General features: G+C 46.0%; 1 long non-coding RNA gene across 1 annotated transcript; it reads left to right on the top strand.

Moving 5' to 3' along the window:
- The first annotated feature begins 40,398 nt into the window (after positions 1-40,398).
- Positions 40,399-97,564, top strand: LOC143982685 (uncharacterized). The gene is made up of 3 exons (XR_013274500.1): positions 40,399-40,485; positions 88,138-88,200; positions 97,502-97,564. It is a non-coding gene; the product is annotated as an uncharacterized LOC143982685 (long non-coding RNA).
- The last annotated feature ends 46,615 nt before the right edge of the window (positions 97,565-144,179 follow it).

A 144,179-nucleotide genomic window follows, 5' to 3' on the forward strand; every position in this document is an offset into this window, starting at 1 on the left:
TTGTGGGAATTTGTAGAAGGTGTAAGAGAAACTTTGATGTCTCCTGCAATTGCAAATTCGAAAACCACAGAACACCCTTTAAACGTCTATGGGAGAAACCAAAGTGCTAATTTTAAAGGTTAATATGCAAGTTATTGTCATAAAAAGTGTTTGGGGACCTGGGTCCTACCCCAGGGGACATGTAGCAATGCAAAAAGGTAATTTAAAACTACTCGCAGCTATAATGAATTGTCTGTCCCGGCAATACACACATAAAAGTTCATTGATAAAAACGGCATGAGATTCCCCCACAGGGAAACCCCGAACCAAAATTTAAAAGAGAAAATGTGTGGGGGGGCCCCCCAAATTCCATACCAGGCTCTTCAGGTCTGGTATGGATATTAAGGGGAACCCCGCGCCAATTTTTTTTTTTTAAATCCATACCAGACCTTTATCTGAGGACTCAAACTGGCAGGCCATGTTGATGGGGAGAAGGGCCTCATCCCCACAACCCTTGCCCGGTGGTTATGGGGGTCTGCGAGCGGGGTGCTTATTGAACCTCCAGATCCCGCCCCCCCTGTGTGATTTGGTAATGGGGTACAAATGTACCCCTACCTTTTCACAAAAAAAGTGTCAAAAATGTTAGACAATAGGTGGTTTTTGACAATTCCTTTATTAATGTCTTCTTCCATCTTCTTCTGGTCTTCCTTCAGTGTTCTTCTTCCTCCATCTTGTTCTTCCCCCTGCATCTTCCTCCAGCTTATTCCCCCGATTCGTCCTCCGGACGATCCGCCTCAGTGAGAGTCTCCCGCTGTGTGATGCTTCTGTTCAGGTGACAGCTCTTATAAAATAGAAGGCGGGGCCACCCGGTGACCCGTCCCCTCTGATGCACGGGGACTTCTGGCTATCCTTGTGTTGTCAAAGAAGAAGAAGTGGGGAAAGAAGAAGACATTAATAAAGGAATTGTCAAAAAACGTTTATTGTCTTTTTTTATAGCATTTTTGACACTTTTTTTGTGAAATGGTAGCTCTCTCCCAATGTTGAGGTCATGTGGCCTGGTACGGTTCGGAGGGGAGCTCTCTCTCGCCCCCCCCCCCTTTTCCTGTGGCCTGCCAGGTTGCGTGCTCGGATAAGGGTCTGGTATGATGAAAATAAGGTGAGACTTTGAATGAAGCATAGCTGCAAAGTAGGTATGCAAGGACGTGTTTGAAATACGTTAACTAGATACAAACTTTGAGGATTAAAAAGAAAATATAACATGGGTAACAATAATATGAATAGATTATCTTGTATATCATATATGTATACACACAAACATATTCCAACATGATCTGCAATGGTAAGCAACATATCGTTAAAAAATACATAGTTTGAAATTACATAGATAATCTTCAATTGATTGAAGGATAAGACATTGTAGATAAGTGAGGGAGAATTTCAGACACATGCTTGCAAATGGTAGCATAAAAGCGCTCTACGCGTTTCGTGGAGTTCATCCACTCATCAGGAGAAATTCCAGAGTTAAAATTATCTATAAAAAGATAAATGAATGCACGGGGATCAGACAAAAACAGCACAAAGGGCAAATGAACAGAGAGGGGGAAAGAGACACCGCTCCCCCAGACACTCTTACCTACAATGAAACTTATACTTAAGGAACCATTGACAGATGGAGGCGCTGTGGAAGCAAGCCTCCACCGGAGCTGAGGCAAAAATCTTAACGACCACAGTGTACCACAGTTGGTTGGGGGTGACGCATCTAAGGAACTGTAATCCCCAGAATAAACATGTGTAAAAAAATTCCAAAGGACCTCTGTAGGCAGATAAAATAAATGAATGTGTAAACATATCTGCACAAAGGCAGATAAATTAAATTACAGTCCAAGGTGTGGTTAAGCCAGTGAATAGAATCAATAAAGTAAAGTGAAGGGAGCCATATATCCAAGCCAAATAGGTTAGATTCACCTAATGTAACGGATGAAATGTGAGGGATAAGGAAAAAATAAACCAAACTATAATTACCAAAACTGGAGTAGGTGAGTATCAACCAGGGTACATATAAATTGTGAAAGAAAGAGCTCAACCAGTGTGTATTGACTGTGGTAAATTATAGCCACAGTTCCACCTACGTCACGCTGCAAGATCCAGGGGGAGGAGCGTCAGCGTCCGAACAGCTGATAGCATCTGGCAGTCGGCGCTCAAACCTCCCCCATGGTAATCACAGATGGATGTTCGGCAGGCCGACGCACTGCGCCATCAAGTGACGTCATGCGCACGGCGTGCAGGGAATCGACGCGATGAGGGACCTGCCCACATTGCTGCGTCCAAGAGGGAAGGGGGAGGGCCCCTGAGCGCATCACAGCTCCGGAAATGGAAATGCACACCAGCAGCCAAAAAAAAAAATAGGAGGTTTGAGCGCCGGCTGCCGGATGCTATCAGCTGTTTGGACGCTGATGCCGCCTCCCCCTGGATTTGGCAGTGTGACGTGGGTTTATCTTTTTATAGATAATTTTAGCTCTGGAATTGCTTCTGATGAGTGGATGAACTCCACGAATTGCGTAGAGTGCTTTTATGCTACCATTAGCAAGCATGTGTCTTAAATTCTCCCTGACTTATCTACAATGTCTTATCGTTCAATCAATTGAAGATTATTTATGTCATTTCTAACTATGTATTTTTTAACAATATGTTGTTTACCATTGCATATCAGGTTGGAATATGTGTCTGTGTGTATAAATATATGAAGTACAAGATAATTAATTGATATTATTGTTACCCGTGTTATATTTTCTTTTTTTTTTTATCCTCAAAGTTTGTATCTAGTTAATGAATTCCAAACATGTACTTGCATACTTACTTTGCAGCATACTTACTTTGCAATAAGTCCCACCTTATTTTCTTTATAACACATGAATAGGGATGGAGGTAGATGAACCTACACATTCATTACCTTATATAAAGTCCCAATTCCCCCCCCCCTTTTTTTGTCTAAGGGTCTGGTATGGATTTTTTGGGGGGACCCCATGCCATTTTTTTTTTTAATTTTGGCACGGGGTTCCCCTTAAAATCCATACCAGACCCTTATCTGAGCATGCAACCTGGCAGACCGCAGGAAAAGAGGTGGGGATGAGAGAGAGAGTGCCCCCCCTCCCGAACCATACCAGACCTGAAGGCCCTGGTATGGAATTTGGGGGAGCCCCACGCATTTATTTTTAAATTTTGGTTCGGGGTTCCCCTGTGGGGGAATCCCATGCCATTTTTAACAATGAACTTTTATGTGTATTGCCGAGACCGACAATTCATTATAGCCGCGAGTAGTTTTAAATTACTTTTTTTCCTTTAGAATTGTAATTTTGCTGTCAGACTGTTCTAAACACGGGACACATGCTCCACTTCACATGCATATTATAGACACCCCCCGGTATTAAATTTAAAGGAATATTACACTTTTATTGTTTACGGCCTTTTAAAACTTTTTTTTTTGAATTGATGCATATCCCCTGGGGCAGGACCCAGGTCCTCAAACACTTTTTAAGACAATACCATGCATAAGCCTTTAAAATTAGCACTCTTCATTTTTCAAAAATTTTTTTGCCTGTTCACATGTTCTCGTGCAAACTGAACAGGGGGGGGGGGGGGGCGTTCAGCCCATCCCTACTCTCCGGTAAGGAGCTCTTATTTTCCGGCAGCAGCCGCCGGACCTTCAGATCACATGCTCCGCTGACGTCAGCAGGTGCATGCAAGGTGAATATCTCCTAAACAGTACAGGTTTTGGAGATATTCATTTTACTTACAGGTAAGCCTTATTAGAGGCTTACCTGTAAGTAAAAATGAGAAAGCGGAGTATACAACCACTTTAAGGATTGACATGTTGGGTGTCTATTTACTTGCTTAATCTCATCTTTTATATTTTACCATAAAATTGGGTAATTTAACCACTTAAGCCCCGGACCAATTTGCAGCCAAAGGACCAAGCCCCTTTTTGTGATTCGGAACTGCGTCGCTTTAACTGACAATTGCTCGGTCGTGCGACGTGGCTCCCAAACAAAATTGGCGTCCTTTTTTTCCCACAAATAGAGCTTTCTTTTGGTGGTATTTGATCACCTCTGTGGTTTTTATTTTTTCGCTTTAAACAAAAATAGAGCGGCAATTTTGAAAAAAATGCTTTATTTATTACTTTTTGCTATAATAAATATCCCCAAAAAATATATAAAAAAACTTTTTTTTTCCTCAGTTTAGGCCGATACGTATTCTTCTACATATTTTTGGTAAAAAAAATCGCAATTAGCGATTATTGATTGGTTTGCGCAAAAGTTATAGCGTTTACAAAATAGGGGATAGTTTTATAGCATTTTTATAAATTTTTTTTTTTTTTACTAGTAATGGCGGCGATCAGCGATTTGTATTGTGACTGCGACATAGCGGACACATCGTACATTTTTGACACATTTTTGGGACCATTGTCATTTATACAGCAATCAGTGCTATTTAAATGCACTGATTCCAGTGTAAATTACACTGGCATTGTCCTTCACTGTCAGTGTAATTCACACAGGAATCAGTGCATTTAAATAGCACTGATTGCTGTATAAATGACAATGGTACCAAAAATGTGTCCTTGTTAACCACTAGGGGGCAATGTAGGTGTTATGTATAACGTTATATATTTTTTTATTGTAGGGGGCGTGGCCTGGCATGTGATGTCACTGATCGTCTTTCCCTATATCAGGGAACAGACGATCGGTGACAGTAGGAAGCACGGGAAGAGGTTTGTTTACACAGACCTTTCCTTGTTCTTCAGCTCTGTGACCCGATCGCGGGACACCAGCGGGGATTGGGTCCGATGGTCCCGCGGCCACGGTCACGAAGTTCAGGACCGGGACCCATGGCTGGGCACTTAAAGAGCAACGTACAGGTACGTGCTTGTGCCCAGCCATGCCATTCTGTGTGTGTGTTTAGTGTGTGCACTAAAATTAACCGTATGTTTTTACTGAAAATTTTATTCTTCTGGGTCCCTGCTCGCAAAAAATATACTGTATATTGTGACACGTTGGGATTTCTTAGCTCAATAGTAGGGCCAAAAAAGTGCGTTTACTCCAGCCAGAAGTATTTTCAGGGCCTTTTTATCCACTTTTATTTAAAGAAATGTCAACAGTTCATACAGGTATATCTTCCCACGCATTCTCACGGGATTCTCACCGTCAATATGAACAAACATAACATTCAGTTTCCTGGCTCTCTTGTAGTTGCTTTACTGCTCTGAGTACCTCTACAGGGTCTTCCTGACTATGAGTACTTTTTTGGTCCTCCTGACCATGAAACACATCTCAGTGTTTCTGCACAGATGCTACACTTCAGCTCTTTGTCTTCCTTGCAGCTACCCAGCTGCTCTGTCCCTCATGGACTCTCTTTCAGACTCAGACCTCTGGCTTGGGTTACCTTTGACCCGGTGAGACCTGGTCTCTAGGTTTCTTTGTCCTGTCCCGTCCTGGACAGTCTGCTGCAGTCATGCACCCTTGTCTCCCTTAAGCCCTTAAGCAAAATGGTTCAATGCTGCACAAACCGCAATTTAAATGCCTTATCTTAACCACTACACTGTAAACACACAAATCCCTGTGCTGTCAGAGGAGAGAAGACATGTCGTTTGTTCCTACTATGTCCAATCCCCATACAGTTAGAACACACTGAGGGAACACGCAATTAACCCCTTGATCACCCCTAGTATTAACCCCTTCTGTACCAGTGTCATTTACACAGTAATCAGTGCATTTTTATAGCACTGATCGCTGTATGAATGTCAGTGGTCCCAAAAATGTGTCAAAAGTGTCCGATCTGTCTGTTTCGATGTCGCAATTCCGCTAAAAATCACAGATCACCGCCATAACTAGTAAAAAAAAAAAAAATAATAATAAAAATGCCATAAATCTTTCCCATAGCTTGTAGACGCTAAAACTGCGCAAACCAATCAATATAGGCTTATTGCTTTTTTTTTTTCTTTTACCAGAAATATGTAAAAGAATATATATTGGCGTAAACTGATGAAAAAATTCGTTTTTTAAAAACATTTTTCGGGATACTTATAACAAAAAGTTAAAACTTTTTTTTTTTATCAAAATTGTCGCTCTTTGTTTGTGTATAGCGCAAAAAATAAAGTTTATCAAATAGCACCAAAAGAAAGTTAGTGGTTGGAAAAAAAGGACGCAAATTTAGTTTGGTTACAGCATAGCATGACCCGCAGTTACCAATTAAAGCGACACAGTGCCAAATTGTAAAAAGTGCTTTGGTCAGGAAGGGGGTTAAAACCTTTCCGGGCTGAAGTGGCTACATAGTCAAATGATGTCCTTGAATTTGTGCAGGGATATCTGAATGATGCCTGCAGCTACAGGCATCATTCAGATATCATTCTTTCCAGCCGGCGATTCTGTGCACAAAAAGAATGATCATAGTGGCAGTTCCACCGATTGATCGTTTTTATAGGTGACGGGAGGGGACAGTCCCCGCCGCTATCCGGTGCTTCTCCGGGCTCTCCCAGATGATAACGATAGAGATTTCCAGTCATCTCTATGACTGTTGGAGGCCCTGGCGTGACATTATGACAGCATGCCCTTGTTCCCGGATGTTCCCGGATGTAAACAAAGCCGTGATCGCGGCTGTCAGCATGAGATGGTGATTTTTTTTTCTCGATCTCATGCTTTCCAGCCTGGAGGAGAGATGTGGGGTTTTATTGACCCTGCATCTCTCCATAAAGAGGACCTGTCACAATAGATTCCAATTACAAGGGATGTTTACAAAAAAATACAAATTTAAAAAAAGTGTAAAAATAAAACAAATTAAGTAAAAAATTAAATAAAAATAAATGTTAAAACACCCCTGTCCCCGGTAGCTTGCGTTCAGAAGCGAACGCACAAGCAACTCCCACCCACATATGTAAACGGCATTCAAACCACACATGTGAGGTATCGCTGCGTGCGTTAGAGCATGTGCAACAATTCCAGCACTAGACCTCCTCTGTAACTCTAAACTGGTAATTTTAAAAAAATTTCAAAGCGTGGCCTATGGGGATTTTTAAATACAGAAGTTTGGTGCCATTCGATGAGTGTGCACAATTTTAAATCGTGACATGTTTTGTATCTATTTACTTGGGGTCACATCATCTTTCACATTATACAAACAAAATGTGGCTAACTTTACTGTTTTGTTATTTTTTCATTCATGAAACAGTTTTTTCTCTTTCGTTCATTGACAGACACAGCATCTTAATCTTGACCTTAGGGTTATATTGCCACCTTTAGAAGAGGACTAGGAAGAACACATAAAAAACACAGAACCACCCAGGGGCGGTCCTACTGGCTATAGTCCCTTACTCTGCTCCCAGCAGCTCAGTTTTTTTTCTGCCTAGTCTAGGAGAAGGACCTGGCTCCCTGTGGGGACCAATGGTGCTTGGAATTTTTTCTTTTTTGCTGTTTTTGGTTCCTGTGATCTACAATCAACAGTCGGGCTGGGTGACAGGCTGGATAATATAGATCCTAGTAGTCTCCCCAGCCTGGCCATCGAGCACGTGCAGACCTTATCTGCGTGCTGGGTTGGCCCGTGAAAAGGGCCCCCGTTCTGGTCCAGTGGTGGCTGGTGTGCTATATACTCCGGGGAACACATATGACCGGGCTACTGCTGTCCGAGTCACAGTGTGCCGTGGCCGACAGCCACCCCGTACTGCACGAGTGATGGGTCTGTCTGTGGAGTGCGTCCAGCAGTCCCTGCATGAGGTGTAAGTATGGTTCCACCTGTTTAAGCAGGATGGAGCAGCTGGGCATTCCCCAGGAGGTCAATTAAGGGGTCTCTCTCTCTCTTTCTTCTCTCCCTGCATCTTCCCCTTCTCCCCATTCTAAGGGGCCGCTGTCTGACTGGGCATAGGGGGTGCGGAGCACATACCTGGCTGGGTGTACTCTGGGTTCTGGCAGGGGGCTGTGCTGGGCTGTTGGTGGGCCGCTCATTTTTCCCTCTGTTTTTGGTGCCGTTTTGAGTGTCTCTGTGCCACCATATGGGGGAAATGATCGCCGTGGCATATTTTTGGAACCGCTGCCATTTTCCTGGAGTCTGGCGGCCATTTTCCCAGCGTTTTCAGAAGTGTTTTGCTGAGGCGGGCATTTTCTGGTAGCCTCAAGTTGGCTGTGCTCTAGCGCTATGCAGCTGGTTTAGACTTGTATAGCGTGAAAACGGACACAGGACACCTCGTGGCAAGCAGAGAGGAGAGCGGACAGTGGCAGCACAGCGCAGCACCTGGGTCAGGGTGTTGAGTCCTGCGTGGGGTCCCTCAGTCTGTGGCAGCTAGAAGTGTGGACATTTGTTGTTGCTTGTCTTAGGTCCCAAAGGGTGACAGGCAAGCATGGGTCAACATGGTGTCATAGGCTGGCGCTTCTTCTTCTTCTCCAGACATCCCTGTTATAGCAACTGGACGCTCTGTCGGCGGTCCTGGAATCATTTGTTGCCAGGGTAGAAGCAGCGTGCGGGCGCAAGGGGGGTAAAAACTGCCCCCCCCCTGTCTTCTGGGGAGAGCTCTGATTCAGATTCGGGTCCCGCTGTGGCAGGCATCCCCTGTTCTGATGTTTCAGAGGATGCGGACCAGGACCATTCGGACAGTGCAGAGAAAGACTCTGCATCCATGTCAGCGCAGGAAAAAGCGATAGGAGCACTTATCACAGCAGTGCAGGATACCTTAAAGATAGAGGATACGGCGGGGGCATCTGCAGAGGTGTCAGTCCTTTTTGGGTCCCACAAGCTGGCCCGCACTGCTAAGGTGTTTCCTTATTTAACTTATTTTGATAAGTTTATTTACAAGGAATTAGGAAGCCAGCAGCGGGCCTTTTTAGTCCCAAGACGAATGGCGGTGCGTTGCCCCTTTCAGAGTTTCCTGAAAAAATGGACATCTCCTCCAGTTGTTGACCCCCAGCTTAAATAAAGTGACCACGATTCCGGTGGAAGGGTCCCCTTCTTTCAAGGACCCTGCGGACAGAAGGGTCGAGGCGGTCGCCCGGTCCATGTTTACGGTGGTGGGGTCAGCATTGAGGCCGGTTTTAACTATGGCCCTTTTGTCACAGACGCTCACTGAATGGGCTAAGTTGTTGCACCGTGAGTTGGGGAAGGAACAGGTTTCCCTAGTCTGCGTGGAACTGGCAGACCAGTTGGTGCATGGCCTTCAGTATGTCTGTGATGTGGACCTGGATACGGCCCCTTTGCTTTCTAGAGCCTCTGTATCAGTAGTGGTGCTGAGTTGCTTGACTTGGCTTAGATGCTGGTTTGCAGACCAGGCATCTAAGAAACCGCTGGCGGATTTGCCCTTGCAAGGTGAGAGGCTGTTTGCCACCTCGCTGGATGACATTAATAAGAATGTTACTAGGGGAAAGAGTACTTTGCTCCCACAGTCCAGAAAGGGTAAGGAGCCATGCCTTAGGCAGGGGCCCTCTTTTTACACTCAGAAACGGCTTTTGCGTTTGCCGGGTCGGCAGGTAAGTGTCCCCAGTCCGTCAAGGTGTCCGCCAAGGGACAAAAGTGTCCCTCGTTTCACATGCCGACCAAACTTGCGAGCAATTCGGCTGCCACATGAAGGTTTGCCCCTGCCTGACTATTGGGTGGAGGGTTGTCTTTGGGAGTTTGCAGTCCGGTGGACCTCTCTCCTTTCCGACCAGTGAGTATGCGCACTAGTTTTGTCAGGCTACAAGATAGTTTCTTTCTTGTCTGCCAGAGAGATTTTTTTCCCTCCAACCTTCATCTTCTTCTGGCTCATCGGGAGGCCCTGATCACCCCCCCCCCCCACAAAACTTACTTCTGTGGGGGGGTGATAGTGCTTGTACTGACCTTGGAAAGGTTTCAGGGATTCTACTCCAATCTGTTTGTGGTTTTGAAGAAGGAAGGGGTCTGTCCGGTCTTGGATCTCAAGGCCCTCAATTGCTACGTGAAGGTGCGAAGGTTCAGGATGGAATTGGTTTCTTCTGTGGTTGCTGCACTGCATCAAGGGGATTTCTGGGCGTCTTTGGACATCAAGGAATCATACTTGCATGTCCCCACATGCGTCAGACACCAGAAGTTTCTGCGTTTTGTGGTTGGAGACAAGCACTACCAATTTGTAGGTCTGCCCTTTGGCCTAGCGACGGTGCTAAGGGTTTTCACCATGGTTCGGGAAGTCGTTCCTTCCTCTTCATTGGACGGTGATTACGATGGACGCCAGCCTGACCAGCTGGGGGGGAGTTTGGGGCATCCAGTCAGCCTTGGGTCGATGGACACAGGAAGAATCCTGCCTGCTGATCAATGTCCTGGAGCTTCTGGTGATCAGGCGATTCCTCTCCACATGGTCGCAGAGGCTGCAGGGGTATCCTGTCAGGATCCAGTCAGACAACGCCATGACGGTGGCGTATGTCAATCATCAAGGAGGGACAAGGAGCTCGGCTGCAGCGCTGGATGTCTCTCATCCTACAGTGAGCAGAGCAGCACGTGCCAGCTCAGTCAGCCGTATACATTCCAGGTGTAGAAAACTGGCCGTCGGACTATCTCAGTCTTCAGTTGCTGGACCAAGGGGATTAGTCACTGCATCGGGAAGTGTTTTGGCTCATTTGCCTAAAGTGGGGCAGGCCCGATGTGGATCTCTTAGCCTCTCGGCTCAATCGGAAGGTACAGAGGCTTGTGGCCAGGTCAAAAGATCCCTAAACGGATGCGTCAGATGCGTTGGTGGCCCCATGGGGGCATTATCGACTGATTTATGCCTTTCTCCCGCTCAGACTCCTCCCTCGTCTGCTACGCAGAGTGGAGGCCGAGGGGATTCAGGTGATTCTGATTGTCCCAGATTGGCCTCGACGTCCTTGGTACGCCGACTTAGTACGAATGGTGGCGGATGTTCCTTGGCGGCTGCCGATGCGGGAGGACGTGCTGTTGCAAGGTCCGATACTTCATCCTGCTTTACCATTGCTGGTTTTAACGGCATGACTGTTGAAAGCCAGGTGCTGAGGAACCGAGGACTGTTGACTTCGGTGATTTCCACTATGCTGAGGGCACGGAAGGTGAGGAGATGGAATGGCGGCCGCGCACATATTCAGTTTCCAGGACCCTGCTTTTTTTGCAGCGAGGAGTGGATCAGACCCTTACATTGAGCACCATTAAGGGGCAGATATCAGGTTTGGCTGTCTTTTTTCAGCGACTGTTGGCGACGCACTCATAGGTGCGTACGTTTCTTCAGGGGGTTCGGCATGTGGCCCCTCTGGTACGACCACCACTGCCCCCGTGGGATTTGAATCTGCTCTTGGTGTTTCAGAAACCGCCGTTTGAAAACATTAGATCCCAAAACTAAAATTAGATCCCAAAATTAAACAGAAGATCCCCTTATTGACACACTCTCAGAAAGTAGTCTTTCTAGTGGCTATTACATCTGCAAGGCGGGTTTCTGAGTTGGCGGCCTTGTCATGCAAGTCTCTCTACTTGGTACTTCACAAGGATAAGGTGGTGTTGCGTCCGCAAGCCTCTTTTCTTCCGAAGGTTGTTTTTCAGCCTTTCATCTAAATGAGGAAATTGTGCTTCCACCCTTATGTCCTCGACCGTTACATCCCAAAGAGGTTGCTTTACATTCTTTGGATGTGGTTTGTGCTCTGCGGGTGTATCTGTCTGCTACTCCCTCTGCTGTCACGGCACATTCTACCAAGGCAATTGGTTCCTCCTGGGCTTAATGACATCAAGCGTCCATTTTGTCCGTTCACACTTTCGGACCTGGTCGTCCGTTCACACTTTCACCAAATTTTACAAGGTTGATATGGGCGCATCTTCGGATGCGTGCTTCGACCGCAAGGTTTTGCAGACGGCCATTTGAGGTTGCAACTCCTCTGAGGAGGCATTCTTTTTGTTATGGGTGTAGTTTTTTTTTCTTTCTGTTCCCACCCCTCATTTTTGACACTGCTTGGGGATGTCCCTAAGGTCAAGATTGAGATGCTGTGTCCATCAATGTACGAAAGAGAAAATAGGATTTTTGTACTCACCGTAATATCCTTTTCTCTGATGTTCATTGACTGAAACAGCACCCACCCGTTTTATGTTTGTACTGCTTTTTGACAAACTGAGCTGCTGGGAGCAGAGTGAGGGGTTACAGCCAGTAGGACCGCCCCATAGCGGTGCTGTGTTGTTTATGTGTTCTGCCTAGTCCTCTCCTAAAGGTGGCGATGTAACCCTAAGGCCAAGATTAAGATACTGGTAGTTATTTACGGCAAATATACTTTGCACTACAAATGCACTGCAAGTAGAGCCAGAGCATAAATTCTAGTCCTAGACCTCCTTTGTAACGCAAAAAATGAAACCGGTAGAATTTTTTAAATGTCGCCTATGGAGGTTTTTAAGGGTGACATTTTGTCAACATTCCGCGAGCAGGCGCAATTTTGAATCATGATATGTTGGGTATCAATTTACTCGGCATAACATTATCTTTCACAATATAAAAAAAAATTGGGCTAACTTTACTGGTGTCTTATTTTTCAAAAAAAGTGACCTTGTAAGACCGCTGCTCAAATGCGGTGTTACAGAAAGTATTGCAATGACCGCCATTCAGATTTCTCAACCATTTAATCCCAAAGGAACCCTTGAAATAATTTTCAGGTCTCGGGGAATTACACATCTTTTCCGCTCTGAGAGTGAAGAAACCCTTACGTGGTTTAAGGTTAAACTACTTAATTGAGTGGCCATGTGTCCTCTTAAATGACTTGAGACTGAAGAGAATTCTCCCTATGCTAGAATCACCATTGAGATATTTGTATGTTGCTATTGTATCTCCTCTTAAGTGTCTTTTCTCCATGGAGAATACGTTTAATGCTTGCAGTCGTTTCTCATAACTGAGAAACTTATTAGCTGTGTTACCCTTATCTGGACTTTCTCTAGCTCCAGCTCATCCTTCCTAAAGACTGGTGACCAGAACTAGATGGCATAGTCAAGATGTGGCTGGACCAGATTTTTGTAAAAATGGTAGAATTATAGATTTATCTCTTGAGTAAATACTCTTTTTAATGCATGCTAATATTCTGCTAGCTTTGCTTGCTGCAGCCTGGCATTGTATACTGCTGCTTAGCCTGTGATCAAGTGTCTTTTCTCCATGGAGAATACGTTTAATGCTTGCAGTCGTTTCTCATAACTGAGGTCCTTTAGTGCGCATATTAGCTGTGTTACCCTTATCTGGACTTTCTCAAGCTCCAGCTCATCCTTCCTGAAGACTGGTGACCAGAACTAGATGGCATAGTCAAGATGTGGCTGCTTAGCCTGTGATCAACTAGGACCCCCAGATGTTTTTCCATCCATGATTTCCTCAAAGGTTCATCCCAACAAGTAACTTGTGTTCATATTTTTAGCCCTTACATACAGTAATTAAAATTTTTCAACATTAAACCTCATTTAGCTTTTTTTTTTTTTTAAAGGTGTTTATTTTAAAATATTTTTGAACACACATACAGCATATAAGGCAAACAGTACACAAGTCAAAGAGTCTCCCTCCAGAGGTGAATACAGAGGCATCCCCAACAAAACAAAGACACAACAACAGACATGCCAACATTCACGCACACACACCCATCACACTCACACCTGTCACCATCCCCCTATGCAGTATCATTTCAACATAAATAGCTGCCACATAAGGTCATACAGTAGCAGATTACCATCCCGTTTCGTTCCCCCCCCCCCCCCCCCCATAACCGGGACCACCATCCACAAAGCCTGAGCCTCCGGCCCTACCCCCGCAGCCCCCCCAGGGGGTCCTGCGAGGATAGGACTGTCCCCCAAAATGAACCAGAGACATCCAACCATGGTTGCCACACCTTATGAAACTTTTTCAAGCAAGCTCTGTGTTTATACACTATTTTAAATTTAGGGAGTTCACCATTAATAATACCATACAGTGATTGAATTTTGGGAGGAACATTTTCTTTCCAGTGCAATAAGATCACTTTACATGCATAAAATAAAATGGTACGCAGAAGAGTCCGTTCTGACGCCCTGTGGACAAAGTCATTCAATATACCCAGCAGCCCCACCTCAGGGGTTTGAGGCACCAGGAGAGCAAGATGATCATCAAAGAATGTGAACAGGTCCGTCCAATACACATTTAGTCCAGGACAACTCCAAAACATATGAAATAGATCAGCATTATCGTGAATACATCTAGGACACAAGGCCTCAGTTCTCAAACCCATTCTAGCTAGTCTAGCCGGAGTGTAGTGCAGCTGATGAATAAACTTAAACTGAACATATTGGTCGGAAGTGCTGATAATATCCTGGAAGCAGGTTTCAGTAGTTTCCTCCCACCCCTCCTCTACCAGGGCAGGTATCAAACGCTTCCACTTCACAAATGAATTGCAAAATGGATCTGCTCCTACCCTGGAGAGGTGATCATAAAAAGTTGTAACCTGTTTAGTAAGATCCGGGTAAGACATCAGCTCCTCCATAGGGGACTCCTGAAGCTCTATGTGCGAGGAACCAAACTGCGCCCAAATGGCATGTCTAAGAAGTAGATACTTATAGAAAAATGTATTATCTATTGAGAAGGTACCCCGTAAGTTTTCAAAGGATTCAAGCTCATTTCCCTTGATGATATGGGACAGGCGCAGAACATGCAGCCTAGCCCACCATTGGGAGTCTGGGTGCCCCTGTAGTTCAGTTATACTGGGATTGTCCCATAGCGGTGTTTGTGGTGACCTGCCCGGGGTAGAAATAGAAAGGAGTTTCTCTCCCTCTCTCCAGGCCAGTAGACCCACCTCCATAGGGGAAAATCTAGAGCATTTAGAATGTAGAGCCCTGTGCAGTACGTCATTAACCGAGTCAAACGGGGCATGAAGGATTGACATGAGAATGGCGGAGGGGGGCTGGGGGTTGGAATGCAACCAGTCATATATATATGTCAGTTGGGAGGCAAGGAAATACTTGCCTAGGTTCGGGTGGGCCAGGCCTCCTTTCGATTTAGAGGATTGCAAAGATGTCTTGGCAAATCGCGGATGGGAGTTTTGCCAGATAAAGGAGGACACACTGGATTCTATTTTCATAAATACCTTTTTTGGGAGATAGACCGGGGCAGCTCGAAAACAGTATAGAAATTTTGGGAGGAATATCATTTTAAAGATGTTAATACGACCTATTAAGTTGAGAGGGAGAGTTGCCCACGCTTGAAGTCTGTCAACCATCTGTTTTGTGATTGGGGTAATATTCAAGGCTTCATACTTGGGGAGCTCGTTATGTATCTGAATGCCCAGATATTTAAATGACTGGGACGTCTGAAGTTTAGACGCGTTCAAGTAATCATAGGAGCAGCGCGGGCCGTTGGGAAAAGCTATCGACTTATCCCAACCTACCCTCAGACCAGACACATCCCCAAATTCCTCAACCACCCGCATGAGACCATGGAAGGAGCCTTCCTTACCATCTAAATAAATCAAGGCATCATCTGCATACAAAGATATCTTTTCCTCCAGTAATCCTACTCGGATGCCCCCTATCCCCGAAGCCTGCCGCACCGCCAGGGCCAGGTGCTCTATGGCGATGGCGAACAGGAGCGGGGACAGGGGACACCCTTGTCTAGTCCCCCTAAACAACCGAAATGGTGACGAGACATCTCTATTAGTTCTCACCCTCGCACTCGGCTTAGCATATAGCAAGCGGACCCATTTTGTAAATAGTGGGCCAAAGCCCATGTTAGCCATTGTCTCCCACAAAAATGACCAACGCACCGTATCAAATGCCTTTAACACATCTAAGGACAATACCAAGCTACTATGTTTATCCCTATATGCTCTATGGATATGTAGATATAATCTGCGTATATTGTCAAAAGTGCTACATCCAGGCATAAACCCAGCCTGATCTGGCGAGATTAATGAAAGTATAACTTTTTGCCAATGAAGAGCCAATATCTTGGCCAAAATTTTTGCGTCATGGTTTAGGAGTAAGATAGGACGGTAGGACTCACATAGCAATTTGTTCTTGCCCGGCTTGGGCAAGACCACTATCAGGGCTTCATTCATGGAGTCAGGAAGAGATCCCATGTTCAAAGACGCTCTGTACGTGAGGAGTAGCTTAGGGGCTACCAGTTCAGTATAGGTCTGGTACTACGCCGAAGGGATACCGTCAAGGCCGGGAGCCTTCGAAGGCGGTAGGGAACCTATCGCTGCCTCCACCTCCTCAAGAGTAATCTCCTGCTCAAGGAGGTCTCGCTGGGCCTCCTCCAGTCCAGGAAACACCAACGACGAGAAAAAACCCGAAATGTAGCCTCCGATGGGGGCACTGGATCGTCATAAAGTTTGCTGTAGTATGAGGTAAATTCCTGATTTATCGCCCCCGGGTCTTCAGTAGTAGAACCATTGGGCAGTTGTATGGCAGAGATGGAACTATCCAGATAGTCCGTATGAGCAAGGAAGGCTAATAGCCTCCCATTCTTACCCCCGTGTTCATGTAGTTTTGCTGTCAGATTTAGTTGTTGTATTTTAGTCGTGTCTACAAGATGTAACTGCAACAGCTTGTGGGCATTCGTCAGGTCACCTCAAGTAGTCTCAGTCGGGTTGAGTATATGTCTACGTTTAGCCTCCTCAAGGGAACGTTCGAGATCCAGTTGTTGGGCCCTCCTCGCTCGTCTATGATGCTTAATACGGGATACGTATGAACCGCGCAATACCGCCTTAAAGGCATCCCAGGTAGGACCCGCTGCCGTGGTGCCAATGTTCGTGGACCAGTAGTCTGTCATATCTGAGGGAATGGCCTCTTGTATCCCCGGTGTGGACACCCACAAGGGGCTAAGTTTCCACACCCTAAATGAAGGACAGTGCCCCAGGGAAAGGGTAACCTGCAGTAGTGAGTGATCCGAAACTGTTTGAGAGATATATTTAATTGCCCTGACGACCGGCAGGAAACTCCCGGTGGCCAGTGCCTAGTCCAGTCTGGACAGAGAGCCATACGTTTTGGATTGACAGGAGAATACCTTTACCCCCGGGAATTTCCAACGCCAAATATCAACATATCCATAGGCCTCACACCATTTACTAAACAATCTTGATTCGTTTCCATGGGGTTTCAACCGATCCAGATCAGGCTGTAGCACCGAGTTGAAATCCCCCACAATAAACGTAGGGCAAACAGGTAACAGTGATAACTTAGTACTCAAATCGGAGAATACCGTGGCCGTGGCTGGCGGAGGAACATAAATTGTGACCAGAATGACAGGAGTTCTTAGCACCGTGGCATGTAACACTAAAAATTGACCCCCGGGGTCCGAGACCACCTGATGGCACTCAAACTGTAGCCCTTTGCGTATTAAGATGGCCACCCCACGAGCATAGTTGGAGTAAGTGGAATGAAAGTTGTGAGCCACCCAACACTTTTTTAACGCAAGGATTTTTGAGCCCACCAGATGAGTCTCCTGCAGACAAAGAATATGCGGGTGCAGTCGTTTAATCTGCTCAAACACCAATGCACGTTTAAATTTAGAATTCAGCCCCCGAACATTCCAGGAGCATATGTTTACCTCAGCCATATGAGGGCTGGGAATAGTGTAAAAAACGTGAACAAGCGGGTGTAGCCCGCCCAGGAACCCCAAAACAGTCCCTCACCAGACAGCCAGAGCCACAGTACCTCCAGGGGGACAGGTGACACATACATACTCCCATCCATCCACACACCACACACTCCTCACCCATACAACAGACAACAAATAAAGAGCTGCCAATTAGCAGCAACAACCCTGCCCTGCTCCCACGGAAATGGAGCGGGCTTGTACCCAAAACTGGGGCCATGCGTGGGGCGCATGGCCTGATAGCCATGCAATTATCCGCAACTAGTTAACTTCACCACAATGTGGCTCAAGATCGTTCTGCCTGGAGCAGCTCCCAGGTACTCATCCAAAAAATGGAGGAGAAAAAGAGTCCCGCAACATAAAAAAATAAATCTTGTTAGTCCCAACATGTTTCAATAAGAGCAGCAGAGACCCGCCTCCCTGACCGAAGGCAGTTGCAAAAAAGAAAAAAGGGGGGGGCAAAGAAGAAAATAGAATGATAACCATCCAGGCCATTATCCTTCAGGCAGGATCTTGAGGGGGTTGGGGTAGGGATTCCCACCATGCAAGGACGTTCTTGGGTGACTGGAAGAAAAGAACCTTCTCCTGATAGACAATGCGTAGGGTAGCCGGGAATGTCATAGAATACTTCACTGCGTGTTCTCTCAGCTTTTGTTTAACAGACTGGAATTGCGCCCGTTGGTTGCGAACAGCCACAGAATAATCTGGATACAGTGACACAGCAGCATTATTGATCTTCAAGCTGCCTTTCACTCTGGCCGCCCGCAGTATAGCATCTCTGTCTCTGTAGTTCAGCAACCTAATAACCATGGTACGTGGCGGATTGCCTGCGGGGAGAGGTCTGCCCGGGACTCTGTGAGCCCGTTCTATCACAAAGCAGGGGGACAGGGTGTCACAGCCAAATTCCTGCTCAAGCCAACTTTCCAAAAAGGCCACTGGGTCAGACCCCTCTACCTGCTCAGGAAGACCCACCAGCCTCAGGTTGTTACGTCTGAGGCGGTTCTCGAGGTCGTCCATCTTGTTTTCCAGGGAGGCAATTTTACCCCCCGCAGTATTGAGTTTAGGCCAGATAGGGTTAACTGCATCCTCCAAGTCACTAATACGTTTTTTCAGTCTCATCCACCCTTCCGCGTATTTTCTGAACATCCTGTCTCAGCAATGTAAAGTCACTTCTAATTTCAGCCACAGTCCCCATTAGAGCCGCATGGTTTACCTTAATGGTGTGCAGCACATCGGCAAGCATCGGGTCCTGGCCGCTCCCCTCCGCCTCCTCTCCCTCCGAGATCTGTGACTCCAGGATTGGGGGGTCCGGATGTCCCGGGGAGGACGGCGTGGAGGCCGGAGAATCACAGAGCTCCGCGGTGGTGGTTCGACGGCCATCTTGGCCCGAGCGTGTGTGCGCAGACATTCGCGCCGGCGGCTGCCTTCTGCTTTTGCCCATCCGCCGATATCACCTGCCAGGGAAGCGGGGGGGTCCTCCGGTGCAGTTGGAGTCTTTCGGTCGGCGATTAGTGCGGGATTAACCCAGGATGGAGCAGGATTGTAGCGGGAGAAGACGGAGCTGCTCAGAAAGACGTCCGCTCACATGACCACCTAGGCCACGCCCCCACCTCATTTAGCTTTTAGTTGCCCATCCTTTATTTGATTGAGGTCTTCTAGTAAAATTTCTATAGCCTGCTGTGATGTTATTGCCCTGCTTAAAGCAGGGTAACCATGGAAACAAAACAGACAACAAAAGCCTGGATGCATTTATTTAATGAAAGTTTCTGAAAAATGTTCACAAAAACTGTAAAAGATATCAAACTGAAAAGATATAGTCAGATAGCTGAATATTTTGTGAACATTTTAAAGTTTGTTTGGCATCTGTAGGTGAAAGTATGAAAGAGAGAAACTTTTGGTAGCGGAAGAAGATTTTAAGGATTTTAGGCATGCTGTCTTAGACTTCAATGTTAAAAAAATAAAAAAAAGTGTTAAAAAGCTTAATATTTTAAAAAGTATAAAAGTTGAAGAAGCCCCATCATCAACTAAAAGAGCTGAACATTTTAAAAGTTGAATGGCTTTAATAGCTGAAAGTATGCAGAAATTATGCAGAGCCACAAAACGTACAGAATAATAATAACAAAAAGATGATTAATAAATAAATAAAATAAAAAACGAGATGGGAGGAGCCACCTGCACATAGCGGACATGCGCTGCGCCGTGTCTCTCTCCCAGCACCCGCTCACCTGCCCAGGACGCAGCCCAGAACAGAGCGGAGGACCCGGAAGGGATGGGAGGCAGCGTTATAAACGCCGTCTATGCCATACACAGCAGCGGGGCTAGCGGAGCCTAGTACAGAGTCTGCCCCCCTCCTTCCCCCCCTCTTAAAGGACCATCCGTGGAGATATTCTGGCGGAGGTAAAGATCAAACAGGCTGATGAGTAAGGCGCACAAAGTAAGTGTGGGATACGCAGCGGAGGCTACTCCCACCCCCCGACCGGTTGGCAAGAGCATGGTAAAGTGTTGCGCTAATCTATATATGTCTTACATATCTTGTGTACTGGGCATACTGACTGATCCCCTGGATGTAAGTAAAAACAAAAGCAGTGAATTTGCTAAAGATCGATGGTAATTCAGTTGTTTCAGTGCTCTCTAAAAAATCTGTAGGATTGGGTGGCGCTGTTGAGAGGCTAGACGCTGAGAGGAGGAGCGGCTTTTTAAAACCATGAATGTGTATGGTATACTGAAATCCATCAAGGTTATGGTAAACTGCGCTCTGTATATGTATATCTAGCATATCTTGTACACTGAACGACCCCCTGGATGTAAAAGAAGCAAGGTTTGTGGATCTAGCAAAAGACTGTTGGCAAATTAACTGTTTCAGTACTCTCTAAAACTCTGCAGTTATCAGTGGCATTGTTGAGAGGGCAAGGATGGATGGACGGTGAGGGATGTGGTAATAAAGTCTATGTCTTTATCTGACCATGCCCCAGTGATAATACAGATAGAAATAACTATGGATCTTTTCAAGGGCGGGATGTGGAAGATTAATGATTCCCTAATTCAAGACTTGGAGGTAGAGAAGAAAATAGAGCGGGAACTAGAGGAATTTTTTTTTAGGAATGAAACACCAGATATCTCTAGAGGTACTATATGGGAGACCCATAAAGTCTATATAAGAGGCATCTTAATAAGTATTGCGGCGGGAAAAGAAAAAGGGAAAAAGACAGAAGACTTAAGGAAATATATGAATTAGAACAACAGACAAGACCTAAGGGGATCCCAGAGAAGGTGGAGCTGAAAAACAAAAAAGAAGAGTTGGGAAAATTAATGGAACAGGAGAGGAAACGTGCCTTTCATATGGTTGATTAAAAAGAGATATCAGGAGGGAAACAAATCTGGGAAATGGTTGGCGAGGGTAGTAAAGGGGAAAAAAGGCATCATTCATAGCCAAAATCGGAAACGAGGATGGGGAAATAATGCATTCATCCCCGGAAATAGCCGCAGCCTTCCATAGTTTTTATAGTCCGCTTTAAAGCGTAGGTCAAGAGGAAGAGAATGGAAGAAATAAGGAAGATATTAGGAGATACCTTGGGGAGCTTGACCTCCCAGGGCCCCCTGGTGATGAATTGGATCTCTTAGAGGCCCCAATAACGCAGGAAGAAGTTTCTAGAGCAGTGAGGGAGATGCCAACCGGGAAAAGTCCGGGCCCTGATGGGTACTCTATTATGTATTATAAGAAGTTTGGAAAAATATTGGTACCTAAACTATGTGACTATATGAACGCATTGGCAGAGGGGGAAAAGCTAAGGGAAGAGGCTTTGATGGCGTATATTACCCTGCTATTGAAGGAAGGCAAAGATCCTGTAGCCCCAGAGAGCTACAGACCAATATCTTTTCTGAACACTGACATTAAGATTTTCGCAAAAGTTATTGATACACGAGGCCAGAGGGAGTGGAGCCCCAGTCGTCCTACTGTCAGTAGACGCTGAGAAGGCTTTTGACAGGGTCGACTGCGGCTTCATGATGGGAACCTTGAGACATCTGAGAATAAAAGAAAGAATGATGAGATGGATAATGGCATTTTATCACCATCCAACAGCAAAAATAAAAATAAATGGAAGCTTATCCCCTGCCTTGGAGCTGTACAATGGTACGAGACAGGGTTGCCCCCTGTCCCCAATGCTCTTCGTATTGGCACGTGAACCCTTACTGGCAGCAATTAGGAAAAACGGGGACATAAGAGGGGTGAAAATAGGCAAAGAAGAGTATAAGGTGGCTGCATACGGACATGATATATTATTTTATGTTTCAGATCCCAGGATAACAATACCTAATATAATGAAGGAATTGAATAGATACGGAAAGTTGACAAATTTTAAGATTAATGTATCAAAAACTGAAATCTTGAACATAACAATAACGGAAAAGGAACATCAGGCACTCCAAGCGTCATTCCCCTTCTGTTGGTGTGAGGAAGAGTTGGGGTACATGGGAGTGAAGTTGACAGCATTGCTCTCATCTGCGTATGCGGCTATGTCCCGATTTTGAATAAGGTTAAAGACTTCTTAAGACACATGAGATATAAACCCCTCTCGCTGATAGGGAGGATAAATGCGTTAAAAATGTTTATACTACCAAAGTTAACATATGTCTTCCAGATGATCCCAATAAAAGTCCCACAAGAGTTTCTTGCGAAGTTGAGATCTTTGATAATTAAATTCATCTGGGGGCGTAAGAACCCTAGAATTTCATATGCAACACTGGAAAAGGGGAAACAAGAAGGGGGATTGGCTGCACCGAATTTTAAAAGATATTACCAGGCAATCATTATATCACGAATTACGGGTTGGCTATATGATAAGGGTAGTAAAGGGTGGGTGGTCATTGAGGAAGCACAAAGTAAAGTAGATTTAGGTAAAAGGATATGGGTCCCACGGGAGCACCGGGAATTAACAAGAAGCACAAATCTATTAACAATAAAGATTTTCAAAACATGGGATGAATTGGGTAAATCATATCACTGGGAATTTAATTCACCTTTAATTTCTTTATTAGATACAAATTATTTCAAACCTGGGAAGGAAGAACACATGTACTTCATGAGGTGGGCAAAGAAAGATGATATAAAGTTAAAAGATGTGATGTATGGAGATAGACTATGCACTCTGAATGAATTAAGACAAAAGTGGGGAAATAGGCCGTTAGATAACTGGAGGCACGCACAAATACAGCACTTCACAATAGCACTGCCCCCGCCACTCCGAGGAGGGGAGGACTTGAGACCTATGGAGAGATTCTTCTCCTCCTCCGGGTGTCGGAGACAGACTATATCAAAAATATATAAAATTCTGGGAGAAGAGAGAGATGCTAGGGACCCGCCCTATCTGAGGAAGTGGAAGGAAGAGTTGGGAGCTCTACGGGACGACGACCATAGAAGTAGGATCTTGAGAACCGTGGGTACTACCTCTAGAGATATCAGTAAATAAAGAGAGAGACGGCGCCCTCTAAGTGCATAAGAAATGACTAAAATTTATTAAAATGGTTTAAAAACACCTCCTACCTGCCTACCTCAGCCCTTCTCCTGACGACACAGACCCCTTGAAGATACAACCCAGGGCACTACAGTGACCAGCAGCACTCCGACCATCCTGTCCATCCTGAAGATTCTCTACAGGAATGGACTAAGCCACTGACCACTGGCTAAAAGGATAGATGCTGTGAACCCGGTACTACAGCCCCATGAGTCGTGCCTATGGACATTTTATTTATTTATTTATTTATTTATTATTTAAGATGTGCCTTTACACCACTAACCTAATGTGACTGTTTTTAAACCATTTTAATAAATTTTAGTCATTTCTTACTGCACTTAGAGGGCGCCGTCTCTCTCTTTATTTATTGTTCCCTAGAGCTACTTCTTGCTTTAAGACTGGCAGCCCACTTGAGTACAGTTTAACCACGGACCATCCCCACGGACTACTTTGATAATCTACATAGCCCATGAACCCTCTATTGTTGATACTGGTGTGTGGACCTACGTATAACCCACACAAATAAATGTATATATGTATGATATATAGATACAACTCATTTATATATACAATATAATGGGATTTTTATATCCCGCTTACCTGTAAAATCCTTTTCTTGAGAGTACATCACGGGACACAGGAGCTTCATTACATAGTGGGTTATATAGGCACCTCTGGTGATTGGACACTGGTTAACCCCAATTAAGGAGAATTCCTCCCATATATAACCCCTCCCATATGGGAGGCACCTCAGTTTCGTAGCAAAGCAATAAGAAACCACGTAAAACCCAAGAGGGGCGGGAGCCCTGTGTCCCGTGATGTACTCTGAAGAAAAGGATTTTACAGGTAAGCTGTATATAAAAATACAATTTTCTTGATCATACATCACCGGACACAGGAGCTTCATTACATAGTGGGATGTCCCAAAGCAATGCTCAGATTGAGGGGAGGGAGACACAGATCATAATTATAGACCGCCTGGGACCGGAGGACCTAAACTGCAGCCTGCAGTACACTGCGCCCGAAGGCGATATCCTCTTCCCCTCTGACATCCACCTGATAGAATCTGGTGAATGTGTGGACTGATGACCAAGTTGCAGCCTTACAGATCTGAGCCAGGGAGGCCTGGTGATGCACTGCCCAAGAAGCACTTACAGCCCTAGTAGAGTGTGCTTTCACTCGAAAAGGAGGGATTTTCCCTTTAACACTATAGGCTTGAGAAATAACCTGTCTAATCCACCTTGAGAGAGTGGATTTTGACGCCGTCTGGCCCTTCCTAGGGCCTTCCGGCAAAATAAACAAGCAATCAGTTTTCCTTATCCGAGCAGTTGCTTGAAGATATATACTGATTGCTCTAACCACATCCAAAGTGTGCAAAGATTCTTCTTCTGCGTACTGTGGGTCTGAAAAAAAGGATGGTAGTATTACGTCTTGATTCAAATGGAATCCCGAAACCTCCTTAGGTAGAAAGGACCTGTTGGGACGCATGACCACCCGGTCCATATGAATAATTAGATGCGGCTCCTTGCTGGAAAGAGCTGCTAGCTCTGATACTCTTCTAGCCATGGATATGGCTACCAAGAAAACCAATTTTATAGTCAGGAGAGCTAATGAAACCAGATGCAAAGGTTCAAATGGTTGCCCCTGCAAAGCCGAGAGAACCAAATTTAGATCCCATGGGCATACCGGAGGTTTGACTGGCGGTCTTATCCGCATGGCCCCCTGGATGAAAGCCCGCACCAGGGAATGCGATGCAAGTGGCTTCTGAAAAAACACTGACAGGGCCAAAATCTGCACCTTGATAGTGCTTATGGCCAAATTCATTTCTAGGCCTGACTGGAGAAAGGCCAAGATCCTGCTAATGACATACTTTCTAGGATGTAATTTCCTGAGTTCACACCAGGAAACATATGCCCTCCAGATTTTGTAATAAATAAGCCTGGAGGCCGGCTTTCTGGCATTGACCATAGTAGAAAGGACTGGCCCCGAAAAGGCCATGGTCTCTCAGAATGTGGGTCTCAGCAGCCAAACCGTCAAATTTAGACTGTGTAAAGCAGGATGGTAAATTGGACCCTGTGAGAGCAGATCTGGCCAGAGAGGGAGGATCCATGGCCTGCCTACTGCCAACTTCATGATCTCTGCGTACCACGGTCGCCTGGGCCAAGCCGGGGCCACCAAAAGGACCGATTTTGTCTCCCTCTTGACTCTTCCCAGGAACCGCGACAGAAGCGGGATCGGGGGGAAGGTATAGATCAGATTGTACTGATCCCAGGGAACTGTCAGAGCATCTGACCCCTGAGCAAGTGTATCTCTTGTCCTTGACACAAAATTGTCCAGTTTCCTGTTGAACCTGGATGCAAACAGATCTACGTCTGGAGTACCGCACCTGTGACATATGTTCCGAAACACGTCGGGGTGCAGAGCCCATTCTCCTGGGCACAACTGCTGGCGGCTCAGAAAATCCGGGTGCCAATTTTCCACTCCTGGAATGAAGACTGCAGAAAGACACGGAACATGCTTTTCTGCCCAGACAAGTATGCAATTCACCTCTTTTTGCGCAACCAGACTCCTGGTACCGCCCTGGTGATTGATATAAGCCACTGCTGTGGCATTGTCGGACTGAACCCGAACAGGGAGACCTCGTAGTCTGTAAGACCACTTTATGAGAGCCATATAAACTGCCCGGATCTCCAAGACATTTTTGGGCAATAGCTTCTCGATCGCAGACCATTTCCCCTGCGAGCACGTCTCCTCCAACACTGCTCCCCAGCCTGTCAGGCTGGCATCTGTCGTGATAATCTTTCATGGAAGAGGAAGAAAAGTTCTGCCCTTCAGCAAATTGTTGGTTTGTAACCACCAGACGAGACTCTTGCATGTCCCTGGGGATAGACGCATAGGAAGATCCAAGGATTGGGGCTTCCTGTTCCAAGCCGCAAGGATGCATCTTTGCAGAGGCCTTGAGTGGAACTGGGTGAATGGGATGGCCTCGAAGGAGGCGACCATTTTTCCTAACAGTCTCATGCACAATCGAATGGGGGATGATCTCCTGCCCAGAATTAGGCGCACCAGATCCCCAATGGTCAAGGCTTTTGGCCTTGGAAGAAACACCTTGCCCTGAGCGGTGTCGATGATCATACCCAGGTATTCCAACCTGGTGGCAGGCTGTAGGGATGACTTTTCTAGGTTTATAATCCAACCTAGGCGTTCCAGGTGTTCTAGCGTTCTGGTAACGCTGTGTATCAGGAACGCTACTGTTTTCTCCATAAGAAGCAAATCGTCTAGATAAGCCATGACGGCTATACCCTGAGCTCTTAGGTTTGCCAAGAGAGGGTCCAGAATCTTTGTGAAGATCCGAGAGGCTGTAGCAAGCCCGAACGGCAAGGCCACAAATTGAAAATGGCGCCGCTCTACCGCGAACCTTAGAAATTTGTGGTGTGCGGGAAAAATTGGCACATGGAGATATGCATCCTTGATATCTATTGATGCCATAAACTCTCCCCTTTGCAGGGAGGAGACCACAGTGCGGATTGACTGCATTCGGAAGGACCGGATGCGTAAAAGCCGGTTCAGATCCTTCAGATCTAGGATAGGTCTGACACTTCCATTTGGCTTCGGAACGGTGAAGAGATTCGAGTAAAACCCTGAACCCTGTTCTTTTGGGTCCACTTCTACTATCACCCCCTGAGATAGTAAGTGATCTAAGGCCAGAAATAGCGGGTTTTGCTTTACTGGATCCCTGGGGATCCTTGACCTTAGAAAACAAGAAGGTGGAATCTCCTGAAACTCTAGCCTGTAGCCCAGAGATACCGAAGAGATCACCCACTTGTCCCGGATCTCTTCCCGCCAGGCTCCTGCAAACTGCAGGAGCCTTCCCCCCACTCGGCCGAGCGGGGGTCCCCCTTCACAAGGAAGCTTTTGGGCTCTGCTTGGCAGGCTTTCGCCCCCAAGTCTTTTTCTGCCCCTGGGCCCGGCCCTGAGCCTTTCCTGTAGAGGAGGGTTGAGAAGGCCGTCGCCACTGCTTAGAGCTTGATGCTCCGGGAGATAGAGCACACCTAAATGAAGGACGTTTGCTCCTTTTGACTGGAAGGAGAGTAGATTTACCTCCTGAAATTTTTTTGGACAAATTTGTCTAATTGTTCTCCAAACAAACGTTCCCCTTTAAACGGGAACCCAATCAAATGCTTCTTGCATGACAGCTCAGCTGCCCAATTCTTTAGCCATAGGGCCCTTCGCATGTGTACCAACATGAGAGACAAACGTGATGCTTGTTGGACAGAATCCAAAATCGCATCAATCATGAAACACAGAATATGAGGTATTTCTGCATAATTCTCTACTTCCTCACTGGGAAGGAGCCCAAGCATCTGCTTAACCTGTTCCTTGAGGAACTGACACAACCCCACGGCTGCGACTGTAGGTTGCACTACAGCACTAGTCATGGAAAAGGAGGCTTTTAATAAGGTTTCCAGCTTCTTATCAGTTGGATCTATAAATACCTGCGCATTATCCCAGGGACAAGTCAGGTTTTTATTCACGCAAGAAACAGCCGCATCAACAGATGGGACCCCCCCACTTCTTGGTGAAACTTTCCTCCAGAGGATAATGCATAGAAAACCTTTTAGGAGGAGCAAACAGTTTATCGGGATGTCCCCAATCTTCGTACAACAATTCATCCATTAAGGGATGAATTGGGAAGGAATAGGCAGTCTGTGGGGCTTTCCTGACTCCCAGGGAAGAAACAGAGGATGTAGCGACTTCAGCAGCAGGCATTCTGAATGTGGTACGCACCAATTCAGTATAATACTGCACCTGTTTTCTGAACGCCTGGGAGGAGGGGACTCTCTCCTCTTCCTCTGATTCATCCGACTGCTCATGATCCCTTTCCCAAGATAGGGATCTCTCCTCATTGTCAGAAGAATCATCTGAGAGAGGAATTTCAGCAGAGGGAGAGGATCTACCCCTTTTCCTGCTATCTTTCAGGGAAGCAGAAATAAAATTCATTATCCTCCCTTCAAAACCCTCCAATGTAGCCCTAAGGGACTCCTCAGTGACATATACCGGGGCTGACACACTAGGAGAGGCTGCAAACCTAACAGGGGCAAGGTTTACCTGGATCCAATCCCCTGGGATGCTTACTGCCCACAGCTCCTGTGTCTCCACTTACAGCCCCCTGACGCTCTGGGCTTTTTAAAACTGCCGCCTGGCGCCTGCGCAGTACAGCGACGTGCACTGCTCACAACCACACTCTCCCCTCCTCCATTAGGCCGGGAGCGCGCCCAAGCACAAGGACCGCGGAATCCAGGGGGGGGGAAAGGAAAACTCCATCGGAGCTGCGTGAGACCCCCAGACTACGTGGGACCCCTGTATTACCTCTATTGTGGCAGGGACTGCAGTGGAGACGTGAGACAGCTGGAGAACCAGGCTTCACTGAGCGTGTATACTGAAAGGCATGTAAGTATGCATCAGGCTTCTCTTACTCCCTCTAGTGGTGGAAACCAGGTAAGAGATACAACTACTCAAAATGAACAAATCCATCATATAATTATATATATAGGATTAACTTCCCTTACCTGTCCTCGCCGCAGGAATTGCTGAAACAAACAAATTCCAGCCTTCACCCATCACGGCGGGCAGTGTTAGCCAACCTTCAGGTTTATCCGGGGCTCTTTCTCGGAAGAGCCTCCTACCTGGACCATGTAAAAGACTCTGCCAGAAACTTTTGTGCGCTCTGTGTAAACAGTACACCAAGTCTGGTTTTCCCAGAGCGCAGTCTTCCAATAGGAGAGGACTTACAGGCCAAACCTCCCTGAAGAAGTCACGTGACGGTGACGAACACATGCGGAAAGAGAGACACCGGAAGTGACGCCTAGACCCGCTGTCCATCGTTTTATTTACATTCTATGCCTGTTTTTAACTTCCAAAATGTGAGTAGCTACATTACTTTATTAAATAAAAAAACGATTGATGAAAATACTACACTATCTGGCAACGTTTCTTACATTTTATGAGGTTCATCTGCCACCATATCATCCGATATAAAGAGAAGGGAAGCTTCATAGTGACCATCATATGTTGTTATACGTTGTAACCTTACAGTGGTAAGGTAAGGGGACATCCACCCATTTATCCCACGAAGGGGAAAGGAGGAGTGTGCCACTGAATTGTTTGCATGATTTGCACAGCACAAAATATGGCTTTATCTGTTGCCTGAACAACACGACAGCAATAGTTGCACTGCTTTTACTTCCAGTGTTTTCATCCATGCGACCAATTACTTGGACTTATTGGCACTTATCACTTTACTTATACGGATTGCCTTACAGATTTATTTTTGAATGTGATTATTTTATTTGATCATTTTATTTGTGTGTGCACTAGTCACTTTACTGGAGTGTGCACTAGTCACTTTGAGTCTTTATTTGAAGTTTTTTTGCACTTTTAGCACATGATAGTGTATCTTATATAGATCCCTATGACACTTTGATTCACAATTTTTACCCATCAATTGTCGTTTTTAATTTACCATAGGGAATATACAATGTGTCCACGATTAATTATTTTTATGGTGTAATATATATATATATATATATATATATATATATATATATATATATATTTTTTTTTTTTTTTTCCTTCCCCCCCCCCCCCCGCCCCCTCCCCCCCTTTTCCTTATACAGCGCAGCACTATTACCTTTTCACAGGCTAAACCTCGTTTCTTCGGCTGACGAGGCCCGTTACCATACCATCTTGGGAGTCAAATATCGGCCCGAGATATGGATCCTGTTTGTTGTAGCCCTTAGGCCCCTGCAGGGACCTGCACAGAGCTAAAGTTTTACGTGACCAACCACGATAGACACTGGCGAAAAAACTGAGGTGCTTCCCATATGGGAGGGGTTATATAGGGGAGGAATTCTCTTTAATTGGGGTTGACCAGTGTCCAATCACCAGAGGTGCCTATATAACCCACTATGTAATGAAGCTCCTGTGTCCTGTGATGTATGATCAAGAATATATATATATATATATATATATATATATATATATATATATATATATTGTGAGGGGTTAGCTCGGTAGCGGGTGTGTGTGACCCCCCTGGATGGGTTCACAACACAAAGTCAGGCACAGCAGACAGCGGTGTAGGTGCAAAAAACAAAAGATCCGGTTTATTTAGGCTACATGCAGTGATACATATAACAGCCAAACAAAATAAAACAAGAAAATAAATCCTGGTCAGCTTGACCTCTAACTACACACGTAGACTCCCTGTCTAACAACTGGGTGCAGCCTTGTGCTGCCCCAGTCCCTGTCCCTATTGTAGGGGTTTGCCACACAGGCGTTAACTCACCGCACAGAACAGATCTCAGACTCCCCAGTCTATACACACAAAACTGGTTCCAGCATCTCCCTATGCATGCTGGGGTTTTTTGTAGAGGCCTTAATGAGCCCACTTACTTCAGCTGGGCTCATTAACTCTTCCCCTCTAATTGTAAAAGTCTGCATAAAGCCTGAATCTAGGACACACATATTTACCATCCTGGATACAACCAGGTGACTTTACCTGCCTGCTGCCACATACCCCCCCTCTTGTTTCAACCTTGGGGTTGTAACACCAGCAGTCAGACACGCATGTATCCGAGACAAAGCATCCCTATTCCCCATTTTAACACCAGGGCGATGCTTAACTGTAAAGTTAAATTCCTGTAGGGCTAGGAACCACCTATTTACCCTTCTATTGGTCTCCTTGTTCTGAGCCATCCACTTTAAAGGAGCGTGATCAGTCACCAGGTCAAAGTGCCTACCTAGCAGATAGTACCGAAGGGACTCTAGAGCCCACTTCACTGCTAAACATTCCTTCTCAATCGTGGAGTAATTTACCTCATGGGACTTTAACTTCCTGCTGAGGTAAATGACTGGGTGCTCTTCCCCGTTCCAGACCTGGGATAACACTGCTCCTAACCCAACGTCTGAGGCATCAGTTTGTACAACAAAGTCCTTAGAGAAGTCTGGTGAGTACAACACTGGCTGGCTACATAAGGCTGTTTTTAAGGACTGAAATGCTTCCTCAGCCTCTGGGGACCATTTAACCATGACCGACTCTTTCCCTTTTGTCAGGTTGGTGAGGGGCACAGCCTGAGAAGCAAAATGGGGAATGAAGCGTCGATAATAGCCAGCGATTCCCAGAAAGGCTCGTACCTGTTTCTTGCTGTTGGGACGTGGCCAACTCTGTATGGCCTCGACTTTATTGACTTGGGGTTTTATCACCCCCCTCCCAATAGTGTACCCAAGATATTTGGCCTCCTCCTGTCCAATGGTACACTTCTTTGGATTGGCCGTAAACCCAGCTTCCCGGATAGAGTCTAGGACTGCTTGTACTTTTGGCAAATGTGAGACCCAGTCTGTGCTATGGATAATCACATCATCCAGGTAAGCTGCAGCATATTTCTGATGGGGCCTCAGAATCTTATCCATTTTCCGTTGGAATGTTGCCGGTGCATTCTGTAACCCAAACGGCATTCTCTTATATTGGAATGCCCCATCTGGGGTTACAAACGCAGTTTTCTCCTTGGCCGATTCGGCCAAGGGAATTTGCCAATACCCTTTGGTGAGATCAAGAGTTGTCATATATCGGGCTGTTCCCAGCCGGTCAATCAACTCATCTATACGCGGCATGGGGTAGGTGTCAAATTTTGTAACTTTATTCAATTGTCGAAAATCATTACAAAACCGCCAGCTCCCATCAGGTTTGGGCACTAGTACGATAGGACTGGACCAGTCACTCTGGGACTCCTCTATCACACCCAATTCCAACATCCTTTGAACCTCCCCACGTATTGCCTCCCGTCGGGCCTCTGGTATTCTATAAGGTTTTAGTTTTACCCTTTCTCCTGGCGGGGTGATAATGTCATGCTCTACGCCAGATGTTTGTCCCGGAAGATCAGAGAAAATCTCTTTGTTACGAAGTACAAACTCTTTAACCTCCTGTTGTTGGGGTTTCGATAAGGTGTCTGCTATTCCAACCTCAGGAACTAAGCAATTAGGCTGTACTTGTGACAAAGTCTCTGCGACTAGGGATTCCCTATCCCTCCAGGCTTTCAGCAGATTGACGTGATAGATCTGCTCCGGCTTTCGCCTTCCTGGCTGTCTAACCCTGTAGTTCACCTCACTAATTTTTTCAATTACTTCATATGGACCTTGCCATTTGGCCAGAAATTTGCTTTCAACCGTAGGGACTAGCACCAAGACCCTATCCCCCGGGGAAAAAGTACGTGTCTTGGCCCCAGGGTTGTACACTCTCTGCTGTGCTAACTGCGCTTGGGTTAAATGTTCCTTTACAATTGGCATTACCTGTGCAATTCTATCTTGCATCAGGGCGACATGCTCAATCACACTCCTGTGAGGAGAACTCTCATTTTCCCAAGTTTCCTTGGCGATATCCAGCAGCCCTCTTGGGTGTCTCCCATAGAGCAACTCGAAGGGTGAGAAACCCGTAGAGGATTGGGGTACCTCCCTAATGGCAAACATCAAATAGGGTATTAGACAATCCCAATTCTTTCCATCTCTATCCACCACCTTCTTTAACATTTGTTTTAGGGTTTTGTTGAATCTTTCAACCAACCCATCTGTTTGGGGGTGATACACAGATGTACGCAATTGCTTCACTTTGTACAACTTGCATAATTCTTTCATAACCCGGGACATAAAGGGTGTACCTTGGTCCGTAAGCAGTTCCTTACAAATACCCACGCGGCTAAAAACAAGAGATAGCTCTTTGGCTATGGTTTTGGCCGAGGTATTTCGGAGAGGAATTGCTTCCGGATAACGGGTGGCATAGTCCAATATAACCAAAATGTACTGATGCCCCCTGGCGGACTTCATTATCGGACCTACCAAATCCATTGCGATCCTTTCAAAGGGGACCTCAATGATAGGAAGAGGTACCAGTGGGTTACGGAAATGTGGCATAGGTGCCGACTTCTGACACACAGGGCAGGAGGAACAATAATTTTCTATTTCCTTCATGACCCCAGGCCAATAGAATCTCTGCAATACCCTCTCTCTGGATTTCTCTGTCCCCAGATGACCTCCCAGAATGTGCCCATGGGCCAATTCTAACACCAACTTCCTGTAAGGTTTGGCCACTACAAGTTGCTCAATGGTTTCTTCTGCCCTTTGAGCCACTCGATACAGCAGGTCCCTTTCCATAGTGAAGTAAGGATAAGTGCAAGTCTTATCTGGGTTCACTAACTCGCCATCTATTTTCACCACATTTTCCCGTGCCTTTATTAGGGTGGGGTCTTTTAACTGTTCTGTGGCAAAATTTTCCCTGTGAACCTCAAGATCCGAAAACTCCACAGACGGCATGTTTTCATCTGAGGATGTTGGCTCCTCCCCAGTTTCTCGAGTTTCCCCCGCCAATACCGACAAGGGAAATTCAGGAGAGTCCTCACCACCCCTAGAGGAATTCTGGTCATCTTCCTGGTTTATAGGGGCACCAGTGGGGGGCTCAGGACAATCCCAGAATTTTGGAAAATCCCTTCCCACAATAGCATCATGTGGTAAGTGAGACACTAACCCCACCTGATGAGAAAGGTTACCTTTGGGGGTCTCAAAAAACACTGAAGTTACAGGATACTCTCGGGTGTCCCCATGCACACAAATAACAGCCACCCTGTTCTTCCCAGAGACCTCTGTAGTAACTAATTCAGCTTTTATCAACGTTACCAGGCTACCTGAATCCAGCAACACATCAACATTTCTACCATTAATACACATTTTACATAAATGTTTCTCAGGTCCCCGAATGGCAGTGCATGCAACTGTCGCAAACAGCGACTGACGTCTCTCCCTTATAAAGTCACATTGCATAGGCTCATCCACAACTGGGCAATTGGCTGCAATATGTCCCTCTTGCCGGCAGCGGTAGCAAATAATCTTTTTCGCTGCCTCTTGCAGCATGGGCTTCCTGGGCTGCTCCCGCCAGACCTTAGGTAGAACTCCCACCTTCTCACTCTCTCCACCCTCACCCCTTGGAGTCATCTTACCCGCCACTGGGGATGATCTGGTCTTAGGGGGGAAAGTCCGTGAGTCCCTGGAAGAGGTGGTCAGGTTCTCTGTAGCCAAGTACCTCTCAACCAGATCCACAAGTTTATCTGCATTTTCTGGGTCTCCATGGCTTACCCATTTTTGGATGGCAGTAGGAAGAGCTCTCAGGAAACGATCCATAACCACACGTTCCACAATGTTTGGTGCGGTCAAAATCTCTGGCTGCAGCCACTTCCTGCTCAGGTGAATGAGATCATACATTTGAGATCTGGGGGGTTTTCCAACCTGAAAAGTCCAATTATGCACACGCTGAGCCCGGACGGCCAGGGTGACACCCAGCCGTGCCAATATTTCTGTTTTTAGTACCACATAGTCTTTTGCTTGGTCAGGCTCCAGGTCATAATAAGCTTTCTGCGATTCCCCAGTTAACAGAGGGGCCACCAGTCCAGCCCACTGCTCCTTAGGCCACTTTTCCCTTTCAGCAGTCCTTTCAAATGTGGTCAAAAACACCTCCGGATCATCCTCTCCAGTCATTTTTGTCAGTAAACGGCTCACACCAAAGGATGCGGTATTATTGTAACCACTTGCTTCATTGGTCTGCGGACGTTGCTGTATCAATGTCTCTATTTGCTGTTGAAAGCTCTGCTCTTGCTTCTGCAACAGGTCTATGAAGCGGGCTTCAGATCGCTGCTGGGCTTGTTGCTGAGCTTCCAAACTCTGCTGCAAAGTTGCATTTATCTGCTGCTGATTTGCATTTGTCTGCTGCTGGGCTTGTTGCTGAGCTTCCATACTCTGCTGATGAGCTTTCTGCTGGGCTGCAAGGCTCTTTAGTAAAGCCGCATTTGTTTGCTGCTGATTTGCATTTGCTTGCTGCTGATTTGCATTTGCTAGAGCCAGCTGTCTCAGTATCTCCTCCATGCTGGCCTTTAAAAAAAAAATTGAAAAAAAACTGCCAAAATTCTCCACCAACTGTGAGGGGTTAGCTCGGTAGCGGGTGTGTATGACCCCCTGGATGGGTTCACAACACAAAGTCAGGCACAGCAGACAGCGGTGTAGGTGCAAAAAACAAAAGAGCCGGTTTATTTAGGCTACATGCAGTGATACATATAACAGCCAAACAAAATAAAACAAGAAAATAAATCCTGGTCAGCTTGACCTCTAACTACACACGTAGACTCCCTGTCTAACAACTGGGTGCAGCCTTGTGCTGCCCCAGTCCCTGTCCCTATTGTAGGGGTTTGCCACACAGGCGTTAACTCACCGCACAGAACAGATCTCAGACTCCCCAGTCTATACACACAAAACTGGTTCCAGGATGGAGCATCTCCCTATGCATGCTGGGGTTTTTTGTAGAGGCCTTAATGAGCCCACTTACTTCAGCTGGGCTCATTAACTCTTCCCCTCTAATTGTAAAAGTCTGCATAAAGCCTGAATCTAGGACACACATATTTACCATCCTGGATACAACCAGGTGACTTTACCTGCCTGCTGCCACAATATATATATATATATATATATATATATATATATATATATATATATATATATATATATATATAGTATTTGCTGCTCTAGAAATATCAGGACAGTGGAAATGTCTTAGGCCACGTACACACGGGTGGACTGTTCGCCCAACCTTGTCCGATGAACAGTGTTTGGGCGGACAGTCCGCTCGTGTGTGGGCTTTCAGCGGACAGTTTCAGCGGACAGTTGGACGGACAAAGTCTTTCGGAAATTCCGAAAAACTGTCCGCTGAAACTGTGTTTGAGCGAACAGTCCGCCCGTGTGTGGGCCTGTCCGCTGTACTTTCGAAATGAGCGGACTGTTCCCGCTCGGAAAGTCCGCCCATTTCGAGCGCGTGTACAGGTAGGCGGGGCCCGCGAAGGAGACGTCGCGGGCTCCGCCGCCTGGAATGGGCTTAAAGGGGAACCCCAACGCCGAAAAAAATCGGCGTGGGGGTTCCCCCAAAGTCCACACCAGACCCTTGTCCGAGCACGCTACCCGGCCGGCCAGGAAAGGGGGGCGAGCGAGCGCGCCCCCCCTCCTGAGCCGTACCAGGCCGCGTGCCCTCAACATGGGGGGGTGCCTTGGGGAAGGGGGGGCCGCGCGGCCCCCCCACCCCAAAGCACCTTGTCCCCATGTTGATGAGGACAAGGGCCTCTTCCCGACAACCCTGGCCGTTGGTTGTCGGGGTCTGCAGGCGGGGGGCTTATCGGAATCCGGGAGCCCCCTTTAAGAAGGGGGCCCCCGGATACCGGCCCCCCACCCTATGTGAATGAGTATGGGGTACAATGTACCCCTACCCATTCACCTGTGAAATAAAGTACAAAAAAAAACACAACACAGGGGAAAAAATATTTTATTGCACAGCTCCGGGGGTCTTCCGTCTTCGGGGGTCTTCTCGCCGGACTCCTCCGCTATGTGTGTGTAGCTCCTTTACTAGCGGAGGAGTCCGGCTTTCTTCCTCCCCGCCGCCGGCCTCTTCTCCCGACTTCGGGGGTCTTGTCCCCCTCTTCGGTTCTTCTGCCGGGCCACCGCGCCTTCTTGTAGCTCTTTTACAGGCGGTGGCCCGGTCTTCTGTCGCCGCTGCCTTCTGTTCTTCTGTCGCCGCCTTCGGTTCTTCTGCCGGGCCACCGCGCCTACTTGTAGCTCTTTTACAGGCGGTGGCCCGGTCTTCTGTCGCCGCTGTCGTCGCCGCCGCCGCCGCCGCCGCCTTCCGTTCTTGTTCTTCTTCTTGTTCTTCTGCTTCTTCTCCTGGAGATGTTGACTCGACGAGCTCTCCGGCCGGAATGCCAGAGCCGCGCTGTGCGGTCACTTATATAGTGACAATGGGGCGGTGTCACATGGTATATGTCACATGGGTTGGTCACATGGTGACCCCGCCCCCTTACGATGTCATAGTCCCCATGTGACATCAACCCATGTGACCAACCCATGTGACATATACCATGTGACACCGCCCCATTGTCACTATATAAGTGACCGCACAGCGCGGCTCTGGCATTCCGGCCGGAGAGCTCGTCGAGTCAACATCTCCAGGAGAAGAAGCAGAAGAACAAGAAGAAGAACAAGAACGGAAGGCGGCGGCGGCGACAGCGGCGACAGAAGACCGGAAGGCAGCGGCGACAGAAGACCGGGCCACCGCCTGTAAAAGAGCTACAAGAAGGCGCGGTGGCCCGGCAGAAGAACCGAAGGCGGCGACAGAAGAACGGAAGGCAGCGGCGACAGAAGACCGGGCCACCGCCTGTAAAAGAGCTACAAGAAGGCGCGGTGGCCCGGCAGAAGAACCGAAGGCGGCGACAGAAGAACGGAAGGCAGCGGCGACAGAAGACCGGGCCACCGCCTGTAAAAGAGCTACAAGAAGGCGCGGTGGCCCGGCAGAAGAACCGAAGAGGGGGACAAGACCCCCGAAGTCGGGAGAAGAGGCCGGCGGCGGGGAGGAAGAAAGCCGGACTCCTCCGCTAGTAAAAGAGCTACATACACACAGCGGAGGAGTCCGGCGAGAAGACCCCCGAAGACGGAAGACCCCCGAAGACGGAAGACCCCCGGAGCTGTGCAATAAAATATTTTTTCCCCTGTGTTGTGTTTTTTTTTGTACTTTATTTCACAGGTGAATGGGTAGGGGTACATTGTACCCCATACTCATTCACATAGGGTGGGGGGCCGGTATCCGGGGGCCCCCTTCTTAAAGGGGGCTCCCGGATTCCGATAAGCCCCCCGCCCGCAGACCCCGACAACCAACGGCCAGGGTTGTCGGGAAGAGGCCCTTGTCCTCATCAACATGGGGACAAGGTGCTTTGGGGTGGGGGGGGCCGCGCGGCCCCCCCTTCCCCAAGGCACCCCCCCATGTTGAGGGCACGCGGCCTGGTACGGCTCAGGAGGGGGGGCGCGCTCGCTCGCCCCCCTTTCCTGGCCGGCCGGGTAGCGTGCTCGGACAAGGGTCTGGTGTGGACTTTGGGGGAACCCCCACGCCGATTTTTTTCGGCGTTGGGGTTCCCCTTTAAGCCCATTCCAGGCGGCGGAGCCCGCGACGTCTCCTTCGCGGGCCCCGCCTACCTGTACACGCGCTCGAAATGGGCGGATTTGCCTCCGCCTTACGTGGGCGAGTCCGTTCATTTCAAAAGTTGAGCGGACTGTTTGGCAAACAGTTCGTTGAAACAGTCCGCTCGTGTGTGGGCAAGTCCGCTCATGCAAATTTTGAGCGGACTGTTTGCCGAAACTGTTTGACGAACAAGGTTGGGCAAACAGTCCGCGCGTGTGTACGCGGCCTTATAAATTGCTGGCAAGATGGTATAGCGTCCCACAAAGAGCACAGAAAATTAGAGCAGAGACCACAGTATCGTGCTGGAGGGGGTATAACACCCCGGGAACCTTTGTACATATATGGTGGGACTGTCCAAAGATCCAACCATATTGGGAAAAGATTATAGAACAGGAGAACAAGTAAGGAAGGAACCATGGGCGTGCCTGTTTCACGATACGGACAAAACTCTAGCGCATTACAAAAAAACATTGGTACCTCACATGTTAAATGCAGCCAAGAGCCTAATTCCAAAAGCCTGGATAACCCCTAATCCACCATTAATTAAAGACTGGATAGAAAGGATAGAATGGGTAAGATCAGTAGAGGAAACCATATACAGAAGTGAGGACCAGGCAGAAGCCTTTTATAGTATATGGGGAAGGTGGCTGGAGTTCAAAAAGACAGTGAAACATCTGGAAATGGTGGAGGGCTAGGTTAAGGGGAAAGAGAGAAAAGGGAGGGAGGAGCCGGGGGGGAGGGGAGAGGAGGAGAGGGAGGGGGGGGAGGTGGGGTGGGTAAGATATAAGTATAAAGGGGGTTTTTGTATATGAGAAGAGGGAATTTCTATTGTTAATAAACAATGTCAAATCGAAAGAATATAAGTATAATAAAAGAGAACACATGAAGGAAAAAAGAAAGAAATGAAAAGAGGGAAAAATATATGCATATGATGGCTGGCAGCCTAGTTAATTTCACGCATGTGAGATAATGAACAAGCGGATAACCCTGGGCATGCTTGCCTTAACTGTGGGAACCAGCATAAAAGATTTGCTGCCTACTGATGCAAAAAAATTTAATAAAAAATAAATAAATAAATAAACGAATAACAATAGTGGGACTGCTGAAGCATTCCCACTAATTATATTTTTACACAATTTAGTGTTATTTTTCTGTTCATATTGTTAATCTTCCTTCCTATCTTTATTTTATTCTGCACACTAGTTGTTCCCTAGCTGTTTGGGATCTCTTGCCCACTGATCCTCTCCTCTCCTCCTGCTCTTGCTCCCTGATCACAAGACCTACTGGTGTCCTCTCCTCCTCCTCCCTGGTTCTTACCCTCTGAATACCCAGCTTCTGCTCCTTCTTCTCCCTGTCACATGGCCCTTTGTGTCTTTTCCTTTTGTTTCCCCTTTCACAGCATCTGGCTTCCGCTTCCAATGCTCCTGCTTGCCTTTCTCTCTTCCTCCCCCAGCTTGCTGGTCACACAGCCTTTCCTGCTCACAGTGCCCAATTACTCACAGTGCCACCATGTTCATTGCCTCAGTAATCTCTGGTGTGCAGTACATGTGTAAGAAAGTGGTGGAAAATTAAAGCACTTGCTTAGAAGGAACTTGTTGCTGTTTTATTTTTTTGGATTTTATTTATATAATTACATTATAACTGACCACTTTGTTCATTCACAATATTGTATAATTATCTGTTTGTCACTTTGTAAATAGTCACATGCAATTGGTGTTCAGCAGTTTTGCACTATAACTGGCATGCATTTAAATGCCAGGTGTTATAGAACATTAAGTTATACATTGTGCTGCGGAAGACATTTTTTTAATAGAAGGCCATAGGTCCACTTTAGGAATTACTTTTGTCTTAATATTAACTATGGGGTTATTTATGAAAGTCAAATCCACTTTGCACTGCACTTGGAAGTGCAGTCGCTCTAAATCTAAGGGGTAGATCTGAAATGAGGGGAAGCTTTGCTGATTTTATCATCCAATCATGTGCAAGCTAAAATGCTGTTTTTTTTTTCCTTGCATGTCCCCCTCGGATCTACAGCGACTTTATTTCCAATGCACTTTCAAGTGCACTTGCAGTGCAAAGTGGATTTTCCTTTAGTAACTAACCCCCTATGTTTCTATGTTGTATTTTTGTGCAAAAAAAATATTGTCCAAAGCCTGAAAGCATAATATTTGGTGCTAATCATCTTACTGAAATGTAGTATCCTGTATGCTGAGTTCTCCATTTGTGATTTGGTAATATTATTTTTTATATTTAGAAAAGAAAATGGGACTTTTAAGGAGCAACTGAAAGAAAAAGACAAACACATTTGGAACCTACAAAATGAATGTGAAAATGAGGTATTAGCTATGTCATATTCTGCTTATATTGACCTATGCTGCTATCAGTCTGCAATTCGAAATAACAGTATTATGGGGGAACTATCTTTCCTTCAAAATTAAAACCTACAACTTTACAGTTAGCTGTCTTGTAGAATGTAGATTACCAGTACAGAAATTAAACAACCCAGCAAACTATTATGATACCCATACACCCTAACATTTACATTCAAAACTGTATGCTGAAATGGTGTTCCTGTGTAATAAAAGCTTTAACTAAGTAAAGCCGCGTACACACGTAGCCGTCTGTCCGACGGACTTAGACTGGCGGACTTCCCGCCAGACTGTCAGTCGGACTTTCCGAACTGGCTACTTGCCCACACACGGCACTTTTTCAGCGGACTAATACGGCGTACTAAGTCCACCGTACTATCCGCCCTACTTTTGAAATGAACGGACTCGCCCACACACGCGGAGGAAAGTCCGCTCATTTCAAACGCTTCTCCAGGTAGGCGGGGCCCGCGAAGGAGACGCCGCTGGCCCCGCCACCTGGTATGGAGTTAAAGGGGAACTCCAACGCCGAAAAAAATCGGCGTGGGGGTCTCCCCCCCAAGTTCACAACAGACCCTTGTCCGAGCACGCTACCCGGCCGGCCAGGAAAGGAGGGGCGAGCGAGTGGCCCCCCCACCCCAAAGCACCTTGTTCCCATGTTGATGAGGACAAGGGCCTCTTCCCGACAACCCTGGCCGTTGGTTGTCGGGGTCTGCGGGCGAGGGGCTTATCGGAATCCGGGAGCCCCCTTTAATAAGGGGGCCCCCGGATACCGGCCCCCCACCCTATGTGAATTAGTATGGGGTACAATGTACCCCTACCCATTCACCTGTGAAAAAAAGTACAAAAAAAAACACAACACACAAGATAAAATAATTTATTGCACAGCTCCGGGGGTCTTCTCGCCGGACTCCTCCGCTATCTTCTTGTAGCTCTTTTGCTAGCGGAGGAGCCCGACATTCTTCTTCATCTCCGCGGCCTCTTTTTCCGACTTCGGGGACTCAAGACCCCCGGAGCTGTGCAATAAATTATTTTATCTTGTGTGTTGTGTTTTTTTTTTTTACTTTTTTTCACAGGTGAATGGGTAGGGGTACATTGTACCCCATACTCATTCACATAGGGTGGGGGGCCGGTATCCGGGGGCCCCCTTATTAAAGGGGGCTCCCGGATTCCGATAAGCCCCTCGCCCGCAGGCCCCTACAACCAACGGCCAGGGTTGTCGGGAAGAGGCCCTTGTCCTCATCAACATGGGGACAAGGTGCTTTGGGGTGGGGGGGCCGCGTGGCCCTCCTTCCCCAAGGCACCCCCCCCCATGTTGAGCGCACGCGGCCTGGTACGGCTCAGGAGGGGGGGCCGCTCGCTCGTCCCCCCCTTTCCTGGCCGGCCGGGTAGCGCGCTCGGACAATGGTCTGATGTGGACCTGGGGGAACCCCCACGCCGATTTTTTTCGGCGTTGGGGTTCCCCTTTAAGTCCATACCAGGCGGCGGGGCCAGCGACTTATCCTTTGCGCGCCCCGTCTACCTGGAGACCCGCTCGAAATGAGCGGACTTTTCTCCGGGCGGGAAAAGTCCGCTCATTTCAAAAGTACGGCGGACTGGCACACACACGGCCGGATTGTCCGCCGAAATGCGAGTCCGGCGGGAAGATTGGAGTGTAAAACTACTTTCTAAGTCCGCCGTACTTTCGGGTCAAAAAAGTATGCCGGAGGCTACACACGGGGGGATTGTCTGGCGGACTTCAGTTTGCTGGACTTTTCCACCCGCTTGTTTGATCGTGTGTACGCGGCATTAGAGTCACTGGAAGCATACCCGTCAGAGGGTTGAGACAAGCCATCTAACACTAACTGCCACTTTTGCTGGGCAGCTTGGTCTGATAAAGGAAACATTTACTGGCAGAATCAAAAGGTAAAAAAATGTTAGAGGGACTCAGAAAAAATAAAACTGCTACGGTGTTATTGCTATGGACAGAATGCATTATACCGTATGTTTTTTTTTTTGTTTTTTTTACATATTTCCCATAGTTCCACTTTTTTATGTTTTTGCTTTAAAGCTGAAGTTTAATCTGCTTATAGTCTGCCTTCCCAACCTCCTTCCTATCAGCGGGCTAATGAACAATTTAAATGCATAATCTCTGGGCCTCTATGGCAGATTATGACTGATGGGAGGGGTTTGCAGGGTGCTATACATAACTTCCTGAAATCATTACAGAATCCTGCCTCAGTACTCCTTTCAATAGCCCGAGGTCCTGATGCAAATAGTAGGTTGGCACTTGGAAGGAATTATGCAAATATCAAAATGTCTTGATGGGTGATGTCAGCTTTGAGGTGTGAATGTTCCTAGGCAGACTGCATTTTCTTGCAGAATGCTACATTTGATGTTGACCCTCCATGATTAAAAGCACTAAAGGGGGCGGGCCCTAGACAGTCTGGGATGGAAATAATGGCTTGATCCGACTTGTTGCAGTTTCTTGTGCATGCGGTGAGAAGCTCACAGTGTGCAGTAAAATCAGACTAAGCATTTTCAGTGGTGCAGAGGAGCCTGTACAATCATGAAGTTGATGGATCATTTCTCCTGGACTAAAGGTGATGGACCATTTCTCCTTTTTACAGAGAAACCCTATATTCCACTCCCTGCTCTGTGAGTACTCCATAGGGGAATATCCTCAAATTTAGCTGTGGAGTAAACCAGATATAAGGGAGCCATTGCAAAAGGACATGCAAACATTTGCTCTGCAGACGGCCCATACAACACTCATTCTCCATGGTGACAATGAGGTTGTTTTATTAAAACTGGAGCATGCAAAATCCAGTGCAGCTCTACATAGAGACCAATCAGCTTCAAGGTTTGCTAAAGTTTAATTGAACAAGCTGAAGTTAGAAGATGATTGGCTACCATGCACAGCTACACCAGATTTTGCACTCTCCAGTTTTAGTAAAGCAACCCCAATGAGTCCCTTGCACCAGAACAAGAGCCAACTCTAAGGCCGCGTACACACGGGCGGACTGTTCGCCCAACCTTGTCCGCTGAACAGTGTTTGGGCGGACAGTCCGCCCGTGTGTGGGCTTTCAGCGGACAGTTTCAGCGGACAGTTGGACGGACAAAGTCTTTCGGAAATTCCGAAAAACTGTCCGCTGAAACTGTGTTTGAGCGAACAGTCCGCCCGTGTGTAGGCTACTTTCGAAATGAGCAAACTGTTCCCGCTCGGAAAGTCCGCCCATTTCGAGCGCGTGTACAGGTAGGCGGGGCCCGCGAGGGAGACGTCGCGGGCTCCGCCGCCTGGAATGGGCTTAAAGGGGAACCCCAACGCCGAAAAAAATCGGCGTGGGGGTTCCCCCAAAGTCCACACCAGACCCTTGCCCGAGCACGCTACCCGGCCGGCCAGGAAAGGGGGGCGAGCGAGCGCGCCCCCCCCTCCTGAGCCGTGCCAGGCCGCGTGCCCTCAACATGGGGGGTGCCTTGGGGAAGGGGGGGCCGCGCGGCCCCCCACCCCAAAGCACCTTGTCCCCATGTTGATGAGGACAAGGGCCTCTTCCCGACAACCCTGGCCGTTGGTTGTCGGGGTCTGCGGGCGGGGGGCTTATCGGAATCCGGGAGCCCCCTTTAAGAAGGGGGCCCCCGGATACCGGCCCCCCACCCTATGTGAATGAGTATGGGGTACAATGTACCCCTACCCATTCACCTGTGAAATAAAGTACAAAAAAAAACACAACACAGTGAAAAAATATTTTATTGCACAGCTCCGGGGGTCTTCCGTCTTCGGGGGTCTTCTCGCCGGACTCCTCCGCTATCTTCGTGTAGCTCTTTTACTAGCGGAGGAGCCCGGCTTTCTTCCTCCCCGCCGCCGGCCTCTTCTCCCGACTTCGGGGGTCTTGTCCCCCTCTTCGGTTCTTCTGCCGGGCCACCGCGCCTTCTTGTAGCTCTTTTGCAGGCGGTGGCCCGGTCTTCTGTCGCCGCTGCCTTCCGTTCTTCTGTCGCCGCCTTCGGTTCTTCTGCCGGGCCACCGCGCCTTCTTGTAGCTCTTTTACAGGCGGTGGCCCGGTCTTCTGTCGCCGCTGCCTTCCGGTCTTCTGTCGCCGCTGTCGCCGCCGCCGCCTTCCGTTCTTGTTCTTCTTCTTGTTCTTCTGCTTCTTCTCCTGGAGATGTTGACTCGACGAGCTCTCCGGCCGGAATGCCAGAGCCGCGCTGTGCGGTCACTTATATAGTGACAATGGGGCGGTGTCACATGGTATATGTCACATGGGTTGGTCACATGGGTTGATGTCACATGGGGACTATGACATCGTAAGGGGGCGGGGTCACCATGTGACCAACCCATGTGACATATACCATGTGACACCGCCCCATTGTCACTATATAAGTGGCAGCGGAGCGTGTCCCTGGCATTCCGGCCGGAGAGCTCGTCGAGTCAACATCTCCAGGAGAAGAAGAAGAAGAACAAGAAGAAGAACAAGAACGGAAGGCGGCGGCGGCGGCGACAGAAGACCGGGCCACCGCCTGTAAAAGAGCTACAAGAAGGCGCGGTGGCCCGGCAGAAGAACCGAAGAGGGGGACAAGACCCCCGAAGTCGGGAGAAGAGGCCGGCGGCGGGGAGGAAGAAAGCCGGACTCCTCCGCTAGCAAAAGAGCTACACACAGATAGCGGAGGAGTCCGGCGAGAAGACCCCCGAAGACGGAAGACCCCCGGAGCTGTGCAATAAAATATTTTTTCCCTGTGTTGTGTTTTTTTTTGTACTTTATTTCACAGGTGAATGGGTAGGGGTACATTGTACCCCATACTCATTCACATAGGGTGGGGGGCCGGTATCCGGGGGCCCCCTTCTTAAAGGGGGCTCCCGGATTCCGATAAGCCCCCCGCCCGCAGACCCCGACAACCAACGGCCAGGGTTGTCGGGAAGAGGCCCTTGTCCTCATCAACATGGGGACAAGGTGCTTTGGGGTGGGGGGCCGCGCGGCCCCCCCTTCCCCAAGGCACCCCCCATGTTGAGGGCACGCGGCCTGGTACGGCTCAGGAGGGGGGGCGCGCTCGCTCGCCCCCCTTTCCTGGCCGGCCGGGTAGCGTGCTCGGGCAAGGGTCTGGTGTGGACTTTGGGGGAACCCCCACGCCGATTTTTTTCGGCGTTGGGGTTCCCCTTTAAGCCCATTCCAGGCGGCGGAGCCCGCGACGTCTCCCTCGCGGGCCCCGCCTACCTGTACACGCTCTCGAAATGGGCGGATTTGCCTCCTCCTTACGTGGGCGAGTCCGTTCATTTCAAAAGTTGAGCGAACTGTTTGGCAAACAGTTCGCTGAAACAGTCCGCTCGTGTGTGGGCAAGTCCGCTCATGCAAATTTTGAGCGGACTGTTTGCCGAAACTGTTTGACGAACAAGGTTGGGCAAACAGTCCGCGCGTGTGTACGCGGCCTAACACTGGTCTCTGCATCCAATTCTAGCTGTATGTCAGACATTCAACCAGTGACCTACCTGACAAAAGCAGAACATTCTGCATTTATGTCACAGTTCCAGAGATAAATACCAGCTTTTATTACAGCTGTCTTCGCTAAGGGCTCAAAAATGCGACGGCTCTTCTACTTTCATTTCTTTACTTGAGTCTGATCCCAATATGACTGGACTAGACATGGCAGACAATGACAGACAGGGAATGAAGAGGACATTGAAGCAGTATTGGAGGAAGCTGCAGAAGATATTTCTGCCCCAGATTGCCACATTTTGGAATAGGGAGCTTCATGTAACATGCCTGCTAGTGTGGAAAAGCTCACTGTTGTCATCAGCAAAGGCCTTGCTATTATGTAGCTTGATTCTCCTCCATGCCACCATGCCTTTTTGGGTACAAAGAGACATGTAAAACCCTCAAAAAACATCCCTGTTCATGAACAGACAGAATATGCAATATACAGTATGATGATTGGATCACTATGGAAAGGATTTTCTCCTGCTGAACTCTATCCAGTTGAAAAAGAGTAAATCACACAGTGGTCTTATTCCTGCCTGTTCCTGTAGTTGATCATATTGAAGATGTTCCATTTTCCATGTTTTTGCAGATAGAGAGCTTAAGACACTCATAAAGGCTCCCTTTACTTTAGCAGACCCAGTCTTACAACCAGCTCTTGCTTTAATTTTAGTATGTCAAACTGCAGATAACTGGACAAGGGTAATGAACTATTAACACAGGATCATGCCTTAACTGATCAATTACCATCTTCTCTGTTTTATTTTTTGTGTATATGCCCTAGAACATATGATGAGACAAATTTACAGTATGACCCTAACCTCCATTTACATGAGCAGCATTTTCACAGTGCTTACATTGCCTTATGTATAAGTAGCTTGTGACCTATGGAAAGCCTATCTCTGCTGTTTATCTTACTTCTCTCTCAATATAGCTCCAGTTACCAGAGGTAATTACTTGTTGACGTCTGGACATCAGGATGGCAACAAGCAATGCTTTCAAGCTAACAGAAAATCGGAGTGCCAGAAGATATATAGAGGAGAGGGGAGTTATATGGAGGCTGAGAAGTAAGATGAGCAGTGGAGACACAGTTTAAAGGGATTGTAAAGTGAATTCTTTTTTTTTTTTTTTTAATAACAAACATGTTATACTTACCTCCACTGTGCAGCTCGTTTTGCACAGAGTGACCCCGAACCTGGTCTTCTGGGGTCCCTCGGCGGCTGTCTCGGCTTCCTCCTGCAGGTGCTTCTCATGTTCATGCGAGCTCCCTCGCATGATGAGAAGCATCTGCGGGCGCGCTCCCGTGATACAGCGGGCGGCTATAGCCGCTCGCTGTATCGCATGGCCTGCCCCCGGCGCTCCGCGTCAGTGGATGTAATTGACAGCAGCGTGAGCCAATGGCTGCGCTGCTTTCCATCCATCCACTCCAGCCAATCAGCAGCCAGGCTGAATGGTGGAAAGGACATTTGGGGACTAGCGCGGGACTTTCGAGGGGTGAGGTAAGTAAAACGGGGGGACTGGGGGCGCAGGCACTATCAGATGTTTTTTCACCTTAATGCATAGAATGCATTAAGGTGAAAAAACATTTACCTTTACAACCCCTTTAACCCCTTTAACCACTTTCAGACCGGACCATTTTGCTGGTCAATGACCAGAGGTCTTTTTACAATTTGGCACTGCGCTGCTTTAACTGGTAATTGCGCGGTCATGCAATGTTGTACCCAAACATAATTTGCGTCCTTTTTTTCCCACAAATAGAGCTTTCTTTTAAAGGTATTTGACTGACTCTGCGATTTTTATTTTTTGCGATATAAACGTAAAAAGACCGCAAATTTTGAAAAAAAATGATATTTTCTACTTTTTGTTATTAGAAAAATCCAATAAACTCAATTTTAGTCATACATTTAGGCCAAAATGTATTCAGCCACATGTCTTTGGTAAAAAAAAAAGTCAATAACTGTATATTTATTGGTTTGCGCAAAAGTTGTCACATCTACAAACTAAGGTACGTTTTCTGGAATTTACGTAGCTTTTAGTTTATGACTGCCTATCTCATTTCTTGAGGTGCTAAAATGGCAGGGCAGTACAAACCCCCCTCAAATGACCCCATTTTGGAAAGTAGACACCCTAAGGAAATTGATAAGAGGCATGTTGAGCCCATTGAATATTTTATTTTTTTCCCCTTAAGCGATTGAATAATGACAAAAAAATATATATTTTTTTTTTTACACAAAGTTGTCACTAAATGATATATTGCTCACACATGCCATGGTTATATGTGGAATTGTACCCCAAAATACATTCTGCTGCTTCTCCTGAGTACGTGGATACCACATGTGGTCGACCTTTTGGAAGCCTAGCCGCGTACGGGGCCCCAAAAACCAAGCACCGCCTTCAGGATTTCTAAGGGCGTACATTTGTAATTTCACTCCTCACTACCTATCACAGTTTTGAAGGCCATAAAATGCCAAGATGGCACAAAACACCCACAAATGACCCCATTTTAGAAAGTAGACACCCCAAGCTATTTGCTGAGAGGCATGTTGAGTCCATGGAATATTTTATATTTTGCCACAAGTTGCGGGAAAATTACAAACTTTTTTTTTTTTTTTTTTTTCACAAAGTTGTCACTAAATGATATATTGCTCACACATGCTATGGGCATATGTGAAATGACACCCCAAAATAAATTCTGCTGCTTCTCCTGAGTACGGGGATACCACATGTGTGAGATTTTTTGGGAGCCTAGCTGCGTACGGGGCCCCGAAAGCCAAGAACCGCCTTCAGGCTTTCTAAGGGCGTAAATTTTTGAGTTCACTCCTCACTACCTGTTACAGTTTTGAAGGCCATAAAATGCCAAGATGGCACAAAACCCCCACAAATGACCCCATTTTAGAAAGTAGACATCCCAAGCTATTTGCTGAGAGGCATGTTGAGTCCATGGAATATTTTATATTTTGCCGCAAGTTGCGGGAAAATTACAAACTTTTATTTTTTTATTTTTTTTTTCACAAAGTTGTCACTAAATGATATATTGCTCACGCATGCCATGGGCATATGTGAAATGACACCCCAAAATAAATTCTGCTGCTTCTCCTGAGTACGGGGATACCACATATGTGGGAATTTTTGGGAGCCTAGCCGTGTACGGGGCCCCGAAAACCAAGCACCGCCTTCAGGCTTTCTAAGGGCGTAAATTTTTGACTTCACCCCTCACTACCTATTACAGTTTTGAAGGCCATAAAATGCCAAGATGGCACAAAACCCCCACAAATGACCCCATTTTAGAAAGTAGACACCCCAAGCTATTTGCTGAGAGGCATGTTGAGTCCATGGAATATTTTATATTTTGCCACAAGTTGCGGCCCGGCAGAAGAACCGAAGGCGGCGACAGAAGAACGGAAGGCAGCGGCGACAGAAGACCGGGCCACCGCCTGCAAAAGAGCTACCAGAAAGCGCGGTGGCCCGGCAGAAGAACCGAAGAGGGGGACAAGACCCCCGAAGTCGGGAGAAGAGGCCGGCGGCGGGGAGGAAGAAAGCCGGACTCCTCCGCTAGCAAAAGAGCTACACACAGATAGCGGAGGAGTCCGGCGAGAAGACCCCCGAAGACGGAAGACCCCCGGAGCTGTGCAATAAAATATTTTTTCCCTGTGTTGTGTTTTTTTTTGTACTTTATTTCACAGGTGAATGGGTAGGGGTACATTGTACCCCATACTCATTCACATAGGGTGGGGGGCCGGTATCCGGGGGCCCCCTTCTTAAAGGGGGCTCCCGGATTCCGATAAGCCCCCCGCCCGCAGACCCCGACAACCAACGGCCAGGGTTGTCGGGAAGAGGCCCTTGTCCTCATCAACATGGGGACAAGGTGCTTTGGGGTGGGGGGCCGCGCGGCCCCCCTTCCCCAAGGCACCCCCCATGTTGAGGGCACGCGGCCTGGTACGGCTCAGGAGGGGGGGCGCGCTCGCTCGCCCCCCTTTCCTGGCCGGCCGGGTAGCGTGCTCGGGCAAGGGTCTGGTGTGGACTTTGGGGGAACCCCCACGCCGATTTTTTTCGGCGTTGGGGTTCCCCTTTAAGCCCATTCCAGGCGGCGGAGCCCGCGACGTCTCCCTCGCGGGCCCCGCCTACCTGTACACGCTCTCGAAATGGGCGGATTTGCCTCCTCCTTACGTGGGCGAGTCCGTTCATTTCAAAAGTTGAGCGAACTGTTTGGCAAACAGTTCGCTGAAACAGTCCGCTCGTGTGTGGGCAAGTCCGCTCATGCAAATTTTGAGCGGACTGTTTGCCGAAACTGTTTGACGAACAAGGTTGGGCAAACAGTCCGCGCGTGTGTACGCGGCCTAACACTGGTCTCTGCATCCAATTCTAGCTGTATGTCAGACATTCAACCAGTGACCTACCTGACAAAAGCAGAACATTCTGCATTTATGTCACAGTTCCAGAGATAAATACCAGCTTTTATTACAGCTGTCTTCGCTAAGGGCTCAAAAATGCGACGGCTCTTCTACTTTCATTTCTTTACTTGAGTCTGATCCCAATATGACTGGACTAGACATGGCAGACAATGACAGACAGGGAATGAAGAGGACATTGAAGCAGTATTGGAGGAAGCTGCAGAAGATATTTCTGCCCCAGATTGCCACATTTTGGAATAGGGAGCTTCATGTAACATGCCTGCTAGTGTGGAAAAGCTCACTGTTGTCATCAGCAAAGGCCTTGCTATTATGTAGCTTGATTCTCCTCCATGCCACCATGCCTTTTTGGGTACAAAGAGACATGTAAAACCCTCAAAAAACATCCCTGTTCATGAACAGACAGAATATGCAATATACAGTATGATGATTGGATCACTATGGAAAGGATTTTCTCCTGCTGAACTCTATCCAGTTGAAAAAGAGTAAATCACACAGTGGTCTTATTCCTGTCTGTTCCTGTAGTTGATCATATTGAAGATGTTCCATTTTCCATGTTTTTGCAGATAGAGAGCTTGAGACACTCATAAAGGCTCCCTTTACTTTAGCAGACCCAGTCTTACAACCAGCTCTTGCTTTAATTTTAGTATGTCAAACTGCAGATAACTGGACAAGGGTAATGAACTATTAACACAGGATCATGCCTTAACTGATCAATTACCATCTTCTCTGTTTTATTTTTTGTGTATATGCCCTAGAACATATGATGAGACAAATTTACAGTATGACCCTAACCTCCATTTACATGAGCAGCATTTTCACAGTGCTTACATTGCCTTATGTATAAGTAGCTTGTGACCTATGGAAAGCCTATCTCTGCTGTTTATCTTACTTCTCTCTCAATATAGCTCCAGTTACCAGAGGTAATTACTTGTTGACGTCTGGACATCAGGATGGCAACAAGCAATGCTTTCAAGCTAACAGAAAATCGGAGTGCCAGAAGATATATAGAGGAGAGGGGAGTTATATGGAGGCTGAGAAGTAAGATGAGCAGTGGAGACACAGTTTAAAGGGATTGTAAAGTGAATTCTTTTTTTTTTTTTTTTAATAACAAACATGTTATACTTACCTCCACTGTGCAGCTCGTTTTGCACAGAGTGACCCCGAACCTGGTCTTCTGGGGTCCCTCGGCGGCTGTCTCGGCTTCCTCCTGCAGGTGCTTCTCATGTTCATGCGAGCTCCCTCGCATGATGAGAAGCATCTGCGGGCGTGCTCCCGTGATACAGCGGGCGGCTATAGCCGCTCGCTGTATCGCATGGCCTGCCCCCGGCGCTCCGCGTCAGTGGATGTAATTGACAGCAGCGTGAGCCAATGGCTGCGCTGCTTTCCATCCATCCACTCCAGCCAATCAGCGGCCAGGCTGAATGGTGGAAAGGACATTTGGGGACTAGCGCGGGACTTTCGAGGGGTGAGGTAAGTAAAACGGGGGGACTGGGGGCGCAGGCACTATCAGATGTTTTTTCACCTTAATGCATAGAATGCATTAAGGTGAAAAAACATTTACCTTTACAACCCCTTTAACCCCTTTAACCACTTTCAGACCGGACCATTTTGCTGGTCAATGACCAGAGGTCTTTTTACAATTTGGCACTGCGCTGCTTTAACTGGTAATTGCGCGGTCATGCAATGTTGTACCCAAACATAATTTGCGTCCTTTTTTTCCCACAAATAGAGCTTTCTTTTAAAGGTATTTGACTGACTCTGCGATTTTTATTTTTTGCGATATAAACGTAAAAAGACCGCAAATTTTGAAAAAAAATGATATTTTCTACTTTTTGTTATTAGAAAAATCCAATAAACTCAATTTTAGTCATACATTTAGGCCAAAATGTATTCAGCCACATGTCTTTGGTAAAAAAAAAAGTCAATAACTGTATATTTATTGGTTTGCGCAAAAGTTGTCACATCTACAAACTAAGGTACGTTTTCTGGAATTTACGTAGCTTTTAGTTTATGACTGCCTATCTCATTTCTTGAGGTGCTAAAATGGCAGGGCAGTACAAACCCCCCTCAAATGACCCCATTTTGGAAAGTAGACACCCTAAGGAAATTGATAAGAGGCATGTTGAGCCCATTGAATATTTTATTTTTTTCCCCTTAAGCGATTGAATAATGACAAAAAAATATATATATTTTTTTTTACACAAAGTTGTCACTAAATGATATATTGCTCACACATGCCATGGTTATATGTGGAATTGTACCCCAAAATACATTCTGCTGCTTCTCCTGAGTACGTGGATACCACATGTGGTCGACCTTTTGGAAGCCTAGCCGCGTACGGGGCCCCAAAAACCAAGCACCGCCTTCAGGATTTCTAAGGGCGTACATTTGTAATTTCACTCCTCACTACCTATCACAGTTTTGAAGGCCATAAAATGCCAAGATGGCACAAAACACCCACAAATGACCCCATTTCAGAAAGTAGACACCCCAAGCTATTTGCTGAGAGGCATGTTGAGTCCATGGAATATTTTATATTTTGCCACAAGTTGCGGGAAAATTACAAACTTTTTTTTTTTTTTTTTTTCACAAAGTTGTCACTAAATGATATATTGCTCACACATGCTATGGGCATATGTGAAATGACACCCCAAAATAAATTCTGCTGCTTCTCCTGAGTACGGGGATACCACATGTGTGAGATTTTTTGGGAGCCTAGCTGCGTACGGGGCCCCGAAAGCCAAGAACCGCCTTCAGGCTTTCTAAGGGCGTAAATTTTTGAGTTCACTCCTCACTACCTGTTACAGTTTTGAAGGCCATAAAATGCCAAGATGGCACAAAACCCCCACAAATGACCCCATTTTAGAAAGTAGACATCCCAAGCTATTTGCTGAGAGGCATGTTGAGTCCATGGAATATTTTATATTTTGCCGCAAGTTGCGGGAAAATTACAAACTTTTATTTTTTTATTTTTTTTTTCACAAAGTTGTCACTAAATGATATATTGCTCACGCATGCCATGGGCATATGTGAAATGACACCCCAAAATAAATTCTGCTGCTTCTCCTGAGTACGGGGATACCACATATGTGGGACTTTTTGGGAGCCTAGCCGTGTACGGGGCCCCGAAAACCAAGCACCGCCTTCAGGCTTTCTAAGGGCGTAAATTTTTGACTTCACCCCTCACTACCTATTACAGTTTTGAAGGCCATAAAATGCCAAGATGGCACAAAACCCCCACAAATGACCCCATTTTAGAAAGTAGACACCCCAAGCTATTTGCTGAGAGGCATGTTGAGTCCATGGAATATTTTATATTTTGCCACAAGTTGCGGCCCGGCAGAAGAACCGAAGGCGGCGACAGAAGAACGGAAGGCAGCGGCGACAGAAGACCGGGCCACCGCCTGCAAAAGAGCTACCAGAAAGCGCGGTGGCCCGGCAGAAGAACCGAAGAGGGGGACAAGACCCCCGAAGTCGGGAGAAGAGGCCGGCGGCGGGGAGGAAGAAAGCCGGACTCCTCCGCTAGCAAAAGAGCTACACACAGATAGCGGAGGAGTCCGGCGAGAAGACCCCCGAAGACGGAAGACCCCCGGAGCTGTGCAATAAAATATTTTTTCCCTGTGTTGTGTTTTTTTTTGTACTTTATTTCACAGGTGAATGGGTAGGGGTACATTGTACCCCATACTCATTCACATAGGGTGGGGGGCCGGTATCCGGGGGCCCCCTTCTTAAAGGGGGCTCCCGGATTCCGATAAGCCCCCCGCCCGCAGACCCCGACAACCAACGGCCAGGGTTGTCGGGAAGAGGCCCTTGTCCTCATCAACATGGGGACAAGGTGCTTTGGGGTGGGGGGCCGCGCGGCCCCCCCTTCCCCAAGGCACCCCCCATGTTGAGGGCACGCGGCCTGGTACGGCTCAGGAGGGGGGGCGCGCTCGCTCGCCCCCTTTCCTGGCCGGCCGGGTAGCGTGCTCGGGCAAGGGTCTGGTGTGGACTTTGGGGGAACCCCCACGCCGATTTTTTTCGGCGTTGGGGTTCCCCTTTAAGCCCATTCCAGGCGGCGGAGCCCGCGACGTCTCCCTCGCGGGCCCCGCCTACCTGTACACGCTCTCGAAATGGGCGGATTTGCCTCCTCCTTACGTGGGCGAGTCCGTTCATTTCAAAAGTTGAGCGAACTGTTTGGCAAACAGTTCGCTGAAACAGTCCGCTCGTGTGTGGGCAAGTCCGCTCATGCAAATTTTGAGCGGGCTGTTTGCCGAAACTGTTTGACGAACAAGGTTGGGCAAACAGTCCGCGCGTGTGTACGCGGCCTAACACTGGTCTCTGCATCCAATTCTAGCTGTATGTCAGACATTCAACCAGTGACCTACCTGACAAAAGCAGAACATTCTGCATTTATGTCACAGTTCCAGAGATAAATACCAGCTTTTATTACAGCTGTCTTCGCTAAGGGCTCAAAAATGCGACGGCTCTTCTACTTTCATTTCTTTACTTGAGTCTGATCCCAATATGACTGGACTAGACATGGCAGACAATGACAGACAGGGAATGAAGAGGACATTGAAGCAGTATTGGAGGAAGCTGCAGAAGATATTTCTGCCCCAGATTGCCACATTTTGGAATAGGGAGCTTCATGTAACATGCCTGCTAGTGTGGAAAAGCTCAATGTTGTCATCAGCAAAGGCCTTGCTATTATGTAGCTTGATTCTCCTCCATGCCACCATGCCTTTTTGGGTACAAAGAGACATGTAAAACCCTCACAAAACATCCCTGTTCATGAACAGACAGAATATGCAATATACAGTATGATGATTGGATCACTATGGAAAGGATTTTCTCCTGCTGAACTCTATCCAGTTGAAAAAGAGTAAATCACACAGTGGTCTTATTCCTGTCTGTTCCTGTAGTTGATCATATTGAAGATGTTCCATTTTCCATGTTTTTGCAGATAGAGAGCTTGAGACACTCATAAAGGCTCCCTTTACTTTAGCAGACCCAGTCTTACAACCAGCTCTTGCTTTAATTTTAGTATGTCAAACTGCAGATAACTGGACAAGGGTAATGAACTATTAACACAGGATCATGCCTTAACTGATCAATTACCATCTTCTCTGTTTTATTTTTTGTGTATATGCCCTAGAACATATGATGAGACAAATTTACAGTATGACCCTAACCTCCATTTACATGAGCAGCATTTTCACAGTGCTTACATTGCCTTATGTATAAGTAGCTTGTGACCTATGGAAAGCCTATCTCTGCTGTTTATCTTACTTCTCTCTCAATATAGCTCCAGTTACCAGAGGTAATTACTTGTTGACGTCTGGACATCAGGATGGCAACAAGCAATGCTTTCAAGCTAACAGAAAATCGGAGTGCCAGAAGATATATAGAGGAGAGGGGAGTTATATGGAGGCTGAGAAGTAAGATGAGCAGTGGAGACACAGTTTAAAGGGATTGTAAAGTGAATTCTTTTTTTTTTTTTTTTAATAACAAACATGTTATACTTACCTCCACCGTGCAGCTCGTTTTGCACAGAGTGACCCCGAACCTGGTCTTCTGGGGTCCCTCGGCGGCTGTCTCGGCTTCCTCCTGCAGGTGCTTCTCATGTTCATGCGAGCTCCCTCGCATGATGAGAAGCATCTGCGGGCGCGCTCCCGTGATACAGCGGGCGGCTATAGCCGCTCGCTGTATCGCATGGCCTGCCCCCGGCGCTCCGCGTCAGTGGATGTAATTGACAGCAGCGTGAGCCAATGGCTGCGCTGCTTTCCATCCATCCACTCCAGCCAATCAGCGGCCAGGCTGAATGGTGGAAAGGACATTTGGGGACTAGCGCGGGACTTTCGAGGGGTGAGGTAAGTAAAACGGGGGGACTGGGGGCGCAGGCACTATCAGATGTTTTTTCACCTTAATGCATAGAATGCATTAAGGTGAAAAAACATTTACCTTTACAACCCCTTTAACCCCTTTAACCACTTTCAGACCGGACCATTTTGCTGGTCAATGACCAGAGGTCTTTTTACAATTTGGCACTGCGCTGCTTTAACTGGTAATTGCGCGGTCATGCAATGTTGTACCCAAACATAATTTGCGTCCTTTTTTTCCCACAAATAGAGCTTTCTTTTAAAGGTATTTGACTGACTCTGCGATTTTTATTTTTTGCGATATAAACGTAAAAAGACCGCAAATTTTGAAAAAAAATGATATTTTCTACTTTTTGTTATTAGAAAAATCCAATAAACTCAATTTTAGTCATACATTTAGGCCAAAATGTATTCAGCCACATGTCTTTGGTAAAAAAAAAAGTCAATAACTGTATATTTATTGGTTTGCGCAAAAGTTGTCACATCTACAAACTAAGGTACGTTTTCTGGAATTTACGTAGCTTTTAGTTTATGACTGCCTATCTCATTTCTTGAGGTGCTAAAATGGCAGGGCAGTACAAACCCCCCTCAAATGACCCCATTTTGGAAAGTAGACACCCTAAGGAAATTGATAAGAGGCATGTTGAGCCCATTGAATATTTTATTTTTTTCCCCTTAAGCGATTGAATAATGACAAAAAAAAATATATTTTTTTTTTTACACAAAGTTGTCACTAAATGATATATTGCTCACACATGCCATGGTTATATGTGGAATTGTACCCCAAAATACATTCTGCTGCTTCTCCTGAGTACGTGGATACCACATGTGGTCGACCTTTTGGAAGCCTAGCCGCGTACGGGGCCCCAAAAACCAAGCACCGCCTTCAGGATTTCTAAGGGCGTACATTTGTAATTTCACTCCTCACTACCTATCACAGTTTTGAAGGCCATAAAATGCCAAGATGGCACAAAACACCCACAAATGACCCCATTTTAGAAAGTAGACACCCCAAGCTATTTGCTGAGAGGCATGTTGAGTCCATGGAATATTTTATATTTTGCCACAAGTTGCGGGAAAATTACAAACTTTTTTTTTTTTTTTTTTTCACAAAGTTGTCACTAAATGATATATTGCTCACACATGCTATGGGCATATGTGAAATGACACCCCAAAATAAATTCTGCTGCTTCTCCTGAGTACGGGGATACCACATGTGTGGGATTTTTTGGGAGCCTAGCTGCGTACGGGGCCCCGAAAACCAAGCACTGCCTTCAGGATTTCTAAGGGTGTAAATTTTTGATTTTACTCCTCACTACCTATCGCAGTTTTGAAGGCCATAAAATGCCAAGATGGCACAAACCCCCCCCCCCCCAAATGACCCCATTTTGGAAAGTAGACACCCCTAAATTTAGGGGTATACTAGTGAGACTCACAGGTAAAAAAGCACCTAGGCTGTCAGCGACTGTATCCAAAGGCTACAAAAAAAACTGTTAGCGATCGCAGGGATCAGGCCTGACTCTGCGAACGCTGCAGTTATGTGTGTTGTGTTTTGTAAGTGACAGTGATATATGGGGGTCCCTGGCGCTATAAAAAGCTGCGGCGAACCTAAATACCTACCTGCCTAACTAGCGTCACCTGTGACACTAATACAGCGATCAGAAAAACGATCGCTTATTAGGCTGGGTTCACACTGGAGCGATGCGGGAACGCCACAAATCTGCGGCGGGTTCCTGCATCACACTGCCCTATGCGAACTGCTGGGAGTATCAGTGAAATGTTAATGACACCCCCAGATCAGTTTGCATATCGCAGTGCGATCTGCAAACTCGGACAGGAATCGGATCGCATGGTGAGAACACCCATGCGATCCGATTCTGCTGCGGACCAAAAAAAGGGTCCCGTGCGAGTTTGCGGCGGGTGCGACGCGAATTCAGCCATACTATCTGTATGGCTGAACTCGAATCGCACAGAGATCGGATGTGATTTGCACTGCAGTGCGGTGCGAATCACATCCGTTCTCATAAACCGCTGCAATGTGAACCCAGCCTTAGTGACACTGGCGATGGGGGGTGATCACGGGGTTAAACCTTTATTGGGGGGGTTAGGGGGGTACCTTAGAACTAAAGGGGGCTAACCCTAACTGCCCTAACAGTTATTACAGTCACAAATGACACCAATGCAAAAAAAAAAAAAAAAATGCAATTGGTGTCACTGTGACTGGGGGTGCAGGGGTGATCGGGGGGTGAAGGGGGGGTGAGAGTGTGCCTGGCATGTTCTACTGTACGTGTGGTGTGTTGGTGCAACTCACCGATCCTCTCTCCTCGGTGCCGGAACGAAAAATACTGACACGGAGGAGAGATTACATCACTTCCTCTGCCTGTGTTTACATTACAGGAGAGGAAGTGATGTCACGCTTCACTTCCATTCGTCAGGAGCGATCGCGAGGGGGTGGCCATGAACGAATATCTGCCCCCTCATCCCGGATCGCTCCTGAATGGATACCGACCGCCGCTGGCACCTGGGTTTGTGACATCACAAGGGAGGCCCCATGGTTATTTAAGAGCTGTCAGATGGCAGGAGCCTTCGTGGGAGCCGGAGGTTTTCTTTTCTCCTTTTTCGGGTAGGTGGTGGCATTGGGCATTGTGATTGACAATGGATCCACAGCGGGTGACTTTTTTTTTGATTATTTTTATCTAGGTCGTGTCAAAATCTTGTGTTTACGCTTTTTGGGTGAATGAGTAGGGGTGCTATGTACCCCATACTCATTCCCATAGGGGGGGTGCTGGGATCTGGGGGCCCCCTCTTTTCAAGGGAGCTTACAGATTCTGATAACCTGCCTGGGTTGTGGAGAAGAGGCCCTTGCCACCCTTCCCTAAAGCATCCCCCCATGTTGAGGGCATGTGGCCTGGTATGGTTCGGGGGGGTGCGCTTGCTCGCTCCCCCCTTTCCTAACCTGCCAGGCTACATACTCGGATAAGGGTCTGGTATGGATTTTGGGGGGGCCCACACTTTTTTTTTATTATTTTGGCATGGGGTTTACTTTAAAATCCATACCAGACCCAAAGGGACCCCACACTATCAGTGGGGAAACAGCTGATGAGGCTCTCTTCTCAACTACTTGACGACCGCTTCACACCGATATATGTCTGCAGAAGGGCTCGTACAGGCAAACTAACGTACCTGTACATTGCCCTCTAAGAGGTGGCCAGCGGGTGCGTGCGCCTGCAGTAAGCTCCGGGAGCCTGGTCGCAGGTCCCGCAGACTCGATTGCCATGGGGATGCCCGCGAACGCCTTTACGTAGAGGAAGAAAGGGGAGATGCTAATGTAAACAAGCATCTCCCCATTCTGCCTAGTGACAGTGTCACTGATCTGTGGACCCTGTGACCGGAGCAGAGATCAGTGACGTGTCACACGTAGCCACGCCCCCCACAGTTAGAAACACTCCCCAGGGCACACTTAACCCCTACAGTGCCCCCTAGTGGTTAACCCCTTCACTGTCAGTGTCATTTACACAGGAATCGGTGCATTTGTATAGCACTGATTGCTGTATAAATGACAATGGTCCCAAAAATGTCCGATGTGTCTGCCATAATGTTGCAGTCACGATAAAAATCACTGATCGCCGCCATTACTAGTAAAAAAAAAAAAAATTATTAATAAAAATCCCATAAAAATATCCCCTATTTTGTAAACGCTAAAACTTTTGTGCAAACCAATCAATAAACGATTATTGCGTTTTTTTTTTTTACCAAAAATATGTAGAAGAATATGTATCAGCCTAAACTGAGGAAAAAAAATTTTTTTTATATATTTTTGGGGGATATTTATTATAGCAAAATGTAAAAAATAATGCGGTTTTTTTTCAAAATTGTCGCTCTTTTTTTGTTTATAAAGCAAAAAATAAAAACCGCAGAGGTGACCAAATACCACCAAAAGAAAGCTGTATTTGTGGGTAAAAAAAACATCGATTTTGTTTGGGAGCCACGTCGCACGACCACACAATTGTCAGTTAAAGCGACGCAGTGCCAAATTGAAAAAAAAGTGCTCTGGTGAGAAAGGGGGTAAATTCTTAGGTCTGAAGTGGTTAACAACCAGCTATTCTTCATACAGAATTGGAATCCAAATTCAACTTGTTTTGAAAATTAAGAATTCGTTAGAAAAAAACTAAACAAAACTAAACAAATTCTGTTCTACACATGTCAAGTGACTTTTTAGAGCACCAACAAAACAATCACATTGGTCAAAGCCAAAGTTGCATCAAAGTCACACTGTAACGCCGCAATGGAGATTTTTAGGGTTGAATATATTTTTATTAAATGCCAGGTAATATAAAATGACAAACATGTAAACAGGTAACCACAATATGTGTGCCACCATTAACATCAAAGTAGGCACATTGGTAAAGAAAATAAAAAAAAGGGGGGAGGCGGAAAATAAAATAAAAGGGGGGGTACAGGGGAGTGAACGTGATAAGGGTGGGGCAGGGAAGGGAAGGGGATGAGGGAGCTAAGGCGCCCCCTCCTTTGTGCCAAGTGCATAAAAGTGCAATTACGGACAGCTCTAATGACTAGGAACATCTCGTCGCATGGCGATAAACATTAATTTCCCTGCGCAGTGTCATCTTTCGGACACCGCCCAGGTATAATTGCCATCCATTATTCTGTCATATATAGGGGGATAGCCGAAGTATCAATACAGGGGGGTAAGGGAGAATAGAAAAATGAGAAATGAGAAAACAGAAACAAAAAAAAGGGGGGGGGGAAGCACAGCAAATGCATTTACCAGAGAGGTTATGTGTAAGAAATTCTCAGTTGGTGGTATAAAATCCGCTGTAAAGGTCGGGCTTGGGGGCAGATTCAAGTAAATCCCACCTCCAAATGTCTCTTGTGGTCACCCCGGCGACACCCCCCTCCGTTCATAAGTATCGGTAGGCCTGCCTGTTAAATCCTAAGATTATTAAGGAAAAGTTCTGAGTTGGAATGGTGACGCCAGAGGGACCACAACAGGGTAAACTTATCAATGGAGATTTTTAATTTCCATGGGTGTGAATAGAGCCTTATGCCGCGTACACACGACCGGACTTTACGTCAAAAAAGGTCAGACGGAATCATTTCATCGGATATTCCGATCGTGTGTGGGCTTCAGCGGACTTTTTTTTTCAAAATGTCTGACGGACCTAGAAATAGAACATGTTTTAAATCTTTCTGACGGAATCAATTCTTATCAGGAAAACCGTTCGTCAGTTTGCTAGTCCAACGGACCAAATACGAAGGGCAGCTATTGGCTACTGGCTATTGAACGTCCTTTTCTAGTCCTGTTATACATCATCACGTTTGAAATGAACAGACTTTGGTGTGATCATGTGTAGGCAAGTCCGTTCTGTCGGAACTCCGTCAGAAACTCCGTCTGAAAGACTGTCAGAGTTTATTCTGAAGGGAAGTCCGGTCGTGTGTATGCGGCATAAGACTATCTATAGTTTACCACAGCCCCAACCGGCCTGTTAAAAAATAAAATTAAATAATGATTGTAAACAAATACCAAAACAAATTAATAATAAAAATAAAAAAAAACGACTGACATCGTCCACTGATCTACTAACACCATCCACTGCCTTCTCCGTCGATCCCCACTGAGCAGGCAGACGACAGGTCCGTCTCTAAACACTGTGCAGGGATAGACCTGTCAGAGCGCCGCTCTCCCCGCATCAGATTAGGATGGACCGTAGAGCCCGTCGTCACCCGATCCAATCCTCAAATGGATGGAAAAATCGTTTTTTTCCTCCGTCACACTTTTTCAGATTGGAGCAGGTCGGATGTCAGCGGACATGTCACCGAGGACCGCAGTCATGTCATAGAGGCCTATGGAGCGTCCGTTCAGGTCCACCTAAAAAACTGACAGACGGACCTGAACAGATCATTTATGTGAAAGACGCTTTACTCTATGGAGACACAGTAGCTGTACAAACACAGCCACAGGTCCTAATTTGACAGGTGTGCAGGTGCTGGTGAGTGGCCCTGAATGCACACTTTGTGTTCGTACATGTGCATCCACATGCCTGTCATATAATTAGAAACTGTTGCTGTGTTCATATAGTTTCTACATCCTCATAGTGTAAAAAATTTAGAGCGATCAGGCTGTGTCTCCACACATGGTCAATGAGTCTTCAAGGGCGTCTGATCAGGATTAAGTCGGACAATGCCATGGCTGTGGCGTACGTAAATCACCAAGGGGGAACAAGAAGCTCAGCTGCTGCACGGAAGGTCACTCACATACTTCGGTAGGCAGAGCGACACGTACCGGCGCTGTCGCCCATTTACATCCCAGGAGTGGAGACCTGACAGGCGGACTATTGAGTCGACAGATGCTGGACCCAGGAGAATGAGCATTGCATCCAGAGACTTTCAGGTTGCTGTGCCTGAGGTGGGGCACACCAGATGTGGATCTACTGGCCTCCCATCTCAATTGGAAGGTGCCAAGTATCGTGTCCAGGACAAGAGATCTGTGGGCAGATGCGTTGGACGCGCTGGTGGCCCCGTGGGATCAGTACCAGCTGATCTACGCCTTTCCTCCACTGAAACTGTTGCCACGTCTGCTTCGCAGAGTGGAAGCCGAGGGGATCCCAGTAATACTGGTTGCCCCGGATTGGCCTCAGTGCCCTTGGTATGTAGACCTGGTGAGTCTGGTGGCAGACGCTCCCTGGCGACTGCCATTGCGAGAGGACCTCCTATCTCAAGGTCCAATTCTCTATCCTGCTTTACCATCGCTGGCTTTAACGGCATGGCTATTGAGAGCCAGGTGTAGAGGAACCGGGGTCTGTTGGACTCAGTGATTCCAACCATGTTGCGGGTGCGGAAATCTTCTCGGAAGATATACCATCGCACCTGGAAGGCCTACATTTCCATGTGTGAGGAGAAAGGGTGGCATCCGCACTCCTTTTCCATATCCAGGATCCCGTTGTTTCTCCAGCAAGGAGTTGACCAGAGATTGGCATTAAGCACCATCAAAGGGCAAATCTCAGCCTTAGCTGTCTTTTTTCAACGACCCCTGGCATCGCACTCCTTAGTGAGTACCTTCATTCAGGGGGTACGACACGTAGTCCCTCCGGTGCGTCCACCGTTACCCCCATGGGATTTGAACCTGGTGTTGTCGGCGCTTCAAAAACCGCCATTTGAGAATATCAGGGAGATTCCCCTTTTGACTCTTTCCCAGAAAGTGCTCTTTCTAGTGGCCATCACCTCGGCCAGGAGGGTTTCGGAGTTGGCGACCTTGTCCTGCAAGTCGCCCTATCTGGTTATCCACAGGGACAAGGTGGCGTTGCGTCCGCAACCGTCTTTTCTACCGAAGGTGGTCTCGGCTTTTCATATCAATGAGGACATTGTATTACCAACTCTGTGTCCTAAAGAAGTGGCCCTTCATGCTTTGGACGTGGTTAGGGCTCTGAAAGAAATTTGTCTGCCACGGCTCCCTTTCGGAAGTCAGACTCACTGTTTGTTTCGGTAGCTGGTCCCAAGAAAGGCATGGCGGTCTCGTCGGCCACCATTTCCAGGTGGATCAGACAGATTGTGGTACAAGCCTACGCCTTGAAGGGGCAGGTGCCCCCCTTTCCGGTCATGGCCCACTCCACAAGGGCAATCGAAATGTCTTGGGCCTTTCCAACACCAATCGTCGGTCACTCAGGTGTGTAAGGCAGCGACCTGGTTGTCTGTCCATACGTTTACCAAGTTTTACCAGGTAGACGTCGGTGCATCGGCTGATGCCTGTTTTGGCCGCAAAGTTTTGCAGGCGGCCGTGTAGTTGCAATTGAATATGCAACCGATATTTTTTCCTGGTTTTTCGAAAAAAAAAAACACAGTACTGTTATGTTAATGCACTGTTGCATTACTTCCACAGTTGGCTGTGGTCTTGGGGATCACTCCTTTTGAGGATTCCCTGTTGTTTTGTGGTGGTTTTCCATGCACTGCTGTTTTTTTGGTGGGTTTAGTTTCACTAGTTCCCACTTGCCATGGTGGATGAAGTTTTTATGCTGTTTTTCCCACCCCTCGTTTGGCACTGCTTGGGGACGTCCCATTTTGTTAGAGAGGAGCTGTGTCGGTCGGTAAATATAAGAGAAAATAGGATTTTTTGTACTCACCGTAAAATCCTTTTCTCTGTAATTCACTGACCGACACAGCAACCGCCCCTCCTTTTTTCACTTTACGTTATACTGCTTATTGACGTACTGAGGCTGCTAGGGCAGAGTGTGGGGATTGTAGCCTAGAGGACTGCCCCCCTGGGCAGAACTAAAGTTCTGAAGTGTTGTATTACAACTTTGCCTAGTAATCTCCAGTGATAGGGCTAACAACCCATTTTGTTACAGAGAGGAGCTGTTTCATTCGGTGAATTACAGAGAAAAGGATTTTACGGTGAGTACAAAAAATCCTATTTTTTTCAAAAAGCCACTGGTTTCACTCTCTTATAAAAACATTTATTCAGGACTTGTCTCGCATCAATTTCCAACTTGCTTCCTTGGGATCTCAACTTGATTCTTCCTGCCCTGCAGAAACCACCCTTTGAACCCATCAGGGATATCCCCTTATGCCCCGTACACACGAGCGGACTTTTCAACATCCAAAGTCCGACGGACTGATTCCGTCAGACTATTCGATCGTGTGTGGGCTGCAACGGACTTTTGATTTACCAAAGTCTGACGGACTTTAGAATATGGAACATGCTTCAAATTTTCCCAACGGAACTCAGCCGGACCCGGTCCCTTCGAAAAATTTGCTCGTGTGTATGCTATTCCGACGGACTAAAACCGACGCTAGGGCAGCTATTGGCTACTGGCTATGAACTTCCTTATTCGAGTCCAGTCGTACGTCATCACGTTCGAATCCGTCGGAGTTTAGTGTGATTGTGTGTGGCCAAGTCCGCTCAGTCGAAAAGTCCGTCAGAACTCTGTCGGAACTCCGGCAGAACTCCGGCAGAACTCCTTCGGAAGTCTGTCGGACATAAGTCCTCTCGTGTGTACAGGGCTTTAGATGACCTCTGCTGCAAAGTGTCCTTTTTGATTGATGTTATGTTTGTGTCTCTCTTGTAGGGATCCGTTCCTCATTTTTTTCAATGATAAGGTACTCTCACGCCCAAGAGCATCTTTTCTTCCTCAGGTGGTTTCAGTCTACCACCTCAATGAAAACATTGTCCTTCTGTCCTTATGCTCTGCTCTAAAGTACCCAAAGAAATGTATCTTAATTGCCTGGATACAGTCAAAACCATAGGACACACTATCGCTTGACAGATAAGAAATCTTAGAGCTTAAACCTAGTACACATAGGCCGAATGTCAGGTGGCATCGGCCTCTTTAGTAGAAACTGGCCGAGATTTAGCCCGTGAAGGGGAATAACCGAAAAAGGTCGGCAGAACTCTCTGTATAGTTAGTATGTTAGCGACTTTTTTTCATCTGCCCTGCTAGGTTGAACGAAAAAAAAAACACTAGTGTGTACAAGGCATTATATTCTCAATGACAAATCACTTTCTGTGCCAATTCCACCAGATTGGTGAGAGGCCACCATCTAGTCTTCTGTTCAGACCTTTTTAAAGTTCTCCGAGGTGGATAACCAGATGCAAATAAAAAAGCCAGACACAAAAGAAATAAAAACCCGGAGTGCGCATGCGCGGGACTTCCGGAATGCCACGCTAGCCGGGGGCTCCGCTCCGATCTTCTAAGGCGCCCAGATCGTGCTATCAATAGCGGACAAAGACAGCAAGACCACCCACGAACTCCGGTCACAGCAGAGACACCTCCCGCATGTCGGGACCGCTTCCTAAGAGAGAAGTTAACCGGCATCTGAACTTCGGCCTGGTTCCCCCTGAGCCTCTTAAGATGGCGCTCGTGCTGAACCCATGCGGAAACACAGCCACAGACCCCATTGCTACGGACCCTCCTCTGACTCCTCATTACCCTGTGAGTGATTGCCAGCACCCCTTCTCCTCTCCGGCATCCACAAAATCACTTTTAGGCAGACTGCAGGCCGGCATGCCTTACTCCCCCCTCAGAAATACACCTGACAGTATCCCAGCCTCCCCACAGGCTCCCACCGTGCAGCCTAACTATCCCCCTGACATGGCCCAGCTTCTGAACAGCTTCTCTGACATGCTGGCAACGGGCCTGGCCCAAAATGCAGCACAGATCACCACCTCAATTAAAGCAGACATTCAGAGCCTGTGGGCCAGGATAGATGCGATTGAGCAAGCTGTTGATAATTCTACTGCACACACAAATCAGAATACCCTGTGTATTCAATCACTTCAGGACCAACTTGAAAATGCCCAATCCAAACTGGAAGATTTGGAAAATAAAAGCAGAAGATTTCCGTGTCAGAGGCATCCCCGAATCCACTTTAGACATGCAGGACACAGTGAAAGCCCTGATTAAAGACCTCATCCCAGATATCCCAGACCACAGGCTGGAATTGGATAGGGCGCATAGAGTTCTTCAAGCTCCTCGCCAAGATGGCCTCCCCCAGGACATTGTCGTCAAGCCCCATTTCTATGGGGTCAAAGAGCAAATCATGAAGAGATCTCGTAACAGAGACAACATTTCCCTGCATGGCAATAAAATCCAAATATTCGCTGACATTTCTCCGGCCACTATCCAGAAGAGGAGATCCCTCAAACCACCCCTGGATGTCCTCTCCCAGAAAATGATCAAGTACAGATGGGCCTTTCCCTTTCGCCTACAATTCCAGTACAAGGAGAAATCCTACAACTTCACAAACTCCCAAAATGGCGAACACCTACTTCTTCAGCTTGGTCTCATCTCCCAGGACACCGACCACGACCAGATGGAGACCCGCTCAAGCTCATCTAAGAGACCCCCTCCGACTAGCCCGCTTCCCCCAATGTGGATGAAACAACAATCGAAGAGACACCGCGACTCCATCCTTCCTTGATGACTCCCTTGGCCTGCTTTCCCTGAAGGGATTGGTCCCAATCTCCTGACTAGGCCGGTTTTCTGAATGACCTCTTTACACTTCCAGTCGGTTCCTGCTTTGCTGAAATTTTTTCCTTTTTTTTTGCATTGCATTGATCGTCCACTTTTTCCTATTGGACCCCTGGGGGTCCTCCCGTGCTATTCTAATGCATGACGCCTGATGGCCGGAGCGGAACTTTTTGCCGCTCCTCCTGTTGTAGTCTTGAGGGTTCCTTATTTTTCCCTCAGGACGCCACCAGGACCGCATCCCCCTTTAGGGATGCCTACTCACCGTTCCCTGTACAGTCTAGGGAATCGCAGCAGGTGTTGGCCACCCAGCCCTGCTGACACACAGTCCAGGATAATTCCTATCCTGGACTTGTTCTCCCCCCGCCCTCTTCTCTTCTTCTTCCCTCTCTGGCTTTCCTTCCCTATCTTTGCTCCTACCTCCCTTCTTCCTCAGGTACTTCCAATGGGAGCTCTCCAGCCGACTTCCACGTGGTCCCGGGGCCAGCTCCGCTTGTCTTCACCAACGAACTCTCCTCAGCTGGTTCAGGTGAGACGTTTAAGCCTTTCTTCGCTCCAACACCCTCATGTCCATGGCTGACAATACCCCCACACTCCCATCCCTCAAGATAGCGACACCCAACACACAGGGCCTGAACTCCCCAATGAAAAGGCGCAAAGCCTTCCATAGTTATCACTCGAAAAAAATTGACATCATTCTACTACAAGAAACCCACTTCCCGAAAAGCTTCAACCCTACCTTTTTACACCGAAATTATCCTACCTTCTTTCTTGCTAACGCAGAGGATAAGAAGCGAGGCGTAGATATCCTTACCTCCAAACATATCCCTTTTACCCTTTCCAAGATAGTCAGAGACGATGAGGGGAGGTTCATCCTAGTCAAGGGTCATATAACGGAACTTTTTTCTCCTTCATCTCTTATTATGCCCCTAATAAGGGCCAGACCAGCTTCTTCTCCTCTATGTTAACCTCCCTCTCTCCTCATTTAGAAGGTAAGGTAGTCCTAGGAGGCGACTCCAACGTCTCCTTTGACCTCCTTTTAGACAAAACCCTCCTCAAAAGACCACCCAAACAGAGCCTCACTATCGCACGAATTTTCCATTCAATGGGCATGATAGACGCTTGGAGGGAGCTTCACCCAACAACTAGGGACTACACACATTTCTCTGCACCTCATAACACGTATGCCCGCATTGACCATATTTTCCTACACTCCTCGGATATCCCACTGGCCTCTCAGGCTACCATAAGCGAAGTCCCCTGGTCAGATCCCTCCCTAGTCTCTCTCACACTCTCAGGTCTTTTGAATAAAGCTAGCACCCCTCAATGGCGCCTTGGGGAATCTCTACTTTCTAATACTGTGCACCGCACTATGCTTGAACATGAACTGAAGGAATACTTCCGCCACAATGACACCACTAATATCTCTTCTAGCACCTTATGGGAGGCTCATAAGGCGGTCATGAGGGGCAAAATCATACAACTATCCTCACGCCTGAAACGTGAAAGACAGGTTGACATCATTAAGCTTGAGAAAAACTTTTGTTCTATTAGCCACGCCCGCAAAGCTGACCCCTCTTCACTCGCACGCCTGGATGCGGCCAGGATTGCGCTTAATACAGCTCTCGCCTCTAACGCAGAACAACACCTGCGCTGGATAAGTGGTAGATTCTACCTTAATTCTGATAAATTTGGTCCCTACCTTGCGGCAAAACTCTCCCCAAAATATAGAGTACAGGCTCTACCAAAAATCAGGTCTCTGTCTGGCCCTCTGACCCAAAATCCCAAACAAATTTTGGAGGCCTTTCACAAATTCTATTCCAATCTCTACTCGAGTCCTACCCCGGGTAACAGCCAAACGATCGACTTGTTCCTTGACAGCATCCCCCTCCCTAAAATCTCTGATGCCCACCGCTTAATCATGGATGCCCCCTTTTCCGAGGAGGAAGTTAGTGCAGTAATTAAGACTCTCAAAAAAGACTCTGCCCCTGGCCCTGATGGATTTTCTAATTGTTACTATAAATCCTTCACGGAGGTCCTATCCCCTTATCTGACCCGGTTCTTTAATTCTCTTGATCAGAACTCGCCTATTGACCCAGCTTCCAATCTTGCATACATCTCTGTCATCCCCAAACCCGGCAAGGACCAGAGCCTAGTAAGCAACTATAGACCCATTTCTCTAATCAACAATGACCTCAAAATAATGACAAAAATTCTTTCTAACAGACTGGGTTCTTTTATAGGGTCCTATGTCCACAAAGACCAGGTAGGCTTTATCCCGGGGAGACAGGGACCGGACCAGATAAGGAGAGCCGTGGACATCATCTCTTTACTTCAGGCTCAGTGGGATGGGAACCCCCCCACAGGAGGGTTTCCTCCTCTCACTTGACTTACAGAAAGCCTTCGATACTATTACTTGGCCATTCTTATTCCGCACCCTTGAGAACTGGGGCTTCGGCTCTCATTTCATGACCCTCCTGGGGACCCTCTATTCCCAACCCAGGGCCCAAGTCAGACTTCAAGGGCACCTCTCCGACCCTTTCCCGATCTCTAAAGGCACCAGACAGGGCTGCCCCCTGTCCCCCCTCCTTTTTGCCATAGGAGTCGAATCACTAGCGATTGCCATTAGAAGTCACCCAGACATCCATGGAGTCCAATGTGGCCAATCCGTACACAAATGGGCATTATTCGCTGACGACGTCCTCCTTTTTGTCACTTCCCCCCTCATATCTACTCCTAATATTCTCCATCTCCTTCTTCAATTCGGTCAGGCCTCAGGGTTACAGGTTAACATGTCCAAATCCATAGCCCTTAATATCTCCTCCCCCCAAGCTTTGGTTGACAGGCTGAACGAACACTTCCCCTTCTCCTGGAGCTCTACTTCCATTCCCTACTTAGGTGTTCACCTTACTCCCAACTTTGGCCAACTTTATAAACACAACTATCCCCCCATGTTCAAGAAGCTTAAGACTGATCTTGATCAATGGTCACTCCACAAATTGTCATGGATAGGTAGGGTCAACGCGGTCAAAATGACCCTCCTCCCCAGGATACTTTACCTATTCCGCTCGCTCCCCATTTTTGTTCCCCAATCCCACATACAAAACCTTCAATCGTCCATTAGTCTGGGGTAACTGCAATCATAGACTTCCCAAAAGCACTCTTTTCAGACCCAGACGGAAAGGTGGCTTGGGCCTACCTAACCTCCGTTGGTACTATCAAGCTGCTCAATTAAACCAAATCTCAGCTATTTATTCGAGAGGCCCTAAACCAGATTGGATCGAAATAGAGAGACAGGCAATCCCCAAGTTCACCATTGATTTCCTCCTCTGGCGCCCTCCGAAATCCAGACCCCTGATCATGTCCCCTACCCTCTCTCACTCCTTTGCGATTTGTGACACTCTACACAAACTAAATAGTGTTATCTCCAGCTGGCACCCCCTAGCCCACATCTTTAATAACCCCTCCTTCCCCCCTGGGTTAAATATCAAAGCCTTTCAATGGTGGCTAGATAAAGGCCTTTACAGAATTGGGCACTTTTTTAACCTAAATTGCCCCATTACCTTAGGCCAATGCACATCACAACTTGACATGCCCCCCACGGAGCAGTTACGTTTTCACCAGATAGCTCACTTTTTACGTACACTCCCTCTCACGAATTTAGACTGCCTAGGGGTCACTCCCTATGAACAATGGTGTGTGTCGGCCATGGACATGAGGGGGGGGGGGGGATCTCCCTGATCTACTAGGCTCTCTCCACTCCTTTGGAGAAGACAAGTTATATGCAGAGCTGGGAACGAGACCTCGATTTGGAATGGGATTTGGACACTTGGCACTCCTATTTCACAAGGGCCTTCAAAGGAATCCTAAACGTCTCTCTCATTGAAGCAGACATTAAGGTCCTCACTAGGTGGTATTTGGTCCTGACTCGCTTGGCTAAATTTTACCCTCAATCCTCGCCTCTATGCTTTAGAGGCTGTGGCCATCTGGGCTCCCTTCTTCATATTCTATGGGAGTGTCCTTGGGTCAGAAGCCACTGGAACAAGATCTTCTCCTTAATCTGCAAAGTCACTGACATTGCGGTCCCCCAAATTCCAACTATAGCCCTCCTGAACCAGTCTATTCCTAAAATCTCCAAATACCACCAATGCCTGATCCACTACATACTCATAAGTGCCAAAATGACCATTGTCCGGTCCTGGAAGTCCCCAAGGGTCTCTTTCCCAGCAGCTAAACAAAAAATCTCCTGGATCATGTTCCAAGAAAAAAACCTCTAGTCTCATTCTTGACAAATCTAAAAAATTCAAAAAAGTTTGGGAACCCTGGGCTCGCTACATTGGGGTGCTCCTTTAGACCTGGAATTGAACATAATCTTGAGCTCTGCAGCGAGAACCCCTCTTCCCTTCGGGAGCTCCCCTTGACATAGGTACCTCCCCTACCCACTCCCCTTCTTTCATCCCCTCTTCTCTTCCCCTTCTTCCTCTCTTGACTTTCTTTCCTTTCTTGCTCCACTCCTCCCTTCGAAGCCTCTCGTTGGGAGGAGGTGGGTACATGGCACAAGATCAGAACTTAGCCTGAGCATTGGTGCATTTCCTTACTTATCTGCTTGCCATGGCACCGCTAACTTTTTGCCCACAGGGCCGATCTCACTCTGCCCCCCCTGTTGGGGCACCGAGTCAGTCCCATTAGTTAACTTGTTAAATCTTCCACAGGTTGTACTAGTGATGTTTTTCCCCTCTAGTCTTCCTATTCTAGGTTTGATGCACACAGTAATTTTGGAGGGTCTGAGGGTCGGGGGGCTTTGGGTCCCAGGCACAGTTTGAGCCCTTTTGGGGTGTCTGGGAGCCGGGCTTCCCGGAGAAACTTGGATACCCCCCCTTCCTATTTACTTTGTACCCCCTTTCTTCTCTCCTTGATTACCCCTTTGGTCGATGAACCCCCTGTGCATCATTCCTACCTAGTTTGTTTTAAGCCACACGGGAATTGTATGCAGGTGCTATCTTCCCTCACTATTTTGTTCTGTTTGTATATTGTTTTCCTTCTCTTCGACATGTACCTTTAAGCCGACTCTCCTGCGTGAGAGAAGCATGTTCTGTGTACTCTTTCATTTCAATAAATGTTTATTTAAAACTTATAAAAAAATAAATAAATAAAAAAAATAAAAACCCAATGGTGCTTAACCACTTTCAGACCGGACCATTTTGCTGGTCAATGACCAGAGGTCTTTTTACCATTTGGCACTGTGCTGCTTTAACTGGTAATTGCGCAGTCATGCAATGTTGTACCCAAACAAAATTTGCGTCTTTTTTTTCCCCACAAATAGAGCTTTCTTTTAAAGGTATTTAACTGACTCTGCGATTTTTATTTTTTGCGATATAAATGTAAAAAGACCGAAAATTTTGGAAAAAAATGATATTTTCTACTTTTTGTTATTAGAAAAATCCAATAAACTCAATTTTAGTCATACATTTAGTCCAAAATGTATTCAGCCACATGTCTTTGGTAAAAAAAAGTCAATAAGTGTATATTTATTGGTTTGCGCAAAAGTTGTCACGTCTACAAACTAAGGTACATTTTCTGGAATTTACGCAGCTTTTAGTTTATGACTGCCTATCTCATTTCTTGAGGTGCTAAAATGGCAAGGCAGTACAAACCCCCCCCCCAAATGACCCCATTTTGGAAAGTAGACACCCTAAGGAAATTGATAAGAGGCATGTTGAGCCCATTGAATATTTAATTTTTTTGCCTCATGCGATTAAATTATGACAAAAAAAATAAAAAAAAATTTTTTTACACAAAGTTGTCACTAAATGATATATTGCTCACACATGCCATGGTTATATGTGGAATTGTACCCCAAAATAAATTCTGCTGCTTCTCTAGCTATTTGCTGAGAGGCATGTTGAGTCCATGGAATATTTTATATTTTGCCACAAGTTGCGGGAAAATTACAAACTTTATTTATTTATTTATTTTCACAAAGTTGTCACTAAATGATATATTGCTCACACATGCCATGGGCATATGTGAAATTACACCCCAAAATAAATTCTGCTTCTCCTGAGTACGGGGATACCACATGTGTGGGACTTTTTGGGAGCCTAGCCGCGTACAGGGCCCCGAAAACCGAGCACCGCCTTCAGGCTTTCTAAGGGCGTACATTTTTGATTTCAGTCCTCACCACCTATTACAGTTTTGAAGGCCATAAAATGCCAAGATGGCACAAAACCCCCACAAATGACCCCATTTTAGAAAGTAGACATCCCAAGCTATTTGCTGAGAGGCATGTTGAGTCCATGGAATATTTTATATTTTGCCACAAGTTGCGGGAAAATTATAAACTTTTTTTTTTTTTTTACACAAAGTTGTCACTAAATTATATATTGCTCACACATGCCATGGGCAAATGTGAAATGACACCACAAAATACATTCTGATGCTTCTCCTGAGTACGGGGATACCACATGTGTGGGATTTTTTGGGAGCCTAGCTGCGTACGGGGCCCCGAAAGCCAAGCACCGCTTTCAGGCTTTCTAAGGGGCCGTAAATTTTTGATTTCACTCCTCACCACCTATTACAGTTTTGAAGGCCATAAAATGCCAAGATGGCACAAAACCCCCCCAAATGACCCCATTTTAGAAAGTAGACACCCCAAGCTATTTGCTCAGAGGCATGTTGAGTCCATGGAATATTTTATATTTTGCCACAAGTTGCGGGAATATGACAAACTTTTTTTGTTTGCCCAAAATGGTCACTAAATGATATATTGCTCACACATTCCATGGGCATATGTGGAATCACACCCCAAAATAAATTCTGCTGCTTCTCCTGAGTACGGGAATACCACATGTGTGGGACTTTTTGGGAGCCTAGCCACATACGGGGCCCCGAAAACCAAGCACCGCTTTCAGGATTTCTAAGGGTGTAAATTTTTGATTTCACTCCTCACTACCTATCGCAGTTTTGAAGGCCATAAAATGCCAAGATGGCACAAACCCCCCCCCCCCCCAAATGACCCCATTTTGGAAAGTAGACACCCTAAGCTATTTTCTGAGAGGCAGGTTGAGTTCATGGAATATTTTATATTTTGCCACAAGTTGCAGGAATATGACAAACATTTTTTTTTTTTTTTGCCCAAAGTGGTCACTAAATGATAGATTGCTTAAACATGCCATGGGCATATGTGGAATCACACCCCAAAATAAATTCTGCTGCTTCTCCTGAGTACGGGGATACCACATGTGTGGGACTTTTTGGGAGCCTAGCCACGTACGGGGCCCCGAAATCCAAGCACCACCTTCAGGATTTCTAAGGCGTAAATTTTTGATTTCACGCCTCACTACCTATCACAGTTTTGAAGGCCATAAAATGCCAAGATGGCACAAACCCCCCCAAATGACCCTATTTTGAAAAGTAGACACCCCAAGCTATTTGCCGAGAGGCATGATGAGTATTTTGCAGCGCTCATTTGTTTTTGAAAATGAAGAAAAAAAGAAAAATTTGTATATTTTTTCTTTTTTTTCAATTTTAAAACTTTGTGACAAAAATCAAGGTCTGCAAAATACTCACCATGCTTCTCGGCAAATAGCTTGGGGTGTCTCCTTTCCAAAATGGGGTCACTTGGGGGGATTTTGTGCTATCTGGGCATTCTATGGCCTCCGAAACTGTGATAGGCAGTGAGGAATGAAATCAAAAATTTACACCCTTAAAAAGCCTAAAGGTGGTGCTTGGATTTTGGGTTACCGTACGCGGTTAGGCTCCCAAAAGGTCTCACACTTGTGGTATCCCCGTACTCGGGAGAAGCAACAGAATGTATTTTTGGGTGTAATTTCACATATAACCATGGCATGTTTGAGTAATATATTATTTAATGACAACTTTGGGCAAAAAAATAATAATCATAATGTCTTTTTTCCGCAACTTTTGTCAAAATATAAAATATTCCATGGACTCGACATGCCTCTCAGCAAATAGTTTGGGGTGTCTACTTTCTAAAATTGGGTCATTTGGGGGGGGGTTTGAACTGTCCTGGCATTTTATGCACAACATTTAGAAGCTTATGTCACACATCACCCACTCGTCTAACCATTTGAAGACAAAGCCCTTTCTGACACTTTTTGTTTACATGAAAAAATATTTTTTTTTTTGCAAGAAAATTACTTTGAACCCCCAAACATTAGGTATTTTTTTTAAAGCAAAGGCCCTACAGATTAAAATGGTGGGTGTTTAATTTTTTTTCACACGGTATTTGCGCAGCGATTTTTCAAACGCATTTTTTGGGGAAAAAAACACTTTTTTAATTTTAATGCACTAAAAATCACTATATTGCCCAAATGTTTGATGAAATAAAAAATATGATCTTAGGCCGAGTAAGTGGATACCAAACACGACATGCTTTAAAATTGCGAAACGTGCAGCGGCGACAAACTACATACATTTTTAAAAGCCTTTAAATGCCTTTACAGGTGACCACTTTAGATTTACGGAGGAGGTCTACTGCTAAAATTAGTACCCGCGATCTGACCTTCGCGGTGATACCTCACATGCATTGTGCAATTGCTGTTTACATATGACGCCAGACCGACGCTTGCGTTTCGTCGTTGTGCCTTAGCAGGGGGGGACAGGGGTGTTTTTTTTGTTTTGTTTTTTATTATTTATTTTGCTTTTTTATTTTATTTTTAAACGGTTCCTTTCATTTATATATATATTTTTTTTATCATTTTTATTGTTATCTCAGGGAATGTAAATATCCCCTATGATTGCAATAGGTAGGAACAGGTACTCTTTTTTGAAAAAATGAGGGTCTATCAGACCCTAGATCTCTCCTCTGTCCTCAAAGCATCTGACCACACCAAGATCGGTGTGATAAAATGCTTTCCCAATTTCCCAATGGCGCTGTTTACATCCCGCAAAATCGAAGTCATGAAATGCTCGTAGCTTCCGGTTTCTTAGGCCATAGAGATGATTGGAGCCATTCTGGTCTCTGATCAGCTCTATGGTCAGCTGGCGGAACCACCGGCTGCATTCTCAGGTTCCCTGTTGGGACAGGAGAGCCTGAGAAAACCATGGAAGACGGTGGGGGGGGGGGACATTCCCTCCCACTGCTTGTAAAAGCAGTCTAGAGGCTAATTAGCCGCTAGGATTGCTTTTACATAAAAGCCGACCGCTGGCTGAAAATAATGATACCAAGATGATACCTAAACCTGCAGGCATCATTCTGGTATAAGCATTCAAAGTCCAGCAACATACCAGTACGTTGCTGGAACTGGTATATATTGTAAAAAAAAATTCATGCAGCCTGTGGGCTGAACGAAAAAAAAAATATTGATCGGTGGGTATGCCCACCATTAGAATACCTCCCTTCATCCACCAACTTCTAATGGTGGGCATACATGCACCATTTATATATGCCGAAGCATGGGGGCATCCTCCCGCAAAAGTTAGGAGCAAATTGCTCCTCCACCCCTTCTGCCCCCATGCTTCAGCATATATGCTCTTTTTTTAACTGTGGTGGTGAAATCACCTCCGACAGTGCTGGAGACACGGCTTTATGTATCGTGGGAGCAAACGCTGTTGCTGTCAAGATAAATAAATCCACACTGCAGCAGAATGGCGTACCTGCTAAGCAAATGATGGTTAACAATAAAACAAAGTAAAATTACAGTATAACAGTAGGACTTACCATACCTGCAAAGCAAATACAAAAAAAAAAAATAGCAAAAAATAAAACATTTAACGCAACCTGTGCCTAAAATATATATATGCCGAAGCATGGGGGCATCCTCCCGCAAAAGGTAGTAGAAAATCGCTCCTCCACCCCTGCTGCCCCCATGCTTCGGCATATATGCTCTTTTTTTTAACTGTGGTGGTGAAATCACCTCCAACAGCGCTGGAGTCAAGGCTTTATGTATCGTGGGAGCAAACGCTGTTGCTGTCAAGATAAATAAATCCACGCTACAGCTGAATGGTGTACCTGAAAACAAAAAATGGTTAACAATAAAACATTGCAGAATAGAATACAGTACAAAGGAGCAGAACAATAGAGAGAGAATAGAGAGAGAGAGAACAATAAAACAACACCTATTTTTTTATTTTATTTTATATATTTTTTGTTTTTTTACTATTTTTTTTTATACACTTTTTTATGTAACTTTAACAGTTCTGTTGTAACGGTTCCAGCGGTTTGGGTCTCTCAAAATGCAATGGCATCTTGGGAGACCCTGTGAACGTGTGCCTAGCCTGTGCAATGCTGTACCCTACTCTAAAACTCAACTAGTTCATGGTAGCGTTCAAAACATTCACCAATGCAAAGACCAGGATTGTCAGGACAGAGGGGACAATAATGACGGGTGTCATGCCTATATGCGCGCTTTCTGCAGACACAACATTTTCTTTGGGGGGCTCGTTGGGTAGGGGTACACGGGAGGACATAAGGATAATGCCTCTCATGCAGCCGGCTTACTGCATTTGGTTGGGGAAGGTGAGGTGGAGCACCGTCTGGATACAGAAGGGCTCTGACGATATCCTCCTGGAATTTAAGGAAGGATCCAGTCCGTCCTGAAGCTTTGTGTAGCACATAAGCATTCAGCATAGCCAATTGGAATAAATAAACAGACACTTTTTTGTACCAGCGTCTGGCCTTACGGGCAACTAGGTACAGCACCAACAACTGGTCATTGAGGTCCACCCCTCCCATATTTTGGTTATATTTGTGGACACAGAGGGGTTTCTCCACAACAGCAGTCGCCGTATGAATTTGGACCGTCGTGTCTGCATTAAGGGAGGTAAGAACGAAAACATTCTTATTATCCCTCCACTTCATAGCGAGCAAATTATTACACCGCAAGCAGGCTCTCTCCCCCAGCCTAAGAAGAGAATCTACAAGCCGCTGGGGAAAGCCCCGGCAATTAGGTCGCATGGTGGCACATGCTCCAATCTGCTGATCAAACAAGTGACTAAACAGTGACACGCTCGTGTAATAATTGTCCACATATAAATGGTACCCCTTTCCGAATAAGGGTGACACCATGTTCCACACTATCTTGCCAGCACTTCCTATGTAGTCAGGGCAGTTCTCCGGCTCTACGTGACTATCTTTACCCTCTGTGGCAGCAGGCAGGTAAAGTCACCTGGTTGTATCCAGGATGGTAAATATGTGTGTCCTAGATTCAGGCTTTTTGCAGACTTTTACAATTAGAGGGGAAGAGTTAATGAGCCCAGCTGAATTAAGTGGGCTCATTAAGGCCTCTACAAAAAACCCCAGCATGCATAGGGAGATGCTCCATCCTGGAACCAGTTTTGTGTGTATAGACTGGGGAGTCTGAGATCTGTTCTGTGCGGTGAGTTAACGCCTGTGTGGCAAACCCCTACAATAGAGACAGGGACTGGGGCAGCACAAGGCTGCACCCAGTTGTTAGACAGGGAGTCTACGTGTGTAGTTAGAGGTCAAGCTGACCAGGATTTATTTTCTTGTTTTATTTTGTTTGGCTGTTATATGTATCACTGCATGTAGCCTAAATAAACCGGATCTTTTGTTTTTTGCACCTACACCGCTGTCTGCTGTGCCTGACTTTGTGTTGTGAACCCATCCAGGGGGTCACACACACCCGCTACCGAGCGAACCCCCTCACAGTTGGTGGAGAATTTTGGCAGTTTTTTTTTTTTTGTTAAGGCCAGCATGGAGGAGATACTGAGACAGCTGGCTCTAGCAAATGCAAACCAGCAGCAAATAAATGCAGGTTTACAAAAGAGCCTTGCAGCTCAACAACAAGCCCAGCAGCAGGCAAATGCAAATCAGCAGCAGACAAATGCAACTTTGCAGCAGAGTTTGGAAGCCCAGCAGCAGGCAAATGCAAATCAGCAGCAGACAAATGCAACTTTGCAGCAGAGTTTGGAAGCTCAGCAACAAGCCCAGCAGCGATCTGAAGCCCGCTTCATAGACCTGTTGCAGAAGCAAGAGCAGAATTTTCAACAGAAAATAGAGACATTAATACAGCAACGTCCGCAGACCAATGAAGCAAGTGGTTACAATAATACCGCATCCTTTGGTGTGAGCCGTTTACTGACAAAAATGACTGGAGAGGATGATCCGGAGGTGTTTTTGACCACATTTGAAAGGACTGCTGAAAGGGAAAAGTGGCCTAAGGAGCAATGGGCTGGACTGGTGGCCCCTCTGTTAACTGGGGAATCGCAGAAAGCTTATTATGACCTAGAGCTTGACCAAGCAAAAGACTATGTGGTGCTAAAAGCAGAAATATTGGCACGGCTGGGTGTCACCCTGGCAGTCTGGGCTCAGCGTGTGCATAACTGGACTTTTCAGGTTGGAAAACCCCCCAGGTCTCAAATGTATGACCTCATTCACCTGAGCAGGAAGTGGCTGCAGCCAGAGACTTTGACCGCACCAAACATTGTGGAACGTGTTGTTATGGATCGTTTCCTGAGAGCTCTTCCTACTGCCATCCAAAAATGGGTAAGCCATGGAGACCCAGAAAATGCAGATAAACTTGTGGATCTGGTTGAGAGGTACTTGGCTACAGAGAACTTGACCACCTCTTCCAGGGACTCACGGACTTTCCCCCCTAAGACCAGATCATCCCCAGTGGCGGGTAAGATGACTCCAAGGGGTGAGGGTGGAGAGAGTGAGAGGGTGGGAGTTCTACCTAAGGTCTGGCGGGAGCAGCCCAGGAAGCCCATGCTGCAAGAGGCAGCGAAAAAAATTATTTGCTACCGCTGCCGGCAAGAGGGACATATTGCAGTCAATTGCCCAGTTGTGGATGAGCCTATGCAATGTGACTTTATAAGGGAGAGACGTCAGTCGCTGTTTGCGACAGTTGCATGCACTGCCATTCGGGGACCTGAGAAACATTTATGTAAAATGTGTATTAATGGTAGACATGTTGATGTGTTGCTAGATTCAGGTAGCCTGGTAACATTGATAAAATCTGAATTAGTTACTACAGAGATCTCTGGGAAGAACAGGGTGGCTGTTATTTGTGTGCATGGGGACACCCGAGAGTATCCTGTAACTTCAGTGTTTTTTGAGACCCCCAAAGGTAACCTCTCTCATCAGGTGGGGTTAGTGTCTCACTTACCACATGATGCTATTGTGGGAAGGGATTTTCCAAAATTCTGGGAGCTCTGGGATTGTCCTGAGGCCCCCATTGGTGCCCCTATAAACCAGGAAGATGACCAGAATTCCTCTGGGGGTGGTGAGGACTCTCCTGAATTTCCCTTGTCGGTATTGGCGGGGGAAACTCGAGAAACTGGGGAGGAGCCAACATCCTCAGATGAAAACATGCCGTCTGTGGAGTTTTCGGATCTTGAGGTTCACAGGGAAAATTTTGCCACAGAACAGTTAAAAGACCCCACCCTAATAAAGGCACGGGAAAATGTGGTGAAAATAGATGGCGAGTTAGTGAACCCAGATAAGACTTGCCCTTATCCTTACTTCACTATGGAAAGGGACCTGCTATATCGAGTGGCTCAAAGGGCAGAAGAAACCATTGAGCAACTTGTAGTGCCCAAACCTTACAGGAAGTTGGTGTTAGAATTGGCTCATGGACACATTCTGGGAGGTCATCTGGGGACAGAGAAAACCAGAGAGAGGGTATTGCAGAGATTCTATTGGCCTGGGGTCATGAAGGAAATAGAAAAGTATTGTTCCTCCTGCCCTGTGTGTCAGAAGTCGGCACCTATGCCACATTTCCGTAACCCACTGGTACCTCTTCCTATCATTGAGGTCCCCTTTGAGAGGATCGCAATGGATTTGGTAGGTCCGATAATGAAGTCTGCTAGGGGGCATCAGTACATTTTGGTTATATTGGACTATGCCACCCGTTATCCGGAAGCAATTCCTCTCCGAAATACCTCGGCCAAAACCATAGCCAAAGAGCTATCCCTTGTTTTTAGCCGCGTGGGTATTTGTAAGGAACTGCTTACGGACCAAGGTACACCCTTTATGTCCCGGGTTATGAAAGAATTATGCAAGTTGTACAAAGTGAAGCAATTGCGTACATCTGTGTATCACCCCCAAACAGATGGGTTGGTTGAAAGATTCAACAAAACCCTAAAACAAATGTTAAAGAAGGTGGTGGATAGAGATGGAAAGAATTGGGATTGTCTAATACCCTATCTGATGTTTGCCATTAGGGAGGTACCCCAATCCTCTACGGGTTTCTCACCCTTCGAGTTGCTCTATGGGAGACACCCAAGAGGGCTGCTGGATATCGCCAAGGAAACTTGGGAAAATGAGAGTTCTCCTCACAGGAGTGTGATTGAGCACGTCGCCCTGATGCAAGATAGAATTGCACAGGTAATGCCAATTGTAAAGGAACATTTAACCCAAGCGCAGTTAGCACAGCAGAGAGTGTACAACCGTGGGGCCAAGACCCGTACTTTTTCCCCGGGGGATAGGGTCTTGGTGCTAGTCCCTACGGTTGAAAGCAAATTTCTGGCCAAATGGCAAGGTCCATATGAAGTAATTGAAAAAATTAGTGAGGTGAACTACAGGGTTAGACAGCCAGGAAGGCGAAAGCCGGAGCAGATCTATCACGTCAATCTGCTGAAAGCCTGGAGGGATAGGGAATCCCTAGTCGCAGAGACTTTGTCACAAGTACAGCCTGATTGCTTAGTTCCTGAGGTTGGAATAGCAGACACCTTATCGAAACCCCAACAACAGGAGGTTAAAGAGTTTGTACTTGGTAACAAAGAGATTTTCTCTGAGCTTCCGGGACAAACATCTGGCGTAGAGCATGACATTATCACCCCGCCAGGAGAAAGGGTAAAACTAAAACCTTATAGAATGCCAGAGGCCCGACGGGAGGCAATACGTGGGGAGGTTCAAAGGATGCTGGAATTGGGTGTGATAGAGGAGTCCCAGAGTGACTGGTCCAGTCCTATTGTACTAGTGCCCAAACCTGATGGGAGCTGGCGGTTTTGTAATGATTTTAGACAATTAAATAAAGTTACAAAATTTGACACCTACCCCATGCCACGTATAGATGAGTTGATTGACCGGCTGGGAACAGCCCGATATATGACAACTCTTGATCTCACCAAAGGGTATTGGCAAATTCCCCTGGCCGAGTCGGCCAAGGAGAAAACTGCGTTTGTAACCCCAGATGGGGCATTCCAATATAAGAGAATGCCGTTTGGGTTACAGAATGCACCGGCAACATTCCAGCGGAAAATGGATAAGATTCTGAGGCCCCATCAGAAATATGCTGCAGCTTACCTGGATGATGTGATTATCCATAGCACAGACTGGGTCTCACATTTGCCAAAAGTACAAGCAGTCCTAGACTCTATCCGGGAAGCTGGGTTTACGGCCAATCCAAAGAAGTGTACCATTGGACAGGAGGAGGCCAAATATCTTGGGTACACTATTGGGAGGGGGGTGATAAAACCCCAAGTCAATAAAGTCGAGGCCATACAGAGTTGGCCACGTCCCAACAGCAAGAAACAGGTACAAGCCTTTCTGGGAATCGCTGGCTATTATCGACGATTCATTCCCCATTTTGCTTCTCAGGCTGTGCCCCTCACCAACCTGACAAAAGGGAAAGAGTCGGTTATGGTTAAATGGTCCCCAGAGGCTGAGGAAGCATTTCAGTCCTTAAAAACAGCCTTATGTAGCCAGCCAGTGTTGTACTCACCAGACTTCTCTAAGGACTTTGTTGTACAAACTGATGCATCAGACGTTGGGTTAGGAGCAGTGTTATCCCAGGTCTGGAACGGGGAAGAGCACCCAGTCATTTACCTCAGCAGGAAGTTAAAGTCCCATGAGGTAAATTACTCCACGATTGAGAAGGAATGTTTAGCAGTGAAGTGGGCTCTAGATTCCCTTCGGTACTATCTGCTAGGTAGGCACTTTGACCTGGTGACTGATCATGCTCCTTTAAAGTGGATGGCTCAGAACAAGGAGACCAATAGAAGGGTAAATAGGTGGTTCCTGGCCCTACAGGAATTTAACTTTACAGTTAAGCATCGCCCTGGTGTTAAAATGGGGAATGTGGATGCTTTGTCTCGGATACATGCGTGTCTGACTGCTGGTGTTACAACCCCAAGGTTGAAACAAGAGGGGGGGGGTATGTGGCAGCAGGCAGGTAAAGTCACCTGGTTGTATCCAGGATGGTAAATATGTGTGTCCTAGATTCAGGCTTTATGCAGACTTTTACAATTAGAGGGGAAGAGTTAATGAGCCCAGCTGAATTAAGTGGGCTCATTAAGGCCTCTACAAAAAACCCCAGCATGCATAGGGAGATGCTCCATCCTGGAACCAGTTTTGTGTGTATAGACTGGGGAGTCTGAGATCTGTTCTGTGCGGTGAGTTAACGCCTGTGTGGCAAACCCCTACAATAGAGACAGGGACTGGGGCAGCACAAGGCTGCACCCAGTTGTTAGACAGGGAGTCTACATGTGTAGTTAGAGGTCAAGCTGACCAGGATTTATTTTCTTGTTTTATTTTGTTTGGCTGTTATATGTATCACTGCATGTAGCCTAAATAAACCGGATCTTTTGTTTTTTGCACCTACACCGCTGTCTGCTGTGCCTGACTTTGTGTTGTGAACCCATCCAGGGGGTCACACACACCCCCTACCGAGCGAACCCCCTCACACCTCATAAACCTTAAAACTACGTGTATAGCCTGTGGCCCTGTCACAGAGCTTATACACCTTGACACCGTATCTGGAACGCTTGTTGGGAATGTATTGTTTGAATGACAAGCGACCAGAAAACGTAATCAGGGACTCATCAACGCAGACAACTTGATGGGGAGTAAACAAGTCTGCAAAACGTTGGTTGAAGTGGTTTATGAGGGGCCGAATTTTGTAGAGCCGATCGTATGCGGGGTATCCACGAGGACAACAGAGTTCATTGTTGTTGAAGTGCATGAACCGCAAAATCTGCTCGTATCGTGCCCTGGACATGGAAGCAGAGAACACATGCATATGGTGAATTGGGTCAGTGGACCAATATGACCGCAACTCACTCATTTTGGTTATGCCCATGTTGAGGGAGAGGCCCAGAAAGATCTTAAATTCGGAAACCGTAATTGGTTTCCAATGTCTGGCAAGGGCGGACCGGGGAATAGTGGCGATGTGTTGACCAGCGTACAAATTGCTTTGGTCCACAATAGATCTATAGAGATGTTCGGTGAAAAACAGTGAGTAAAATCAAGCGGCGTAAAATCAACTGTTTCCACGTTAATGCCAGGTTGGCCAGTGAATGGGGGAAGTACAGGTTCTGCAGAAGTGGTGGGCCCCCAATCAGGATTTGCGAATTCTGCAGGAAGGGCACTATGGGTACGATGGGCCTGTCTTTGTCTTCGTCTTGGTGGCAGCGGGACACTACTTGTGCTTGCCACCTCGCCAGCTTGAACTGCACTTATGGGACTCGCCATGTCACCACGTGCTACTGCAGTGCTGGATGTACATCCAGGATGTACTAGGCCGCTGGTGCTTGCCAGTTCACCAGAAGGATGAGGGGCCCTAGTACGTCTCTGCTCCATACGAGGGACCTGCGGTTCCTGCACCTCAACAACAGAAGAAGTTCGGGATCGGGTACGCCTGCCCTTAACAGGGACCTCATCTCCGTCGTCAGAGCTATCTGTCATGGAGCCGCTGTCCTCTACAGGATCGTATTCTGAGCCTGACTCTGACAGATGAGTCACTTCCTCTTCACTATCTGTCATGCTCAGAAACGTGTAGGCCTCTTCACTAGTGTACCTTCGCTTTGCCATTTTGGGCTCTAAATTTAGTGGTACACTAGTGAGACTCACAGGTAAAAAAGCACCTAGGCTGTCAGCGACTGTATCAAAACGCTACAAACATAAACTGTTAGCGATCGCAGGGATCAAGCCTGACTCTGTGAACGCTGCAGTTATGTGTGTTGTGTTTTGTAAGTGACAGTGATCGATCGATACTGCACTTGGGTGGGCTGGGCTGTGCTTGGCGGAGGGGCTAAACGCAGGTGCTAGCAGGTATCTGGGCTGATCCCGCTAATAATGCGTTTTTGGGAAACCTAAACTGCTAGCGACGCTAATATAGATCTGATCAGATCAGATATTGATCTGTTCAGATACTATATTACTAAGGGAGGTGTATGCTTTGCGCGTGGGTGTTAGCGGTACTGGCACTAACCTGATGCTGCATTGGGCGACGCAGACCCTATCTGACCCTTAAACTTATATCACCTGCCGGGTGATCAGGGGGTTAAACCTTTATTAGGTAATAAATGGCGAGTGCCCTGAAACTATAAAAAAATAACTAACCAACCAGCGTCACCCGTAACAGTTATATGGTGATCACTGGTGAAAGGGTTAACTAGGGGGCAATCGGGATTAAAACCTTTATGCGGTAGTATATGGGGGTCCCTGACGCTATAAAAAGCTGCAGCGAACCTAAATACCTACCTGCCTAACTAGCGTCACCTGTGACACTAATACAGCGATCAGAAAAACGATCGCTTATTAGTGACACTGGCGACGGGGGGTGATCACGGGGTTAAACCTTTATTGGGGGGTTAGGGGGGTACCCTAGACCTAAAGGGGGCTAACCCTAACTGCCCTAACAGTTATTGCAGTCACAAATGACACCAATGCAATAATAAAAAAATGCAATTGGTGTCATGGTGATTGGGGGGGGGGGTGATCGGGGGGTGAAGGGGGGGTGAAAGTGTGCCTGGCATGTTCTACAGTGTAGTGTTAGGTGCAACTCACTGATCCTCTCTCCTCGGTGCCGGAACGAAAAAGACTGACACGAGGAGAGATTACATCACTTCCTCTGCCTGTGTTTACATTACAGGAGAGGAAGTGATGTAGTGCTAGCATTTCATTAGTCAGGAGCGATCGCGAGGGGGTAGCCATGAATGAATGGCCGCCCCCTCAACCCGGATCGCTCCTGCACGGAATCCGACCTCCGCTGGCACCGGGGGGGGGGGGGGCGATCAGGCCCCCCACCCACGAGAAGGCATGGACATACCTGTACGCCAATATGCCTGCCCGTGCCATTCTGCCAACGTACATTGGCGTGCGGTGGTCGGCAACTGGTTAAACACCAAAAAAAAAAAGGCAAAAAAAAAATAAAAAAAAAAGATGATGCAGCCACCACCTCAGTAAGCTGCAATATATGAAATTTTTTTACTTTGGTTTTAACCCTTTCCCGCCGAGCGTACGCAGATATGCGTACTCGGCTTCCGGGGGTTATACCGGGATGATGCCCGCACCTGCAGGCATCATCCCGGTACCGTTTTTTGCAGCAGGCGATTGGCTATCCAGGTATAACAACCGATGCGGCTAAAAGCCGCTTGGCTGTTATGCCGGAGGAGCGGGAGGGGACGTCCCCCCCTCCCGCCGCCTCTCGCCGCTGCTACCGGTGCTCCCGCTCAATCGGGAGCACCGATTCCATGTCCGATGGCTCCGGCTGCTGCGGAGGAACTGGAACAAAGCCGTAATCGGCTTCGTTCCAGTCTCCTCATCGTAAACACGGAAGCGACGTCATGACGTCACTTCCCGTTTACTCGGCTGCCAATGGCGCTGGTTTTAAAAAAAATATCCGGTATTCAGAATCGCCGTTTTCGGCGATCTGAATACATTGAAGTGTAAAGGAGGGGTGGGGGGTCTTTTAGAACCCCGATCCCTCCATAAAGAGGACCTGTCACCACCTATTACTGTCACATCGGATGTTTACATTCCTTGTGACAGCAATAAAAGTGATCAATTTTTTTTTTTTTTTAAACAATTTAGTTATTTTAAAATAAATAAAAAATAAAAAATAAATTTTTTAAAGCGCCCACCGTCCCCGCGAGCTCGCGAAGCAAAGAAAACGCATACGGAAGTCGCGCCCGCGTATATAAACGGTGTTCAAATCACACATGTGAGGTATCGCCGCGATCGTCAGAGCGAGAGCAATAATTCTAGCACTAGACCTCCTCTGTAACGCTAACCTGGTAACCGTAAAAATTTTTTAAAGCGTCGCCTATTGAGATTTTTAGGTACCGTACTTTGTCGTCAATCTACAAGTGCGCGCAATTATAAAGTGTGACATGTTTGGTATCTATTTACTCGGCGTAACATTATCTTTCACATTACGCAAAAAAATTGGGCTAATTTTACTGTTTTGTTTTGTTTTTTTTCATGAAAGTGTCCCTTTTCCCAAAAAGTTGCGTTTAAAACACCGCTGCGCAAATACCGTGTGACATAAAATATTGCAACAATCGCCGTTTTATTCTCTAGAGTCTCTGCTAAAAGAATATATATAATGTTTGGGGGTTCCAAGTAATTTTCTAGCAAAAAATATGGATTTTAACTTGTAAACACCAAATTCCAAAAATAGGCTTAGTCATGAAAGGGTTAATACTGCTTTAAGGAGGGAAACGTTTAGGTATAATTATTCCTCCCTTGCGTTTTTATATAAAGTGTTTCTAAACCCAAGTAGAAAAATGTATAATATTGTGGGTTACCAGTTCTTAGACATGATGACTGCATTTGTTTTCTTTTTTAAGCCAAGAATATTTTCAGAAAGTACAGAAAATACCTGTTGATCTTGGCGGAAATGCATTGTCCTTGTCACTGATTGTGAAATGATCTGGAAGCAGAAAGCAGTATTATCTTTGTGTGTAGGTTATTAATTCCATCAACTTCAATGGAGATGAACAAAGGCAGCCATATTTGAAGTGCAGCCTAGTGTAAAAAGCATGGCTTCTGCTATAAATACAATGGAAGATCAAGGGTGGCCACACAGGGAAAGGACCTGTGTTATCTGCGTGTTTTTACTAGGGAAAAATAAAGTAAAATATCTTGAAAAAAAAGAAAACAAATGCAGCCACCTCATCCTATGGGTGGGTGATAAACTTAAATATGTTTAATTTTGATTTTTGATCCACTTTATAATGTGTTTTTTTCTAATGTTATAAATCGTATCTTTCATAGAAAAGAAATCTTGCAAATGAATTTTCCAGAAAAGAAAAACAGCAAAAATCTCTGGAAAACAAGGTAAAGTATTCTAAAGGATATTTAATAAAATATTTGTGATGGTACTACATTACAAATATGTAAATTATAGTATTAGTGAGACAGTCTGCTTTGGACAGTTGAGAAGGTTTTTACAGGGCAACAAAATATTAAAACTTTACAGGGATAGAAAACTCAACAACTAAGGGGGATGTTCAAGTCAAACCGGGACTTTTAAATGTACAGATATAAAATGGGATGCTAGCATGCATAAGTGGCAAGTGTGTCCTATTACTGATAGGCAGTGCACATGTCTTGGGCCAGTCCAGAGACCATTAATCAAGATGGCAGACAACAGTGTTAGTGCGTGCATTGAACAGCATGTGATGATGAAGATTATTGTGAATGAAGGTGTTAAATCCACGGATATAGAAGACTTCAAACACAGTACGGTGATGAGGCGCTCAGCCGCAGGAAGACATTTTTCAAAGATGACCATATGTCCGTCAGTGACAATCCTGACTGTAGTGGTTCCCAACCCACAGCAGTCATTCCTGTGAACATTTAAGCCCCATACACACGATCAGAAATTCTGCCACTAAATGTCGACCGTGTGTATGCTCCATCTGACTTTTTCTGGCAGAATTCCAGCCAGCAAAGGATTGAGAGCAGGTTCTCTATTTTTCGGTCGAAAAAAGTTCCGATCGGAAATTCTGACCGTCTATACAAATTCCTACGCGCAAAATTCCTACGCATGGTCGGAAACAATTCGACGCATGTTCGGAAGCATTGAACTGAATTTTCTCAGCTCCTCGTAGTGTTGTACGTCACCGCGTTCTTGACGGTCGAAAGTTCAGAGAACTTTTGTGTGACCGTGTGTATGCAAGCCAAGCTTGAGCGGAATTCCGTTGGAAAAAACTTGAATGGTTTGTGTGTACGGGGCATTAGCGTGTGGAAAGTCTGATTCTGGATAATTTATGCATAACCTGTCGAGAAAGAGACTAATCTTTCTGTGGAAACAGTAAACACAGTCATTTGCGAACATTTGCATTTTCAAAAGATTAGCACATGTTGGGTACCAAGACAGCTTTCCACTTTCCGCTTTTACTGCTGGGTACAAGTCTGCTTTCTGTCTTTGACCTGCACAGAAGAGTTGAAGTCTGCACTGCGTTGAAGGATTCTATAAAATCTGACAAATCTTTTCATGCCAAAGCTTTACAGGCATTAGTTTATATGCTGGTATAAATGTAGCAGGGGAGTATGGCTAAAAATAAATGCAGTTTCCACTCCTTGAAATGTGTTTTTATTATATAAACTCAAATGTCCTGGTTTGACTTTAACGCCCCTCGTACAAATCTGCAATATACTTTAAGAGAATATTATTGGGTATTTGCAATGTTTTGGTGGATGTACTTTTTTACTCATCCACAGGAGGATTGGAGACTTGCTTTACAGACTTAATTCTGGTAAAAGTTAGCTGTGGAGCACTTTCCATGTCCAGAGCTACTGGCATTACCTCAAGTGAGTCGGTCGTAATTACTTAGGTCACTAGACCCTATTGTCCCCAGCTCCTGCTGGTTTTTCTGTGGAAGGGTTAATGCTCTGGACTGAACTCAGTCATTATGTATTGGGTGGAGTGTTGTGCTCTGTTGCTCCTGCTTGACACGAGCCAGTGGAACTTAATCTTCGATCCGTTCCTGCTGCCTTTGGCCATCTGACCCTCGCCTGCCACTAGCCTCCCAGGATTTGTGAGTACCCACTGGGTGAGGGGCGGGTTGATGGATAATCCCTCTGGGGTGCATGAGCTCACATTCTACCAACGGTTCTGGAGCTGGTTGCAGCTTGCCTTTTGATGTTGACGTCTGCAGCCTGGAATCCCTTTATTGTCTGATCTTAGAATCTGTTCTGTGATCAGAGTCCTCCTTAACTCTGAGTGTGGTTGGGCCTGCTCCCCTCTTGACTGAGGTTTTTACGATGGTCATAAAAGATTTTATGGCCCAATTTACCCAGTTATTTTTGACTGACTGCAGAAATGCATTCCAACATTTTTTCATGCAGATTCTATATCAGATTTGCCAACAGAGTTAGTGGCTTCTGAGGCATCAGTTGCTTTGGTCCTTGGCTGATGAACTCCTGCTGAGGTGTTGCAGTCTAAAGTTATTATTCCCAAATGAAAAGAGACTTTTTTGGCTCTTACTGGTGCCGTGCACATCATTCTTAAACTAGGGGATTTACAGTCAATACATATGCTTTAGGCACTTTGGATAAAATGTGAGCTGTGGAACTGTTAAGTAAAATAGCTTTTGATCTGCATGGTCTTTGATGGATAGGGTCTTTTCAGACCAACTCTTAACAACATCATCAAGGATGCTGCTGGTGGCAAGAGTACCCATCTTCCTCAGTAGAAGAAGCTTAAGGAATAGAATGCAAAGTCTTCTTAATCCCTGTCTGTAAGGAAATGTCTCTTTCTTTTTCGACCCCCATGTCAAGCCCCTCAAGCTTGGTTCCCTATCCACCTACAAGGTCTAGCACTTAAAAGTCTGCCAATCTTCAGACAATCCTTCCACTACATTAAGATTTGTGCCCCCTTTCCAGAATGGGGGCATTTTTTTATTAACCTGGGGGCCTGAGTAATTTGCATCTCTGATGCTTGGGTGCAGGAGGTTGTATCCCAGGCATAGAAACTGGCATTTCCCCACTTTAGCATACCTCCATTGAGCTCTCTCGGCTCACTTTAATCAAAGTGTCAATGCCCCAGTTCCTGTGGCAGAATGGTCCTGGGGTTTTACGCCAACTTGTTCACAATTTTAAAGCCCAAAGAGAGAATTCACTCCATTATGGATCTCAAAGCTCCAAATGTCTTTATTCGAGTCCAAAAATTCCACATAAAATCTACCAAATCTGTCATTGCCTCTTTTCACTAGAGAGACTATTTGGCTTATGGGATATTCAGGGAGGAACCTAAACTCTTCTTTCAGATAGAAAAAAAGATAGATTGGATCTTATGGTGGGCAGAACTTCATGTCGCAGTCTTTTCTATACTTTTCTTATGTGGACAAGTGGCAGAGTTTCTCATCCAGGGGACAGGAGAGCATGATACTGGGAGGTTAGGAGAGCACAGTACTGGGAAATCAAGAAGCATGGTACTGGGGAGTCAGGATGGGAAGTCAGGAGGGTATGGCACAGGAGGAATCAGGGGGGCTCAAGGGAGAATGGTAGAGGGGGGGGCTCAAAGGGGCATGGTAACAGGAGCCTCAGAAGGGCACAGTACAAGAGGACACACCCCGTGGGGGGGGGGGGGGGTTGGCTCAGGAGGGCACACCATAGGGTGGCTCAGAAGACAACAGTATAAGGGGGCTCAGGTAGGCACACGACAGGGGGCTCAGGTGGACATACCACATGGGGAGCTCAGAAAGGCACGTTACATGGGAGCTCAGGATAACATGGTACAGGAGGGCAGGGTACAGGGGAACTCAGGACAGCATGGTACAGGAGGGTACACCACAGAGGGGCTCAGGAAGGCATGGTACAGTGGAGGTTGTTTTGCCTTTTCATTTAAATTTTAAACTGAATGGGTTGTTTTACAAGGTGATTGTTTACAATCACTTTAAGTGCCTGTCAGCAAAGTAACTGTAAGAAGGCTTTGTTTTATAGCCGCCCCTTTGTGGTTGACCATCTTTTCAGCTCTTCACTAGAAAAAATCTTTAAAAAGGCTATTAGGGGAAAGAGTTTTTACCCTAGCTACACAAAAATTGCAATCAACGGCCCAGGTCAACAGTCTTATTCTACTTGAAAGCATTCTTTTGTTTCTTTAAGTCAGGCTCCAGTCCGTGGACCCACAAGTCATCTTTTACCTCCCCCTCCTCAGGCTCAGGGGGGTTTAAACATCCTGGGCAATCCAAGCAATCAAAATCTGTAGATAAATCCACATCTGTATGAAGATCTTTCCCCAGTAGCCTACACGTGGGTGCAGGAAATTGTATCAAAAGTTACAAAATAGGGTTTTTCCCTCCTTCTTCCGCCTCAATTTTTCACTTCACTTCTTTCTGTGTTCAATAGACATTCTAGAGTTACAAATTATTTGTCCATCATTACTTCACAGTACCTCCATCCTGATCAGTCATCCTGTCCATGTTCAGAAAATGCCACAACTATGGCTTACATCAGTTAGTAGTACGGCATCAGGATTGTTGCATTGGCAACAGAGGTGGAACTTATCCTGTCCTGGGTGGAGTTTCATGTTCTGTATTGCATTGTCAGGCAGATTTTTTTTTCATTAGGATAATTGCCTCTCCAGTCCATCAGAAGGTGTTCCAGGACATGTGTCTGCATTGAAAAATGTAATATGTCTTATCGGATCGGATGAGATCTGATAAAAACGGAAATGCTGTCCATTTTTGTCCGTTCTCTCCATAGGAATCAGCGGCGCTCTGACAGGCCCCTCCCTGCTCAGTGAGCAGAGATGGACCTGCCATCCGCTGGCTCAGCGGAGATTAATGGAGCGAACTCCTGCTGAGCTGGCGGATTCCGCTAAACAAATCCGCCTCATGTTGAAGGGGCCTAATTAAGTAATTGTGTTGCCTTCTCTGTGTCTGATTCTTTGCCTAGATGTAATAAAGGCCATCACAGTTTGCCTTTCTGCCACTGCTTCTTTTAGGCAGACTGATTAATTTTGTGTCATTCCATAGGCCTCTTAAAGAGATTTCCCAGCTTCCAGATAAACTATCTCTGACAACTCATGGCCCATGAGTTGCTAAATGAAGTGCTTCCTTTTCTCATAGTTGCTCACTTTACTAGGGCAATGAGTGTTTTTGTTTCTTGGCCTTTCATTACTAGGCCTTGGTCTCACTGATTTGTAAGGATGTGATCTGGTCTTTTGTATACACTTTCTGTTTTACAAGACCTATGTGTCTGCTTTCTCAGATGCTCCTTCCTCAGATTGTTTCTCCAAACAGCTCTTTGAGAAATGTCCTTGTTCTTTGTTTTTTTTTTCCTTCTTTGGTTGGTTTGCCTGTGTTAGTACTGCTTTGGCGTAGGTTGCTAAATTATCAAGCTTCACCCCTAATGGATGATAGACAAAGTAGGATTTTTATACGTAAAGCAGAGTTCCGCCCACTTTTTGAAGTCCTCTGCATCCCAAACCACTGTGTGCGCTGAAAATTATTTGGCATATCTCTTTTTTTTGACTCACTGTTATAATGAAGATTGAAATCTTAATTTCCTCCTCTTGGCAATGGCCAAGTGTGTAATTTCCTGTCTGCAATGCCTCCTGGGAGATGTTTGTCATCAATCCGAGGAGGCAATAGGCATCGCTGGGCCATAGCATTGTGTTATTTCAAAACTGGAAGTGACACCATGCAAGGTGTTGGCCAGCGCCATTTTTAAAAAGGGTAACCAGGCTTTTGTTGCCATGGTTACCAAAGCTTCTTATACACAGTGATGGGCGGTGGGGGAGGTGGCTGGAACATCTTAGCTCTGATTACATACAGAGCCCGGGGGACAGCACAGCCTTTAATAATCATTTAAAAAAAACAATACTATGATGGGGGCAATTTTGATGGTGGCAGTATGATGGGGCAGTTTTGATGGTGGCAGTATGATGGCGCAATTTGATGAGGGCAATTTTCATGAGGGCAGTATGATGTAGCAATATTGATGGGGGAAGTATGATGGGGCAATTTTGATAGTGGCATTATGATGGGGCAATTTTGATTGGACAGTATGATGGGAGCAATTTTGATGGTGGCAGTATGATGGGGCAATATTAATAGTGGCAGTATGATGAGGCAATTTTGAGGGGGGCAGTATGATTGTGCAGTTTTGATAGGGGCTATTTGGGGCAGCTTGTGCAGATTGTATATGATATCCCTTGTTTCTGTGCATATTAGGGCTGTGGAAATTAACAATTAATTCCTCAATTAATCGTTAATTTTTTTTGATCGATCAAAACTCTGGTGGGTGTAACAACATGTCCGCTTTCCCCTTCCTTACTGTGGACCAGTGTGGGGTGTAGCAAGATGGTCGTGACAGAACGTCACTTCCGTAGCAAACTGCGATGGGTTGCAAAATATGTCGTTACACCTCCGTCTGCTAATGAAGGGAAGGGGGGGAGGAGTCCGGCGATGCCCGCGCCAGCTAACAGCAAATCAAATACAAAGTCTGTGCTGATGTGTGCTCCACAACTTGTGCTGGTGTTACCGACCCTGTCAAATGTCCCTAAAACTTGCTCAGATATCTTTTATATATATATATATATATATATATATATATATATATATATATATATATATATATATATATAAAATATGCACAGAAATATGGGATATCATTTACAGTAATCTTTGTAAATGTAGATAGACTTCCTGGTTCCTGGAGGGTGAGGAGAGGTCTCCATGGCTAAGGGGTGGCAACTTCCTCTGACACTGCTGTTGCTATGGAAATCCGACCTACAACCTATTACACTGCTCATGCTGCTCTGGGCATGTGCAAGATCTGGAGGTGCCTGTTGGGTAACCAGCATGAATGGAATACAGGAAGAAATAGAGTCTGGCTTCAGTTGCCTACATATGAGATGGTCACGGCCTGCTGAAACTTACAAAAAATTAAAATTTTGGCTGGAAAACCGCTTTTATGTAAAATTATTTTACATTTCCCCACTCATGCTATCGTTCTCTCTTTGACCTGTTTTACCACAACTGAGCAGGTGCGGGTGGGAGGGGCTGGCCATCCTTTGGATTTAAATACTAAAATCAAACCTCACAAATGTAAACAAAACACATTTTCTGAGTGTGAAAATATGAAAAGGCGGAAAACGAAAGCCTGGCGGGATGAGCAGAAAACAATTGGTGGCGGACCACCTCAAGGAATTCGCACGAACAGATAAGCAAGATGGCGGGTGAAGCCCTCCACAGACGCGGAGTGGTGGAACAGCAGCTCTGCGATTCCAGAAACCTAGTACGCCCCAGCTGCAGTCCGGGAAAGCTGAGAAACAGGAGAAACAGCCTAAATTGACCCTGGAACAGATGTTCTCTCAGTTAATGGAGGCCATCCACTCAAGCAACATGGCCCTGACAGGTAAAATGGATGAGATTAAATGTGACATAGGGCTTGATATGCAGAGCATGAGAGACAGAATGGCAGAAGTGGAAAACAGGATATCTTTATTGGAGGATGCTGTTACTCCTATGTCTAAATAGCAGAAAAGCAGATTGTTATATGGCATCAAAAATCTGATGTTTTTGAGAACCAGATGCGCCACATAACTTAAGAATAGTCAGTTTTCCGGAGAAAGCGGAGGGGTTTAACCCTGGGGACTTTATAGAAAAATGGCTGAGAAAGGTATTCCCAGATATGGAAGTTTCAGCAGCATTTGCAGTTGAAAGGGCACATAGGGTGGCGGCGGTAGTACCAAAACCAGGGCTTCCCCCTAGACCTTTGCTGGTGCGCTTATTAAATTGCAGAGATAGAGATATGATTTTGTGAAAGGCAAGACAAAAGAGAGAGATTTATTATGAGAACAGTAAAGTGTCAATATTCCCGGACTTTTCTTTGGAGCTACAAAAGCAACGGGCAACTTTTTATTAAATAAAACGAAAAATGAGGCAGGAATTGAATACTCCATGGCGTATCCAGCACGGTTGAGAGTGGAGGAAGGAGGAAAGACTATGTTTTTAGCACACCGGAACAAGCCAAAGAATGGTTGCGGACTGTTAAACCTGTACCTCAAAAAGAGGAAGTAGGGAGCTGAGGGAAGCCCCTGAAACATAGGTGTTCTGAAGGGTTCCATGACTGGATGCTGGGCAGGGGGTGGGGGGTGGAGAGAGGGGAGGGAAAATCTTTTTTTTCCCTTATATATAGGGTGGGGAATGTGGTTTTTGTTTTGTTTTGTTTTTTGTTTGCTTTTGGGTGTTTGTTGTTGGTTTTGATGTTTTGGTGTTTTTGGGTATAGGGGAGCACAATGTATTTGAATATAGTATAGATTGTGATTACACGTGAGGGAAGAGAATAGGGGGAAGGGTGAGCAGAAAAAATAGGAAATATAGACACTAAAGACTAAAATTAAAAATTATATTATTAAACACAAGATTGAGGGGAAGAGATTAGGGGGGAGGGGGCAGAGGGGGGGTAAAGAATTAATAGGAAAATAGAGATGTAGACACGGGGGGGGGGGGTGTTGTGGGAGGGGAAAGGAGGGGATTTAAAAAAAAAATTCCCTCTTTCTTTTTCGTTGTCTTTTTCTTTTGTTTTCTCCCTCCCTCTTCTCCTCCTCCTGGGGGGGGGGGATTATTATTTTTTCTCTCCTTCTTCCTCTCTTCCCTTCTTCCCACCCTCGCCCCTTCCTCCTGCTCTCCTATATTCTTTAAGAAAATAGGGAGGGGGGGGGGGGGGTTGAGGAGCAGAAGGGTCGAGATCAAAACAAATTACCTATATGGCAAAATGCAATATATCGGTAATGCTCTAAAAAATTGTTTGTGGAAGAATGTAGTTGAATGGGTGAATGAGTGGGGAAGGAGGAAGGGATATGTAGAAAGGAGAAAGGTTACGAGGGAAAGAGTGAGACTCAGGATTCCTGGTGAAAAGAAGGTTAAAATTAAAAAATAACTAATATGAGTAATCAATATACTTTTTTGTCATGGAATGTGAGAGGTATGGGTACGCAATTAAAGCAAACAGAAATTAGTAAAGTGCAAGCTAAGATATTTTGTATTCAAGAAACACTTGACTAAAGAGAGACTGGACTATTTAAAAAAACCTTGGATACAATGGTCGAGTCACTCATGTCATACAACATATTCAAGAGGGGTCTCTATTATGGTGCATCGGGCGGTGATGTGGGAATGTATTAAAGAAAAAAGAGATCCGGAAGGGAGATATGTTTTTGTTTTTGCCTTGATACACTCATTATCATTTGTAATTATGGGGATATATAATCCTTCACCCGCTACAATGGGATTATTGAAGGAAGCAATGTTATTTATGTCAGAATATCCAGAGGCACATGTTGTATGTATGGGAGATTTTAATATGTGCTCAATCAGTTCCCGCACGTACGTCAGCAGAATGGCACGGGCAGGCAAACTGGCATACGGGTATGTCCAGTTAAATTTGCCGCCCTGCCATCACGTGCGCGCCGCCGGCAGTGCGTGCCTGTGCCGATCGGGACCCCCGTGAGTCCAGGGTTTTTATAGATACATAACATGAAGGAAGTATGTTATTTTTAGACCCTCTTTTTTCAAATTAAGAGAAAGCCAGGTGATGGTAACTTCTTTGATACTTTTAGTATTTAACAAAAATTACTTCAGTATTATATATACCTAATTTATTTCCCATCTCTCATTTTTAGTTGTGTACTTTGAAGAAACAAATTGAAAATAAAAATAAGGCCATAGAAGAGCTACAACAGGAAGTATGTATTTTAAAGTTACTAAGTAAATATTTTGGGCAATAAAAATGGGGTAAATAACACGATAAACTTCTACAAAGGATTGTAAAGTGTCATTGAGTTTAACTTTCAGACCTCCTGATCTGCTTGTTTTAACATGTAAGATTTGTGTTTCTTTCTGCCACATACATTCAATAAATTATATTAGCATATCTCCCAACTTTTGAACTTGAAAAAAAGGACAATATTTGGGGGGGGGGGGGGGGGCAGAACATGCACGTGTAGCGCACTGCAGTGAAAACTGGGTTGGGCCATATGTGTGTGGTTTACAAATATTTCAGCAGCACATTGATAAGAACCTCACTTGGCACTGGTATATTTCTGATAATGACAGAACTACATCCAAGAAGGTATTGCTAAAGTGGTTGTATACCTACTTTTTCAATTTTTACCTACAGGTAAGCCTATAATAAGGCTTACCTGTGGGTAAAATGAATATCTCCTAAACCTATACGGTTTAGGAGATATTCACTTTGCATGCAGCCGCTGACGTCAGTGGCGCATGCGCTATGAATGCCCGGGAACCGTTGCCAGATCTTGCCACATGCGTGCAGCCGCTGACGTCAGTGAACCTATACGGTTTAGGAGATATTCACTTTGCATGCAGCCGCTGATGTCAGTGGTGCATGCGCTGTGAATGCCCGGGAGACGCTGCCAGATCTTGCCGCATGCGCGCGAGCGTGACGTCATCGCGGCTCTGGAACCCAATGTCAGCTCTCTGGGTGTTGACTGGTCTGCAATATGGGGACCTTGTTCTAAGGTAAGTATTTCACTAGCTCATTATGCCTTTGCGTTACTGTTTTTTTTTCTCTCTCTTTCATTCATTGATGGACACAACTCTTTTAATTCTTCACTCTTCATTCTTAAATTCCGCTACCTTCAGGAGAGGACTAGGCAGAACATGTAAAACATGTAAAAACAGCAAGACTGCACAGCATCGCCCAGGGGGAGGTCCCACTGGCTATAACCCCTCACCCAGCTCCCTGTAGCTCAGTTTTTTTCTGCCTAGTATAGGAGAAGGACCTGGCTCCCTGAGGGGACCATTGGTGCTGGTAATTTTTTCTGGAATTTTGATCCTGTGATCTACAATCAACAACTGGGCTAGGTAACAGGCTGGATAATGGTCTCCCCAGCCTGGCCATCGAGCATGAGCAGACCCTAGCTACCCGCTGGGTCGGCCACAACATGCCCCTTCTGCTCCAGGGGCAGCCGATGAGCTATATGCTCCGGGGCACACATACGACCGGCTTCTGCTGTCCATGTCACAGTGTGCCGTGGCCAACAGCCACCCCCTCCGGCTCGGGTGATGGGTTTGTGGTGGAATGCGTCCAGCAATCCTGACAGGAGAGGCAAGTACGGCTCCTCCTGCCTTGGCAGGATGGAGCAGCTGGGCATTCCCTGGGAGGTTGACTAGGGGGTCTCTCACTCTCACTATCCCTTATTCCCTCTTCCCCCTGCTGGGGCCGCTGTGTGACTGGGCATGAGGTGCCGGGGGGACTCTGGGCCTTGGCGGGGGTGCTGAGCTGGCTGTCAGGGTCCGCTCTTTCTTTCCCTGCTTTTTTCCTTCACAGTGAGGTACTCAGGCTGTTAGCCATGAGGAGAGCTCGCTGTGCGGGCCGCAGACATTTTGCTGAGACCGCGGCCATTTTCCTGTAGCCTTATGCAGTGTATATGCTGTCAGACATTACTTAGAAGGTTCAGCAGCCATTTTCTTGGTGATTTTTTTGCTAGGACGGCTGGCAGCCATTTTCTTGTAGCCTCAGCGAGTTTTATCTCTAGTGCTGGTGTCTGTATACTTCAGAACAGTGCAGTTTTTACTCTGAGCACTTCGTGACTGACACAGGGCTGAGCAGATGCAATAGCACAGCGCAGCACTCGATCAGGGTGGTGAGTCCTTCTGGGGTCGGGGGGCCCTTATTCTTCCAGCAGCTAGGAGGGTGGGATTTTGTGTACCTTGCCTTAAGTCCCTAAGTTGTGGCAGGCAAGTGAGGGTCAGCATGGCATCAGAAGCTGTCGCTTCTTCCCCAGTCATCCCTGCTATTGCAACCGGCTCCCCTGCCCAGAATGCGGTTGCCAGGGTGGAAAAAATGCACCGTCTTCTGGGTAAAGCTCTGATTCAGACTCTGGCCCTGCGGTGACTTGCAGCCCCTTTTCTGATGGGTCATAGGATGCGGACCAAGACCATTCAGACAGTGAGAATGACTGTGTCTGGGTTAGCGCAGGAAAAAGTAGTAGGAGCACTTATAACAGCGGTATGGGATACCCTGAAGATACAGGATGCAGCAGGAACTTGAAGGTGTTTCCGTATTTGACTTATTTTGATCTTCATCTACAAGGAATGGGGAATCCCGCAACGGGCCTTTTCAGTCCCAAGAAGAATGGAGGTTCATTATCCATTTGAGGAGAGACTCTTGAAAAAATTGGCATTTCCTCCGGTCGTTGACCCCCCCGGTATCCAGGTTAAATAAAGTAACTACAATTCTGGTAGAAGGGACTCCTGCCTTCAAGGACCTTGTTGACAGAAGGGCCGAGGCAGTGGCTCGGTCCATGTTTACAGTGGTGGGGTCAGCGTTATGGCCTGTGCTGGCCACGGCCTTGGTGTCGTAGATGCTTACTGAATGGGCAAAGTTGTTGCACAGGGAATTGGAGAGGCAACAGACTTCCCTGGTCTGCGTAGAACTGGCAGATCAGTTGGTGCATGGCCTTAAGTATGTCTGTGATACGGCCCTGGACACGACCCCCCTGCTCTCTAGAGCATCAGTATCAGCAGTGGTGCTACGGCGCCTGATTTGGCTGAAATGCTGATCTGCGAACCAGGCATCTAAAAAACCACTGGTGGGTTTGCCTTTCTAAGGTGAGAGGCTATTTGGAGCTTTGCTGGATGACATTATTAAAAATGTTACCGGTGGGAAGAGCACGTTGCTCCCACAGTCCAGAAAGGGTTAAGCAGCCACGCCGTAGGCAAGGGCCCTCTTTTTACGCTGAGAAACTTCTTTTTCACCCGCCCGGGTCGGCAGGTAAGCTTTCCAAGTCCGACAGGGCGCCTGCTGAAGGACAAAAGCATCCCTGGTTTTGCAAGCCAAACAAGTCTGCAAGCTGCACTCCATCAGGGGGACTTCCTGCTGTCCTTGGATATCAAGGATTCATACTTACATGTACACATATGCCCAGGCATCAGAGGTTTCTGCGATTTGCAGTGGGGGAAGAGCACTACCAGTTTATGGCTCTCCCTTTTGGCCTGGCGTCAGCACCCTGAGTCTTTACCAAAGTGTTAGCGCCAATTCTGGCGCTGTTAAAGGAAAGTGGGATCGCAATCGTGGGTTACCTAGATGACCTCCTGAGAGCAGCTTCCGCCTCAGAATTAAGGGAGGATGTAGCAATCACCATACAGACTCTCCGGGAGTTTGGTTGGGTGCTGAACCCAAAGAAGTCGGTGTTAGTGCAGAGAGTTTTTCTCCCTTCAGACAAGCTACAGTCTCTTCAAGCTGCGGTGAAGTTGTTAGTGAATGGCAGGTGGTCGTCACTGTGCTTCTGCATGTGAGTTCTGGGCCTCATGGTAGCCATTTTTGAAGCGGTACCATATTCTCAATTTCGCACTCGACTCCTGCAAAAGGACAAATTGTCAAATTTGGGTGAGCCAAGCTAGTCAGGGATTCTCTTCTCTGGTGGCTGAGGTCTCCAGCCGTTCGGTCCAGGAGATTGTTCCTTCCTCTCCATTGGACGTTGATCACAATGGATGCCAGCCTGACCGGTTGAGGGGGAGTTTTGGGCATACAGTCGGCCCAGGGCCTTTGGTCGCGGGAAGAATCCCAACTACCGATCTATGTGATCAAACTTCGGGCGATCAGGTGGTGCCTCTCCACATGGTCAAGGAGGCTACAGGAGCGTCCGGTCAGGATCCAGTCGGACAACGCCACAGCGGTGGCATATGTCAACCATCAAGGAGGAACAAGGAACTCAGTTGCAGCACGGGAGGTCGCTCACATCCTCCAGTGGGCAGAGCGGCTGGCAAGTCATCAGATGCTGGACCCAGGGGAATGGTCGTTGCATCCGGATGTATTCCGGCTCCTTTGCCTAAAGTGGGGCACACCAGATATGCACTTTTTGGCCTCTCGGCTCAATCGAAAGGTGCAGAGGTTTGTGTCCAGGACAAGAGACCCCCTGGGTGGACGTGTCAGATGCGTTGGTGGCTCCATGGGGGCATTATCAACTGATTCCAGTAATTCTGATTGCCCCAGACTGGACTGGACCAGGACTGACATGGCAGATGGAGGCGAGGGAGAAGAGCTGTATGACGTCATTTCCGGGACACCTGTCACTCCCCGGCTAACTTAGTGGGGAAGGAATGTTTTGCAGTGTGATGTGCATTGCAGTACATTCAGTGGAGGGCACCAGAGGAGACATGCAATGTATTTTAGACTCCTCATTAACCACTTACGGACCGCCCCCGCCATAATTTTCCATACTACTTTGAAGAGGTATATCGTTATGACAGCAGCTAGCTGCCATAACCCTGGTATCCTCTTCTTCAACTGGCGGTCCGCTTTCAGATAAAAGTGGTCTCTGTGGTGGATTTGCCGCAAGATCACTTTTATCGGAGAGGAGCCCCCCCCCGCCGCACTCGGGTGCCCTCTGCTGCTTGCCGGAGCTGGCGGCAGCAGCAGAGGCGATCGCGTATGGAGACGAGTGAGGGGAAGATGGCCCCCACCTGTCCCCATATTAAAGCAGGGAGGAAGTGACGTCAAAACATCACTTCCACCCATAGCTCTTAAAGGGACTTTTTTTTTTTAAATGACCCCAGATCTCATATTTAGGAGGTCCTGTCATGCTTTTTTCTATTACAAGGGATGTTTACATCGCTTGTAATAGCAATAAAAGTGATCAAAAAAATTATTTTTGGGGAAAAAAGTGTCAAACTAAAATAAATAAATTAAAATGAACAATAAAAAAGAAAAAAAAAGTAAAGCGCCCCTGTCCCCATGTGCTCGCATGCAGAAGCGACCGCATATGTAAGCCCCGCCCACATATATGAAACCGGTGTTCAAACCACACATGTGAGGTATCTCTGCGAACGTTAGAGCGAGAGCAATAATTTTGGCTCTAGTCCTCCTCTGTAACTCAAAACATGTAACCAGTAAAAAAATGTCAAAGTGTAAAATAAATAAGAAAAAAAATGTAAATGCGCCCCGTCCCACCGAGCTCTTGTGCAGAGAATGCATACGTGAGTAGCACCTGCATATGAAAATGGTGTTCAAACCAAACATAATTAATAGTAATTGTAGCCCTAGACCTCCTCTGTAACTCAAAACATGCAACCTGTAGAATTTTTTAAATGTTGCCTATAGAGATTTTTAAGGGTAACTGTTTGTTGCCATTCCACAAGCGGGCGCAATTTTGAAGCGTACCATCTTTCATAATGTAAAAAAAAAAAAATTGGGCTAACTTTACTGTTGTCTTATATTTTAATTCAAAAAAGTCTGTTTCTCTTCTATTCACCGACCGACACAGCTCCTCTCTGTAACTAAATGGGTTGTTTAGCCTGCCATTAGGAGAACTAGGCAAAATTGTTACCCAATATACAGAACTTTCAGTCCCGCCACAGGGGGCGGACCCTGTGCTAAGCAACCCTCCCCACTGCTCCCAGCAGATTCAGTTTTTATTTTGCCTAGTAAGGAGAATGACCTAGGTACCCCGCGGGCCCTTGTGGTCCATTCTTTTGATGCAGGTTTGATTTTTTTTTTTTTGTGCAAGATGAATGATCCTGGGATCTTCTATCAACTGCCGGGTGGGTGACAGGCTGGTTAATGATATCCTTGTAGTCTGCCTAGTCTGGCCATCAAGCGTGTGCAGGCCGCAGCTAAAGCTCGGCAGGCCGCGACATGCCTCAGCTCCAGAGGTGGTCGGTGAGCTTCAATGCTCAGGGGTATACATATGACTGCTGTCTGGATCACAGTATACCGGGCCAGCAGCTACCCTGTACCCCGTGATGGAATGTCTCCCAGCTGTTCAGGACTGGTAAGTATGGCTCTCCCTGCTTCGGTGGGGTGAGCAGCTGGCCATTCCTTGGGGGGTCGATGCGGGGCCACCTCACCTTCCTATCTTCTCTCCCAAGTCCCTATCTCCCCTCCTTCCCCCCGCTGGGGGGGTGGCTGCATACGCTGCGGGCAGTTTGTGTGTGTGTGTGTGTGTGTGTGTGTGGGTTCGCTGGATCTCACCTGTATGGGCTCTGTGTGGCTGGCGTTGGTCCTGGTCTGGGGGGTCCCATAAGGGTCTGTCAAGGTTGTTCTGGCTGTTGGCAGGCAGCATTGTTCTGGATTTGTTGCGTTACCACATGGCGCTGTCCGGCCGCCATCTTGGATATGGGAAAGACTGTATTCCCCTTGTGAGCTTCAGCAGGCATTTTATTTAGGATCTCCTATTAGTTACATTGGCGCCCATTTTCTTGAAGCCTGAGCGCTCTTTTCACCGCAGTTCTCTTGTGGCAGCATTACACGTGCTCTCACTTGCTGTTTCCTGTGTCCACTGTGTGTACAGGACGCTGGATGGCTCTTTGCTGAACGCTGAAGCTAGTTCTGCAGAACGTTTCACCGCTGTTATAAGCTGCTGCTGCTGCTGACACAGTTTTCTCCTCTCTGCAACTGGGAACCCCTTGGGACTACAGGCACTGCTAGTGGCATTCACAGAGGCCCCAGGGTGGTGAGTCTAGCGCAGGAGGATGGAACCTTCACTGTCCTAAGTCCCCTTGCAGATGGCAGACAGGCTAGGGTCAGCATGGCTTCAGAAACTGGTTTTTCTTCCCCTTAAATCCAGGCTATTGCAACCGGGTCACCTGTGGACGGCGTGGTGCACGTGGGAACCCTGATGGCGGTCCTTGACGGTGCGTGGTAGGAAGGTTGCACGTAAGAGGCCCCGGCGCCCTGCCCCCCCCCCCCCCCCGTCCTCTGGGGAGAGCTCTGAGGCAGGTAACCCCTGCTGTGGCTGGTAACCCCCTATCAGACGAGGCTGGCCAAGACCGTTTGGATAGTGAGGATGAGTCCCGGTCTGAGTCCCTGCGCGATAAAGCGCTAGTTGGAGCACTTATCACAGCTGTGCGTGATACCCAGCGGGTACATCAGCGGACCCCTCTGCTGATGTACCGGTCCCTTTTAGGTCCCGCAAGCCAGCACGTTCACCTAAGGTGTTCCCGTATTTTACTTACTTTGACAAATTCATCTAAAGAGAATGGGCTGGCCTGCAACAGACCTTTTCGGTCCCCAAAAATTTGGCGGTGCGTTACCCCTTTGAGGAAAGCCTTCTCAAAAAGTGGTCGGCTCCTCCGGTCGTGGACCCCCCTGTATCTAGGTTAAATAAAGTAACCCCGATCCCGGTCAGCTGTGCGACCTGTACTGGCATCCGCACTGATGTCGCAGACACTGACTGAGTGGGCAAAACTTTTGCCACGCGAATTAGGAGAACAGAACGCCTCCCCTGTCTGTCTGGAGCTAGCAGACCAACTAGTGCAAGGCCTTAAGTACGTTTGTGACGCGGCCCTGGATACTCTTCCTCTGTTATCCAGGGCTTCAGTTTCAGCTGTGGTGCTGAGGCGCCTAATTTGGCTAAAATGCTGGTCTGCTGACCAGGCATCCAAGAAAGCCCTGATGGATCTTCCCTTCCTTGGCGAGCAGCTCTTTGGAGCCTCGTTGGCTGACATTATTAAAAATGCCACTGGTGGTAAGAGTACTCTACTCCCACAGGCCAGGAAGGCTAAGGAGCCACTCCGCAGGCAAGGGCCCTCTTTTTCCGCTCACAAGCGGCTTTTTCTTCCTCCCGGTGCTTCGGCAAAACGCCCCCAGCCCGACAGGACGCCCACGGACGGTCAGAAACGTCCCTGGAGCCGCAAGCCTAACAAGCCTGCCACCAAGAGTGCTACCGCATTAAGGTTAGCCCCCACCCATGTCTCGGGTGGGGCGTCGTCTTCGGAAGTTTGCAGCCCGGTGGATCTCCCGGTTATCCGACCAATGGGTCTGCGGTCTGATTTCCACAGGCTACAAGATAGAGTTTCTCTCTTGGATGCTAAACAGATTCTTCCCTTCCAGCATACCCGTGTCCCCGGTTCGCCGGGAGGCCCTGTTAGGGGCGGTAAGAGACTTGCTGAATCAGGGGGTGATTGTAAAAATCTGTTTGTGGTTCCCAAGAAGGAAGGGGTACGTCCAATCTTGGACTTGAAAGCCCTCAATCACTTTGTAAAAGTGCAGAGGTTCAGAATGGAATTGGTTCGCTCAGTAGTTGCTGCACTCCATCAAGGGGACTACCTGGCATCCTTGGACATTCGGGATGCGTACCTGCACACACCCATATGCCTTTGCCTTCGGCATCAAAAATTTCTGCGATTGGCAGTCGGGGAAGCCCACTACCAGTTTGTGGCTCTTCCTTTTGGCCTGGCATCAGCCCCCCGAGTCTTTAGCAAAGTTCTGGCTCCAGTATTGGCGTTGCTGAGGCAACGTGGGATCGCGATCGTAGGTTACCTGGACGATCTCCTCCTGAGAGCTTCTTCCGCCTCAGAGTTAGAGGAGGATGTGGAGATCACCATGCGGACACTGAGAGAATTTGGGTGGCTGTTGAACCTAAAGAAGTCAGTGATTGTGCCGACTCAGCGTTTGGACTACCTAGGCTTGCTTTTGGACTCCAGGGTAGCGAGGGTCTTTCTTCCCTCGGACAAGTTGCAGACTCTCAGATCTGCAGTCAAACTGCTGATGAACCGCAAGTGGTCGTCGCTCCGCTTTTGCATGCGAGTACTGGGGCTCATGGTAGCCTCTTTCGAGGCTGTACCTTATGCCCAGTGCCACACCAGAGTCCTGCAGAAGGAGATCTTGACAAAATGGGACAAATCTCCGTTGTCCCTGGATTGGCACGGTCCTTAATTGTTTAAAAGAGATTGGTTAAAAAAACTTTTTGTGCCCTATGTGCCGTAAACGGCTTCGTTCCAGTATCCTAATAGTAAACACGGAAGCGACGTCATGACGTCACTTGCCATTTAACCACTTTCAGACCGGACCAAATTGCTGGTCAAAGACCAGACCACTTTTTGCGATTCGGCACTGCGTCGCTTTAACTGACAATTGCGCGGTCGTGCGACGTGGCTCCCAAACAAAATTGACGTCCTTTTTTTCCCACAAATAGAGCTTTCTTTTGGTGGTATTTGATCACCCCTGCGGTTTTTATTTTTTGCGCTATAAAGAAAAATAGAGCGACAATTTTGAAAAAAACGCATTATTTTTTACTTTTTGTTATAATAAATATCCCCCAAAAATATATAAAAAAACATTTTTTTCCCTCAGTTTAGGCCGATACGTATTCTTCTACATATTTTTGGTAAAAAAAATTGCAATAAGCGATTATTGATTGGTATGCGCAAAAGTTATAGCGTTTACAAAATAGGGATAGTTTTATAGCATTTTTATTAATAATTTTTTATTATTTTTTTTTTTACTAGTAATGGCGGAGATCAGCGATTTTTATTGTGACTGCGACATTCTGGGGGACCCATCGGACATTTTTGACACATTTTTGGGACCATTGTCATTGATACAGTAATCACTGCTACATAAATGCAGTGATTCCTGTGTAAATGACACTGGCAGTGAAGGGGTTAACCAGTGGGTGGCAGTGTAGGGGTTAAGTTTTCCTAGGGGTGTGTTACTAACTGGGGGGGGGTTGGGCTTTCATTTAGTGAACACTGATCTCTGCTCCAATCACATGGAGCAGAGATCAGCGTCACTAGTTGCTAGGCAGAATGGAGAAATGCTGTTTACTCGGCATTTCCTCCATTCGGCCACTCCGTGAGACGATCGCGGGGATGTCCGCGGGTCCCGCGACCGGACTCACGGGGGTCCCAACCAGCGCGGGAGCGCGCCGCCGGCGGCGCGCTCCCGATGGCAGGGCGGCATTGAATATTGGATGTACCTGTACCTGTACACCGCTGCGCAAATACCGTGTGACATAAAATATTGCAACAATCGCTATTTTATTCTCTAGAGTCTCTGCTAAAAAAATATATATAATGTTTGGGCGTTCCAAGTAATTTTCTAGCAAAAAATATGGATTTTAACTTGTAAACACCAAATGCCAAAAATTGGCTTAGTCATGAAACGGTTATATTATAAACTTTATCATACCCGGGATGTCTATTAGACTCTTGTTTGAACAGATTTAAGAGAGTTATTCGTAAGAATTGCAGGCCTACGATATAAAATGCCAAATTTCCATGCAAAATAATTGTACCGCTTTCAGAACCTAAAATCAAAAATAATCATACTGTCAGGGAGGTTAAAAGTCAGCAGCTGCAGTATTTGTAGCTGCTGGCTTTTAATAATTGTTTAAGCAAAAAAATAAAAAATGTTCTTTCTTTTGCAAAAAAAAAAAAAAAAAGTTATACCTAAAGCACATAAATCCCCAAATTTTTGAGGCCCCCCAACCCCCACATATACGCATGTAGAAACGTAAACGCATGCACAGGGGCTCCTACAAAATTTTTCTTGCTATACACATTACATATTGCCACACACGTCAGAGTGAGAGCAATAATTCTAGCACAAGACCTTCGTAACACTAAACTGATGACCTTTAAGGGGGCTTTTGAATCGTTGCATATACAATATATAGGGTAGTGAAGTTTTTACTATATACACAAATTGTTTTGACTTGCATTTTTTCATCTTTAATCATTTACCAAAAACATGGGTAGTTCATTGCGTTTCTCTGTACTAAAAGGGCAACAAAACTAATAAGGGGTTAGGAGGACCTCAATTACAAGGAACGACTGCAAACACTACATTTATTTTTGCTGGAGATGAGACACTTGAGAGGGGGGACATGATAGAGATCTACAAATATCTCAACAGGGGCCCCAGCGTAAGAAACAAACTATTAAGTTCCACAGAGTGTAAAAGGACACTGGGGCACACAATGATACTGGAGGAGAAGCAGGTTAACCTTAAACTGCGTAGGGAGTTCCTCGCTGTTAGGGCTATAAGGATTTGTAACACTCTCCCACAATTGTTGGTGGCTGCGGGGGTATGGATATTTTTAAAAGACTCTTAGATGAACATCTTAAAGTACACAACATACAGGGATATGGGAAATCATGCTAGACACTGATACATATACACCTACACAGGTTGAACTGGATGGACTGTTGTCTTTTTTAACCCCTCCTCCTTCCAGGAGCACCTCAGTTTTTTTGCCAGTGTCTAAGGTGTTGGTAGGAACCAGGACTCTTTTTGATCATGCTACATTACCTAAAGTTGCTTCTGAGGTTAGTTATACAGGTCCAAAGGAGTGGAACCCCTATAATAGGGACCCAGTATTTGAAGGTTTACTAACGCTTCCCTCCGTGAGGGGTGAAGTTTAGATCTGTCTGTTTTCAGCAGTATCATGCAGGTGAGGAAAAGGTAAGGGAAAAAAAGCTTAGAAACTGTATGAAGTCCACCTATGCCTTTTTTCCATATAAAAAAACACTGTAATGCCTAAAAATCTTCTCTAGAGGGAGTAAAGATAACATACCTTGGTAAGTTTTTTTCCTCAGCAGCTGTGTTCAAGCTTTAAACAGCATGTGTGTGTCCCAGCAGCAGGAGGGGGTTCTTAATCGAACAGAGGTGTTCCTCTCTCGCCTGGAGGAACTAAGGGGCTGGGGGATACAATACAACATATTATTATCTATAATGGCTCCTATTTTTTTTTTAAATGTACCGTTCATGCTTGGTCATTTTGGAAGTACCCATCATGTTGGGAGTAACAATGTTTAATAACACTGCCTGTATGATTTTCAGACTGTGAGAACCCCCCCGGAGGGGTGTGGTAGCGCCTTCCTATGGTATTACTTTAATGTCTTACATTTTTTTGTCTTGCCTTTCTACTGCCATTTTTTAAGTCTTGTTAGGCCCCAGCCTGTGTATCTCAAAATCCGCTTGCATTTTACTGAAGTGCGTGATCACAGATCCTGCTCTCATCGGGTCGCCTGTGCGTGCGCCAACTAAGGTTCAATTTAAAAAAACAAGGAGGAGGGCGGATACTGAAAGGGGCGTGGCTTGAGGCAGGCAGCGCCATGTGCATCAATTAGCTTTCATGTGGCGCACACCTGAGGACGCTAATCAGGTTTACACCTGAAGTGTGTTATAAAACAAACTCAGTGTCAGAAAATCTCTTAAGAACTGAACAGAAGAGTCTGTCACACAGGACACAGGAGCACTAGGACACGTAAGGGATGTATACAGGCATTTCCAGTACAGGAAATGCATTGTTACTCAGCACCAAGCTGATCTTTATGGTGAAATTGTTTTGCTAGACTATTGCTCAGCAAGTAGTAAATTATTTACTAGAGTGCCTCTGCTTTTGTGCTTAGCACTATGGCTTCCAGAGCTACCACCAAGGTGCCAACAATTCCACCCCCAGGCTCTGGGAACTCCAGTCATGCCTCCACACTGTCATCCTCTCCGGAGATACCAGATTTGGCAAGCCAGGGTGAGTCATTGGAACCTATTGGTGGTGTAACTGCCTCTCACACTTCATCCCCTGTATACGTGACTGAATATGCATTTTCCTCTGCCCGGCAGGGCTTAGAAGGAAGATTAGCAGTTTTAACCGCATCCTCCATCCAAGTGGATAGGAAGCGTGCTAGATTCCCCTCCCCCACCTCAAACCCTTTACCAAGGGAACATTGGGTACAGGATGAGGTATTACCCTTAGGCGATCACGTGGAAAAGCAAGCCGATTATTCCTCTGTGGAGGAAACAACAGTTGATGAACCTTTTACAACCTCACAATCTGAGAAATTGATGGTACAAGCGCTTACGGAGATGGTTTGTTCCACTTTCATGCTACCCCTAATAGAGTCAGCTGAAAGTTCGGTTTCTTCCTTGGGTTCTTTAAAACCTTTACAGCCTTTTCATGCGTTTCTGATCCATGCATTACTAGAAAAGCTTATTTATGCTGAATGGGATCACAAAAAAGATGGAAGGTACTAGCAGTTGCGATTTCCAGTGTGAATAAAATTTTAACTTGTCCAGTAGACAATGCACAAACGCTTAACCTCTTCAATACAGGGCATTTATACAGCTTCCTTACCAGACCAATTTGTAGCTTTCAGCGCTCTCACACTTTGGATGCCAGTTACTCAGTCATGTAACACTGTACCCAAACAAAATTGTTATAATTTTTTTCATACAAATAGAGCTTTCTTTTGGTGGTATTTAATCACCACAGGGTTTTTTATTTTTTGCAGCATAAGTAAAAAAAGAGCGAAAATTTTGAAAAAAAAAAAACTTTTTTTTTTAGTTTCTATGATAAAATTTTGCAAATAAGTAATTTTTGTTCATAAATTTGGGCCAAAATTTATACGGCTCTTTGGTAAAAATAAACCAAATTAGTGGATATTATTTAGTCTATTTGAAAGTTATAGAGTCTACAAGCTATGGTGCAAATCATTGAAAATTGATCACACCTGATGTACTGATGTCCTATCTCATTTCTTGAGGCTCTGAAATGTCAGGAAAGTACAAATACCCCCCAAATGACCCCTTTTTGAAAAGTAGACAGTCCAATGTATTTAGTAAGAGGCATGGTGAGTTTTTTGAAGTTGTAATTTTTTCCCACAATTCTTGGGAAAAAGAAGATTTTTTTTTGTTTTTGTTTTTTTTACAAAATTGTCATAATAACAAGTTATTTCTCATAGACAGCATATGCATACTTCCAATTACACCCCAAAATACATTCTGCAACTCTTCTCGAGTATGGCGATACCACATGTGTGGGACTTTTACACAGGCTGGCCACACAGAGAAGTCCAAAATGCAGGGAGCACCGTAAGGAGTTCTAGGAGCATAAATGACACCTCTAATTTCCTAATGACCTATTACATTTGTGAAGGCCCTGGAGCACCAGGACAATGGAATTACCCATGAAATGACCCCATTTTGGAAAACAAACACCCCAAAGTATATTCTATGAAGCATTATGAGTCTTTTTAGCGGTTCATTTTTTTACACAAGTCTTCAGAAACATGGAAAGAAAATTTAAATCTTTTTTTTTTTTACACAAAGTTGTCCATTTATAAGATATTTCTAACACATACCATGTATATAGCAAAAATGACACCCCAAAACACATTCTGCTACTCCTCCTGAGTATTGCGATACCACATGTGTAAGACTTTTACACAGCCTGGCCATATACAGAGGTCCAACATGGAAGTGGTACCTTCAGGCGTTCTAGGATCATAAATTACGCATCTCATTTCGTTCCTACCTATCACACTTTTGAAGGTCCTGGAGCACCAGGACAATAGAATTACCCACAAAATTACCCCATTTTGGAAAGCAAACACCCCAATGTGTATTCTATGAGACATGAGCTGCAAATAGGTACTCGGATACTCCGACGGGCTGGTGACAGGTACTCTGTTACTCCGACGGGCTGGTGACAGGTACTCTGTTACTCCGACGGGCTGGTGACAGGTACTCTGTTACTCCGACGGGCTGGTGACAGGTACTCTGTTACTCCGACGGGCTGGTGACAGGTACTCGGGTACTCCGACGGGCTGGTGACAGATACTCGGGTACTCCGACGGGCTGGTGACAGGTACTCGGGTACTCCGACGGGCTGGTGACAGATACTCGGGTACTCCGACGGGCTGGTGACAGATACTCGGGTACTCCGACGGGCTGGTGACAGGTACTCGGGTACTCCGACGGGCTGGTGACAGATACTCGGGTACTCCGACGGGCTGGTGACGGGTACTCTGACGGGCTGTTGACAGGTACTCGGGTACTCCAACGGGCTGGTGACAGGTACTCCGACAGGCTGGTGACAGGTACTTGGGTACTCCGACTGGCTGGTGACAGGCATTCGGGTACTCAGATGAACTGTGACAGGTACTCAGATGGGCTGTGACAGGTACTCGGGTACTCAGATGGGCTGACAGATACTCAGGTACTCGATTACACAGGTGGGCTGGGACAGGTACTCGGGTACTCAGATGGGCTGGGACAGGTACTCAGATGGGCTGGGACAGGTACTCGGGTACTCAGATGGGCTGACAGGTACTCGGGTACTCAGATGGGCTGACAGGTACTCGGGTACTCAGATGGGCTGTGATGGGTGATGACAGGTACTTTGATGGGTGGTGACAGGTACTTTGATGGGTGGTGACAGGTCTTCTTTATTGGGGGGGTAATCAGTGTGTGTTGGTGTACACTAAGCGGTAACGAGATGTTACTGCAATCTCCTCCTCACACACGATCAGTGTGTGAGAAGGAGAACCCGGTAATCCCAGATCGGCGCTCTACACGCGCGTGCACGAGCCCTATAACGGCACAGTACATGTGACCAGCTGTGATTGGACACGGCTGATCACATGTATGGGGGGGCGATGGGGAGGAAAATCCCACAGATCGGGGATGGGCTGTGTCTGAGGGACACAGCTCATCCACGAGCGGCGCAATACCGAGGCCATCATATGACGTCCACCCAGGATGGGAGATCCCATCTGTGGCCGTCATTTGGCTATGGCCCGGTATTGAAGTGGTTAAAGATCCAACAGATAAAAAGTTGACATTTCTATTAAAATCCTCTTTTCCTTGGCAGGCGCCGTTTTTCAGCCTGAAGTTGCTGCAATAGGCATCTGTCAGTCCCTAAAGGACCAGTTCAAAGAGGCCCTTAGAGCCGGTTCACACAGGGGAGACACGACTTCCAGGACGACTTTGTGAGGCAACTTGGAGACGACTTGAACACGACTTAGACACGACCTGGGGCGACATACAACACGACTTTAAGTCGCCCCAGGCCAGGCGACTTTTGCCGTGGTCAATCAGAGAATGAGCTCTGAAGGTGGAAATCCACGCCAAATTTATGAAAAAAAATTGGCGTGGGTTCCCCCTCCAAGAGCATACCAAGCCCTTAGGTCTGGTATGGATTCTAAGGGGAACCCCTTTACGCCGAAAAAACGGCGTGGGGGTCCCCCCCCAGATCCATACCGGACCCTTATCCGAGCATGCTACCCGGCCGGCCAGGAAAGGGGGTGGGGACGAGCGAGCCCCCCCGAGCCGTGCCAGGCCGCATGCCCTCAACATCGGGGGTGCCTTGGGGAAGGGGGGGGGCGCGTGGCCCCCCACCCCAAAGCACCTTGTTCCCATGTTGATGAGGACAAGGGCCTCTTCCCGACAACCCTGGCCGTTGGTTGTCGGGGTCTGCAGGCGGGGGGCTTATCGGAATCCGGGAGCCCCCTTTAATAAGGGGGCCCCCGGATACCGGCCCCCCACCCTATGTGAATGAGTATGGGGTACAATGTACCCCTACCCATTCACCTGTAAATAAAAGTAAAAAAAACACAACACACAAGGGTTAAAATAGTTAATTGCACAGCTCCGGGGGTCTTCTGTCCGTCTTTGGGGGTCTTCTCGCCGGACTCCTCCGCTATCTTCTGCTAGCTCTTTTGCTAGCGGAGGAGCCCAGCTTTCTTCTTCGCCGCCGCCCTCTTCTTCTGACTTCGGGGGTCTTGTCCCCCTCTTCGGTTCTTCTTGCCGGGCCATCGCTCCTTCTTCTAGCTCTTTTACAGGCGGTGGCCCGGTCTTCTGTTGCCGCTGTCGCCATCTTCTGTTCTAACAAAAATCGCCTTTTGGACCATTAGGCCGCGTACACACGCGGGGACTGTTCGCCCAACTTTGTCCGTCAAACAGTTTCGGCAAACAGTCCGCTCAAAATTAGCATGGACGGACATGGCCACACACGACGGACGAACAGTTTGCTGAAACCGTGCGCGATGACGTGAACGGCACGTACGACGGGACGAAAAATACGACGTCCTATACACTGCATTATAACTTTCGGCGTGTAAATCCTTTCTGAGCATGCGCGGAACTTAGTTTGACGAACAAGCCTACACACGAGGGGACTGTTCGCTGAAACAAGGTTTCAGCGGACAGTTTTTCGGAATTTCCGAAAAACCTTGTTCAGCGGACTGTTCGCTGAAACTGTCCGCTGAAAGCCCACACACGAGCGGACTGTTTGCCGAAACACTGTTCAGCAGACAAAGTTGGGCGAACAGTCCCCGCGTGTGTACGCGGCCTTACAGCATGTTCCCTTAGTCCTGACAATGAAGCTGATATTTTTGGTTGCTATATCCTCAGCAAGGAGGGTTGCAGAATTGTCTGCTTTTTCTTGTAAAGAGCCATATTTGATTATTTATGAGGACAGAGTGGTATTATGCCCTCGTCCAGGCTTTTTGCCAAAAGTGGTTTCAGGCTTTCATCTGAATGAAGATGTTGTCCTGCCATGGTTTTTCCCAAAACCATGTTCCAGGGAAGAAAAGTCACTACATTGTCTTGATGTAGTGAGAGCAGTGAAAATCTATTTAAAGAAAACTTCTCAGATTCGTAAGACTGATGTCCTATTTATTCTGCCAGAGGGTCCTAAAAAAGGACAGGCAGCGTTCAAATCCACTGTTGCTAAGTGAATTCAGCAAGTTATAATTCAAACTTATGATTTAAAGGTAAAGATTCTCCCTTTTCAAGTTAAGGCGCACTCTACCAGGGCGGTTGGGATCTGCAATGCCACGACTTGGTCTTCAGTACATACATTTGCAAAATTTTATCAAGTGGATATAAGATGGAATGAGGCTATAGTCTTCGGGCGCAGTGTACTGCAGGTAGCAGTATAAGTCCCCAGGTCTGGGGGTTACCCTATGGGTTGTGTCTCCTTCCCCTCAAGTAGCATTGCTATGGGACATCCCACTAAGTAAATACTTGAGGCTCTGGTGTACGATAAAGAAAATAGGATTTTTAAAACAGTTTACCTGTTAAATCCTTTTCTTGGAGTACATCATAGGACACAGCTCCCGCCCCTCTGTTTTATGGGGTGAGAGTATATTGCTTATAGTGCTTGTCTACAAAAACTGACTGCTCCTGGAAGGAGGAGGGGTTATATAGGGGAGTCAACTTCCTGCATTGGTTATTCCAGTGTCAACACCTAAAGGTAGGCCCGTAACCCACTAAGTAAATACTTGAGGCTCTGATTCCTATGATGTACTCCAAGAAAAGGATTTTACAGGTAAGCTGGTTTAAAAATCCTATTATGCTTATTGCAATTTTTATTAAAAAAAAAAATGTATAAGCCAAGCCCTTGTACACACGGTCAAAGATTCCGACGGAATGTGTCCTATCGGACCATTTTGTCGGATAATCTGACTGTGTGGTCTCCATCAGACTGTTTCCATCGGAGTATCCGACGGACCAAGTTTTCCAACTTGTCCGTTAAATTTTCCGACAAAATGCTCCAATCCGACATACTCCGATCATTTGTAGCCTACTCCGAAGGACAAAGTGCCATGCATGCTCAGATCAAATTCCTAGACCAAAGCTATTGGCTACTAGCCTGAACATAGTCCCGTCGTAACGAAATAAGGTCATCACGTTATGTACAATCGGATTTTCCGACAACTTTGTCCGTGTGTATGCAACAGTTTCGAACAATCCGTCTGAAAAAAATCAGACGGATTTGGTTGTCGGAATGTCTGACTGTGTGTACAAGGGCTAAGAATACATATCGGCCTAAACAGAAAAAAATTGCTTTTAAAAAAAAAAAAAATGGAGATATTTATTATAGCAAAAAGTACAAAATATCGTGTTTTTTTCCCCCCAAAATTGTTGCTCTTTTTTTGTTTATAGCATAAAGAATAAAAAATGCACTGATGACCATATACCACCAAAAGAAAGCTCTATTTGTGGGGAAAAAAAGGACATAAATTTTGTTTGGCTACAGAGCCGCACAACCGCTCAATTGTCAGTTAAAGCGACAAAGTGCCAAATCGCAAAAAATGGCCTGGCCATTCAACAGACAAATCTACTGGGGCTGAAGTGGTTAAACGTGTGCAAAAAAACGGCTCTGACAGCAAAAAGGTTAAAGTGTAATTCCAATCAAACTCTAAGGCTAAACCTTCTCCCATCCCCATTCTAGGACTATTCTACTATCTACCCTGTGAAAGAAAAGATCCCTATACTATACCTATACTGAAGCTGCTTTGGTCCAGTCACATGATTGGGTCCTAGTGACAGCTTCAGTGTAGAGGAGAAGCAGCAACAGCTGCTGCAAAGCCTAGGCGATGACATCATCCATAGGCTTATGATGGGGCAGCCTTTGTGGGCTGTCCCTTCTTTACACTGAAGCTGGAACCCTTCCCCTCACTGTCTACGGGCAGCTAGCAGGTGAGGCAAACTAATGCCGCATACACAAGATCAGAATTTCGGCCCGCTAAAGACAATGAGAGTTTTTTGTTGGGAAATGCGTCCTTGTGTACGCTCCATTCGACTTGTGCTGGCCGAATTCCAGCCAGCAAAAGACTGAGAGCATGCTCTCAATTTTTCATTCGGGGAAAGTTCCTATTCAAAAATGCGATCATCTGTGGCAATTCTGAAGCAAAAAAAAAAAAACACGCATGCTCAGAATCAAGTATGAGATGGAGGCTATTGACTACAGGCTATCGATCTTCCTTTTTCTAGTCCTGACAATATGTGAGTATAGCCTCAGGTTCACATAAATTGAAAATAGAGTACAAGTACCATCATCCAGAGTTCATAATGTAAAAGAATTGGCTGGTATAAAACTGCCAGGGCAGCTGCTCACGCTAGTCCTCAGGCAATTCTATCCAACAGTACCATACATTGGACTATACCGGTACTTGATAATCAACAAACTGATAAAAATGTATATAATTTAATAAAGACACAAAGAAAAAGAACAATTACAAACAGTCGTACATTAAAATACAATAGTATGTGAAGGGAATGTAGATTGTCTAAAGGTGATTTCTTAACCCCTTCATGTCTGTCAAAGTGTGATGTTCAATCCCCACACAGGCCTGGGAGATTAGCCCATTGAGACAATGACACAAAACAACAAAGTCTCTCCGAGCAAATCTAATCTTTATTCTTTGGTGTGAATATTTAAAGGGGGCTTTCAGAAAGTACCACCCTTTGAACGTGTCATACAGATTATCCAATCATATACAAGTACAGCCTACAATAAAAGTGAAACTAGCAATTCCTCAAAATCATGTGCTTTCCAAGAAACGAAACAACTAAATAAGATAACAGTAACATGGGAAACTAAACTAGACTAGCAAAACTTGAGCATACATTTTGTGAGGTGGATGTTAGAGAGAGACACAAAATGGAAACTAAATTTCTTAAAGTGGTTGTATACTTGAATTTTTAACTTTTACCTACAGGAAAGCCTATAATAAGGCTTAGGTAGGTAAAAAAAAAAAAAAAAAATATATATATATATATATATATATATATATATATATATATATATATTTGCGGGTTTACTACCGCTTTAAAGAATGAAAGCGGTTAAGCTAAATATCCCTTCAGTATGTACACCACAATTGATGAGTTCCTAGCGGGCTCCCCCCAGGAAGGTTTCAAAAAAGGGGGTGCACAAGGTTTTCTCTACTAGTTCGCGGAAGAACCGCTTCATCAGGAGGATGATCTATAAAATAAATACTGCATTTAAATGGATCATACAGAAAAAAACAGAGCACAATATCATCAAATTATCAGATTACAATATACAAAGGTTTTTTTATTTTTAATATAAGGGGATCAGCTCACCCCCACTTTGGAGATAGGATGCAGACAGGAGGACCCGTTACTTCCCCCAGGGGCGGACACGGGGGATTGGTTAGACAGGCTCTAGTTAAGAAAATTAATTTATTTAACTAATAATATAAATGATGTATCGATAGAAGTTTACACAATGGGTGTAACTAGGTGGCCCGAACACCGATGAGTGAACACAGCAGAAGAGGGGAGGGGGGGGGGGAGAGACTGGAGTAGAGACACACAAGGAGTGGGGGAGGGGGGAAAAGAAAGGGGGAAAAAAGGAAGAGGGAGGGTTGGGGGAAGTGAGAGGAAGGGGAGAGAGGGGAATCAGAATGGAAGAAAAGGAGAGATGGGGAAAAAGACGGAAGGGAAGGGAATAGCCTGGGGGGACAATTGAGAAGAGAGATACAGGGGAGGGAAAGGGGAAGAAAAGAAAAGGGGAGGGAAAAGAAGGGGTGAGAAATGGGAGGGGCAAAGAAGGGGGGTAATAGAAGGAAGGGGGACCCAAACAGGGAAAGGGGAGAAAAAAAGGGGGAGGAGGAAGAGGAGGGGGGAAGATAAAAAGGGGGGAGGGAGGGGAAAGTGGGGTGGGGGGAAAAGGGGATAAAAAAGATGGGGGGAGGGGAAAGGCAAGGGAGGGAAAAAAAGGGGGGGAGTGGAGGGGAGTGGAGGGGAAAGGAAGTGAATGAGGGGGGTAAGAGAAGGTGTGTAAAACAAACTTGAGGGGGTATTAAAATGAGTACAATTAGAGGGAAGTGCCAGACTTGTGATCGGGGAAACAATGGGAAGTGTAAGATTAGTGTGGGAAGAATCAGAGGGCCAACCAGGGCCAACCTTTTCCACCGAGATATAAGATAATAAAAACACTTACCAAAAACCATCAGTTACACAAAACGCAAGGGCTGAGATAGTATAACTGGGGGTGAAGATAGCACGTATAATGACAGTAGCCCACAAACCCTGGATACTGATGCCGGGTCTACGGCTGTTAAGCCTGACGTAGCTACAATACTAGAAAGAAGCAGCTTAAGAGCTTGAATCTATGGAATAAAGAATACAAGGGCACAATATCAGACATCAGCGCCAGAGGGGACAAGGGAGAGTAAGCAAATGTTTTACTGTTACCTGTCTCATGCAGCATTCCCCGCAAAAAGCCCTGGGAGAGTCCGTTCACCCTGCCCATCCAGCGGTCAGTCCGACTGCTAAATAGGCTCCCCAAACCCTAAGAACGACAGACGCACGCCAAGGAGACAGCGGCGTCTGAAGCCATGGGGTCTGTTCCTCCACACCGCACAGGTGCAAGCCTCAGATGCTACTGTATAATTGCACAGGGGAAAGGAACGGCCATGGATCAGCTGATCCAGGTGTTAACCCCTGCAAGTCGGGCGGAAATACATACCGTCCGGACCAGGGGGAACACATGTCCGCCGCAGCGGGATCAACATATGGGTCCTATAAACCAAGTCTGCAGACTTGGTTTATAGGATAAATAAGAAGGAAAAAAAAGGTAAAAAAATGAATTGAAAAGAAAAATTTTGATAAATGTAAGAGAAGAAGAAATATTAATAATAAAATAAAATAATATAATTAATTAAAAAAAGGGGGGGGGGGAAGAGAAAAAAGAAAGAGTGGGGAGCCGAACAGAACTCCTTATACAGCAAAGCAGTAAAGCAGTAAATATACAGAGACATAAAAAATACATACATAAATAATGAACGAGAATTGTTAGGGGTATATTGGATACCCCAAAACCTACGTCATCTCAATCAACACCATTAACTGCTACAATAACCTGGACGAGATAGACAAAAGATACCCCACTTGGTGGGATCTACAGAAAAGTTTTATAAGAAATTGTTTTGTTGAGGCCTGGGGGAAGGGTAGCATTGAGCCGCTCAATCCACAGGGTCTCCCTCTGTAGGGTTGTTCGATCCCAATCGCCACCCCTGGTGTTTGGACTGACCACCTCAAGGACAAAGAATTGGACCACCGAAGTATCATAACAATGAAGTCCAATATGTCTACCAATCGTGGTGAGTTTACCACTTTCAGAATAATAAAGGTGGTCACCAATCCTCTGTCTAAATTCACGGGTGGTCTTTCCAACATAAAAGGCCTTGCACCTACAAACCATTATGTTTATGACACCTCTGTTACCACAGTACAAAAAAAAATTCACCATTAGGTAGTGTAAAGTGTTTTCCCTCAAGGACCCATGGACAGTGAGGGCAACTGTGGCATTTAAAAGTGCCATTGAGTCCATTACTTTTAGAGTTGGTAGTTTTGTCCAATTTTTTTTTTTTTGGAGGCTATTGACTACTGGCTATTGAACTAACCTTTTTCTAGTCCTGTCGTATGCGTTGTACGTCACCGCGTTCTAAATGGTCGGAATTTGCTGTGAACGTGTGTACGCACGACAGTTTCAGCGGAACTCCGTTGGAAAAACCTTTGGGGTTTATTCTGATGGGAAAACCGATCATGTGTACATGGCATAAAACTTCCACGCTGCGCAAGGTAGGAAAGTAGTTCCCGTTTGTCATGTTACACAATATTAGTGCAACGGCTTATGAAATGCAATATTTAAAATAAGTAAATTTTTGAGCACATATAATGCAATTTTTTTTAGTAAAATATAAAAGATGAGGTTGTGCCTTGTGAATAGATAGCCAACATTTCAAACCTTAAAATTGTGTACACCAGTGAAATTGAAAACTTCTGTACCCTATATTTCTTCATAGGTAATGCTTTTAAATCTCCTACAGGTCATCAGTTTAAAAATATGCAGGAGCTCTGGTGCTAAAATTCTGCTCTCACTTAGGCATGTGCAGTGATATATAAGATGTGTAGGGCAATCACTTTTCCTACGTGTGCACATGTTTTATGTGTCTCTTTAATATCTTGCTAACCCGCTTACAGTAGATTCAGTGCCTTGAAAAAGTATTTACACCCCTTGAAATTTTCTCACGTTACAACCAAAAACGTAAATGTATTTTATTGGGATCTTATGTGACAGACCAACACGTGGCACATAATTGTGAAGTGAAATTTTTGCTGTTCTTCTTTCACTGCAATTACAGCTGCAAGTCTTTTTGGGTATGTCTCTACCAGCTTTGCACATCCAGACAGTGACATTTTTTGCCCATTCTTCTGTGCAAAATAGCTCAAGCTCTGTCAGATTGGATGGAGAGCGTCTGTAAACAACAATTTCCAAGTCTTGCCACAGATTCTGAATTTGATTTAGGTTTGGACTTTGACTGGGCCATTCTAACACATGAATTTCCTTTGATCCAAACCATTCCATTGTAGCTCTGGCTGTATGTTTAGGGTCGTTGTCCTGCTGGAAGGTAAACCGCCGCCCCCGTCTCTAGTTTTTTTTTTTTTTGCAGACTCTTAACAGGTTTTCTTCTAAGATTGCCCTGTATTTGACTCCATCCATCTTCCTATTAACTCTGACCAGCTTCCCTGTCACTGCTGAAGAAAAGCATCCCCACAACATGATGCCACCTCCATGTTTCACTGTGGGGATGGTGTGTTCAGGGTGATGTGCAGTGTTAGTTTTCCACCACACATAGCACGTATGATTAGAGCATTTTCTTCCACATGTTTTCTATGTCCCCACATGCCTTCTTGCCAACTGCAAACAGGACTGCTTATGGCTTTCTTTCAACAATGGCTTTCTTCTTGCCACTCTTCCATAAAGGCCAGATTTGTGGACTGCACAACTAATAGTTGTCCTGTGGACAGATTCTCCCACCTGAGCTGTGGATCTCTGCAGCTCCTCCAGAGTTACCATGAACCTCTTGGCTGTTTCTCTGATAAATGCTCTCCTTGCCCGGCCTGTCAGTTTAGGTGGACGGTCAAGTTTGCAGTTGTGCCATACTTTTTCCATTTTCGGATCATGGATTGAACAGTGCTCCATGAGATATTCAAAGCTTGGAATAATTATTTTATAACCCAACCCTACTTAAACTTTCTCCATAACTTCATCCCCAACCTGTCTGGTGTGTTCCTTGGCTTTTATACCGATATTAAATTACACACAGGTGGTCTCTATTTACTAATTAGGTGACTTCTGAAGGCAATTGATTCAACTAGATTTTAGTTAGGGGTATCAGAATAAAGGGGGCTGAACACAAATGCATGCCATGCTTTTCACATATTTATTTGTAAAAGAAATTAAAAATAATTTTCCTTCCACTTCACAATTATGTGCCACTTTGTGTTGGTCTATCATATAAAATATCAATAAAACACATTTACGTTTTTGGTTGTAACATGACAAAATGTGGAAAATTTCAAGAGGTATGAATACATTTTCAAGGCACTGTATAATGCGATTTGGCAGCACAGCCAGGACCTGTATGTCCTGGTTTGGTGGCCTATGATGTAATTGGACACAGCACGAGTTTGTCAGCAGGATACAGCCAATGATTATCGCTGTACACCTGCTGATCAGCTGTGGCCAAACACACAGAACTGTGTGCAGAGACACTCCCTAAAATCAGCTCTGAGTTCAGGGAGAAAAAGCAGGCCTGTTAGTAAAAGCAGCACACATTATACACATTACAATTGTTAATCACACAGTTTATCCCTTGATTGCTACTTGATGTTAACCCCTTCACAGTCAATGCCATTAGTACAGTATTATCACTGTATTAGGGTCACTAGCATTTTCAGTTAGCGTCCCTCACAGCCAGTGTCAGTTAGTGTTAGTTTGCCTGGCACACTATTAGCCCTTGTACACACGGTCGGACATTCTGACGGAAAATGTCCGATCGGACCGTGTTGTTGGATAATCCGACTGTGTGTGGGCTCCATCGGACTGTTTCCGTCGGAATATCCGACCAACAAAGTTTTAGAGCTGGGCTATAATATTTTCCGACAACATGATCCGATCGGACAAAAAAACACATTTTTTTTTTTTTTTTTTACCAAAGACATGTAGCTGAATACATTTTAGCTTAAAGGGGTTGTAAACCCTCACAGTTTTTCACCTTCATGCTTTAAGGTGAAAAACCTTTCATGTTGTTGAACCCCCTCCCCCCCCCCCCCTTCTTACCCAAACTCCAGCCGTTGTCTTAGGTCCTCATTGGATAAATTGGCTCCTGCTGCTGTCAATTAAATCCAGAGAGAGGGGAGCGGGTCCGGGTCCTGCTGTCTGTGTTAATGGAAACAGCAGCAGGACTCTGGAGCACGCCCACATGAGTGCCCCATGGAATGTGGCTTTCCGTAGGGGCAATCAAGGAGAGGAGGAGCCAGGAGCGCCGTGGAGGGGGGACCCTAGAAAAGGAGGATCGGGGCTGTTATATATTTTATAACAGAAAGTAGAAAATATTTTTTTCTCTTTTTAAATTTGGGTATTTTTTCGTTTACATTATAAAAATAAAAACACAGCAGTGATCAAATACCAACAAAAGAAAGCTCTATTTGTATGAAAAAATATATATAAAATAATTTGTGCAGTGTTGCGCCATTACCAGTTAAAGCAGCAAAGTGCTGAATAGAAAAAAATGTCCTGGTCATGAAGGGAGTATAACCTACAAGAGGTCAAATGTTTAAAACCTTTTTTTATAATCTTTTTCTTTTCATGACGTTATTGCTATCACATAATCACATGGAGGACCAATAGTCCCTCATGTGTTAGCATATAGATGACAGGTACTCTTAATGAGACATCCAGGGTCTATTAGACCCTGGATGGTCTCCCCTCTATTCTACTGCAGTTGATAGAATACAGAACATGTTCCATCAACCACTTTACTGGGCACTGATTATGGTAATTGACAGCTCAGGACCAGGAAATAACGTCATACATGTAATTTCCTGGTCTGCACAAGAGGGTGGCTCAGTGGGCAGATATTCACTGAGCTCCCGCTGCCCTTCCCAGTGATACCCACCATGACTGCAGCAGGGCCTGCAGGTGGAACAACATGGTGGGGGGCTTTGCGGAGGTTGACAGCACATTGCAGCTTTTGTGAAAGTGACTGGCGACTTCACAGTCGCTTGTATCACTTTCACATTGAAAGCCAAAAGTCTGCTTTACAAAAGTACACACACTCCGCTATAAAAATATATGTCTGCAGCACGGTTAACAATCTGAATCGCCAGCTTATGTGTGGACATAAGGTGAGGGGAAGTCCCAACATTTGTAAAACAGGCAGCTACACAAACTTAACAGAGACACCAAGTCAAATAATTCCATTTCAATCAAAAATTACAAAATAAAAGTTTTTGGCTCGTGATGAGCTTTAACAGTGCATAGAGGATCTAATTTCTAAAATACATTTTTAAAGGATAAGTGCACCCCCCTCCCCAACATCTTCTTAATAAGTAAATCTTCAATCCCATTCCTCCAAGATTATTTTTTCTGTGGCTGGCTTGGCTTTATTTTAAATACTGTGCAACATCCCTTAATAAACCAATTTTAAGGCCCCTTTCACACTGGGGCGGTGGGTGCACTGGCAGTGGGTGCGCCAGCGGTAAAACACCGCATTACCGCCAATTTCACAGCGCTATTTGGCTGCTAGCGGGGTACTTTTTTGGTATAGCCACGCTGCCCCATTGATTTCAATGGCCAGGAGTGGTGAAGGAGCACTCCTTTACCGCTCCAAAGATGCTGCTAGCAGGACTTTTTTTAGCGTCCTGCCAGTGCACCGCTCCAGTGCGAAAGCCCTCGGTGCTTTCACCTTGGAGACACAGCAGCGGCCCTTTCAGGGGACGCTTTGCAGGCACTATTTTTAGAACTGTAGCACCTGCAAAGCACCCCAGTGTGAAAGGGGTCTTAAGGATAGGCGCAGTTTTAGATCTACTTGTGTTGCCTTCCCATCACCACACAACCTCCACCCACAATCTTCAAAATTCTATAGAGCAGTAACCTGTTAATTTGCAGACAGGTTTTCTGCTAATATGAAAGGAAGGCTGCAGCAAGCATACGCATGTACCACTCTGCAGAATTGTAAAGATTTAGAGTGAAGGTAATGCAGTGCTGTGCAGGCTAAATATCTTATGATTTTATTTAAGCACGATTTACATATGCTTCTGCGTGTCACCACAGGGCTCCCCATTCATTTTAATGGGCTGCTCTATGCGTATTTGTCACCCAAAAAAATCTCCTGCTTCTTTTTAAGCAACGATTTTTAGAGGTGCGTTGTTTCGTGATTTGTGCACAAACATGCTGAATGACATTTGAGGCAAAATAACACCGCTTTAGAGGTGAATTATGGCACTCAACCATGCGTTTCATGTTTTACTGCAATTTTACTGTGAAATCGCCGAGTGTGAATGGGGCCTAAAGACACAAAATTACACTTTGAAATGTTACTTTGTATTCACTTAATGAATGTGACAATTGCTTGAAATACATGTTTATTACAACTCCATTTACTTTAACACAAAATGAATACTTAAAGATCATATAGATTATGCAAAATTGGTTTATAATTACCATATATATTTTTTAGAACAAGTCTTTAAAGAAGAAAATTAAAGAAGGATGCAAGCAGTGTAGTGTCTTGGAAGCTGAGGTACTGATTGTTATCATTGATTTCTGATTCTTCATGTAACAAATGTAATTGTTATTATAGTGAACCCAAAGTAAAAAAAAGTACCTATGCCACCATTTGCAGCACACATCAGATGCATCTAGATGCCTGCAAATCAGATCTGTTACCCACTTCAGTGTTACAGGCATTCTAAATCCCTAGACACCCTGATATGCACATAATGACCTAACTTCCTAGGTGGTCAAGAGATTGGTCTTCTGTTGTACCTCCTAAGCTTTAAAGCAAAAATGAACCTTTAGTTAAAATTAGCTAAATACATTCCAATTGCATGAAAACAAAAGGTCTTCATTATTTGTTTATTTTTTCCAAAGCACCCACAGCCTGAATAGAAAAGCATGTCCCCTGCCAGCAGTTACAGTGTAGGACCATTGCTTTCTGTGGGGAAGTAGTGATCTCGTTGAAGAGGTTTAGGGAGCCTTTTACTGGGTCACACCTATAGCTCTGAAATCAGAAAAATTCACGTTTTTCGCTGTTTAGAAATCTCTAAGACCCCTTTAACACTAAGCTGGGCACTATTTTTAGCGCCTCTTTACGGGCATTTTAGCGGTGCTATTCGGTCACTAGCTGAGCAGTTCTAACCCTCCGCTAGTGGCTGAAAAGGGGTTAAATCCCCCCCTTAAAATGCCGCTGCAGCGGCGCATTGCCGGTGGTATCACAGCGCTGCCCTATTGTTTTCTATGGGCCAGAGCGGTGTACACCGCTGCAAAGAAGCTGCTGGCAGGACTTTTTTTGACGCCCTGCCAGCACAGCTCCCCAGTATTAAAGTATTCAGGGTTTCACACCGAGTTTGCAGCTGAGGCTTTTTTCAGGCGCTATGCAGGCGCTATTTTTAGTGCTGTACTGACTGAAAAACGCCTCCAGTGTGAAAGGGGTCTAACTCATCAAGGGCATGTCTGACCACTGCAAAGGAGACCACTGCTTTCCACAAAGAGAGCTAGGGTCCCAGTCTGAAGTTGCTGGCAAAAGACTCTTCTACTTAGGATGTGGCTGCTTTCTAAGACAAACTTTGGGAAGTGACAGGGCACGATTTCATCCCAGGTAAGTTAAGTACAGTCAGAGCAAAATGGATAATAAACCTGACATTTAAGTGCATCAAGGTGCTTATGAGCTTTCAATGGTTTGCACACAATATTAGGTATACCATGGTTGGGGATGTGTAACAGAGCTATGAACATTTAAATATTTATGTATATTTCACAAGCCGTAAGTTAGCGAAAAATACGACTTCACTGACCTTTGAGGTTATACCACTGTGGAGTAATTTGTCCTAAACGCATTAGAAGCATTGAAGTCATTCAAGTCAGGTCAAATGATTCTACCTTCTCCTTTTTCTATGCCTCTACATTTTGTTTGTATTATAAGACTAGCATTCTTATTCACTGTTAGCATGGGGGAGCTGGGCTACAAAAGAAAGTGAAAATAAACTGAAAAATGTCTGCTGCAATCATTGAGGATTAGTCCACAGTTCCCGTATCTACATACTGTAGGTCAGTGAGAGCTTATTTTTAAATGTATTTCCTTTTTGGTAGATTAGAAATTGAGTCCACTATTAAATGGACCCCACCACGTATTGTAAATGCATCTACACTTACTGTTTTCTCCTAGTCCTCTTTTAGAGCCCCACAAATACCTGCTGATCCTGACAGTGAAATCCACCTAATGCAGTTTCCTGTGAGGGTGTTGCAATGATGCCACACTACTCCAGAGTTTAGAGAAGAGTTACCAGTCTCATGTAGGCTGTACCTGTTTTCTTTACAGGGGATGTTTCTCTCAGCAAATGTCACAGCCGGCAGTTTGTCATTCAGCACCTGGTCAGTCACACCTAGACCTGCTCACTGCTCTCTGGATTAACAGCACTTCTTCTGTTGCTGAAACCCTCCCACTTTGTGTTGCAGTGTCTGAAAGGGGTCATGTGAGACACAAATGAAGAAGGATTTGGCTCAGTCAGGAAAAGTGCAGGAAGTTTCTTTATCAGAACTAAGGGACACATAGAAATAAGCAACCTAGGGTGTATTGCCTACAGGAGAAATGGACACTATGCTAATTCCTCCCACCTCACATCTGCCCAGCTTTGCTTGAGTTAGGTACAACACTATACGTTTTTTTTTGTTCAACCCAGGGTTCAATAGAAACTAGTTGTGCGACTGGCTCCTGTCAGACAGAGAGCTGTACACAGGCTGAAAGTCAGCCCATTCCTCCCTAACTTACTGTTTTCAACCGCTTTTCAGCCCATGTGTACCCAGCTTTAATGTACATACCGTGTTTCCCCCGAAAATAAGCCCTACTGTGATTTTTGGGGAGAGCTGCAATATAAGCCCTACCACGAAAAAAAGTCATAATTTGCAAGGGTTGTGAATTCCTAATATGCACTGTATTACAATGTTGTGTGGTCTAGACTGTGTATGTTTTTGTGGTCTATTTGGGGTGAATACCTTCATTTTGTCGCTCAGCTGATCCCCTGCTGCTCTCCTCTTCTGCCAGCTGTCAGCGGGGAATCTCTGGTCCCCTCTCTCTCTGCAGTGCTCGGGCGCTGTAGGTAGGTAACAGGCAGGGAGGGAGATGGGAAGAAAAGACAGCACATGATAAGCCCTACTGGGTCTTTTGTTGCCAAACTTAATATAAGACCCAGGCCTATTTTCACAGTAGGGGAATGCATGTCTCTTTTTTTTCTGCTATATTTTTTGCTTTGATATTATAAGCCACTAGTAGATTTAGGTTGGGTGAATCCTGTAAGTCTCTAATTAAAAACAAGAGCAATTTACCCCAGCTCATTAAGTTTGGCTTTCTCTTTGTGGTGGCTCTTTGTGTTCCTACAGTTGGCAGTGACTACCCATGTGTGTTCCAGTTAACACAAGACAGGACGAAGCTCAGGCTATTATGTCTGGGAGTTCCTTGTGGAGTTATTGAACAAAGAGCTCCTGTAGAGTTGCACAACAGCCCAGAGTAAACCAAAGCTGTATGCACCAAAAGGATATATCCATGAAAAATAAATGTGCTGTAGCACCAACCTACAATCAAAAACTCATATATCAACATTGGTGTAGCGTCAGGGATTGCAATTGCAGGGGTACAACAGGGCAGCAAGTTCATCAACCTAGGAGCACATGGTGAGAGCAGAGCTTGGGGTGGGGGGACTCAGGGCTGAGGGACTTCTGCAGGGGGACCGAGACTTCTCTTGACTCACCCTGTACTGGGGACATCCCATGTGTGGGGAAGTGACAGGAGCCAGTATGGGGGAGGGATGAGTCCTGGACATGCTGGGGCTTGTATTGTGCAGGCAGCAAGGAGACCCTGTGTGACATGAAGGGACCCCAATACTGGTGTAGCATTGAGGGTTGCAATGGCAATCCCGCCCATGCACCAGGGGGCCTGTGCGGCCTCCATGTCACAGCTAAACAGTAGGGTTGGCAGTAGCATATACAGGAAACGATCCCCTCTAAATTTTGCTTTTCTAAGGACAGACTGAGCAAACGACTCTTTTTATGATTACTGCAGCTGAACTGAGCTGTTGACCATTAACGTTTCGACTGTGGTGGAGAAAGTCTCTGAATATGGTTACAGTTTTGTGTTTGTAGACCACTTTTCCAAGTTTGTCATTGTGCTGCCCACATGGCATCAAACAGCTGCCATCATAGGCAAGCTCTTTTGGAAACATGTAGTACAGCCATATGGTTGTCCAAAACAGATCCTGTCAATCAAAGTTTTTTGCCTGTTTTTCTGAGTTTGCTTTAGGGCTGCAACTAACGATTATTTTCATAATCGATTAGTTGGCCGATTATTGTTTCGATTAATCGGGAAATAACCTTTAAAAAAAAAGTGTGTCAAATTGACATTCATTTTCAACCACAGTGGGGGGAAAATTTGGAAATAATAGAAAAATTCTCGGTCAAAGGAATTTTCAGACAGTGTATGTGGTTTTTGTTTTAGAAATTAAGTGAAAATTTCAAACAAAATTCTTTCATTCAGCGAATGTACAAAGATTTTTCATCTGAATATTCTCACCTGAAAATGTATCCGTGATGCCAGCATAAGGCTCGGTGCACACCTATGCAGTTTTTGCTTTTGATCTGTTTCTGCCGTGCGTTTTTCTGTTCGTTTTGATTTTTGCGCACGTGATTTACTGCAATTTGCGTTTTTTGCATTTTTTTGGGCAGATTAAAAAACACAAATTGCTGCAAAAACACATTACATGCTTTTCTGACCCTTTCCAAAGATGCAGCAGCTGAAAAAAGCACAGATATGAAGGTGTCCCATAGGAAACCATGTAAGTGAACTGTAGTACAAAAAAGCACCAATAAACATATAGATGTGAACCAGGCCTAAGATGTTTAGTAACATAATGGGGTTAAAAAGACTAAAATTAGCCATTTATAGTACAAAAAAGCAAATACTCACTACTGGAACGGGTTCATTTTCTTACCGTAGAATAGTGAAAGCAATATTTACAGTAGTGATTATATTTTTGAACTATGAAGGGCTCATTTTAGTTTTTTTTAACCCCATTATGTTACTGGACGATTAATCGATTATGAAAATAGTAAGCGATTAATTTCATAATCGATTAGTTGTCGATTAATCGATTAGTTGTTTCAGCCCTAGTTTGCTTATTATTCAAAAGTTGCATATCGCTGTATACTCTCTGAAAGGAAATGGAGCATATTAGTACTTTAAATGAACACCGCTAGGTATGATTCTTACCCTGGAGCAAACGTATTTTGATTGATGGGCCTACAACCAGTGTTCACAGGACCACAGCGTACAGCTGTGCTCATAAGTTTACATATCCTGGCAGAATTTATGATTTTTTGGCCATTTTTCAGAGAATTTGAATAACACAAAAACTTTTCTTTCACTCATGGTTAGTGTTTGGCTGAAGCCATTTATTATCAATCAACTTTGTTTACTCTTTTGGGCTCATAATGGCAACAGAAACTACACAATGACAGCGTTGAGTCTTTTGTGGTATTTGTGGATGAGGCTCTTTATCTTCTGAGATAGTAAAGCTGCCCATTCCTCTTGGCAAAAAGCCTCCAGTTTCTGTAAATTCTTGGGCTGTCTTGCATGAACTGCACGTTTGAGATCTCTCCAGACTGACTCGATGATATTGAGGTCAAGAGACTGAGATGGCCACTCCAGAACCTTGACTTTATTCTGCTGTAGCCAATGACAGGTCGACTTGGCCTTGTGTTTTAGATCATTGTCATGTTGGAATGTCCAAGTATGTCCCGTGCTCAACTTCCTGGCTGATGAATGCAAATGTTCCTACAGTATGATAAAATACTGAATTCATCTTGCCAACAATTTTGACCGAAATTTCCTTTGCCTTTGTAGCTCACACATCCCCAAAACATCAGCGATCCACCTCCGTACCTTTCATCATAGGCCTTGTTGACTCCTCTCCAAATGTAGCGTTTATGGTTGTGGCCAAAATACAATTTTGGTTTTATCACTCCAAATGACTTTGTGCCAGAAGGTTTGAGGCTTGTCTCTGTGCTGTTTGGCATATTGTAAGCGGGATACTTTGTGGCATTTGCGTAGTAATGGCTTTCTTCTGGCAACTTGACCATGCAGCCCATCTTTCTTCAGGTGCCTCCTTATTGTGCATCTTGAAACAACCACACCACATGTTTTCAGAGAATCCTGTATTACACCTGATTTTTTTTTTTTTGGGGGGGGGGGGGGTTTCTTTGCATCCTGAACAATTTTTCTGGCAGTTGTGACTGAAATTGTGGTTGGTCTACCTGACCGTGGTTTGGTTTCAACAGAACCCTTCATTTTCCTCTTCCTGAGTAGAGTTGGAACACTGCTGATTGCCATTCTCAATTCCTTGGATATCTTTTTATATCCCGTTCCTGTTTTATACAGTTCAACTACCTCTTCCTGCAGATCCTTTGATAATTCTTTTGCTTTCCCCATGACTCAGAATCCAGAATCATCAGTGCAGCACTGGATGAAAGATGCAAGAGTCTGTCAGGAGACCAAAAACTCTTTGACCTTTTATACACACACACTAATTACAAGCAAACAGATCACAGGTGAGGATGGTTACCTTTAATAGCCATTCAAAACCCGTTTGTGTCAATTTGTGTGCATGTTATCTGGCCAAAATCACCAGGGTATGTAAACTTTTGATCAGGGTCATTTGGGTAGTTTCTGTTGCCATTATGATTTAAAAAGAGTAAACACAGTTGATTGATAATAAATGGTTTCAGCCAAATGCTAACCATGAGTGAAAGAAAGATTTTTGTGTTTTCATTCATATTCTCTGAAAAATGGCCAAGAAATCATAAATTCTGCCAGGGTATGTAAACTTATGAGCACAACTGTATATGCCCTTCTTTACATTTAGTTACCAGTTAATCTGCGAGATGGCCAAAAACTGTCTGAATGATCATCTGGTGAGTGGGTGCCGGAGAAAGATAAGCAGGTGGTACTAGAACCAAATCAAAGCAATATCAAAACTTAGCAGACAAATGTGTGGTTGACCTATTACTCCTTTGACCTAAGGATAGGATCTTGTTTGTAATCCCAAAAATTAGGGAAGCAAATTAGAGCCCAGCCTCAAATCTCATCCATAACACTTTGAAAAATAACTTTTTGCAGATCATCCTGTATATGATTTTGTTTTGGAATACCTGGTAGGGCTTTATGGGGTTTACACTAGAACCTTGTGTCTTTGGTTCAAACTCCCTTGCATTGCTCTCCATGAACCCGTGTTGGTTCAAGACTAAGAGACTTGCCTCCAATTCTGAAGGCTCCACTGGAGTGGCTTTTGCCACCAGTCACAATTCAATTTCTGGATCAGTGGATTTGAAATGTGCAGCCTTCTTCCACTTCACGTGCCTTCTGTTGACGAGGTTCCACTCTTGGATAGTGAGGTAAACAAAGGGGACTGCTTCCCTGCAACCTCCACCAGAGGACTTATGCCCACCAAATATTCGTACTATATTTTGTAAAATGTTATGTAAGCTTATTAAGGGGGCAGTGTTGGCAGGTGTTGGGCTACAGCTTGTCTACCGACCTGAAGAAGGCACTGTGAAGCTTCTTCAAATGAGCAGGAAACCATTGGGGAAAGATTTTTCCTGCTATAGGCTCCAGGTGGCCATCTTAGATAGGTGGGCATATCCTGTTGGATGCCAAAATCCAATAGGGTAGCCATACTGAAAAATAAATGATTAAATAATAGATTCTTCATAATTTGGCATGCTCACAGTGTGGGAATAGGTCAGGGATAGAGCCCCATTTGCAGTGGAGAGAGTGGAAGCAGTGTTAGGGAGAGGTACCTGACGAGCAGGGGAAGAGTAGGTTTTCTCTTACAAACAGTTGCATCACTAGGGTTGATGCCCCCCCTCAGTACAGACCCCCCTCCCTCAGTATGGACCCCCCTTCAATGCAGACCTCAATTCATTGCAGACCCCAATTCAGTGTAGAATGCCTCAGTGCAAAACCCCCAATTCAGTGCAGACCCCCAATTCAGTGCCAACCCCCCAATTCAGTGTGCATGTAAACAGAGGGGGAGTTGGCTTCACTCTACTCGGCTGTGTATGAGGCAGCCAGCGGCGCGAGAGATGCAGATCATTGGTGCAGTGGCATTGCCTGGGTCCTGACGATGGGTGTCACCCCTATGGTAGGTGTGGCCCCCCCAGCGATCACACTGCTTACAAGGCTGCACTTTTGCCAGGTTCTTGGAGCTACCTCCTAGCCAGATAAACTGCAATTACTTTGGAGACCTCAGAGCAACTCAGTAATATCCTAGCCGTTATAAAAGGAGAGAAGATAGGCCACATAGTGTAATGCCATTCTAAGCATGGAACATTTATTGAAAATATAAAATTGAACACTCACATTTGAGAAGATAAAAAAGCGCTTTGGTAAAATGTAGTGACGCAGTGGAATCAGCAGAGCTCATCCCGATGCGTTTCTTCTAATAAGACATCATCCGGGGTGCTAGTCCACTACAGCCAGTGCATATTTATACAGTAAAGTGTCACCCTTAATGAGAGTCAGCTCCATGGCAGCCAAAATTTATATTGTATGACTTCCGGTTAAGGAAAATGGCGCCTTGGAGTGCTATGCAAGCCTCACTTTGGTGTGCATTGATTACAATGGCATGCGAATCGCCTCGTTTTGGCTGAGGTGGGAAGTAATGAATCGGCTCTAATCTCAACCAAATATATGAGTAAACTTCTCAAATGTACACTGAAATGTAAAAAGTAATGAGTACAAATAAAAAACAAAAGCCCATAACATGCACTTAAGAATGCACATGCACTTTATACTGTGTATTATTGCATTTTAATCCGTTTATTTTGCACTAATTTTCTGTGTATGCTAAATATTGAGTTCACCAGCAATAACTCTTATTTCTCATGATTTTCTATGCATCCAAGTGATTTTTTCCAAGTGCATCCAAGTGATGCATCCAAGTGATTTTTTTGTATTTAATATATGTTTGTTTAATTGGAGTTACTCTTCACTATTATCAAATTTAGCGCTGCACTTTACAATATATATATACCGTATATACTCGAGTATAGGCCGACCCGAGTATAAGCCGAGGCCCCCAATTTACCCCCAAAAAACTGGAAAACTTATTGACTCGTGTATAAGCCGAGGGTGAGACATGGCTGTCCATCCCTGTGTGTCCGTCCATCCCTGTGTGTGTGTCCGTCCATCCATCCCTGTGTGTGTGTCCATCCATCCATCCATCCATCCATCCCTGTGTGTGTATCCATCCATCCATCCATCCCTGTGTGTGTGTGTGTGTGTGTGTGTATCCATCCATCCATCCATCCATCCCTGTGTGTGTGTGTGTGTGTGTGTGTGTATCCATCCATCCATCCATCCATCCCTGTGTGTGTGTGTGTGTGTGTGTGTGTGTGTGTCCGTGCAGCCTTGTGTGTGTGTCCAGCCTACCTGTGTCCCAAGCCTCCGTCCCGAGCCGCCGTCGTCCCGAGCCTCCTCCGTCCCGTGCCGTGCCTCCTCCGTCCCGTGCCGTGCCTCCCCCGTGCCGTGCCTCCTCCGTCCCGTGTCTCCTCCGTCCCGTGCCGTGCCGTGCCTCCTCCGTCCCGTGCCGATGGATCGCCGCTCTTCTCGGCGGCCATTCTACAATTCAAAATTCCGCCTCCGCCTGTGATAGGCGGAACACTCAATTTCCCAGCAGCCTGTGTTCCGCCTATCACAGACATCCTCTCATACTCGTCCGTAGTATGAGAATGAGCGGATGTCCGTGATAGGCGGAACACTGACTGCTGGGAAATTCAGTGTTCCGCCTATCACAGGCGGAGGCGGAGAAGGAGGCGCGGCTTTTGAAAATTAATGTCCGCCGTCTGTCTGCTCGATACGCTGATCGAGCAGTCAGACAGCGGCGACTCGAGTATAAGCCGAGGGGGCACTTTCAGCCTCAAAAAAGAGGCTGAAAATCTCGGCTTATACTCGAGTATATACGGTAGCTTATTTATCTGCAAACTGATCCTTTGTTGTGCTGGCTGCTATTGTACACTGTTTAACCACTTGAGACCCGCGCTATAGCCGAATGACGGCTACAGCGCGGACCTCCTTTGCCAGGACTACGTCTATTGACGTCGTCCCGTGCACGAGCGGCCTGCGCGCCCCCTGAGGGACGCGCGCGGCGCGCTCTGTGATCGGCAAGTCTATGAGACTCGCCTGATCACGGATCCGAGCAAGGGGTCGATCCCGACCCCTTACCACGTGATCAGCTGTCAGCCAGTGACAGCTGATCATGTGATACAATGGAGCCGGTAATCGGCTATTATTCCTCCTCGCGCTGACAGCGCGAGGAGAAAAAAAAGAGCCGATCACTGGCGGCCGTGATCGGGACATCAGTCCCGATCACGGCCAGCTTACTAGTACCCACCTGCCCCCCTCAGGAATAAATAAGTGCCACCCAGCAGTGCCCACAGTGTCACACATCAGTGCCCACAGTGCCACCCATCAGTGCCCACAGTGCCACCCACAATCTGCCTCAACAACGGTGCTGTACCCCTGTGCCACATATCCTTGCCCATCAGTGTCATCTACCAGTGCCCATCAGTGCCGCCCAGCAGTGCCACCTATCAGAGCCACCTATCAGTACCACCTATCAGTGCCCATCAGTCCCATCTATCAGTGGTACCTATCAGTGCCACCCATCCGTGCCATCTTATCTGTGCCCATCAGTGCTGCCTTATATGTGCCCATCAGTACTGCCCTATCTGTGCCTATCGATGCCGCCTTATCTGTGCCTATTAGTGCTGCCTTAACTATGCCTATCAGTGCCCACCAGTGCAGCCTATCAGTGCCCACCAGTGCAGCCTATCAGTGCGCCTCATCCGTGCACTTCAATAAAGGAGAAAAATGACCTGTTTGCAAAATTTTATAACAAACTATTAAACATGATTTATTTATTTTTTTTGCATCTTTTTTTGTTTGTTTAGCAAAAAATAAAACTCCCAGCTGTAATTAAATACCACCAAAAGAAAGCTCTGTTTGTGGGAAAAAAATGATAAAAATTTCATTTGGGTACGGTGTTGTATGACCACGCAATTGTCATTCAAAGTGCATCAGCGCTGAAAGCTGAAAATTGGTCTGGGCAGGAGGGGGGTTTAAGTGCCCAGTAAGCAAGTGGTTAAAGAGAGAGTGTGTTTGTTCCCCTTTTTTTCTTTTCTATAATGTGTAAGGTAAGGTCTACAGTCTTGGAAATATCAGTTTGTAAATGGATAGAAAACTGTCTAAAAGACCGAATTCAGAGAGTAGTGGTTAATGATTCATACTCTGGATGGTCTAAGGTTATTAGTGGTGTACTCCAAGGTTCAGTGTTGGAATCCTTACTTTTTAATACCTTTATAAATTATATAGGGTCTGGGATTAAAAGTACCATTTCAGTCTTTACAGATGACACCAAGTTATGCAGTGGAATAACGTTCTTACAGGATGTCTCCAATTTACAAGCCAACCTCAATGCACTGTCTAATTGGGCAACTATGTGGCAGATGAGGTTTAATGTTGAGAAATGTAAAGTTATGCACTTGGGGGCTAAGAATATGCATGCATCATATGTACTAGGGGGAGTACAACTGGGGGGATCCATGGTGGAGAAGGATCTGGGGGTTTTGGTTGATCATAAGCTCAATAAGAGCTTGCAGTGCTAAGCTGCGGTTTCCAAAGCAAGCAAAGTCCTTTCTTGTATTAGGAGAGGTATGGACTCCAGAGAGAGATATATAATTTTGCCTTTGTACAAATCATTAGTGAGACCTCATTTGGAATATGTAGTTCAGTTTTGGGCAACAGTTCACAAAATGGATATTGGGGAACTGGGAGAAAGTGCAGAGAAGGGCAACCAAGCTGATAAGAGGCATGGAAGAACTTGGCTATGAGGAAAGATTAGAGGAACTGAAGTTATTCTCTCTTGAGAAGAGGAGATTAAGGGGGGATGATTTGATCAACAAATGTACAAATATATAAGGGGTCCATATAGTGAACTTGGCGTTGAGTTATTCACTTTATGGTCAGCACAGAGGACAAGGGGGCACTCTTTACACCTAGCTCCTGCAAAGCGCCCTGAAACAGCAGCTGCTGCTGTCTCTCCAGTGTGAAAGCCCTCGGGCTTTCACACTGGAACATTGCGCTTGTAGGACGGTCAAAAAAGTCCTGCAAGCCACATCTTTTGAGCACTGTAGGAGCAAAAAAAAAACAATGGGGCAGCGCTGCAAAGCGCCGATACAGTGGCGCTTTGCGGGCAGTTTTAACCCCTTTTCGGCCGCTGGCGGGGTTAAAACTGGCCCGCTAGTGGCCACATAGCGCCACTAAAACGATGGTATATCGCCGTTTTACTGCCAGCGCCTGCAACCCCCCAGTGTGAAAGTAGCCTAAGAGCTGTGAGAATGTGGAATAGACTCCCTGCAGAGGTGGTTCTGGCCAGCTCAGTAGATTGCTTTAAGAAAGGCCTAGATTCTTTCCTAAATCTACATAATATAATTGGGTACTAAACATTTCTAGGTAAAGTTGCTCCAGGGAAAATTTGATTGTCTCTGGGGGGATCAGGAAGTAATTTTTTTTTTTGTAGCAAATTGGATCATGCTTTGCTGGGGTTTTTTGCCTTCCTCTGGATCAACTGTGTATATAGGATTTGATATATGGGATTGTATGATATTCTTTTTTATTTATTTAATTATTTATTTGGTTGAACGAGATGGACTTGTGTCTTTTTTAAACCTGACTAACTATGTAACTATACGAACCATGCATATACTGTAAGTAATACATCTAAGCCATGCATATAAGGTCTCAGAACTTCTTGTAAAAGTCTGAGCGTGGACATTTGTGTACTACTAATGACTAGACATGTGCAGAGTAAAATATTTCGTTTCGGAATTTCGTTTTCGTCCGAAAACTTAATTTATTTAGTTACTCCCGAAATTCGTTTTTATTTATTTAGTTTTTCGTTCAAAAATTGCATTCGTCCGAAAATCCACATGAATTACGGTCGAATCTGTCTTGGAAGGCTTATGGTGTCTGTCGAATGTATAAAGAAGATTTGACGGAGCTAACTATATAGCATACTTTAGAACCCTATTAAAGTCTATGGGACTCCAACGTTCAAAATCTAAAGTGCTAATTTTAAAGGCTAATTTGCAAGTTACTGTCCTAAAAGTGTTTGGGGACCGGGTCCTGCCCCAGGGGACATGTATCAATGCAAAAAAAAGTTTTAAAAACGGCTGTTTTTTCGGGAGCAGTGATTTTAATAATGATTAAAGTGAAACAATAAAAGTGTAATATTCCTTTAAATTTCGTAGGGGGGGGGGGGGGGGGGTTGTCTATAGTATGCCTGTGAAGGGGGCACATGTTTCCCGTGCTTAGAATTGTCCCTGCACAAAGTGTCATTTATGCAGGAAAAAAAGTCCTTTAAAATCACTCGCAGCTATTATGAATTGTCGGCTCCGTAATACAGAGAACACTCATTGAAAGTCATTGATAAAAAAATAAATAAATAAATAAATAAAAAAGTGTGGGGGTCCCCCAAATTCAATTACCAGGCCCTTCAGGTCTGGTATGGATATTAAGGGGAACCCTGCCTCAAATTTAAGAAAAAATTTGACGTGGGGTTCCCCCTAAATATCCATAACCAGACCCTTCAGGTCTGGTATGGATATTAAGGGGAACCCCGCGTCAAATTAAAAAAAAATTGACGTGGGGTTCCCCCTAAAAATCCATACCAGACCCTTTATCCGAGCACGCAACCTGGCAGGCCGCAGGAAAAGAGGGGGGGACGAGAGAGCGGCCCCCCCTCCCTCCTGAACCGTACCAGGCCACATGCCCTCAACATTGGGAGGATGCTTTGGGGGTCCGTGACCCCTCAAAGCACCTTGTCCCCATGTTGATGAGGACAAGGGCCTCATCCCCACAACCCTGGCCGGTGGTTGTGGAGGTCTGCGGGCGGGGGGCTTATCAGAATCTGGAAGCCCCCTTTAACAAGGGGACCCCCAGATCCCGGCCCCCCCCCATGTTTGAAATGGTAAGGGGGTACAAAAGTACCCCTACCATTTCACAAAGAAAGTGTAAAAAATGGTTAAATAAAACAAACACACTTTTGAAAAATTCCTTTATTAAAAATAAAAAAATAAAAAAAAGATTCCAGCGGCGGTAATCCACTCTTGCTATCCAGCGACGGACGATCATCTCTCCAGCGATGTCTCATCTCATCCAGCGCAGCGATCCTCCATCCTTCTTCTGTCTCCTCCACGGAGACACTGCAGGCATTCCGGCGGCTGACGTTTCTTATATACGGAGGGCGGGGCCACCCGTCACCTGACCCCGCCCCCTCCGACGCAAGGGGAAACCCGGGGTTCCCCGTGACGTATGGGTGACCCCGCCCCCCTCTGATGTAACGGAAACCTGCCTGTGTTACATCAGAGGGGTGCGGGTCACCCCTACGTCACAGGGAACCCCGGGTTTCCCCTTGCGTCAGAGGGGGGCGGGGTCAGGTGACGGGTGGCCCCGCCCTCCGTATATAAGAAACGTCAGCCGCCGGAATGCCTGCAGTGTCTCCGTGGAGGAGACAGAAGAAGGATGTATTCGCTGCGCTGGATGACATGAGACATCGCTGGAGAGATGACCGTCCGTCGCTGGATAGCAAGAGTGGATTACCGCCGCTGGAATCTTTTTTTTATTTTTTTATTTTTAATAAAGGAATTTTTCAAAAGTGTGTTTGTTTTATTTAACCATTTTTTACACTTTCTTTGTGAAATGGTAGGGGTACTTTTGTACCCCCTTACCATTTCAAACAGGGGGGGGGGGGGCGGGATCTGGGGGTCCCCTTGTTAAAGGGGGCTTCCAGATTCTGATAAGCCCCCCGCCCGCAGACCTCCACAACCACCGGCCAGGGTTGTGGGGATGAGGCCCTTGTCCTCATCAACATGGGGACAAGGTGCTTTGAGGGGTCACAGACCCCCAAAGCATCCTCCCAATGTTGAGGGCATGTGGCCTGGTATGGTTCAGGAGGGAGGGGGGGCCGCTCTCTCGTCCCCCCCTCTTTTCCTGCGGCCTGCCAGGTTGCGTGCTCGGATAAAGGGCCTGGTATGGATTTTTAGGGGGAACCCCACGTCAATTTTTTTTTTAATTTGATGCGGGGTTCCCCTTAATATCCATACCAGACCTGAAGGGTCTGGTTATGGATATTTAGGGGGAACCCCACGTCAAATTTTTTCTTAAATTTGAGGCAGGGTTCCCCTTAATATCCATACCAGACCTGAAGGGCCTGGTAATTGAATTTGGGGGACCCCCACGCTTTTTTATTTATTTATTTTTTTATCAATGACTTTCAATGAGTGTTCTCTGTATTACGGAGCCGACAATTCATAATAGCTGCGAGTGATTTTAAAGGACTTTTTTTCCTGCATAAATGACACTTTGTGCAGGGACAATTCTAAGCACGGGAAACATGCGCCCCTTCACAGGCATACTATAGACAACCCCCCCCCTACGAAATTTAAAGGAATATTACACTTTTATTGTTTCACTTTAATCATTATTAAAATCACTGCTCCGAAAAAACGGCCGTTTTTAAAACTTTTTTTGCATTGATACATGTCCCCTGGGGCAGGACCCGGGTCCCCAAACACTTTTTAGGACAGTAACTTGCAGAATCTTTTCTCTCTGTCAAATCTTTTTTCTCTGTCGAATATTTTCTCTATATAATCTTGGACTAATAGAGGTAAGGTTAAGCACATTCGACCACAGGTTCTATAGACACAGATTGTTGTCAGAGTCATGTCGAATCTCCTATTCTATATCGAACTGTTGTAACAATTAAAACGAAAATAAAGCATTTATTTATGTCGGATCTTTCGTTTTTCGGATTTTGTGCTTTCGTTATCGTTTGTCAAAACGAAAATGAAAATAGCTGAAATTCGGACGAAAATGCATTCGGACGAAAACGAATGCACATGTCTACTAATGACTACTAATCCACCTAAGACTGGATAATGTCGCACCTAGTACCATATATAGTCTCAGTGGTCCCTGTTAAAGTGTAAACTGTATATGGATGTTCTCTTTTTTGATGGATCACAGGTTAAGTCCACCTTGAGACCGTTCCCATACCCTGAGCATTCAAGCTTTATGGATAACAGCATTACAGCATTTATAGTTTGGAGAAGTCACCTCAGTGTGCTGGTTTTAACCTTTTGATGTACTACATCTTTAGCAATAGAGGAAACCTTTACTGAGCCCTCATGGAATACGATCTGAATGATATACCACTCTATATAGTCCATGGAAGAAGTGGATTATTCAGCACATTTTGTTTTGCTACTCTACAGATACAGTGATTCTAGGTTTACCCATTTTACTCACAGAGTCTTTTGAGGAACTGCTGCTATTCTGAGAGACTACCACCACTACTGTTATATGACATTCTTATCTCTGCATTTGATATATGTTTTTCTTTTGTTAATTGACGGACACAGCACCTTTAATTTTGACCTTAGGGTTATATTGCCACCTTTAGGAGAGAAAAAAACTGTACAGTGCCTCCCAGGGGTCCTACTGGCTATAACCCCTCTCTCTGCTTCCAGCAGCTCAGTCCGGCGGGAGGGGTAAGTATGTTCCACCTGTTTCCTCTACATGGAGCAGCTGGGCATTCCCTGCGAGGTCGACTAGGGGGTCTCGCCCTTTCCCTTTCCTCTCTCCCTGTCCTTTTCCCTCTTCCCCATGCTAAGGGACCAATGTGTGACTGGACTTAGGGGGTGCAGAGCACATACCTGGCCGGGGATCCTCATTTTCCGGTGGCCACGGCCATGTTCTTGTAGCTGCAGCCATGTGCTGAACCATGGCCATTTTCTTGGAGTCTGGCGGTCATTTTCCCAGCGGTTTTGGACGCTTTTGCTGAGGAGGCCGGCGACCATGTTGTAGTAGCCTCAGATCTGTTATACTCTAGCGCTGAGCGCTGGTTAAACCTGGAACAGTGTGAAACTGACACAGAATACCTCGTGGCAGGCAGGGGAGAGCGCAGTACCTGGGTCAAGGTGGTGAGTCCTGCGGGGGCCCCTCAATCTGTGGCAGCTAGGAGGGTGGGCATTTTTTCTGGCTTACCTTAGGTCCCTAAGGGTGACAGGTGATAGTGGGTCAGCATGGCGTCCAGAAGCTGGTGCTTCTTCCCCAGTCATCCCATTTATAGCGACCGGTTCCCCTGCACCTGCGTTGCCTATGGACGCTCTATCGGAGGTCCTGGAGTCTTTTGTTGCCAGGGTGAAAGCATCGTGCGGGCGCTCTGATTCAGACTCGGGTCCTGCTGTGACAGTTGGCCCCTGTTCTGACGTTTCAGAGGATGGGGACCAGGACCGTTCGGACAGTGAGGATGACTGTGTCAGCGCAGGAAAAAGCGCTAGTAGGAGCACTTATCACAGCGGTGCAGGATACCTTAAAGATAGAGGTGTCGGTCCCTTCTGGGTCCCACATGCCTGCTCGCACTGCTAAGGTGTTTCCATATTTAACTTATTTTGATAGGTTATTTACAAGGAGTGGGGAAGCCCACAGCAGGGGCCTTTTCAGTCCCGAGACGGATGGCGGTGCGTTACCCCTTTGAGGAGAGTTTCCTGAAAAAATGGACATCTCCTCCGGTTGTTGACCCCCCGGTGTCCAGGTTAAAGAAGGTAACAACGAATCCAGTTGAAGGGTCCCCCTTTTTCAAGGACCCTGCCGACAGAAGGGCCAAGGCGGTTGCCAGGTCCATGTTTACGGTGGTGGGGTTAGCATTGCGACCAATGTTAGCCACGGCCCTTGTGACACAAACGCTTACTGAATGGGCTAAGTTGTTGCACCGCCATTACACCATTATTATTGAAACTGAAACAAAAGGTGGATATTTAGTGTTGCCTCCCTCTCTCCGTGGCAGGACGCTGCAATTTAATTAAGATGATTTGGCTCCCGCAAATATTATAAATTCTTCATAACTCCAATCTGGATTAACCAGAAATGGTTCAAAAAGTTTGAATCTTTATTTCGGGATTTAATTTGGAAGAAGGGCCAAGCTTGGATTGGCTTGCAAACAATGCAACTCCCTGTTAGGAGTGGAAGAGTGGCAATCCCACACCCGAGATTATATTTTCTGTCAGCTCAACTCCAGCACCTGGTGGGGGGTGGGACTCTAGGGAGTGGGAGCCCTAGCAATAAAATGGCAATCGAGGGAGCACCCCACAACCTACTTATTGAGGTACTGGAGGCTGACTCATATGCCCACAGGTGTCCCACCAGCAACTTAATGAGCAGAGTGTGGTAGGTAACAAAGTCGCTGATGGGATACACGGGAGTGACTGAGTACACCCCCCTATGGTATAATAAGAACCTAGTTAAAATAACAAGCATAGAAAGACCTTGAGAATGGGAAAAACAGGGAATTAGTAGGTTGATTGAACTATACAAAGGTAATTTTATAACCCTTTTATGACCCTTTGATAAAGTCACGAGGTTGTGACGCAACGCGTCAGGGAAGGAGCTAGGTGTTACACATATCACTTCCGGTCGCGGCCGAGACCGGAAGTCCGTGTTTGCTACGAATTCGCTGATATCTGCTTACATGTAAGTGAGGATATTTATCTATTAAAGTTGTGTTTTAATACTACACATGAGAGCCCCCCTTGTCTTTCTTCCATTCCCTATGTACCACCAATTGTAACTGGATGTATTTGGAGAAATTGGGGAAGGAATAACCGTATATATACAGCGATATATAACTGAGGCTGGACGGATAAGGACGGAGTAGTATCTGTGTATATACAGCGCTTTTATGCCATAGATTTGAGGTGAGAGGCTGGGGGAAACTGGTGGTGCACAAGTTGGGCACTGAAGTTTGCAGTGGACAGTCACGCATTGGAAGCCACTTTATAT

This window comes from Lithobates pipiens, unplaced genomic scaffold (genome assembly GCF_037356315.1).
Source record: "Lithobates pipiens isolate NorthernLeopardFrog02 unplaced genomic scaffold, aLitPip1_a1.2 Scaffold_16, whole genome shotgun sequence".
Lineage (NCBI taxonomy): Eukaryota > Metazoa > Chordata > Amphibia > Anura > Ranidae > Lithobates > Lithobates pipiens.